General features: G+C 44.8%; 2 protein-coding genes across 3 annotated transcripts in view; both read right to left on the bottom strand.

Annotated features, from left to right (window-relative positions):
- c25h5orf22 (chromosome 25 C5orf22 homolog) overlaps positions 1-7,207 on the bottom strand; it is an 8,192-nt gene extending 985 nt beyond the window's left edge. Inside the window, exons 1-7 of one of the 2 annotated variants that reach the window (XM_062987685.1) lie at positions 7,061-7,207; positions 5,945-6,090; positions 5,652-5,801; positions 3,497-3,926; positions 2,285-2,347; positions 1,511-1,632; positions 1,024-1,090 (exon numbers count right to left, since the gene is read on the bottom strand). In XM_062987685.1, coding sequence (XP_062843755.1) covers positions 1,024-1,090; positions 1,511-1,632; positions 2,285-2,347; positions 3,497-3,926; positions 5,652-5,801; positions 5,945-6,090; positions 7,061-7,129 — 1,047 coding nt within the window. In that variant the 5' untranslated portion in view covers positions 7,130-7,207. Of the gene's footprint in view, positions 1-1,023; positions 1,091-1,510; positions 1,633-2,284; positions 2,348-3,496; positions 3,927-5,651; positions 5,802-5,944; positions 6,091-6,551; positions 6,642-7,060 lie in introns of those variants that run through there. The other variant, XM_062987684.1, reaches the window with a different exon arrangement.
- Positions 7,208-38,879: 31,672 nt separating this feature from the next.
- cdh6 (cadherin 6) lies at positions 38,880-74,998 on the bottom strand. Its single transcript, XM_062987361.1, is given in 13 exon segments — positions 38,880-42,742; positions 45,713-45,798; positions 45,800-45,962; positions 46,089-46,206; positions 48,438-48,559; positions 49,076-49,212; positions 50,663-50,913; positions 51,080-51,267; positions 51,821-51,994; positions 55,590-55,709; positions 56,527-56,821; positions 59,727-60,051; positions 74,967-74,998. Coding segments are annotated over 12 exon segments (2,367 nt in total). The 5' UTR covers positions 59,937-60,051; positions 74,967-74,998; the 3' UTR covers positions 38,880-42,239.
- Positions 74,999-144,179: the final 69,181 nt, after the last annotated feature.

The following is a 144,179-nucleotide window of genomic DNA, read 5'->3' as shown; positions in this document are numbered from 1 at the left end:
GATCGGTTTAGAGTCGAACCCAAAAGCTTAATGAGTGCTTGGACGCGTTTCCTGGGAATCGACTCGTTTCTGCACATTTTCTGTGACTGAATAATTGAAACACGATCGTCCTCGATCAAACAAAAAATGACTGTTATGGAGCCTTTAATCTATCACCATAGCAACCACATAAATCTAAACGCTCCTTAAACTTGGGGATCGTAAGGTTTCCTAAACGGGGTAGGTGTCAGGTGTAGCCACGCACCTCTGAGAATTAAAAACGAACCCAAATCCACGAGTAAACAAGAGGAACGGGAGAATAAAGCAGCGGACCAAAAGCAAAACATAAAACATGCGAACCCGCGACGGAGAAAGTGGACGGAAGAGGGGAAGAGCGGGAATAAAATCTGGCGGTCGAATTATGCCGAGCTGCTTGAGTCGTCTGCGCCAATCGAGCTCACGGGCAACCCAGAACAAACCGGAGACGCCAACAAGCGAGTGCCACCGAGACTAACGTTAGTGCCATCCATCAATAACACCTAACCCAGTCTAGTATAATACAGTAATACAAAACAATATGAAATGGAATGGCTGAGGTTTGGTATGTTCTCTTCTTTAATTTTTTTATATGTGCACTGGTTGCTTCAAACCTCCACAATATATGCCAACAGGTGGATTGACCATGCCATATTGCCCATAACTGCACACCAAAGTGTAAATGAGTGTGTGATTCCCTGCAACTATATGACCAAAAGTATGTGGACACGTGACTGAGCTTCTTGGGGGGGTTCTAATGGGGTTCTGGGAAAGCTGTTCACAGGATTTCGGACTGTGTCTGTGGACAGTTGTGCCAATTCAGTCAAAAGAGCATCAGTGAGGTCCTTAAATCTACAATCTAATCCAATCTAAAGCTTAATCTAAAGTTTAATGAGGTTGAGGTCACCGAGGTCAAACCATCCCTGTTTGCAGGGACGGGCTCTGGACCCAGCGCAGCCCTGATCGGGATGAACCGAATGTACCGAATCAAAACGAGACGTTTCTCACCATTTCGTAATCCGGTGATTCATTTCGACTCTTCAGGCTGCTCACCAGTCTGGCAAATGATTTCATCCTGCAATGGGGAAGCAGAGTGAATGCCAAGTGTGCCACGCGCACCACGCGCACCACACACACACACACACACACACACACACACACAATAAATCACTAATCAACCCAGCTGTGTGTGTAGAGCTGATAGAACAACACAGTGAGAGAAATCACCGACAAGGCCGCAGGGTGTGCGCGTGTGTGTGTGTGTGCAGTCGAAGCCAAATCATTAATAACACACTTAACACGGCCATGTGTTTAATAACAGGTCATCAAAACTTGTGCATATCACGCCAGCCCACTGCTGACCGACCGGGCATCTACACAGACACACAGACTTCTGAGGGCATGGGACTGGTGTACCTTGTGGTCAGTGTTTTCTGATGGAACCAAATCTGGTGTGTATGTGTGTGTGTGTGTGTGTATGTGTGTGTGTGTGTACCCAGGCTTAGCTGCCCAGCGCTCCACGTTGCTCTGTGCATCGTCCTCCAGCAGATCAGCAAACGCCGCCTCCAGGTCCTCCAGCTGGCGTGTACGTCTCTCCACACACTCACACAGCTCCTCCTTACACAGTGACATCAACACCATGAGCAGACGCCAGGGTCAAAATGATCAACTATATGGCCAAAAGTATGTGGACACCTGACTGAGCTTCTTAGACGTCACAGTCCAAAATCGTGGGGGTTCTTATGGGGTTCCGGTTTTTCACAGGATTTTGGAGTGTGTCTGTGGACAGTTGTGCCAATTCAGTCAAAAGAGCATCAATGAGGTCAGGAATTGGCATCGTGTCCTTAAATCTAAAATCCAATTCAATCTAAACCTGTTTATAGAGGCTAAAGTCACTGAGGTCTTTCACACCAAACCATCCCTGTCTGTTAAAAACAGAGAGTTTTATTTTCTAGAAATAGATTTTATACACCTGTTAGCAATTGACATCTTTAAAAAGTGATCTACCACCTCTGAGATCTAGGTTTGAATCTCTGCAGTGCTATCGAGCAGCTGGGTGTCTACACAGACTACGTGTTGGCTACGTCTGGGTTATCGGGGTGTATTCTATTAGGGTCTGAACTCACAGCCTCCCGGTGAGTAACGGAGAACGGTACCCATTGTGCTCCCGCTGCCCTTTTAACCAGGCTGCAGAAACCAAGTCAGGCTGAACATCATTTGCGTCAGCCCTCGGGTTGTTAGCGCTAATTTGATTAAAAGGTTCCATTACCTCGTCCGCGTCCTCGCGAGGCCTCTCGAAGCTGTACAGCTCCTGCAGGATGGAGTACTCTTCCTGCGCAAAATAGAGACATCGATTAAAGCTTCCGAGCGGGGAAAACAGTCGTCGTCGGGCTGTCGTCAAAGGACGAGACGAAAACAGCCATTAATGAGAGTCCTGCGCTCGTCGTCACAACACCGACAGGAAGTAAACACTTTTCATTTCTCACATATCAGATCGTCTGTCGGGGTTACTCGCATGAGCAGAGACTTGATCGTTCAGAACACGTGCAGGAATCACGTGCAGCATTTTACAGGTTGTAGGCAGTTGTAGCTTAGCGGTTAAGGTACTGGACGAGCAACAGAAAGGTCGGTGGTTCAAGGTTGCCACTGTTGGGCCCTTGAGCAAGGCCCTTAACCCTGAATTGCTTAGACAATACATACTGTCACAGTGCTGTAAGTCGCCGAAATATCTGGAGCTGCCTGAGCCGTCCGCGGGCGACACAGAACAAGCCGGGTACGTCAACAGAGTGGCACCGCACCCCTGCAGCACTGAGACTAACGTTAGTGCCATTAATAACATCTCACTAAGTGTAACATAATACAGTAATTACAAAATAATGAAAAGGAATGGCTGGTGTTTGGTATGTTCTCCTCTGTAGTTTCCTACATTTGCACTGGCTGCTTCAAACCTCCCCAATATATCCCAGAAGGTGGATTGAAGATGCTATTTTGCCCATAACTGTATACCAAAGTGCAATTGAGTGTGTGATTCCCTGCAAAGGACTGGCACCCGGACCGGGACCCGAACCAGTCCAGTGTTAGCGGGGACGGGCTCTGGATCCAGCGCAGCCCTGATCAGGATGAAGTAAGAAAACGTACAGAATCAAAGTTCCGGCCACATTAACTGCTAGAAAAAGTATAAATACGATTATATCCTCGCAACTATGCGCCAACAGTTGGGGAAGGCCCTTTCCTGTTCCTTTATAACTGTGCCTGTTTATAAAGGCAGGTTTAACAAGCATCCCACTGTCCCAACTTTTTAGAAACGTGTCACACTCATCAGATTTAGAATAAGTCTGTATATAAGCTGATAGTTATTGTTTGCACTGTTTTAAAGATTTGCAAATCATTGCTGTCATCTTTCCTACTGTCCCAACTTTTTTGGAATTGGGTTTAAATGCATATTTGTGACCTAATATTCGATATTAGAGGTGTTCAGTACCTGTGTGTACATTTCCTTAAACGGATTCTTACAGGAGAAGAAATCCAGATCGATATCGAGGATGTAGGGATCGCCCTGCTGCAGCACACTCAGTAACGTCTCTACAGCTGGAACCTTCGCGCCCCCTGCTGGCTGGCTGTGGGATTGCGCACTGTTTACTGCACTACTCGTATCTGATGCGCTGCTTCCACCTGCTGGCTGAGACACGTAACTGCAGGACTCGTTGCTGCTTTGCTGACGGTCCAGCTTCGACTCCAGAGATGATTTGGGTTTCTTAGCAGTGCTGGACTCGTTCTCGGTCTGGAAACTCTGAGAAGGGTCTGCTGGATCCACCCGAATGACGCTTAGGTGTAAGGGCTTGGCGTCCTCCAGCTGATTTGCGGGAACGTAAAGAGCGTCGCTGAGAAAGTAATCGTCCCTGCTTGTGACCCTGGAATGGAAACAGAATTTACAGTACAATGATGCCAGCCCAACACCGCTGAGACCCAGTTAGAAACAAAGTGTGCTATCGGCTGGCCGGGTGTCTAGACAGACATGATTGGGCTTCTGCCATGTCCCAACCTCATACATAGCCGATCATTGTCCGTATAGACACCCGGCCTGCTGGTAGCAGAGCTGAGATTCGACTTTGTGAGTTTAAGATGTCAACCCTCGTGTTTTAACCCTACACTATTGCTGGTGAACCAGTGCTGAATATTTCCTAAGAAGCAGAATAATACAAGTTAAACTTTAATATTAATAAGAAGTGGATTTTAGAAGTGGAAAATGAAGTTGTCTGGACTTTTTCAATCTTACTGGCGTCTCACCGCTCTCCTACTTCATCGATACCAAATTCAGTTCAATGTCAAGCATCAGTCACGACAATCAGAACGGCAGGAACGTTCTGACACTTCAGATCAGAACTAATGAAGAACTTCAGATAAGTGGAGCGACGTCTTCAAGGTTAAATCATTAAGAGTTCAATCACTCACACTCATTACTAGACTTTTCAAATGACCTGGGTGAAGAATAAAACCCACACTGGGGTTCATTTGCACCTAAAAAAGTTTGTGGTTGGATGAGGTTTTGTTACGGGAGTGTTGAATGGGACTGACGGAGGCGGTTTTCTCAAAACAGCAAAATGCATCTTCTCAAAATGTATTTTGTATTTACACTTGGACTTGGCTCTTTTACAAAATAACAGACTTTTTATAGAATAAGGCGCCTCTACAACCCACACCGGTAAAATATTTTTCAGAAAGTCTTCAACAACATGACACAGGGGGTAGATATAATAGTAGCTAGATATAAAAGCACCCTGCACCATCCTTTTTATTGCCGCATGTTCCTAGTGGGGTCTGATTATGGACAGTTCCTTTAATCAGAAGTAACTCCAGAATCATCCGAACAGACAGGCAGAGGTCAAAACCCAGAAACAAGCACATGCACTTGTGCCACGCCCTGAGGGCAGGTTTCTCCGCACCTAGATCAGCACCGTGCCAAGTGACTCTGATAACAGGATGTGTGCCCGAGGCAGTGAGAAGCCGCATCACTTATGGCCGGAGGGCAGGGTCAGACAGGGCAGTATGGCAAAGATGCTGCTCTGATATGCAAATGCTACTTAGAACTCTCTCTGTACAGAATCCGCCTTCAGGCCAACTGTGAAAGAAGGATGAGCACTTCCTTCCACCGAGTCACACCGATGCACCCCCCACTACAAGCCTTTATACAGGTACATAAATTAAACCCCTCCAGGAATCAAAGTTCTTAGAGAGAGGAAACTTTACTACTGTTCTAGGAACAAGAACCCTGGAAATAAAGGAAACAAACAAAAAGAATGACCTGAAAGCAGCAGGAATGGTATTCGATTGGGAAATTAAAGATCGTTGGTCAGTAGGAATTAACTAAAATTTATTAAGTTATTAATGGAATAACTAAGGATTGAGAGAAAGGACATGGCTCAAAATGGACTGATCCTTGTACCTAACACGTCCCTATTTCCTCCACAGCTCTGCACCATGAGTAATTGAAAAAAAATTGGTCGGCTCTCCACTTTGAGGCTTGCACTAATATACAGTATATTCAATAAAGAGATAAAAAGATCTTTATATTGAAAATCATAACTAAAAAGGCACCTCAGACACATGAAGGAACATCTTCAGGGTTACAGCATTACCTGATGGTGCCCGTGTTCGTGTCCCTCCCCACACACATTTCGTGCTCGCCCTCCCTGATCTGCTGAGCCCAGTACGGATGAAGCCAGGCGACGTAGGAGACGTGTCCGGCGTACACCATCGGCATGATCCAGTTCTCAATGCTCAGCTCACTAGGAGGAACAATAAACATCAGAAATCATTGTGGCCCTTCTGATACCAAGACTTAAGAAAAGAGGGTCGTTCTGTCATGCAGGGGACACACGGGCAGAGGAACTGCAACAGAATGTCGTAGAAGGAGGCACGTTTCTCATACCTAAAGAGAGACTCTTTATCAAACACAGTCTGTGCCAACATGCTGACTGGTATGAGCAGATCTGGGTGCGAGTCCAAATGAACCATCTTCACATCTTTGATGGGGATGTGCCGAGAACCGATGGCGCGATAGATGTGAGGCACGACCTGCATAATAAAAACATAACAACGATTTTAGAATTTTAAAGTGACATCAGGGGTCAAGTGTTTATGAATCTGTACACACATACTGTATATATATTTTTATCCTCACAACGCAGCTGAGATCTGGGTTTGAATCTCAACAATGCTATCAGCCGGCTAGGTGTCTAAACAGACATATTTGGCTAAGGAGTGGCTGAAGCCCTGTGGTGGACTTGCATAAATTTGCTTTGTTTATATGTTTATTGCATTTTGAATCTTTAACTTTTTGTTAACATTCTGCATCTGCTCTCTTCTGTTTACATTTATGGCAATACATAAATAAATAAATAAAAACTTAAGATGATTTAATAATATTAATCCAAATTAATGTGTATATTATTTTATGTATTTAGTGATTTATTTATTATATTACTTCATCTTGTAGGATGTAATGATTTAATTTTAAACCAGATAACCAACCTTACCACACAAGAATAACTAATATATTTATTATTTATATGTCCAGGGTGACGGTGCAGCAGACAGAGTGAGTTTAGCATGTTTTCCACGTGTCCGTCTTGGTTTCCTCCCACCTGCTACTGCATGCCAGTAGGTGTGCTGGCTATTTCGCTATATTTGGTTTCATACGATGGATTGGCGGTAAGTCAGAGATGCATAGTGCAACTGGGAGCATGCTCCACACCCACCGTGACCCTGATCAGTCCGAGTTAATATTTGTAGTGTCTTAAGACATTTTAAACAACCCAGTCACTCCAGCATACAATGGGGTTCACAAACTTTTTCTGGCATGCGTTTACAGGTCTGATCCTAAATGCATTTCTAATCAGTGCGAAGTGCACTACGTAGCTCTTACAGTTTATTACTTTACACCCTAGGTAGTGCACCTAGGTAGTGGACACTCACTCGATTTGAACTTCAGCCCGCCAAACTCTAGCGAGCTGTTCGTTTTAGAGCAATAAAAGTAACGTCTTACATCGTGATGATCTTCTACAATCCACACGGGCAGTTTGGAATAAGTGCGTTTCACCGGCGGGGTCTTCATTTTTTAAATTAATTTAAATTTTATTACAAACTGGTCTAATATATCGTGTTGATATGCTAGCTAGCTAACTAGCTGCTAACAACAACAGGAGGAGCAGTGTTAGTGAAACACTGTACGGTTGTTCAGTACCGGCGGCAACAAGCTGCAGCGGAACGTGTGATTTCTGATCAGGGTCGCAGTGGGTTTGGTACACAATCATCACTCACTCCCTCCTATCTAGGAATACGATAAATACATACTAGATTAACCTCCTAATTCCTCGTTTGTGATTATGATTATGTGATTATGGGCAGTGGAAGCTCAGTGGTTAAGGTGCTGGACCAGTAATCAGAAGGTTGCCGGTTCAAGCCCCACAACCTCCAAGTTGCCACTGTTGGGCCCCTGAGCAAAGCCATTAAGCCTGTGTTTAGTCATAATTGTAAGTCACTTTGGATAAAAGGGTCTGCCAAATGCATCAAATGTAAATGATTATGACTACAGCTGGTGGGTTCTCTGTGCCTACATAAATAGGATTAGTTTGGCAGCTTGTCTTCGCTTTACAGCCCCTGTTTGTGCTTTTCTTTCCACATATATTTTGTATCAAATCTAATTAAGCTTTAAGAGAATGCTTAATAAAACACTTCAGCTACTTAATAATGCTCCACTCGTTTTTAATAGAAGACAGATCTGAACTACAGGAAAGCCAGACTAGCACCTGCACTCTCTTTAACAAAGCCAGGCTTTCGGAAAAATGCAGAATGTGGCTCGGGATTGTCTTGCTAAAACAAGCAAAGTCGACTTCATGTCAGTTTTTAATGCAGTGCTATCTGATGTACCGAAGGTCTTAGCCTTGACCTGTTACTCTGAACGTTCTGAATCTTTTAATAATATTAAAGACTGTAGATGGTACAGTGCAATCATGTTGGAGTTTTTGCTCACACATTTCGTTTTTTTGGAAGTGTCAAGGCTCAACCCATCATAAAAACTAAGCTTAGAGTATGCAAACACCTTTTATGCAAAATCATGACAGCGCCACCTGTAGAAAGATCCTAAACAAGTGTTTTGCATAGCAAAATCTGTTGTCCTGTTTTTAATTCAATATTTAAAATTGGGGCTGTATGTTTTGGGTGAGTGTTCACCGTCACTAGTAAAATACTAACACCACGGTAGAAAGTGTAAAAGGATGAAGCGAGACATGCATTAGACATTCCACAGAATATGAAATAGCTGAAGTGTGAGCTGTGAGAGCGTGGCCGAGCTCGCTGTCAAAAGTGTTGGGAGAACTGGAGCATTAAAGATGCATTTGTACCGTCATCTTTTATTCAGAATGATTTCTACAGTCGAAGGGTGGAGGTCTAGTCCTCCCAGCTCATCAGACGAGCCAATTGTGCTTAGACAAGAATTTTTACATTCTTTCATGCTCTGTTCTCTAAGAAGAGCTGCAGTCACGTAATATGTGACCACACCCGGTGATCTTTAATGTTTTGGTTAAATACATGGTTCACCAGTGCTACATCAAGCGATGCTTTGAACCGTGAGCGCTTGTTTTGATGATGACCTGACGGTCACGGATGCAGATCTGCACTCCGCTGCCACGGTGCCGCACCCTCTGGCGCCCTCTGCACTGCAGTTTAATTGGGAGCTGTGAGGTTCAGAGTGATACAGCTGTGTGTGTGTGTTTGCTTTAAGCTAATTTGCTATATATAAGGGCAACACCATGGGGCAAATGGCGGTGTGGGAAACACTGCACCCAAAGTAACGCCGATACAGATGTAGAGGCGCCTACGGGGTAAATTTGGGACACTATAGCCAAATACGAAAAGGACAGTGGACATCTTGTGTTTTATTTGGCTTGATACGAATTTGAGCAGAATTTTTTGGACATACCCATGGCCCAGCTGTTGTCCACTTTTTGCATGAGTTTGTGTTTATTTTTGAGGGACAGAATGCATTCGTAAGTAGCCACAGATTTATAGATCTGGCAGTTGTAGCCTAGCGGTTAAGTAATCAGAAGGTCGCTGGTTCAAGCCCCACCATTGCCAGGTTGCTGCTGTTGGGCTCAAGGTCCTTAACCCTAAATTGCTCAGACTGTATACTGTCACTGTACTGTAAGTCGCTTTGGATAAAAGCATCTGCTAAATGGCGAAAATGTCAATGTAAATAGATCACGTAGAGCGAGACTTTTCATTAAGTCACCCTGTGATCACCAAGTGTTTTTTTTCTTTTAGTCCTGTAGTGAGAATTAGGCTTAATGCTGCTGCACTTCGTCCTCCTCCTCCTCCGTTTCCTCTGGGAGCCTGTAGATCTGGCGACTGCAGCAGCCCGGGGGTTTGTTAGTGCCAGATCCGGCGCTGAGACAGGCATGAGCTGCTGATAAGTTTTTTTGTTGAATTATTTCTCGTTCCTCGGCTTGGATCGATGACTTCTTCTCAACTTCAGCGAGGAGTTGTGTGCATATGCAGCGGGTAAGAAAGGTAACGGGAGGAAACTTGGCTACAGACAGTCAGTCAGGTGCTCTGATCTCTGATTGGGAGAGTGGCGGAGGACAGAGGCGAGCGCTCGGCGGTACGTCGAGCTCACGGAGCTCCCTTCACCCGCAGCGGATTATTAACTCTGACTGGATGTCAGGGCCGCGCTGAATAAATAACGGCAGACTGATGGCTTCCTGTGTTCTCTCGCAGCTTTTCCTTTCTCTCTCGCACGCTGGGTTCTCTGTTTCAATATGTCTTTCTCTCCCACTCTCGCTTCTGCTCTTCCCTTCAGTTCCACTCTCCCCAGGTATAAAATTGGAAAGAGGGTCTGTTGTGCCTCCGCTCTGTATCATTCGATCATCTTCAACCTCTCCTGCCAGAGGCGCTGGTTTGCTGTGTGTTCTCCCAGCATGGGCGTAACTTTGTTTAGAAAAGTGTCGGAGATGGATGACGGCGGGGCCCAAAAATATACAAAACGAACGATCAGTCAGAAACAGCTTCGCAATCTCAAGAGTGTCGTACATTTACATGTGAAATATGGTATATGAATCATTTATGAGCTTTAATTATTATCCACTATGGGCCGCTGAGGGTCCAGGGTCAAAAATGTGTGGAGCAGATGCTTTCAATTACTACACAAGGATAACATAATCCCATCTCTTTGTAAGGTCTGTCAGTATAATAGAGACTTTTCCAACTATAACACCGTAACTCGAACTTTCCAAGAGATTTTGACATATCCCTGCAGGAATTTGTGCCTATTTAGGTATGAAAGCATTTGCCAAACTTACAATCAATGTTCCGATTCATCCCAAAGTTGTTCAGGCTCTTGTTTTGTGCAGAGGAACGAGCCACATCATGCTGTGCAAAAATAATTGAGAATTGAGACTCGTCCACAACGACTCCTGGCTTTGTGGTTTGTTCAGGAACCGTAACGAGGGGGGTAAATACTTATTCACATTTGGTTTGGTGCCATTACCTACCAATCCACCCTCTAACTGTATGTTTTCGAAGGTTCAAAAGAACCCAGAGGAAACACATGCAGACAGTTACCAGACTCGAGGATCGAACCCTGGTCTCTGGGACCTACGTTGCAGTGCAGTACCCACTCTAGTAAACCTTACACTTACAGTGCACACGGCGTTTGATTTTCAGTCTGCATGGAGTCGGCATGCTGGAGGAAACCGTGCCCTCTTCCACAGAAGGGATGATTTATCATTGTCATCGAACCCCTGGTCTCTTTGGCCTATTTTTGGAAGGGGAATGGGGTGTTGAAGGAAGAATACCCAGTGGCACATCCCTCATTCTCTCTCTCTCTCTCTCTCTACCTATTTATTCCTCTCTCTGTTTGTATGTTGACTGTATTTTCTTCTCCACCTCTGTCCTCGGATTTGAGACGCATCCCACGTCAGTCCGTGTCACCCACAGTCCTGCGGGGCTTTCCGATTGGCTGAGGCTTTGGCGAGAGACCGTTTCACGCAGGTGAGTGGGCGTCTGCGCCTGACCCCAGGGACCGCGACAGGCCGAGCTGACGGGTCTTAGTTCCAAATGCCAAACAGTGCGGTGAAGGAGAAGCTGAGGAACGAGCTAAAATAATCAACCACGTCCTTTACAGGAACACTATAACGACAGCTGATTTTCGACGCTGATGTTCAGTACAGATTTATATACACTATATAGCCAAAAGTATTTGGACATCTGAGCATGAGCTGTTGAGTGGTACTGAGGTCAGGACTCTTCAGGGTTTCTTGGTTTTTAAACCAAGCTTTTCTTCATGTCTTTATAGAGCTCGCTTTGTGCACATGGACACAGTCTTGCAGGAACAGGCCTTCCCTAAACTGATGGTGCAAAGTTGGAAGCATGTCATTTCAAATATATAATTGATTTATTATACCAGTTAGCAAGTGTTGTGGCTGAAACACATGAATTCAAATTTTAAATTCACACTTTGTTCACAAAGCACATGGAACAGTGGCCTTATGCCAAGGTTGAAAGGAAATCCAAAATCTATACTATAAGTTGAAAGTAGTCTAGCGGTAAAGGTACTGCACTAGTAATTGAAAGGTCAGATGTTGAAGCCCCACCACCGTCCGGTTGCCACTGTTGGGCCCTTGAGCGAGGCCCTTAACCCTCAATTGCTTAGACAATACACTGTCACAGTACTGGAACTTGCTTTGGACAAATGTAAATGAAGTAAAAGAAACAGTCTGTTTAAAGTAACACTGTACACAGTCAAGTGAGCTTTACATTCCCATTGGCCCGTCTTTGGACTGTGGGAGGAAACCGGAGCTCCCTGAGGAAACCCACACAGACACGGGGAGAACATGCAAACTCTACACAAAAAGGACTGGTACCGCTCCACCTGCGAATCAAACCCAGGACCTTCTAGCCACCGTGCTGCCCTCTAAAGTTTGTCGCTGATTACGTGGACAAAATAAAAGCAGCAACAGGAGATTCTAACCTGCTGTGAAATAAAGCTTGTTTGACTGTGGACAGTGCCCTGTGTTCCAGCCGTTTCTAATTCATTTTTTCCTGGTTTTTAGAGTCCTAATTACTAATGAGGAATTAATTATCCATGCCAGTCAGTTTAATTTTATTATAGAACTTCCTACACAGCCAGTTAACCATCTAAGTTGCTTTATGTACAGTATATTTACGACCCTGCTATGAAATGCATGTTGCATACGAGATTATGTAAACGTTTGTTCATCTTATAGGTCTCCAAATCTTGGGGCTGTGCAGCACCAGCACTACTTGCTGCAGTCTTGCTTAAAAATAGAACCGTGGGTTCTTTGTCATTATAGCTGAAATCCTCTGGCTCTGGTTTCGTCTGCTCCTGCGCCCACTTAACTCCGGCCGAATAATTAATCTGTACTAATTTATCACACGGCGAGAGCTATTCCTGGTACTGATAATGATGTTGTATCCATGTAGCTCACAGATACGGGGGGCGTCCACCACGTTTAGCTTCCAGCTGCAGCTTTTACCGGAGTAAAATCCGAACTGCGGCCAGATTTAATAAGAGCGGCTCGGCCGTGTCCGGGCGATAATGCCAAGCCCGAGAGATGTATTCAGTACACACAGAGAGAGCAGAGAAATGTGTCACATGTCTGTTTGATTTATGAGCGATAATGAATAGTAGGAGAACGTCTTGTAGTGTAAAATGTCGTTTTCTTTCATGTTGATGGATGATACTCAGAAAAAAAAACAAGCAGAGGCAGAAGGACCTTGACTAATGCACTGCCACTCATATGATAATACAGAGGAAACTGACGAATGTGATATAGTGTGGGTTGAAATAACAATGAACTAGGAGCATTCCCACCTTGGGTCTAGCATCGGACTCTGGACCCACTGCGACCCTTACAAGGATCAACTGGTTTATTAAGATTAATAAATAAATGCTATTTAATGTCTGGGTGGTAAAGGAGGTGCAGTTGGACCTGTAGGCGATGGTTCATTTGCCTACTTCTGTTTGTTAGACCTGTTTGAGTGGCTGACGGTCTGACTTGTTGACCTGCCTGACTTCCCATGCTGGTCCTCTCACCGGTGTTCTTTTTTCTGGTTTCCGAGGGCCTGATTGGTAAACAGTGACGTTGTTTATAGGTGACGTGGCAGCTTACTTGTCATTTTTTTGCTGCTGTCTTTACCCTATTTGGATTGTAACTCACTGGTGGACTGAGTAGCTGGTGGAGTTTCTGCTCCACAGATGCATTTGCCGGTCTTTTCTTCTCATAAATCCCTGCAGCGTTGGTTAAATGTTTCACCTTGTTCATTCAGTCAGTGATAATGTTCTTTCAGTGTCTCAGGCGCTTGATAACACAGGGCAGTCTGCAGGTACCTTACAGTGGTGCAGCTGGTAGAGTGGTGCACTCGACGAGTTCGGTTTGAATACACCCCCAACGCTTACTGAACACCTTTGTGATGAATTTGTACGTCGATTGCCTGAGCTCACAAATGCTCTTCTGTCAGAACTGGCACAAATTGGCACAAACACACCACTAAATCTCAGGCTGATATACTGTGGCTGATTTACCGTGGTTGATGAGTGTCAGCGTAAACGGCATAAATATGCGTCATAAATATTCGCACCACCTGATACCTATGAAAGCTAAGCAACATGCAGAACGGCTTTTAATAAAAATGTCCTGTCTGAGGTCCCGGTGTCTCTGAAGGCCGTAACACTAAAACATCGTGTTTTTTTCCGTCTCGTTTACAACTAAAGTATCTGATTTCCATTCAGAATGTCGGGCTGATCAGCGCTGGGTGGTATCGAGTCTCTTACATCATGTTACCCGCTATAGATTGCTCGCCTGGTATTGATTTTTACTGATGCTGTATTTTTTCTTAGTCTCCTCGTAGTTGCTGTAGGTTCAGAAATGTTGTATCTCATGTTACATCGATGAAATGACACGATGAAATGAACTTACTAAACCTGCCAATCCTGTCATTTTGTGGCTATTACAGCCTCCACTCTTCTGGATGTTCGGCAAGAAGTCCATGCTTTCAGTCTGCATCCCAATGTTTGTGCAGAGCACTGGAGTTCCTCCACACCAAGCTCTCATTATATCATGTCCTCATGGACCTTGCTTTGTGTACCGGGGAACAAATACAGGCCTTCCCAAAAGCGTAAATTATTTTATATAAATGGTTTTAAGGGCGGCACAGTGGCTCGGTGGGTAGCACTGTAGCCTCACAGAACGTGTTACTGTGTGCCTTGTGCCCATTGAAAAGCTGGGATAGGCTCCAGCACCCCCCGCAACCCTGATTGGATAAGCGGTTAAGACAGTGAGTGAGTGAGTAAATAGTTTTAAGTACCTGTTAGAAAAGGGTGTGGCTGGAAAACCCAAGCTCAATAATTCCACATACTTTTGTCCATATAGTAAAGCTTTCAGCCTAACTATCACCCCAAATTGATGCACTGTGTGATCTTGTTTTCCAGAAATGAATCAGTACAGCGGGTAGCATAGTGGCACAGCTGGTACAGTGGGTGCTGCATAGCAACGTGGGTCATGAGGACCTGGGTTTGTTTCACGGCTCAGATCACTGTCTGTGAGCAGCTTTGCGAGTCACCTTGGTGCAGTTTTGGCACAAACATTTATACTGATTTGGGAAATAGGTTAAAGAAGAAGTGGTGGAGTCACCCGAGGACGGATGCCGTCTAAAATGTGTCCAGTTACTAACTGGGTAAAAGAGACGCCGCTCGTTTCAGCAACATATCACAGAGACAAAGTCCAAATGTGTCCAGTCTCTCTCCTGTCACTGCGCTCTTACCCTGGATTTGATGGAGCCGTGCGCCACTCCTCAGCCCAATCAATCTTTTCTGAAGTGCTGCAGCTTTTCTGTGAGATTGAACGAATTTCTTATTGATGAGAAAAGTGCAGTCTGTGCTGGCGGACACACGGAGGCACGACAGACTCATCGTGTGTGTAAGTCAGGATCTATAGGGTAAAAATCAGCCGCCGATGGGAATAGGTAGAAATCAGAAAATAGATGCAGTACGTGTCTTTAACATATCGGGGATTTAGAGACTCCTCTGGTAGAAATGTGTTACTGCAGGCAATGGTGTTTGAACCCTTGTTTTGTAACGTCTGTTGCATTTTGCCCCTACTGTATTCCTCTGTCGCTAGTGCCAGCGCCTTGACCAGACAGCAGGGGTCACTGTTGCAGCTTCAAGAAAATAATCCCGTCCTCAGATTGTCTGATCGTGTTAGTTCAGCGGCCAGATTGCTAAGACTGACTAATTAAAGTATTAACCGCTTTATCCCGATCAGGGTCACAGTGGGTCTGGTTCAATCTGGAATCATTGGGCGCAAGGCATTAACACACCCTGAACAGGACGCCAATCCATTGCAGGGCTTCGCCCCCCCAAACCATTCCCCAGGACATAGTCAGTCATGTCTGTAGATGTCCGCTGCCAGATACCACTGCTGAGACAGGTAAGTCTGTTGTTCCAGACGTCCTGGATGTCCAGGTCCAAATGAATCCCTGTTATGGTGGGGTTCAGGATAAAAAGCTCAGATTATCTAATAGAATAATGAATCGTGGAAACCTTAATCTGCTCCCTCTGGCTCGTCTGACCTTCTTTAAACCCACATACAGAATCCTAAATTACTTTATCATCATTACAGAGGCTCTCTACAACGTGTAGAATCCAAAAGTACTCTAGATTTGTTACCATTTCCACAATTATGACGTCTAGCTGAATGTAAAGAATAAATATAACTCCAACCATTACCTTCATTTATTTATTGCCTGTTTTAATGCTGCTTTATTCTGGTCAGGATTACAGGGAATCGAATTACACCCATTTTCACCTTTACAACCTAGTCTAAACATTACAAGAAAAAACTCAACAAGCAGGAGCAGCATGTTACCACCCAGTGTGTTATAGTTCTGGCTGTTAAATGATTCATTTTGTTGCTTTGCCAGTCCATTCCAAACTCTCCCTGCATGTAAATCTGGCAGTGCATTATTAAAACCCACTCTTCCACTATAATGATACCCGGTGAGACTGTGTACTGGGGTGCAGAGTAAAAATAAAGAGATGTTGTTTACTTGCCGCAGTAATTGGATTGAGATTCGCAGTGTGGCCAGCAGAGGGCAGTGTTCGTTACGGTTTGTTTTCTGTTGGTCCTGAACTCGGTTTTCTGCAGCAGAGGTTCGATAATCAAAGGCTTTTAGCCAGAAATGTGAAATCTGTGTGTTTTAAACAACCCAGAATAACCAGGCTAATGGAGACGGCCGTGCGGCGGGCGATGCATTAGCTCTGGCCGTGACTTCTGAGTTCATAAGTGCACAGCCTGCTGACGGCCAGCATCCGCCTGCTAAGCACTTCATTTTATTCTCCTTAAGCTCCGGCTTTGCTTAATGTCAGAGAGTTACAAAACATAAATATGGACACGGGCGCTCGGTGAGACGTATATTGTGTAACTATTCATTTAATGGTTATTTTATAGAGCCTAGCTCGGTGCCGGTACATTTCCTCTGACTAATGTTCGTGGTAGGTGTTCCTGAGTGCTTATGAGGAATCCAGACCTGTAATGTGAACCTGCGATCCCTGCAAGGTGGAACCCCGAGGCTAATCTGTAGACCGGCGGTTTGTGTTTTAAAATAAACTTTTGCTGATTCATTGCAGGCGTGACTGATTTGGGTTTTTCCCTCCCTTATTCCCAGGATTAAACCCTGTTTGAGTACGACCGGTCTTATAAAAGTGTTTTTTTAACGGGTAACCACTCATGATCGCTCTAGTCGAGTGTTTAGATTGGTATTTTAGGAGGGTGGCATAAATGCACAGCAGGTCTTAGACCAGGGGACCTGGGTTCCATTTTTTAGCTTTGGTCTGTCTGGTTTTCTCAGTGAGCTTTGCTTTCCTTCCACCTTCCCAAAACAAGCCAGTAGGTGGGATGGCGGCTCCATATTGCACCCACCACTAAATTCAGAGGCTGTTGTTCAAATAAGTGATCATGGACAATTTTTGGTGCTTATCAGGACATTTTTTTCTATCCTTGGCAAAGAGACTACTGTTCCATGTACAGAACGTTCTATATCATTTAACATCACAAGATGATTATAATTGACACATCTGGTGACTTCCTCTGTGCCCATATAAACAGAGCTTGTATATTTACATTTTCGGCATTTAGCAGACACATATATCCAAAACAACGTACAGTAGTGTGACAGTATACTGTCTAAGCAATTGAGGGTTAAGGGCCTTGCTAAAGGGCCCAGCAGTGGCAGGCTGGCAGTGGTGGGGCTTGAACCAGTGACCTTTTGATTACTAGTCCAGTATCTTAACCAAACACCATTCGGTCGTGTCTGAGGGAGTGAAGGTCGGATAGGGTTTGGATAAAATGCAACTGATTCAATTGACACATTCAGGATGAATTGGAATGTGGAATGCGACCCTTCCTGTCCAACATCAGTGCCTGTCCAACATCCCAGAACTTTGTGAAAAGCTAAGCTAATATCACCCAAGGTTTTGGAATGAGATGTCCTCCAACAATCCTACGTTCAAGTGTCCACATACTTTCGACCAGACAGTGTACAGTGTTGTGATGCTGACCACAAGATCGAAGCTGCTCTTCCGTTTTTAGCGCTTTATTGAAATTCCGGCCGTGATAAACGTTGGGATTCGGGATGCACGGCTAGCCAAGCGTGCATGACGTGGTAGCGTGGACGCTCGGCTTCCGGCGTTTCCTCTGTGAATAATAAACAGCGACGTCGTCCTGAAGAAAATCTCGACGACTCCTGGAGAGGAGACGCGCCTCCTGATAACCCTCCCTCCCATCTGCCTCCTCAGCTCCTCGCCGACTGGGACTAACGGTCCAGGTAGCAAACGGTGTCAACCTGTCTCTCCATCACCCGCCCTCCTCCTGAGCGATAAGCGAACGCCTGAAAATCATATTAAGTGTCCACATGTTCTCCTGCTGCGTGTTCACGTGTGCGTGTAGGTAGACGATTCTGATACGAAGCGTGTGCTCATGTCCTGGCTGCTGTGACCATCTGAGATTCTTCCAGAGGAGCTAATCAGGCGTTTATCAGAGGAGATAACGGCTTTCCCACCTCCTGGCAGGAGCTGATGCTAATGCTAGCTATCACTTACGGTCCCTGAAGCATCTCAGGTATTTATACACCATCTTAGCAAGCTTCCAGAGTGTCAGTGTGGGAACGGAGGGCCACCATTCTCAAACAAGATGAAGCTCCTGCCACCAGAGTGACGACCTTCTATCAAAACATCTACTGGAGCCATGATTTTTAAGTATTTCAGCCTCGTTGACAAAAATATTGGGACACCCCTTCTAATTATTGAAGTTTAAACAAATTCCAGTGTCCTGTGCAGAGCCCTGACTCATTAGCTCTGGAATGAACTGGAACACTGACTGAACATCTTGACCAACATTAGCACCCAGCCACACAAATGCTGCCATCTTTTGTACTACTGAATGGGCACAAATTCCCACAGACATTCTTCAAAGAGTGGCTGTTGTTCTAGCTGAAAAGATCACACAGCATTTGTCTTTCAAATGGAATGTCTGACAAGCTCATGCTCAGGTGTCCAAATACTTTTGACTATATAGTGTAGGAAGACGAGCGCTGTAGCGTATTGAAACTGTGGTTATATGGATGTGACATGAGCTGCGGTTACGACCTCTGCTGGCCGATAGATGGCAGTGCACAGAGACGGTGGATAACAGAGATCAGTGTGTGACTCTCCGTGCGCGATACGGATCTCTATATGAACCTGCCTGATGCAGGCGGTTACTGTCTGTCTGGTTTCTACCCCAAAACAAGCCAGTAGGTGGGATGGCTAACTAAGTTCAGAGGCTGTCATTCAATAAAAGTAACTGTGGACAAATTTAGGTGCTTCTTGAATTACTTATTTTCTTGGCAAAGAGACTACTGCTCCATGTAGTGTACATTTTAATGATATATATCATTTAACATCATACGTTAATTATAACTGACATGTCTGGTGACCTCCTCTGTGCCCATATAAACGAGCCTTGTTTGACGGCACCTGTTTAAAAACCAAACCAAACACCATTCGGTCGTGTCTGAGGGAGTGAAGGTCGGACAGCGTTGGGATAAAATTCAGCGATAATTGAATCAAAGGTGTCAGGTAAGAAGCAGTAGAGGTGAAATATGACTGGGTAATTGGATATGACTAAATTGGTAGAAAAATTGAGCTGAATATGAATGTTCCAGCGTCGCAGCCTGATCACTTCAGTCAAAACTCCTACAGACGATGTGAAGATTTTGTGTTTTTATCCAAATTTAAGTGGATGTTTTTCTAAAGGTTTGAGGATTTGAAGTGAATCATCATGCCGAGCGATCGAACCGTATTCCGTCAGCCCTCGTACCTCTCGAAAAGGTACGGGTGCACAAAAAGAGCCCAATCAGGAGGTGAGGTGTGATCGCTCGCTCTGAAGCAGCTCCTGAATGACAGTTAAAACCTTTGTAGCATCAACAGCTCCGCTCGGCTCGGCTCCTCCGGCTCATGTGAATGGATGAAGCCTCTTTGAGGGGCGCGTCATGGTCGGATGGATTTCGGCGTTTAGTCCCCACCTTTCACTGCTCCAATTGAAAATCTTTTTTTTTTTCTCTCTGTGGAAGTGAAACCGAACCGCTGAACTCATCTCCACGTTTTTTTTTCCTCTTTGTGTTTTGCCTCAATCTCTACCTCTCTAAGAAGCCTCTCGCTGATAAGCTCTCATTTTCATTTCCATCAAACGGAGACACGAGAGGGAGAAAAGCCCACTCCGCCTCGGCGTTCAGGCCCTAATTTCCATGTGCGGTTGATCTGTGGATTACAGTCTGGCAGCGCCAGTCTCCGCTGAAGAGCAGATGGCGTTGTTTTGTGTGCCATTCTAAGCTTCTCCTATTAAAGAGAGCGGAGGACGGATTACCTCCGCCACGATGAAATTATTACAATATTTTTTCCCTCTTTCTCGAGTGGAGCACTTTTATTTTCTTTCTCGCTGTCTACTGTCAAAACTGTTCGCTTTGATGATGAAAAGGCAGCGAAACCTCACTGCAAGGTCACCCCAAAAGCAAAAGAGAGAGAAAAAAAGGAGCCGGAAACTTTCCGGAGACAAAGAGTGACCGCTGAGTCAAACCCTTAATGTCAAGCGCACACACAAAGAACCCGCTGTGGATCCGCCGTCCGTCCTACCGGGGTCCTAATTCGTCTTAATAAAATGGACATATTGTCAAGAGCTGGCAGGACGAATTCTTTCAAATCCTCTTGCACTTCAGCCTTTGTTTGTAAGCCAGGAGAACAAGGACACACAAGAACCCGAAGGCCACCCAAGACATTCCATCATCGCAGTAATGCCGGGAAATATTTGCCGGAAATGATTTGCCAGCCGTAATAGCACGACTACTCGAGAGAACAGCAACAAAGAGGAATAAAGGGGGGCAGGATTTCTACCAGTCAGCCCAGTTTGAAGTCTTTGTGTTTTCAGAAGTGCCTTCAACGCTGCATTTGAGTCCCGTCGACCCAAAAAGAAAAAGCACCTTTTTTACGAGGGGATTTCCCCCCCTGATTAAACCCCTTTTAAAGCTCTAATTGCTGAGTCCTCGTGCTGAAGCATCGACCCAAACAGCCCAGAAATGATCAGAAGTGCTAATTAGGAAAAGGAAAGTAAATAAATTTGGTGTCTTTGGTAAGTGAAGTGGAAATGATTGTACTGGCAACCATTAAAGAAGCCAGAATTAAGCATCTAGCATTTCTGGTAACGCCAGTAGTGGAAAAGATTGGAACACGAAACAAACAGAAAAAGCTACGATGAGCCCTGCTGTGATGGATTGGCGCCCTGTTAAGGGTGTTTCTGCTCTGCACCTAGTGTTTCCCCCGGAACCACACCCGCCATGACCCTGACCAGTATAAGGCAGTCGAGGACAATAATAAAAATGATTATAAGGTGGTTCAGGTCTGCTGTGACCAGGATGAAGCCGTTACTTAAAATGAACAAATGAATTTATGTTTATATTTATTCATTATAATTTTTTATTTGAGTACATTCCTGACCATCCATCACAGACGACGTTTCAGTCGTGTTCATGTCCGTCTGTTAGTGAAGGTTTGACATTTTCACGAAACAGTACCCACTCAAAAATAATTAAACAAGGTTGGACATCATTTATTTTATCTGTAGCTCACTACTGAGGAGATCTGGGGATCCAGGGTTGGAATCTCAGCTGTGCTATCAGCCGGTCTGGAATCTGCATGGAAACGATTGGCTGATGTCCGTGGGTGGAGGGGAAGGTGGTCGAAACAGTCTAGCCATTGGGAGGTGCACTTATCTGTGCGCTCTCGGTGCAGGTCCCAAGCCCGGATAGAAATAGAAGGGTTGGGGTTTCCATGTTGGCATTTTCATTGCCATTCTTTAGATACCAGCCATACAGCAACACTATATCGTCAAGTGTGTGGACACCTGACTATGAGCTGGCAATATCTTGGGCATTAATATGGAGTCATCTTTGTGGCTGTAACAGCTTTTACTCTTTGCATTTTGGAGCATGTCTGTAGGAATTTGTGTCCATTCAGTCAAACGAGTATTTGTTTCTTTTGAGGTCAGACCTGGTTTGCAATCAAGGGTCGAGGTCAGTGTCTTGTGCAGGCCACTGGAGTTCCTCCACACCAAACACATCAAAGCATGTTCTTATGGAAAGGCCTTCCCTAAACCGTTGACACAAAGACGGGAGAATGTCACTAAAGGTGGTCACAATATTTTGACCATGTAGTGCGTTGGCGCCTCCTGCTGTTGGCGGAGAAAGTCAGCAGGCTAGCAGACGACCAATCCGTCATGTGTGAAGCCACTGGAGGCTTTTTTATGTTGGCTGGCGGCTGATTGTTTTTTGGAGAACTTGGAGGAGCACACTACGCCCTCTGTATTCCTCTGTCTCTTATTCTGGCATCTTGACCAGACAGCAGGGGTCGCTGTTGCAGCAGAAGGAGGTTTTCATTTCTTCATACATGACTAATTGTGTCTATTTAGTCCTCGACCAGGCCGGTGGCACCACCGAGAGTCAAATCCGGTTCTCCATGGTGGTGCTGGTGCTGGTGATGTGTGTCAGTAAACGTCCTCACGTCCACGAGCCAAAATTCACCCGGTATTGTTTTGTTCTCCCTCCGGATCCGGAGATCTTTTACTGCAGCTAACATCTGTGTGGTGTTTGGCAGCGCCAGGCCTGCGCTGGCATGATCTTTCTCCAGGACTCCAGCCATGCAGGGCCAATTGTGCTCTTTATGTCAAGATATGAAAGGTTAAGTGTGGGTCTGCGCTGGCACACAGAGCGCCAGCATCGTCCACCACTTCATCATCCAGCGTCTCTTCATTGTTCCGCTCGGTCGCTGTTCGCTGGCGAGACGCCACCGCACCCGGGCTCAAGGTTAAACAGAAACGTGAGCGTGTTACCCCCGTCTGGTAATGTGTTGAGATCCTGCTGGAGATGCTGTGGACTGGTGATTGTGTGGTGGATGATGGATGTAGAAGTGCTAACTGAAGTACTGGAGAGCATCTCTCTGGACGTGGGCAGTGAGGTGGTGGGGTGGACAGTGATGTGACCTGATGGATAACTCGGCGTACTGGACCCATCATGGCGGTGATGGAGGAGAAGTGAACGGAGCCAGATGATGATATGTGTTTGGAGGAACTGTGGAGGGAGCAGAACTAAGAGATCTGGATTCACGTCCATGTGTGACGTATGTTTAGTCTGTTTGTACGCGTTTATCTGAGCGACTGTGTTTATCCCTCGCTGATAAAGTCAGATTCGATTAAACACAGAACATCTGAGTATCTTTTAACTCGCCCGGACCCGAAGAGTCTGGTTTAAACCCCCCACCTCACGTTATCAGTGCTTGTACTCTACTTTCAGCTCATTTACTAAGATTAAAAACAGTAAACAAATATAAACAGCGTGCACTATATCACTGGCTCTCAACCTTCTTTTCAGACCCCCCACAGACCCCCCACAGACCCCCCTGTGTCCAAAAATATTTCCTGGGACCCCCTTGACACGGGTTTATGTTATTATTCTTACACTTTTAATAAGGATGATAAAAGGTTTTGTGTTCTTGCTCTTGATGGTAAATATCTCGGTTTGTTTACTTGTGCTGAGCTGGTGGCAGGAGCTTCCTCACCCGGTTTTGAGAACCTCTGCACTATATGACCAGAAGTATTTGGACAGCTGACGTTGACCTTGTTGGACGCTCCATTTTAAAAACAAATGCTACTAAAATAGAGCGTCGTGTATGTGATTCTCACAAGACAAGGGAATTTGTGCCCATTTAGAGCAATTAGGGTCGTTGGGGTGCTGGAGCCTATCCCAGCTTTTCAATGGGCACAAGGCACACAGTAACACCCTGGACGGGGCGCCAGTTCATCATAGGGCAGACACACATACACACACACACACAATTAACCTGACTGCATGTTTTTGGACTGTGGGAGGAAACTGGAGCTCCCGGAGGAAACCATGCAAACTCCGCATAGAAAGGACCCAGAGTGCCCCGCCTGGGGATCGACCTTCGTCGTCTACACGTGTACCCACCAGTTAAAAGAGCTGATTTTATATGGATCATTTATCAGAATGCACTTTTTTGTTAGGGTAACAAATAAAATAATTTATTTATAATATTTATTTACATTTACATTGCTGAGAAATAGGCATTCCAGATTTTTAAAAGGTACCTTGTTTACCAAGATTATTGTGGGGGGTCCTTGATATAAACAACATTATAGAATTTTATACAACATTAATTTATAATCTATAAAACCCTCAATAAAATACAAAGGAACTCAAATTCATGAACCGTGTTTTTATGTGCTCTTATAATTCAGTCACAGAGAAATAAAAGCTGCAGAACTCATAACCTAACAGAAGCCGTAACTTCACCTCTCTTCTGTTCGGTAAGCTGAGTTATTATCTCGGAGGAAAATCGTGTACGTTTTCGTTTTGCGATGATTTGCGACGACGTTTTTGCTTCTTTAACCTCGACCGGTTCATCTGCCCGCACCGCTGATGCGGTTCTGCTTGGATCTGACCTCAACCTGGACCGCTGGCTGGTCATCATGGATTTTCTGTTCCAGCATCGTACAGATATCGACGTTCAGTCTGAAAAAAAACAAAACAAAACAATAAAGAAGAAAAGAGAAAAAGCTTTAATAAAGTGGCGTGTATGGATCTGCACGGCTCCCCCGAGTCCGCCGTCTCTCCGTGTATGACGGGGCATCAGAAAACAACTGATGTTTTATTAAGCTCTGATTGATGCCGTCGTGCATGCTGGGAAGCCTGGAGGAAGCACAGGCAGCGCACCATTACGCATCCACACGACGTAAATCAACATGAGGACGTACGCCAGCGTGCCGGGTCGTTCACCGACTCTCGCCACATTTAAATCCGGCTCCTCAGACGTCACACCAAACCCATCGGGAGGGAAATCTCACCACGTTCCTCACCGAGGAATCTAAAAACACAGACTCCGGAGTCGTGTGCCCTTTGTTTCTGTTGCTAGGACACCTGAAACCCTTTTCAGAGGGCATTTTTTCAGAATCATATTAACATATACTGTAGATCATCTTCTGTAGACCTCAGTGCATCTAATCGGAACCGTTTCCCAGCGCAGCCTTGATCTGTCGACAAAAAAACTCATTCAGATGTAAATTAAATGTAAACTATCGCACGGTCATCTGTCCTGACGTCAAACACACTGTCCTGGTATCTATTACCTAAAATCCCAGACAGAAAAATAGCACTGATGCAAGGTCACGTGGTCTTGGACAAAAGTATTGGGACGCCTGACCGTGACCTTGCCGGGCATCCTATTTCAAAACTGTCCGCATTTATAATGAATCACTCCCAAAAACCGAAGGGAGCAAGGAGCCAGAAGCAAGGATCAATGGGAGCAAGGAGCTAGGTTCAAAAACCAAAGGGATCAGTGGGAGCAAGGAGCTAGAAGCAAGGACCAATGGGAACAAGGAGCTAGGGGCAAAAACCGAAGGGACCAATGGGAGCAAGGGGCTAGAAGCAAGGACCAATAGGAGCAAGGAGCTAGAAACAAGGACCAATGGGATCATGGAGCTAGGAGCAAGGACCAATGGGAGTAAGGAGCTAGGAGCAAGGACCAATGGGAGCAAGAAGCTAGGATCAAGGACCAATGGGAGCTAGGATCAGGGACCAATGGGAGCAATGAGCTAGGAGCAAGGACCAATGGGAGCATGGAGCTCTTTCCTTTGTAGATTTAACATAATCCACTCTTCAGAAAAGCCTTTCTTAAAGACTTTGGAGTGTGTCTGCAGGAATTTGTGCCATTCGATCAATAGAGTCAGTAAGGAAAGGCTGAGATGCCAAACTTGGGACCGTTTTTACACTTAAGGCTTCCTGATGTAACCCTCCTATTTCTATCTGGGTTTGGGCTTGCCACCTCCCACCCTCAGTCATGCCACTCATGTCCATGCAGACGCCCGACCGGCTGATAGGACCACTAAGATTCAAACCCAGGATCCACAGATCTCAGCAGTAGTGGGTTGGAGTCACCCAAGCGCCCAAATAACTGAATGAATGGATTATTAAGTTATATTGAAATCCCTGCACATCGAGCACATCGTTCTACACCAACAAAACTGACCACACCCTGATGAAAGCTGCCCACTAGCAAACCTGGCAGATTCCCAGCTCCAGTGTTTAATGACTGGCGTCATTACCAGCCATCCCGAAGCTGGACGGGCGCCTCCGTTCCTCTCCCTACTGTACTTTTGCCTCTGAGCCTCTCGTGTGATCACAGTCAGGTTTGTGACCACGGGCATCACGCCGCCTCGCATTTCCAGCGGACATCAGCGCATCAATCTGCCTCCCTCCCCACGAGATTACAGCCTGACTTTGATCTCCCGAGGTTTCAGGCGCACTTTGATGCGTTCCCGGCTTGTTAACGACAGAGGCGACGGCGGATGACAGCGCACCTCCCGGCCGCCGGAGAGAGAGACGGAGAGCGTGAGGTTGAGGTATGATGAGGGAGCGGACGAGGATGAGAAATGCTCTCTGGAGTGATATAAAGCAGGACATTGGAACAGATTGATAGGTGCTCTTTTTCGGGCTCGACGACACCCCCATCACTGCCCCCCTCCAGCCCTCTTCAACCCCAGGCCTCTCCCTGGCCGCTGCAGCGCTTTTATGGGCTTTTTGTGGAGATGAGAGATGGTCCTGCTCATTTATTTCATCTTCTATAGGAGGTGTTTTAAGTGCTCCCCCGGGGGTAAAGAACAGGCTCATTCTCCACCTCGTCCCCCTCTGACTCGTTCTGGTTCTTTCTTTTCTCATCTCAAGTCAATTCAAGTCAAATTTATTTCTATAGTGCTGTTTTAATGATGCGCGGTATGGCCAGAAGTATGTGGACGCCCTCCTAATTACTGAGTTTAGGTGTTTAAGCTGCACTTGGGTGTGCTGAATTAATATGGATCACATTTATATATGTGTTAGAGAGGCCAGAGGGAAAATATTTTATTATTATTATTACGGTAATTATTCATTTTAACTATTTATTTATTTTAATTTATTTACTTTAATTTACAAACACTAGGCTAAATGCTAACTCATTGAGCTAGAGGCTAAAATAATAGTAGCAAAAACCAAAGGGAGCAAGAAGTATATACCAAAAGGAGCAAGGACTAAAGGGAGCAAGGAACAGGAAACACAAGGAGCTAAGACCAAGGGCTTAAGGGAGCAAGAAGCAAAAACCAAAGGGAGCTGGGCGCAATGGACCAAAGTGAGCAAGGACCAAAGGGTATAAGGAGCTAGGAGCAAAAACCAAAGGAAGCAAGGAGCTAGAAGCAAAAATCAAGGGGAGCAAGGAGCCAGGAGCAAAGGAAGCAAGGAGCTAGGAGCAAGGACCAAAAGGATAAAAGAGCTAGGAGTAGAAACTAAAGGGAGCAAGAAGCTAGGAGCCAGGATCAAGGGGAGCTAGGAACAGGGAACAAAGGGAGCAATGAGAAGGGAACAAGGAACAAGGGGAGCTAGGAGCAAGAACCAAGGGAGTAAGGACCAAAGGGAACAAGGAGCTTGGAGCAAGGACCAAGGGAGCAAGGACCAAGGGGAGCTAGGAGCAATGACCAAAAACCAAAAGGCGCAAGGAGCTCAAGCAAAATGAGACCACTTGGAAGAGATATAACACTGTGCACTGAGTTTATAGAGGTAAGGGTATTTATAGGAGGCTTAATAAATAGGGAATGAGTATCAGGTGATGTGGGGGTGGTCAGGTGACATGATGTGCAGGGGCTGATGGGACTGGTAGCGTTACACGTCTGATAATGTAGTTGCTATGTGAGCTATAATTGATCAGATAATCTGAGTACAGCTCCATTCCTGTCTCAGAAACGCTGGACATTCTGGCCACCGGTTGTCGAGTTCAGTAGACCGACGCTGATTCGTGGTGCACACGGTGGTCAGAGAGAAAATCCCGGAGCGATGATGGAAACAGGTGGGATTTTGTGGCTGGAGAATGATTCACGGTGCACAGTTCACACCAGAAGGCGAAAGCGAACGCTGGCGTGGATAAGAGTTACCCGTGCGGACAGAACACGCTCACGGCTGCCGGCCAACTTCTCTCCGTACAATATGTCCGAGTCCAGCAAAAATACGGTGCTGCCGGCCAAAACGGTGCAGGAAAGCTGTCTGCTCGTGCCATCAGTGTGTGTGTGTGTGTGTGTGTGTGTGAAGCATCAGGAATAAAAATAAATAAATCCACCACGTTCAGGCGCAGTCTGGATTAATTACGTTCACGCTGCCTGGCTCAGAAATGATGCCGTTTTTCTGATAACGCCGTTGTTTTATCAGGGGACTTTGTGAGTATTATGAGGGAAAGAAAATGCCAGTTCTGTATTTTTATGTGGCGTGGAGCGTGGCTAATGAGCTATCTCGCCAGCGGGGAGTTGAATACGTTGGTGAGGAGCGAGCCCGACGTACCTGCGCATATTTCATCAGGTCGAGAGCGCAGAACGACGCTGACATTTGAAAAGCAGCGCAGCTATGAGCGCGAGTCACACGCTAAAGACATGACAAGCTGCATTTGCTTTAGGAAGCGGCGGAACACGAGCGAACGGCGCGGGAGACGGACAGAAATTCATATCCGAGTTGATTTATGAATTATGAAAATTGTGGCGGGATCTCGACCGTAGCAAAAAAAAACTCCGATTCAGGCTATTGGCTTCAGTACAGTGACAGATCTAATAAAAACAGATCTGATCGAAAAAAGCAAAGCCTGCACGTCCACGTGTGTTATATTTAATAATATTTAGATATAAAATATAAAGCTCCGATCTCTGAGGTGCTCAACGGACCAAGCTGTCTGAATCTGAGAGAGGAAGGTCGCACACGGTTGGTTTTATTTGATGCCGTGAAGATGTGACTGGCAGGAGTATCTCGACTCTCTGTACATCTTAGTAATAAGGCTGGGCGCCCTCTAGCGGGCACAATCGGCAGTGCAGACAGTGCAGCAGACAGAATTGTCCACTAGTCTGCTGGGTGGGAAAGACCGTGCAAGGACGCTGGTCAGTAATTCAGTAAGTAGCGTTTATTCATCAGTGATTATTCTTCTCTGGCTTCTGATATAAGAGCAGCTTTACGTCGTTACATAAACATTTATGATTATTTTATATTTTAAATGACTTTATAACTATAGAATTGTCCACTTGTCTGCTGTGTGGGAAAAGACCATGTAAGGACCCTAGTTAGTAGCGTTTATTCATCGATTATTCTTTCTGGCTTCTGATATTAGAGCAGCTTTTCTGATGAGCCACTGGGAAATCTAACTACAGAATTGTCCACTTGTCTGCTGGGTGGGAAAAGACAGTGTAAGGACCCTGTCCAAGGATGCTGGTTAGTAGCCCGAGGTTCCTGTACAGAAGTAGAGGAGATCAGAAAATCCACCGCTGGCTGGGGTAAAAGAAGTGCCCAGCAACTTTAAAGTTGTCAGAGGGTACGGGTGCCAGTCTGCAGCCCCCGTAACCCTTGTAAGTGTGTGCTTGGTGCAATGATAACAGTGGGAAAAAAAACATGGGGTGTACGTCGTGTTCTTTGTGTTGTTCCTTCACACAGGAAATTAATTCTCACCTCTCGATTTACCTGTTGCTGGTGTGAACGCAGGTTCAGGTTTGTACTTATTATTATTCTTCAGGTTTACTTTCTGGTGCACGAATCACTCGCTTTTATCACTTTGGTTCATGAAATGCGTTTTTTACATGTTTATCAGAAACAATTATCAGACACGACACGACGTTTCTGCTGCTGTAGTTCAGTCCTGTAATATTTTGCGCTCACTATCAGGCCGAGTGGAAAAATGCAGAAACAAAACGCGCCTACTTAAAGCTACTCGAAACTCCGCTCTTGTAGTAGCTGCGTTTATGTTTTCAAAGGCCGTCGATTTCTTTAAAGGGCCGAGAGACGCACTGCATCTGAAAGCCGGAGATGAGATTATTAATCAGGCCCCGGGTTGTTTAGAAGAGCCTCTTAAGTTGAATCAGTGGGGTACTTGAAGGCCGCCACGCGAGCGAGTCCTAATGTTTAATCCGTCACTGTCCGACCCGAAGAGTCCGACTCCTCATGCGAAGCCGCCTAATCCGGTTTCAATCTATCCAGCTCTAAAAATACCCGCTATCAGGCCCTCCGAATAGAAAAGAGAAAAGCATTTTTTTCAGGTTAACTTAGTTTCACTGACCCAAACTGGAGCAAGACGTTAAAAAAAAAGGAGCAGGAGTCGGAAATGAAAATGGAATAAAACCTAATGGGATTCGGCAAACGTTTCCAAAAGCATAAATCTCCCAGAAAAAGGCCCATTTCTGGAAGGCACTGCTAATGGACTTCGCTTTTAGTCACGAATGCATGTTCGTCCTGGACGTTTGGGAGCTCCGGTGCTCACCGGGGAGATGCCACTCGTGTCTCCTAAGTAGTCCATAATCTGTGCTCATCTTTTCCCCTCTGTCCATTAAATTATGGATTTCAGCGTCAGCGATGTTGAAGCCGGGCTGACCTCAGAGGCCACGTCGTCGTCGTCTGGGTTCTTTTCTTTTCCTTTTTTTTTTTATAGTTCCAGGAAATCAGATTCACCGCATGAATTATTCGCCTCATTCTGACCAGCGACGGATGCGGCAGGTGAAATGAAAAGCGGCGAGGTGACGGAGGACTGACAGTCTTTCATTTTCTCTTCATCCCCAGTAAACATAAAGTCATAAGGTGAAGCATATTAGAAAAATCCTGCAACCACTTCACATTTCGGGTGATAATTCACGCCGCGTGACGGCGGCTCAGCCCGACTCTTCAACAGCTCTGCGGTTTCGCTAAAAAAACACGGAATGAAGATGAAGATAAAGAGATGAAGAAATCGACCAGCATCTCCGCTCAGGCTGAGTAAAACCGGGATAAGAAAACGGGCGGCGGTCCCGTCGACCCTTTTATCAGCTCTAACACTCCGGATCTTCTGCTTGGCTGGAGAAAAATGTTAACAGTCCCGATGTTTACTGCAGGACGGACGCGCTCGTGTTGACAGCATTGTTTGCTTTATGAGGCTGAAAAAGTTCAAGGGTTCAGACGAAACCCCCGTGAGCCGCGTGAGCCACAGATTTGGGACGCGACCGTCGATTTGAATCCTGTTTGACATTAACGTAGCTGCACAGGCTGATAAAAAACAAGAAACACCACAGCAGGAAAAATCATTCTTCAATTTAGGAATCCACTATAATGTGTAATTAAAATGTTATTAGTCGCCTCGTGCTGCTAATTTTCTGATTTACAAAAACATTTTTTTCATTTCGTTTCATCACTCGCGCTGAAGATTTGATTTTGAATAGATGTGACGACCATTTTACCCATCAATTACTCACCAATTACACTTAATCACCCATAACCACGGAGTAAAAAGCTATTTTATCATTTTTCAAAAGTGATTAAAAGTCAAAATCTGATTCTCATTCAGAAACGTATTCTGACCCACTTTATAATCCTCTTCAGAAGCCCAGAAGTCTTTTTGATGCGTCTCTTAGAGCTTTGCACATCTGGATTTAGGCGGTTTATCCCTTTCTTCATAACAGATCCTTTCAAGCTTCGACAGATTGGATGGCGAGCACTGTCAGGTCTCTCTACAGGTGTACTCGAGGCTGGAGTCTCGTCCTGAAGCCGTTCCGGTGTTGCAAATTATGGTAAAAATACTGCTCAGGGGTCCAGATTTTGTTCTATACTGTACACACCAAGTCTTTGCACGTTGGCGTTCAGTCCAAAAGGTTTCCATGAATTCCAGCTTTATAAAGCTCACAATGTTCAGTTGTTGTTGAGACACTGAAGGCTTCAGGTGTTCAGCATAACAGAGCAGCTGATCACGCTTGGAGAAGAGCGCTAACCGTCCTGTTCTGTACGCTAGCTCTTCTGACTGATCGAAGGGCAGAAATGCATCGATCCCACCCACAAAGTAGCATCGATAATTCTTCTCTGGCTCCGGGTATTAGAGCAGATCCTTCACTGCTGAGCCACTGGGAAGTCGTTTTGTAAACAGGCAGTTTAGGCAATTTTATCCCACTCGTCACGGTGTATGAAATTTACGATTATTTTATGTTTTAGATGTATCACAACTTTATAAATATAGCTGATTTGGAACATGCCCTTCCTGACACAAGCCTCCTCCTTATCCGGACATGGGAGCTGCACTGAGGGTGCACTGATATGTCCCCACAATGGCTTGGTTCATGATATGCTTCTGTATTTGTGAGCCCAGGCTGGGATTCAAACCCCCCAAACTCTGGCAGTACTGTTACCAGCAGCATTACGCCACACCAGCTCACGACCGAGTGTCTTATTTGGCCACAATAAACTCCCAGTGGGCATTACCAAGATGCCAAGACGGCTGCTGGGTAACAGACTCGCCTACAAAGATTAAACCTCCTCTGGTTCTATTTGCTCTGTTCCAGTTGTGCTCCTCTGCACTGCTGAACCTCTGCAATGCAGGCCGGGGAAGATTAAAGAAGCCGAGAGAATCCCCCGGACGAAACTTCATTTGGGGCGAGAAATCATATTATTGTTCTCAGTCCAGCTCCCAGTATCAGCCGCATCGGAACAAAGTGTGACTGTTTGGTTTGAAAGAGTGACAAAACTCAAACAGAACAATGTTGTTTCAGCCTGGGAGGACGTTTTACCTTTTTAAATTCCTGTAAAAACCCTAAAAAGGGACGTGAACTTCTATCACTTCCATAATCTACATTATCAGATTTGTGACTTGGTTTGAATGCTCTTTAACTTCATGTGGACAGTCTGGATAATACTGATAGACCTTACAAAGAGACGTTTCCAGCAATTCTGGGAGGTTTTCTATAGGATCTCATCAACCTGTTGCTGTATGAAAATAATGAAGAGTTTCTAAGACGTTTGTGTGTCTTTTTTAATCAGAAATAAACTTAAATGAACCCCAAACTGAGTTGATTACAGATTTGAAATCACGTCTGAATAACAATAAATGTTCACAGTCCAGAGAAAAAAAGAAAAATATTAATAAAAACCAGCGTTCCCCATTGAGAGGTGTGTAAAATTAGGAGATTAATGTTCCACATCTGTAAGAACGTGGGCAAAAGAATGGCAGTCTGTATTAATTAGAGTAATCCATCAAAGGCGTCGGCCATGACGCCGGCTAATGATTGCTTGGAGAAGTTTTAATGAGCGCTAAGCACACTACAACTCTGTTTGCTGAAACAGTGACGTATCGACGCGCGAGCTCGCTTCTCTCCGGCTTATTCCAAACCCCTGCCTGACGTCCTTTGTGCCCGAGAACAAATAAACTCCTTCCTGTTAAATGAGTCGGAGCTGCGGCTGAAACGAGCGCCGCTCGACGCTCACGCCGGGTCCGAGAGCAAAACAGGACGTGACGATAAATAACTTCAGTACGGGGTCTCTGCTTTACTGAACATTTGCCACTTGAAAGGTTTATCTAAATTAATTGATGAATTCGATCGTTGTCTGTTTTACCACAGTGAGGATACAGTTCTCGGAATAAAGAAACTAAACACAAGCCAAGGGCTGACAAAACACGAACGGTAAGCACGTCACCATCAACTGCTGTAGCCTGCGCTCAGCGTGGTACCACTAGGTGTGGACCTCTCCAAATAATGTGGTCGTATTGCGGTTCCTAACATGGCACCCCTAAAACGCCCTGGTGCCAGGTGAGTTCCCTGAAAAATAGATTAAGTCTGATGGTCTCATACACCTAGAGAAAATTGAACTGGACCGAGCGCTGCATAATGGTTCCACACAGAGGAACCGGCAAGTCTGAAAGAAAGACACCGTGATATATATAGACACTCCCACCTGGAGCGAATTAACACTCAATGAGGCGCTGGTGTCTGAGAACTGACACATCAATCATCTGCGCCTCCGTGCCCCCTTTTCTGGCCACAAATGGCAACGCAGAAGGACACAACGGCAACACGTTCAGCAGGAAACGCAGTCTAACTGCACTGACCGACTTTTAACAGCCTCTTATTTTCCAGTCGCACAATAATTAATTAAACGTTCACGGTACAAAGTAGCCGCCCAACCGAACAAAATAGGAATTATCTAGTGTGCGGGAATATGTTTGTGTTGCCAAGCAACAGTCTAAAACGATTTGTGTTCACGGAATAAAAGAAATGATCAAAGAAAGAATTAAATCTGTTGCCGCTTATTACGGTTCGTAAACAGCGCCTACAAAAACGTCACGTTGCTTAATTCTGCAACAACGAATCAACCGTGGAAGTTGCTGGATGTTTGCAGAACACAGACTATATTATCAAAAGTATTGGGACACCGGACCATGAGCTTGTTGGACATCGCGTTCCAAAGCGGTGAGCATTTATTTTGAATCGATCCGTCTGTCCTGTAGCTTTAACATCATCCGCTCTTCTGAAAAGCCTTTCTGCAAGACTGGAATATATCTGTGGGGATTTGTGTCCATTCTGTTAATGAGTCTTTGAGGTCAGGCACTGATGTTGGATTAGCTTGGAGTTAAATTCATCCTAAAAGTGTTGAGTTGGGTTGAGATCAGAATCTGTGTCAGGGGATTCCCCAAACTGTTGGCACACTGTTGTGAATAGCAGATCATTTACCTTATATAATTGTATCCACTTGTTAGCAACAGATATGGCAGAAACAACTCAATTCAATCATGAGCAGGGGTGTCCACATACTTTTGGCCATATAGTGTCCATCATTTACATCATTTAAGGTGGTCTGGAATGCTGGTCGGTGACCACGAGTGGTACTAAGGCAGGTACGAGAAGCCCGACTTCAGCACAGCCCTGGCAGGACGTGTTAAAGCGATGCCCCCGGTGTGTTTGTGTACGATGCCAGGCCGGGGATCAGATGAGGCGAGAGCTGGCGTACGTATTTGCCGCGCGCTGAAGGCGTCGGGGTGATTAAGTTAAAATGGGCATCACGCGAAATGTCACCATCTGCCTTCGCCGTGCCTGATCCCCCACCAATTTAAAACCCAAATCCCCACGCCTCGAATCCAGCGGCAATTATAGATCGGCCTAATTAGCTGACGGTCTGTGACAGACGCGGCGCCGACGAGAGGCCGCCGCTCGCAACCATGGCAATCAGGATTACGTTTCAATCATATCAGGCACTGATAGCGGATCGGCGCTGACAATCCTGCCGCAGATAAACACCTTAAATACAGCCGTGACTGACGGCTAATCAATAACGTGCAGCAGACGCGGCGTGGGCGAGGTGCGTCCTGTCATCCGCCTCAACCCTGACGTCAACACCTTCGTCACGGTTAGAGTCCAGGTGGGTCTGGTTTCACCAGGAATACATCTCAGGAGCAATTTAGAGCAACCAATCCACCCTCTGCATGTTTTTAGGCGGTGGAAGGAAACCAGAGTACCCACAGGTTGCTGCAAGACACCCAGATCAGGGTCCCGGTGGGTATGGAGCCTTCCTGGAAACGCAGTGCACGGCCAGAATAAACCCTGACAAGGTGCCGATCCATCACAGAGCATCAGGCACCCGCAGATTCAATTACCTGCTCACACCTTCAGGAGAATCTGGCGCATCCGAGGTTCTATCATCTAATCCGTGCCAGGATTGGATTCTGTCGCGTACCGTCTCTGACCTCCAGGTTTAGGATGCCTGCTCTGACCTTCTGCAGGCTTAAAGGGTGTACACAGTTTGTGTCTGGTTCCTCAGCGTCTGAAGACCTTCCTCTTTAAACGACACCCAGGATGACGCCGATTCTCAGCTCCTTATATTGTGTCTGATTATTTTTAGGCGACGCCACTGTGCATCATTCTCGTCTACGTACCCTATTGACACAGGTTTTATGCCCTTCCTGATGCCACCCTATTTACTGTATCAGGGCTGGCGTGCAGGCTAATTTGGCCATGCCCCCTCAGACACAGCCAGTCTACACGTCTGTGTAGACGCTCAGCTCTGCGCCGCCCGAGCGTCTGTTTTCTAAATAATGAATAATTTATTTAAACTGCAGATAATTAATTCTCAGTTATATTTAGTTTACTGCAAACTGCATTGATGAGCAGAGACAGGTCAGGGTTTGGCACTTGGAACAGTTAAAGAACACGTTTCTCACCGCACGATTCCAAGGAAACCGCTGGTCCACCACCGCTGCCATCTCAACAGTGGCATGAACTGGAGTCCAGTAGGTAAAACTGACCAGTCCTGAGGGAGGGAGGTCAACAGGGTTCCTCACTGCTGCTGCAAATGAGAGGGTAGATTAGAGTGTCCTGCCAAATGGGGTCTTAGACGGCAGCTGGACAGATTTGAACTCCTCACCTTCCATCCTTCAAGTATCTACAAGATGAGGAAATTGTTTCCCACGAAAGATTTACAAGGGCGCCCAGGTAGCGCAGTGGGATATTCCGCTAGCACACCAGCGCCGAGATTCGGAACACCTCGGTTTGAAACTCTGTGTTTCCACCGGTCGGTTGGGCACCACCTAGTGGGCATCATTGGCAGTGTCTGCAGCAGACACGTCTGTGCTAGGGTGGGATGACGCCTGTGCAGAATGCATGGGTATAAAAGGGTTTCGCTAAGAACTGCACGCGGGTGGGAGGAGGCGTGAGCAGCAATATATCCACCTCAACTGCAATCAGGGATCCACCAGCAGCAGAAGATAAATCGAGTACGATAAATTGGGAGAAAAATAGGAGAAAACAGACTCTTCTGTAGTAGAGAGGGCATTTCGTTGACCCTAACAGGGTTGAGAGAGCGTTTTAGCCTCGAACACCACATTAAAGTATGAAACGATACAACAAAACAAGGTACGACTTCAGGTCGAGGTTCCTCTGTGTGGGTTCTAAATCCAAAACAGCTTCCACAGTTCAATCTAATCAAGCATGAGAGAACTCCACTCACCCTAAAAGCTTCTGGTGTTAATGAGCCGTGCTGCTGATCACCTCTTCCTGTGGAGGAAAATCAATAGTTCCATTCAATACATGTAAATCAAACTTTGTTATGACTTCACCGCTTACAGGAGCCTGACAGGTAACGATTCTTCTCCGGCTCTCACGTTTACGCCGTATAGTTTTATGACTATAAAGTTATTCAGCTTTTTTTCCCCCGGTGCTTCAGGCTTCACTGGAGGCGTCCACGTCTCCCACTTTGGAGCTCAAACACACACCGGTTGTACGTTATGTAAATCTGAGTTCCTACCACTCAGTTCTGAGATGAGTCCAGTGCAGCGTGAGTGGATGTTCATAAAGCTAGGGCTGTCGCGGTGAGAGAATTTCCCCTTGCGATATTCAACCTGTCTCAATATCGCGGTATGCGGTGATATCGCCATTTTTTTTTTTTTTTTGAAAATTACTTAATTGATCTACATTTTAGAGCTATATAAACAAGCTTTATTGTTAGGCTATGATTCGGTATATTATTGCTTTATAATGACAAAGATGAGACGGCTTTAAGACCAATGAAATGCGTGTTTAATGTTAAATACAAAACAGAGCAGGGATGTGCGTCTTTTCTCTATTAAAAAAAAAGGTTTAAATTAAGCTTCTAGCATAGGCTAGATATACACTGTGAAACGAAAAAAAAAGTGTTTAGGCTAAATATTTTAAATGCACATCTAATCAAAATATGGTAAAAAAAAAAAAAAAGAATAAAGTCTGTAAAAGTTTAAACCTGCGTTATCATGCGCGCTAGACGAACCAACATGTTGACCTGATGTGGTTTAGAGAGGATCTGAGTGGGGTAGCGATGTTCCCCCGGCACTAAAACTCTCTCTGATGGTGTGTGTGTGCTCGTTACACTAATATACGTGTACTGTACTTACATGCGACTTTACACAGCAGAGGAGATCTAGCCCGGTTATCGCGCCACTATTAACTATCTATTTAGTAGGTATAATTAACATAACAATATATACTACATTTTAAGTTATTATTCGTTTCAATACATTTTTATTCAACGAAAAAATACATTTAAACCATTCCATCAAGCGAGCAAGAGAATATTTGCAGGCTGCAATGCCATATTAACCGTCATTAAGTGCTTTAGTACACCAAGGCTGTTTGAATATAGTCTAAATTACTGTTATAGTTATTGTTTACATTTTAAAACACAAAGCCTGACACTCAGCAGCAACGGATAGGAACAGTTGTTGGGAAAATGACGCTCATAGCTAATTTTCATTATGAATTTATTTAACATTTATTACGCCCGAATGTAAGAGTATAAAACAAGATGGACCCTGCACCAAAAAAAAAAAAAAAATAAATAAAAAGAGAAGGAAGAAAGAAAAAACGTGAATATCGCGGTGATGCGGTTGTTTGGCATGCCCTGCGGTTGGCTGGTCTATACCGCGGTATTTCAAAATTGCGATTAGTGCGACAGCCCTACATAAAGCAGCAAGAGGAACCGATCGAGATGTGATGTCCAGCATTCACATTCACTATATAGACAAAAGTACCGGGACGCCACTTTCTAATACTTTAATTCATGTGTTTCAGTCAGAACAGGTGCTAACAGGTGTAATAATTCAGTTATATAAAGGAAAAAATATGATTCTAACTTTGCAGCAACAGTTAAGGGAAGGTCCTTTCCTGTTTTAGCATGACTGTGCCCCTGTGAGGGCAACACGGTGGCCCGGTGGGTAGCACTGTCGCCTCACAGCAAGAAGGTCCTGGGTCCTCTCTGTGTGGAGTTTGCATGTTCTCCCCGTGTCTGCGTGGGTTTCCTCCGGGAGCTCCGGTTTCCTCCCACAGTCCAAAAACATGCAGTCGGGTTAATTGGAGACACTGAATTGCCCTGTAGGTGAATGGGTGTGTGAGTGTGTGTGCCCTGCGATGGACTGGCGCCCCGTCCAGGGTGGTACTTTGTGCCTTGCGCCCATTGAAAAGCTGGGATGGGCTCCAGCACCCCCACCCCCCCCCCCCCTCTCCCCGCGCGACCCTATTGGATAAGCGTTTAAGAGAGTGAGTGAGTGAGTGAGTGAGTGAGTGAGTGAGTCCCTGTGCACAAAGCAAGCCCTATAAAGACATGAAGAAAAGCTCGGCACAGGAACAATGACATCAGCACCCTGCCATACAAATGCTCTTTCAATCAAATAAGGTACAAATTCCCACAGACACACTTCGAAGTCTTGAGTGAGAAGCGCTCTCAGAAGATCGGCTGTTGTTCTAGCTGAGAAGGTCACACAGAGGTCAGTCTGTTTTAATACCGTTTGTTTTTTAAACAGGACGTCCAACAAGCTCACGATCAGGCGTCCAAATACTTTCGGCCGTTTAGTGTAAGAACGTGATACAGAATCAACACATCACACATCATTCTGTAAAAGAGAACATTTATTGTATTAAGAGGATCCATCTGTACACTGCATGAAATGCAAGGAGTCCAAGGTTTCACACCTCCAACACACATTTAAAACGATAATACCGGCGGCGGTGAACGATTCAGCAATATTTACTCGCTGTTTTATTTCATATAAATATTTGGTACAAAAGATCACAAGTTTTAAAGCAAAGTACATCATGAACATCACCGACTCTTCCACCGCCACGACGCACTGTTCCAAACAACCACAGTTTGCACAACATGAGTTAGCATCAATTTTATTTTACAGTATTTGACCGACGGAGCACGCGGACGCCGCGGCTGAACCCCGGGTGCAGCGTGCCCGCCCGAACCGCAAATATTTACCTGCCCTTCCGCTTCTCAGAGTCGAACACAATCATACGTATATTTTTTTTAAATCGCCCCTTTTATCCTCTCGATAGCCGAGGCGGCGAATGCAATTCCAGACTCATTTTGAGGCTGGCGCGGAGGGCAGAGCGAGAGGGCGGTGATTTATTTCAGCATCCCAGCCATAACTCAACGACCGACCGCTGCGATTATCATCCGGCGTGGGGATGAATCATGCGGCCCCGTGTTACTGATGAATGCAGGCCGTGGTTTCTCTTCAGAGCGCGGGGGTCACGGGGATCAGCTCGTTCCTGCAGATTACGCTCATTGATTTGGATGTTTTGTTGGAAATCACAGGACATTTATTTAAGATTACTTTTCCCTTCCTTAATAGTGCAGCAACAATCGCTTAAAAAAAAAATACAACTATAAAATACTGTAATGGAATGCCATTGGGTGCTCGGGCAATGCTTGCCCACTACTGCTCAGATCTGGGGATCGGAATGTCAGCGGTGTTATCGACCGGTCAGTTATCTTCATGGACATGGACATGACTGGATAACGTCTGGGACGGAAAAGAGGAAGGGGGGATTAGAGACAGCAAAGCCATTAGGAGGAACACTAATCAGTGCACTCTCAGTGCAGGTCCCAAGCAAATACAAATAGGAGTCTGGTATTCGGACCAGACCAGCTGAATACGGAAGCAGCTGAAGGAAAAAATAATGGAGCACCATATTCCAGTCATCTATCCTACTGCAATGGTGATTAAATCTGTGTTTATGAACCTTTTCTCCAAATTGAGCCATTTCCCGATTATAAACCCTATTATAAAAGGCCACAGACTAGCACCTGTCATCTGTGATACGTGTAAAGTCACTGGTTTCTTCTTTTCCCCCCCAGTAATCAGTAAATTCCCACAGAGAGAGGATCGGCACACAGAGGATGTTCCTCCGTTACTCCTGCCGGTGCAGCATAGGTCACGTTTTGCATCTCCGATAATGAGTAGCTCTATCTGACCTTTCTTCTCTCAGACACAGATAATTGTGTTTGTAGAGCGCCCGGCTGGGCCCACGGTGCCTCCGAGACTCGGATGCTCGAACTGGTGGACGAATTAGGTCATTTCTGAAGTGGGGGGTGTGGATTCTTTATCTGCATCATTTATTATCAATCACTTAGAGTTTGGACGAATTTGAAACAGCATCAGAGGTACCAACCACCTGAAACACTACACGACCAGAATGACACGGACGCCGAGCTCTACCCCTCTTTCTTTTCTAGCGTGACTGTGGCTGAAGGGTCAGGAGGAACGTCAGCGTCCTGCACGGTGGAATGAATTGGAGCGTCTGTTCGTGAGCTCACGAATGCTGTTCAGTCTAAATGGAGACACATTTCCACAGACACCTGCCAAAATCCTGTAGAAATCCATTTTAAAAGAGTGAATGCCTTCATACATTTCTTTATTCTGTGAAATTATTATATTTAACATTTTTTCTATGCTTCATTTTGAAGTTTTTTATCACCTTTGCAAAATATAATGGGAATACGATGACCCACTATTGTCCACACAGGTTTTACTCGAGCATCCCCTTTAAAGCATGATAAAAGACCCACATCATATTTATAGTTATTTTTTCCCATATATTTTATACACCGGTCAGGCATAACATCATGACCACCTCCCTAATATTGTGTCGGTCCTCCTTTTGCTGCCAAAACAGCCCAGCAACTGTGATGCCCTGTGTATTCTGACACCTTTCTATCAGAACCAGCATGAACTTCATCAGCAGTTTGAGCTACAGCAGCTCGTCTGTTGGATCGCACCACACGGGCCGGCCTTCGCTCCCTCACGTGCATCAATGAGCCACTGTTCCTTCCTTGGAGCACTGTTGATAGATACTGACCACTGCAGACCAGGAACACGCCACAAGAGCTGCAGTTTTGGAGATGCTCCTCATCGCCCATTTGTCCTGCTTCTAACATCAACTCTGAGGATAAAATGTTCACCTACTAACAGGTGCCGTGATGAAGAGATGATCAGTGTCATTCACTTCACCTGTCAGTGCTCATAATGTTATGCCTGGTCGATGTATATGCGTATGCTTTCTTAATTATTATTTTTGCATCGTTTTTGAGTACACGGGTACACTTAAAAATACAACCAGTATAAAAAAAACAAACCCGGCGTTAATAACAGCACTCCACAGCCACCCTGCTTAGAAAACACTGCAACGTATTTCATGATCGGTAGCAATGAACGTGTTGTCATGTCATGTCATGTCCGGGTTCTCTTACAGAGTCTCGATGAAGTCAGGGTAATGCACAGAATTAAAATTTCCAGACGAATTTGTAAATATTCTCTGTGTGTGAGAATGGCGGAACGGGGTGGAGTTCACGCAAACGTGGCAAAATGCGACAAAAATCCCAGGAAATCACATTTCCTGCCCACGAAAGAGCCGATAATTGGAAGCTCCGGGCGAGTTCTCCGGTGAATGATGAAAGTCGGTGCCAATCGTCAAACGCGCTTCCCCTTCGGATTCTTAACGCGGCGCTCCACCGACAGACGAACGCGGCCGGTTCGTAATACGCGGAGAAACAAACAGACGACTGGCAGCCAGGCAGCGGGTTCGAGTTTTTAACACTCGTTCGGAGGGCGTCGGGTTTGGGAGCTGCCTGGCACGCGGCCCGAGTTCTCACTTCAGTGCCGCACACATTCACAGACGTTGGGAAGGTTTGGTCCTGGCTCTCCAGTCTGCGCTTTAAACGTTTTAAGTGATTAAGATTTGAGTGCTGGTCCTGTCGGGGGGAGGTGAAACGATCCGTATTCCGAAATATAGTGGGGGGACAATCCGAAAAATACGCCCTGGTACGATATTTTCATTCTCGTGTGATGTGTGAAAGACGCCGACAGCAGACGGTGTAAGTACGGCATCGTAAGTACGCATGCCTATAGTCCACAGGAGAAGGGCACTTTGTAGGAAGTCCAGCTCGTACGTGACCGAACCGCATTAGGAGTCCCACTCATCGGTGCCGTACATGTCGGCGAGCTTTCTGAACCGCGGCCCCCACTCGGTCAGGTAGCTGTAATCGTGCGCCGAACCGGACGAGCCGGACCCCAAAGAGCTGAGGGACTCGGCGACCGACCCCTCGCCCTCGTACGCGTACGTAGCCAGCGAGTCATAGGGTGGCGCTGTGGGGCTGCCGTCGTGTTCCTGCACCCGCTGCGAGATGAAGTTCCGGACGTCGGAGTTGTCCCGCCCGCCGGCGGCAGGCCGGAGCAGAGCAGGGGGCGCGTAGGACAGGTCGGAGGGAACGACGTCGCGCCTCGGCTTGCCGCTCTCCTCCATGACCTCCGGGTGGCGCAGCGCTCCGATGTCGAAGGCCTGCGTGTCCTCCTCGCCGCCGCCCTCGTCGTTGTAGCTCACCACGTTGTCCCGGACGTCCTCTTTGGAGATGATCAGGGGCTCCTTTTTCTTCTGGCGCTTCAGAGCGGCGAACAGCACCACGATCACTGGAACAGAAAAAATCAGAACGGAGCGGTGAGCGGGACGGATCATCTTAAAAGTGACGAGATGGAGAGGAGCGGTGTAAGTCAATTCGCAGCCTTCGAGTGCTTCCGAGTTTCAATCTTCTAAACAGGCGGCCGTATAAACTGTTCTATTAACTCCGGGTGAGTAGCGGAACCAGCGCATTCACAATCGTAGAATGCATTTTAACGGCTGAGTGTCAAGAAAAGGACTGATGCAAACAGCGAGAGTGAAAAAAAAGAAAAAAAGAATCTGGTTTAGATGTAACGGCTTGTCAAAAATTCCGGAATCGGAATGAACATGCACTGTATGGACAAAAGTATTGGGACAGCAGTTCTAATAATTGAATGAATGCGTTTCAGCCACCGTAGTTGCTAACAGGGGTAATAAATCAATTATACAATGGAAATGATACGCTTCCAACTGTGTAACAACAGTTTAACAATGAGGTAAAAAACGACTGATTCCATAAAGCATATCAAATGTCATAACAGAGTTTTCAAATCGGGGAAACATAGTGGTGCACCAGGTAGCTGTGATGCTGGCGTCATGTTCCTGCACCCACTGTGTGATGTTCACTAGGTGCAAGGCAGGAATGCCCTGGAAAGGGCGGCAATCCATCACTACCTATGAGACACAGCCAATCAGTGGGTAGCACTGTCGCCTCGCAGCAAGAAGGTCCTGGGTTCGATCCCCAGGTGGGGCGGTCCGGGTCCTTTCTGTGTGGAGTTTGCATGTTCTCCCCGTGTCTGCGTGGGTTTACTCCGGGTGCTCCGGTTTCCTCACACAGTCCAAAGACGCGCAAGTGAGGTGAATCGGAGACACTAAATTGTCCATGACTGTTTGATATAACCTTGTGAACTGATGAATCTTGTGTGTAAAACATGACGTTGAAATCCAAACAAGCTAATCCTGTCTGTGCAGATGCCTGGACGACTGACAGTACGGATCTCAGCGGTGGTGGGCTAGCCTAATAGACTGTCGTGCCACCTGAGCGCCACGAACCCTTTTTAATAGAGTTAGAATCAGACTGAGCATGAATAGCGGTTCACGTCCAGGGCACCACTGTTCAGCTCTGTAGGAAAAGACTGAAGCAGGAGTGGTGCAGCTCAATAACAGAAAGCTTCGTCTGGGTGACGGGTGTCACTTCTATACGGAAACAGTTCCACAGTGCTGCACTCTAGGAAGATCTGGGTTTGCATACTAACGTGTGCAAAATCCCCTTTTGTAATGCCACTCTGCTCTGACGCAAAAGCATAAAAGGCGGCTTTTTTCTCTCCCCTTTTTTTTTTTTTTTAAGTGAGAGCCATAATCCAGACGGATGAATTCAGAGAACCGGAGCAATAAGAGCGCTTTGATTAAATTCAGACACGAGTGTTAACAGTTTGCACTCTGACATGCAAAGTGATCGTTTTTCTCTTTCGTCGAGTTCACGAGGCGACGCCGGCTTCGGTCCGGGCTTTGTCACTTGGAGTCTGAATTGAAAGGCAAACGGTGTAGCGATGATCGCTCCGGCCGTTTGTGCCCGTCAGGGCCTCTCGCTTTATTCCGCATTCGGACCCGATTCACCCTGTTTGGACCGCCGCGGTAGTAATTAATGTGATGTCGGGGCACAAAGGCGCGGGCTGGCAGGTGGAGGGGTAACGGGTTGATGGAAAGCGCGGCTTGGCTGACAGCGAGGCTGAGGGATGAGTGCGGAAAGACGGACGGATAGACGGAGTGACGATCAGACTGCTAACGCCGGAGGAACAGAATGCATCTGCTGCTAGCGGAGAGCGGTAATTTGACTGGAGACCTCGGGGGAAATTCGGAAGGGGCTGATGGCGGATTATGACAGTGTTAGCGTACAGCACCAGTGCAATCCCCCTGAAAGTTTCCTAAGCCACAGTAGCCTTGGTTACAGAAGCAGTGCATCAGGTAATACCGTGGTGGTAACATGTTATCGTAGCCTTTATCTCGCAGATTTAATCTTATGAGAAAAGATTAAAACGGCAGATGTTTGTCTCCTGTTTTAATCTGTAAATCGAATGACCTTCTCTGTTACTCCCGCACTCTTATTAATTGGCTCTTCATTAGTTATGCAACTCATTACCTGATTAATGAATAAACATATTTTTGAGTGTGTGTGTGTGCTAATGGTGATGTGTGCTTGAGTTCCTGGGGTTTGAATCCTTGAATACAGAAGGTGCATGGGGGGGGGGGGGCACATATAACGTATCAGTGCACCCTCAGTGCCGGTCCCAAGCCCAGATTAATAGGAGGGTCAAGCCAGGACGAGCATCCTGCGATCAAATGATCATCCGTGGCATTCGTTCACTGATTATAAACTTCTTATTTATTCATAATAATAATAATAGATAAATGTTTATTTTACAGGCGCTACCGCTGAGAACCGGGGTGGTGCTATCAGCCAGCCGGACGTTTACACAGATAGATAGGCGGCAGATTGTAACCGGAGTTTCACTCACTTTCTTATCTGCCCGTCCGATTAGGGCCGCGGTAGGGTGCTGGAGCCTATTCCAGCTTTTCAGTGGGCGCAAGGCACACACATACACGCACCCATTCACCTACAGGGCAATTCAGTGTCTCCAATTAACCTGACTGCATGTTTTTTGGACTGTGGGAGGAAACCGGAGCTCCCGGAAGAAAACCCATGCAGACACTGGGAGAACATGCAAACTTCACACAGAAAGAACTCGGATCGAACCCAGGACCTTCTTGCTGTGAGGCGACAGTGCTACCCACCGAGCCACCGTGCCGCCCAAATACAAAACAAAAAAGTCTATTTTTTAATCACAGATCCGTAGCAGTGCTTAAAATTAAAGTAAACATTTTTTTTTAATGAGAAAATCTATTAAAATCTCAGCTGTGATTTCAGAGGGTTCACAAACTTTTTTCCGCCACCCCCTTTTTTAATATTTTCAGTTAAAGAAAACAAAGTAAAAGATTCTCACGGAGCAGGATGAGGACGCAGAGCAGGATGGCCACCAGCGCCCCCGTGCTGAGTCCGGCCGAGCCGCTCAGTGCTTCGGCGTCACATCTCCATGTTGCCGTCGCGGTCGCAGGTGCACACGCGCACCGTCAGCGTCCCCGTGCTGCTCTGCACGGGGAAGTCGCCGTCCGAGATGACCACGGCCACCGGGTGCGTGCTCTTCTGCGAGCGCCTGAAGCCGGCTCGGCGCGTATAGACGCCGGCGGTGTTATCTGTCGGAGGTACGAACGTGTAGAGCTCAGATACACACAAGTCTGCAAAGCTGAAGTGGTTATGAATCCAAGGGAGTAAAAGAGAAGCAGGTTTGGAAAGGTGTGTTAGAGCAGAGAGCCACCCACCTCCATTGTCCCGCACTGAGAAGTTGGCTTTCACAGAGCTTTCTTCTGCCAAGGTGAAGAAGAAGCGGTGCCCGGCAAGAGGCTGGTCTGCATCCACCGCCGCTATCGTTTGTATTTTCTGAGACAGATCATTGACAAACGGTCTTTATAAACGCTGTAAAATCAAACTGGATTGCTCGGTTAAATGATAAACAACAGCTAAATTGTCCTTAATGGCTATTGTGTACTTTGTACTAATTAGTATAGCATATACAAAGCAATTACATTAGCGTTAATGAGCCGCACTATTTGTTTTGCACAAATCATTTCAGTAAATCAGATTTACTTTGCAGTAACGTACAGTGATAGTTTCTCGTGACGTATTTCCCTCCTACGACTGTTTACACGCTCACGGACTCATCGGTAGGTTAGCTACCAGCTCAGCCATCGAGCCTGGAGTTATCTTGTGTGGCTACCAAGGGCAAGTGGAGGTTAAATGCCTCACTCAAGGACGCGTCCACAATTTAATCAGCCGCTCTCTGGTGCTCGGTGTGTTTCTGCCTGTCAGGCATTGCAACTGACCACACTCTGCCTGACCTGTTTTACTTCCCTCCAGGCTGCAATGGGTACCAATCAGCTTTTCATTTTATATACAAGTCAAAGTGTGAGTCAGTCGGTTTACTGCCGGGCGACTGTTTCATTACATTTTTAATAACTTATTCCTCGTAGCCAGAAAGAAATAGAGGTAGCGGTTGTGCCACCTTCATGTACCAGCAGAGTTACTCCAATAAATATGTACAGTATAAATAATAATAATAATAATAATAATAATAATAATAATAATAATAATAATAATAATAATAATAATAATAATAATAATAATAATAATAATAATAATAATAATAATAATAATAATAATAATAATAATAATAATAATAATAATAATAATAATAATAATAATAATAATAATAATAACAATTGCCCACTTTGGCTTCTGATCATGTGGGGTGTAAATTAGGGGAGGTTTGTTATTTTTTTATTTGTTATAAGCTCCACTTACCATATAGAAGCACTTTGTAGTTCTACAATTACTGACTGTCGTTCATCTGTTTCTCTACATGCTTTGTTACCCCCTTTCATGCTGTTCTTCAATGGTCAGGACCCCCACAGGACCCCCACAGACCAGGTATTATTTGGTTGGTGGATCATTCTCAGCACTGCAGTGACACTGACATGGTGGTGGTGTGTTAGTGTGTGTTGTGCTGGTATGAGTGGATCAGACACAATGTCCACTCACTGTCCACTCTATTACACACTCCTACCTAGTCGGTCCACCTTGTAGATGTAAAGTCAGAGACGATCGCTCATCTATTGCTGCTGTTTGAGTCGGTCATCTTCTAGACCTTCATCAGTGCGCACAGGACGCTGCCCACGGGGCGCTGTCGGATGGATGTTTTAGGTCGGTGGACTATTCTCAGTCCAGCAGTGACAGTGAGGTGATCCACTCATACCAGCACAACACACACTAACACACCACCACCATGTCAGTTTCACTGCAGTGCTGAGAATGATCCACCACCTAAATAATACCTGCTCTGTGGTGGTCCTGTGGGGGTCCTGACCATTGAAGAACAGGGTGAAAGGGGGTAATAAAGCATGTAGAGAAACAGATGGACTACAGTCAGTAATTGTAGAACTACAAAGTGCTTCTATATGGTAAGTGGAGCTGATAAAATGGACAGTGAGCGTAACGCTGTACAAATAAAAGATTATTATTAACTGCTGGCTAATACAGTAACTCTCATGTCTGGTTGCTAGATGAACATTTTTACAAAAAAACATAATATTATGAACACAAGAAACTAAAAACGGGACCATTTAATCATGATATGAACGCAGCATGACTATACGGAACGTCTAGATCAGCTCTTACACGTTAAGTGTTGGGATTATAAGAGCAGTGAAACTACCCGGCAGATAAGCAGACCTCTCATCGGAGGGTGATCCAGACATGGCGTTGTGTGATGATAGACAGTGGGGGAGGATTGTGGACTCAGCCACTGAAGGATAGCGGGCCAGTTATTATAAAGCGCTTGTGATAAGTGACAGCACCTGTCATCCGCCGTGACACTTAATCTCATCAAGCATGACAGGAAAGGGTCCCGGCGTCTAATCCGCCGAGTCGGAATACTCCTCGCCGATCCCTATCGCCGTCCGCGGGAGCCGAGTCCCACAGAGGTCACGTACTGTTTAACAAACGGCCTGCTTTAAATCCACACGCGCGCCCGTCTCTCGCCCCGCCGTATCTCGTGTCTAGACTGACGGCCCGACCCCCGAGAGGATGTTTACGTCCGAGAAGACCGGCCTTACCTGACCGGCTTTGGCGTTTTCACACACGAAGGTCTCGTAGAAGGACGCCAACGCGGGCGGGTTATCGTTTACGTCCAGCACTCGAATGTACACCGGGACTCGACTCGTCTGCTGGGGGTTATCTGCGAAGACGGAGGATGGTTAAACATGTGCCAGCCTAGAGTGGCAATTTACTAACACATAAATATTACATAAATACTATAGGGTCAAAAGTATATAAACACCTATCTTAGGTACTAATATTGAGAGCACAAGTTGCAGCCACAAGTATATAAGATTAATCTATAAAATATATCAATAATAATAATAATAAAGCACCCCACTATGACTTCTGATTGTGTGGGGTATGAATTAAGGGATTTTTTTATATTGCTATATTGCGCCTAACTGAAAAAATATATGCTTCCACTTTGTGATAACAGTTTGGGCAAGGTCCTTTCCTGTTCCAGCATTGCTGACCATAAACCAATGTACATAAAAACACAGTTTACACAAACGTGGAGCCAGGACTTAAAACTGAATAGACAAAACTGAAAATAATATGATAAACACCCTTTATACGCGTGCTATGAGCGTACATGTAGATTCCGTCTAAACAAATAGTATAAACGGCAACATCATGTGTGTGTGTGACTTACTGAACTCTGCTGCGATGACGGAGATGTTATGCCAGGCGAGATCCTCGCGGTCGAGAGGCTTCTGCAGAAATATAGAGCCGTTGCCAGCGTGCACGTTAAAGAACCGGTCCACGTCCGTGTGCCGATCGATCGTGTACCTGGAAACGACAACATCCGCTCAATCAAAGGCGAGGACCGCTGTTGCCGTGCATAATAAACGACGGGAAATGCTTCGTACGAGCTGACCTCGCGTTTGATACCGTGCATGGGCAGTCGCCTGGAGAACGCAGGAATCGGTGACGGATCGGAAAAGCTGAAGCCATTAGGTTGACGGAGCACGAAGGCCGCTCGCGGCTCGCGCACGTTTGTCCTGGGTTCAGCGGGAGCTCGCGATATTGCTCTTTCAGACGCAATCATTCAGAAGAACCGCTCCATTTCCTAATTATCCTTCTGATGCTTAGAAAGACCCCGGCGCTGGCCTGGATGCCTAATAATTACCTGCCCTGAAGTCCTGCTCCCTGTCTGCTAAGGCTCTTTAATTGCACTTCTTCACTTTGCTCTTATTTACCGTGTCCTCCAGAGGGAAGAAAATAAGGAGCCATTCATTGCAGAGGCAGATCAGCTACAGCATCGGGGGCTTTGGACAGTTCTAATATCTTCATTTATTCTCATAATGAAAGCTCATTTTGATCAATTCCATGAGCTCTCGTAAACGAAGGAGGCTTTTTAAATTAAAAGCGCACACAACAGGGACATGTTCAGGCTCAGGTCGTATTTGTGACCACTTTAAACGTGTGGAGTGAGGCTCTACATGTGAAGGTCATTCAGGTAGTTGTGAGAAGCTTGAACAATCAGATGAATCCTTCGGCACACATGGATAAATTAACATTCACTGCGGTGCAAACTCCTTCCTCTACGCCTTATACGACTGAATGAAAGCATTTTATTAGCACTAACTGTAAAATGAATGAACTAATCTTGTTTTTCTGTTCGCAACTAATACAAACATGACAGCTCGGTGCTTACAACCTTACAGGGAACTTTTCAGCCGATTTATAATAAATGTCACAGGTACCGCGGCAGCATGTTGAGACGGCAACATCCGTATTCCTTTGCAAAGGCCAAAATCCTTCTAATACTTTAAATCTTTAGGACAGAATGAATAAAATTAAATCTAATCTGGGCAACATTGAGCAAAAATGGCCTAGACAATCTGCTGACTTGAAATTGCAGGTCTATCTGCGAGATTCTCATGATTTTGGGCAATTCGAGACAATTTGCCAGGAGAAATTGATGAAAATTAAACCACAATGTTGGAAAAAGTGAATTATTTCTGACTGTAGCTGTAATATTGCGGCGTAGCAGCGATAATTTATTATGTGTGACGTGTTGATACTTATGTGCCTGATTAGTTAGAACACGAAGCAGGTAGTGTGGATGGCACACAACAACTTGAGTACTGTCAAGTACGTTTTCAAGCTGTCACCAGGTACTACCTCCCCAACACATGCAGAAGGTGAATTGGCTCCTCCAAGTTACTCTTAACTGTACGTGATCTATAATTAGGCTCGCGCATTATCTAGTGAGGACGTATGGGTGTTTTCTTACTTGACCGGGCTGCGGTGGACGTCCTGGTCCACCGCGCTGACCGACCCGATCACGGTGCCGAGAGCCGCGTCCTCTTTAACCTCCGACACGTAGCTGGGGCGCTCGAATTTCGGGGGCTCGTCCACGTCCTCCACGTTGACGCGGACCGTGGCGAGGTCTCTGGCGTCCACGCTAACGTAGCGTGAATCCGGGTGGGTGTTGCGCACCTGAACCTGCAGCAAGTACGACTTCTTTTTTTCATAATCGAGAGGCTGTGGAGAGAGAGGAGGAAAACAATGAGCCGTTATTGTGTGCTCGGTACAATACGCGGGTGGCAGCTGCACTGAGCTAAGTCATTATTTCACAGCATGGATCGTTCTAATGAGATGGTAGTCGGGGTTGCGAGCGCAGCAGGTGATTCAAAGGAACGGTCTTTACCTTTCTGACGGCGAGTATGCCTTCCTGGGTGTTTTTGTCAGCTGTTATATCGAACATCTCCATGCCGTCTCCACCCACCACGGTGAAGTCCATCTCCGCGTTTGAGCCGATGTCTGCATCTGAGGCTTGGACCCGGCCCACCTCCGCTCCGGGCCTGCTGAGTTCAGGAACGCTGAACTGATAAACGCCTGAGGGAAGAAGATCGCACACATCAGCTGCTTGCACAAACCTACGTAGGTGCATCAGACATTTTAAACTAGCCTGTTTGTCCATAAATCAGGTTTCAAGTTGCGCCGCACGATAAATAAGACATTGGGCACAGTGGTGTAGCAGAACCCTGGTGACTTGGGATCAAACCTTGCCTCTGGTTTGTCTGCAAGAACTATTTTTCCTCACATCCGTATCGATTTCTTGCACAAAATGGAAAATTTGTGCAAGAAAGTAAGGTAGAGAACATGCAAACTCCACAACGGAAGGACCCCGGACCCCACTGCACCGCTTTCGCCCTAGTTGTTTATTTTTTTATAAATAGGCTATTATTCTGAGTACTGGTCTGAATCCAAGACAAACATGCTGTTTGTTTTTTATTTAATCCAGATGAGCCAGCGGTGTCTTCACCCTATGCAGCGCACACCGACCGAAAATCCACGAGCTTGATCGGCCGAATCTTCAGCAAACGGCAGCGAATCAGCGGTGTGTGTTAGTAAAGCTGTACTGTGGTAACGCGTGGTGAAATCTTACTCTGTTTAAACTGAGGAGGATTGTCGTTGACGTCCGTCAGGGTGATGTTAACCACGGTCGAACCCATTAAGCCTCCTCTTTGGCCAGCCATGTCTTTGGCTTCTATCACAACCTGGTAATGCTCCCTCTGCTCCCTGTCCAGGTCTGCTGGCCCCAGGGCTGTCCGGATAACGCCTGGAGGAAACATGGGTTCAGCTGATGCAGTCAGGTACTGATGCGCACACGCACACACACACACACACACACACTGCATCCTGTTTTGTGTAAACGCTCCATAATGTGGTAATTATTATTATGTGCTGCGGGGACTGTGTAAAGCTGTACCCGCTCTACCACAGTGATGAACGTGCTACCATGAGGCTCAGGGGGATAGCGCTAAAATCCATAGTTGTGATGGAAACATGGCTAAAAACCAGGGTGTGTAGGAACAGCGCAGAGCTCATCGCATTTCTCTGACCCTTGTGTTGCTGTGGAGATTATAATTGGCATCAGCAGCCGCTACTAGGATGCAGCTGCAGGTAGCGAGTTCACTATTCTAGTCATGATGTGCTACCGAACACCAATTTCACTCGAATCTCTTTTTTTTTTTACGCTGCGCTCGTTTTATTGCCTTGTCAATGATTTACATAATTACAGAGAATTAACAAATGAGATGTTATTTAATCTATGCGCACATCGGTGGCATGAAGAGAGATCGGGTGTTGAGCAGAAACTCCCTGTGCAGTGCACGCACCGGATCACCAACAGTGGCGTTATGCTGAATTCTGCACACACTATTATATGCAAACAGGGGAGCTATTATGCATTTTAATTATTTAAATGATATGCATTAGCGCCGAACTGCTGGCAAATAGTATGGAGCTGCTGGTAACAGACTGCATGCAGCCAATATATAAAATCTGAGATGTGAACATATTGTATGTAACGTGATTTCTACACAAAATGTATAGGTCTTAATGCTTAGGTCTTAATGCTTAGGTCTTAATGCTTAGGTCTTAGTGCACAGGTCTCTACACTTAGGTCTTAGTGCACAGGTCTCTACACTTAGGTCTTAGTGCACAGGTCTCTACACTTAGGTCTTAGTGCACAGGTCTCTACACTTAGGTCTCAGTGCACAGGTCTCTACACTTAGGTCTCAGTGCACAGGTCTCTACACTTAGGTCTTAGTGCACAGGTCTCTACACTTAGGTCTCAGTGCACAGGTCTCTACACTTAGGTCTTAGTGCACAGGTCTCTACACTTAGGTCTCAGTGCACAGGTCTCTACACTTAGGTCTTAGTGCACAGGTCTCTACACTTAGGTCTTAGTGCACAGGTCTCTACACTTAGGTCTTAGTGCACAGGTCTCTACACTTAGGTCTTAGTGCACAGGTCTCTACACTTAGGTCTCAGTGCACAGGTCTCTACACTTAGGTCTCAGTGCACAGGTCTCTACACTTAGGTCTTAGTGCACAGGTCTCTACACTTAGGTCTTAGTGCACAGGTCTCTACACTTAGGTCTCAGTGCACAGGTCTCTACACTTAGGTCTCAGTGCACAGGTCTCTACACTTAGGTCTCAGTGCACAGGTCTCTACACTTAGGTCTTAGTGCACAGGTCTCTACACTTAGGTCTTAGTGCACAGGTCTCTACACTTAGGTCTCAGTGCACAGGTCTCTACACTTAGGTCTTAGTGCACAGGTCTCTACACTTAGGTCTCAGTGCACAGGTCTCTACACTTAGGTCTTAGTGCACAGGTCTCTACACTTAGGTCTCAGTGCACAGGTCTCTACACTTAGGTCTTAGTGCACAGGTCTCTACACTTAGGTCTTAGTGCACAGGTCTCTACACTTAGGTCTTAGTGCACAGGTCTCTACACTTAGGTCTTAGTGCACAGGTCTCTACACTTAGGTCTCTACACTTAGGTCTCAGTGCACAGGTCTCTACACTTAGGTCTCTACACTTAGGTCTCTACACTTAGGTCTCAGTGCACAGGTCTCTACACTTAGGTCTCTACACTTAGGTCTCAGTGCACAGGTCTCTACACTTAGGTCTTAGTGCACAGGTCTCTACACTTAGGTCTCAGTGCACAGGTCTCTACACTTAGGTCTTAGTGCACAGGTCTCTACACTTAGGTCTCAGTGCACAGGTCTCTACACTTAGGTCTTAGTGCACAGGTCTCTACACTTAGGTCTCAGTGCACAGGTCTCTACACTTAGGTCTTAGTGCACAGGTCTCTACACTTAGGTCTCAGTGCACAGGTCTCTACACTTAGGTCTTAGTGCACAGGTCTCTACACTTAGGTCTCAGTGCACAGGTCTCTACACTTAGGTCTTAGTGCACAGGTCTCTACACTTAGGTCTTAGTGCACAGGTCTCTACACTTAGGTCTTAGTGCACAGGTCTCTACACTTAGGTCTTAGTGCACAGGTCTCTACACTTAGGTCTTAGTGCACAGGTCTCTACACTTAGGTCTCTACACTTAGGTCTCAGTGCACAGGTCTCTACACTTAGGTCTCTACACTTAGGTCTCTACACTTAGGTCTCAGTGCACAGGTCTCTACACTTAGGTCTCTACACTTAGGTCTCTACACTTAGGTCTCAGTGCACAGGTCTCTACACTTAGGTCTCAGTGCTTGTATCTTAATGCACATGTCTCAATGCTTAGGTCTCTACACTTAGGTCTCTACACTTAGGTCTCTACACTTAGGTCTCTACACTTAGGTCTTAGTGCACAGGTCTCTACACTTAGGTCTCAGTGCTTGTATCTTAATGCACATGTCTCAATGCTTAGGTATCTGTACTTAGGCCTCAATGCATAGATCTTAATGTTTAAATCTCAATGCTTTGTATGTGTTTTATCATAATGCAATAAGATCTGGATATAATAACAGTCTTAGAATTGACAGTTTTTGCTTTTAAATCATTTGCAGTCAGTTCACCTCTTACTTTCAGATTATGTTTAGTACTCGCATACACAATTTACTTTCAAGAGACAAAAAGGTTTTCTGATCTGTCACCGCCCTTATCAGCATTCAACTGTGTAGTTGTGACCGGCGCTGTGACCAAAGTACGACTGATCAAAACCAACTCGGCGGTGTAGCGTGCACTGTACTGTAAAGCTGAATAAACTCCCCCCCCCAACAAATCTGTGTACTAGTGTATTAGAAACGCTTAAAAACCGACAATGCACATAAAAAGAGAAAATGATGATCAAACTGCTACAGATGGGTGTAAAATGGTGCATCTGCTGTGTCTTAAAAATGCTGTGCTCTATATCTACTCCGGCACAGAATATAGCAGCTTGCAAATCCAGTCATTTGTGTAGCCTGAAGTCTATGCTGTGCTGTTTCTTTGCTTGTGCTGAGCAGCGAAAAAACATTCGGAGATTAACCCTGCACTCTAATGCGTATCCCTTTTTCAGCCCAAATCCCTTATACATCATGTACTATGATGTTACGTGCGCATGATCCATGTCACATCTGGGCTGAAGCATATTAGTGTTAAGCTGCGCCGTAAGTCCGACACAGGAGCTTTTGTGTTTGTGTTGGGCTGGAGAGGGTCCAGGGTGCACATTAGAATGATTAAACTGTGTCGAGTTTGTTCAGTTAAAGTGCTCTATTAGGAAGGACATAATGCCAACCTTTCGCATTACTGAAGTGCTCTCTCTACCTTTAATTCTTTCCCTTTATTTCGCTCTCTCTCTCTCTCTCTGTAATTATTTCTTATGAGTAAATACACACACACACATGCTTTCTGATTATAATAACAGGCCGTTCGGATGATCGCTGACCTGTGTTGGACTCCACTGAGAAGTATGGGTGACCCTGGCTAATGCTGTAGACCAGTTTAGCACTTAGACCGAACATCTCATCATCTGCGTCGTGGGCTTTGACTTGGATAACTGAGGTACCTAGGAAACAAACAAACAAACAAAAAATTGTTTAAGACATTTACTGTAACATCTCTTCAACACATGCGTGCAAAACCACAGTAAACGACACTCACCTTTACCGTTATTGCAAACAACACAGTAGGCCGCTGCTTCTAAATATAAACACGTATCTTCACTACGCGTGTTGTTTATGCATAATGCCGAAATAATAACCTTTAACTGGAATGGAAGTTACAGGAATTGCAATGTACTTCTCAGCATTGATGTCGAGTTTCTTGTAATCTCAACCGCCGTTTTGCCACCATAATAGGATTTTATAAGGAGAGATATAGGGTTCGTTTAGGCGGAGGTCTATTCCTCTCTCCATTACAATTTCCATTTCGCTGCCTCTGCAGTGTTGCTATTCTCAACCACAGTCTGGCTTGTGGCCAGTGAAGTTCAGTTAAAACTGTGTTGTGTTGTGAGTTTCAATCAAAATGCTTCTAAACCAGCCTGTTATTTAATAAGAATAAATAAATACAAAATGCAAAAATATGACTTTATGACTATTCTGTAGAAGAATTATGAACGTCATTCCAACCTGGCTGGTGTTGGTTTAGCTGACAGTGTGCTGTATATATGCAGAAGATGGGCCTGAGTAGTCAAATAATCATTAACCAGTCAGCTGAAAGAGATCAGCATGCGCTAGGTGGCGTAACTTTCAATCAATTAATCACAGCACTTTTTTGATTGCAGGTATCCCTGGTACTGACCAACTCTGCTGCTCACACTGCATTTTTACATGCATGTAAAGGACATGATATTAAAAGAGACCAGCAATGAATAAAGCGCTTACCGACGTGTGATCTTTCGGGGATGCTGGCCAGGTATAACTCCTTTTCAAACTTGGGCTCGTTGTCGTTGATGTCGTGAAGCTTGACGATGAATTCTGTCTCGGGTTCGAGGGGTACACCGTTCTTCTTGCTGACGGCCTGGGCTCTGAGGCTGTAATACGGCTTCTCTTCTCGGTCTAGGCTCCGCGTGGCGTGCAGATCGCCCGAGTTCGGATCTATCACGAAGATGGTCCCGGCACCTTCGCCCGTCAGGACGTACATCACCGAGCCGTCGCCTCGATCCACATCGGAGTGAAGCTGCAGCAGACGAGATATCATTGGAGTCATTTCTGAGGTTACGTCTTAACGCTGCTAAATATTGAAACGCATTCGGTAGCCTGATTCATTCTGGCGGCTGCTGTTTCTGCTGATCAGGACAATAAAAATGAAGAGTGAAAATAGGAAGTCGCCGTGCATGTACCGTAGAGCAATATGTGCAGATGAGCTCCGGTGAAATTGAGTTCTGATTGCTTATCATATGAGAGTAAGAAACATCAAATGTGCAATCAAGGTGAATACATATTCATTAGAGGCAGAGCCATCCACACCTGCTGTCTCATTGTGCGCTGCTTCGTTTTTTTTTCGGAGCAAAATCAAACACTGTTATCCTTCACATCCCAAGAGACGTTTGAAGCATGTCTTGTAATTCACGAGCCACCAGGTTAGTTTGAGAAGAAAGCTTCGAGGGGAATTTTTTACTTCTAAATGCTAAAGGTGTGAACACGATTGTCTAAAGCCACTACTTCCGATGAAGGAATTAGGGTTACTTTCAGTCTGATTGGGCTGCTATGTTCAGGTAGATCATTGTCTTAAAGCTTTTGCAAATACGCCACACCTGGTTTTTGCAAATGAAATTAAAATGCACATTAAAAATCTGTGTTCTGAAAAAAACGTATTCGATCACACACTTATTCCTCTTGAAGCACTTTCAGCATTTATCTTAAGAATTCATTCTCCAATCCACTCTGCAAAGACCCATGTCATGTTTTAAAAGGTAAAATGCTTGAAAAATGAAACACTCATTAGTAGCACTGAATGATTAATCAATTTTAAATAGAAAATCGTGGTGTTTTTAAGTGCCTAAACTGCTACCATGGAATTTCACCAGTCAGAACGGATTGACAATTTAGTGAGCATGTGTGCATAATGGTAAGAGAGAGTTCCAGGGGTTTGAATCTCAGGCTTGGCTTACAGAAGATAAACACAGAAGGTGTGTAGTGTTACATTAACTTAACCACTGTGGGGGCACATATCAATGCACCATGAGTGGATAATAGAAGGATTGTGCCAGGAAGGGGAACCATCATGAATCAAATGTGCCAAATCGAATATACAGACAAACAATCCAGCCGTTCGTCTGGGTTCTTATACGTTTTAGACCAAGTACCACACCTGAACAAAGTCCTCTTACAGGAACACACACACACCAACACTTAAAGTCAGCATTTCAGTTAAAAGGAAGAATCTGTAAAGCATCATGATTACGATGTTGCTCCTAATTCAGATCAGTTGTGTCACTGAAGCGATTATTTATGCTGCTTGCTAATGTGCTGCCTGTGCGACTTGATTAATAACCCAATTTGGAAAATATAGTAATAATTTGACTTCAACACGAGAGAAAATTTAAAGCAGCCGAGTGCAGAGGTAAATCCCAATCCTACTAGATGTATTCAGTCATTAACATGCATATCATTACAACCTTGCATTTCATTTCATTTGCATCAGTTGATCTGTCCTGCTCAGGGCAGTGAGGTCCAGGTTTTACCTGGAAACACTGGGATACTCTAGACAGGGCGCCGATTAATTGCAGGGCTTCGGCCACCCACCGCAGACATAACCGATCATCTCTGTGTAGACTGCTGAGATTCAAACCCAGATCACGATCACAATCCCACGTTTGGTCAGAAAATTGTTTTTATAATCCTATAAGCCCACCCTAGATCCTGCTAATACTTATTTTAACAGTATGCATGATCCTCCTGTATATCCTTCTCGTGTATACAGAGGAAAGGGTTGTTTAATTATGGGCTTCCAACACCCCACATGAAAGTACGGTTTTGTAGAAACACTGAGCAAAGGGTAATCATAAATCTTTGATTATTAGTCCAAGACCTGAGCTCTTTTCCTTTCCCTCATCTCCAACCTGGCATGAGCTCTGCTGAAGAAACGCTAACATCACTGAGCCTACATTTTCATCTTTCGTCTAGTGCTAGTTAATAACAGGAGGCGGGCGAGAGACTGAGGATTAAGAGAGATGATGAAACTTGTTCAGAACTTTCACCTGTCTGAACTGTCTTCTGAGTTATCTGATCTGATCCTGCGTTCACATGTCAGCGCCGGCAAAAAGAAATAAAGAATTACGACCACTTACATGCAACAAACAACCCAGTACTGACACACCAAATTAAAATTGAAAGCTAACCTGTCATCGTTAACAAAACCATCCAGAAATAATACAGTAGCAGTAAAAATCTCAGTTTTTTATGTAGCTCTGACCGAGCTCACAATTAATGTTCTCATTTATCCCAAAGCTGTTCAATTACCTTGAGGTCAGAGTTCTGTACAGTCTACTGGAGTTTTTTTAACACCGAACTCGTCCAACCATGTATTTAGGGAGGACAAAGACGCCCCACACTGGTTAACGATGTGTGGCTGAAAATCCTGAACATAACGTAACCCCCAGCATAAACAAAACGCATGATTACTTTACTATCTACCGCCCTTTCATCATGCCTGTTTCATAGGGAGCGGTTTGTGGGTTTCCACTGGGTATTCTGGTTTCCTCTCGCCTCCAAAAACATAGTATATGGCTTGGCTGTAATAAATTCCCAATGGGTGTGAATAAGTAAATAAATAATTGTGGGTGATGCCCTGCAATGGATTGGCGTCTTTCTGACAGAATGCACCCAGTGTTTCCAGAATAGTCTCTGGACTCACCAGGACCCTGATCACCCTGATCATGATTAAGTGCTTACTGAAGATGAAGGAATTAATACATTAAGCTTAAGGCTAAAGGAAGCAAACGCCACACAACGTCTTGGCTGATCAACTTGGTTTGTTGGACGGTGTAAATCGTACATCACCACTTGATCTACACATCTTCATGCTGCTAATGTGTTTAGCCTGTTAGCTGCTAAATAAATGGACACAAATGCTTTCCTACCTTGCCGATGTACTGATACTCTGTTCCGGTGAACTCCTCCTGCAGAAAGAACTGCTTCCACATCCATCCTCTCTTAGAACGCTTTAAAAGAGTCTCATCCTTCTCTCCCCACGATACGTCCTTCTTTCCGCCTCTCCTTTTAAAAAGTGCCATGGCGTCCGCAGTATGGGCCGCCCATGCCCATAACAAGAGCGCGGTCCAGGTCCTCATCCTGTCTGATCCGAGTGAAATTCTTCGTTCCTACCTGCCCAAGTTAAAGCTCTGTTGAGTGAAGGTAGCTGCCACCCTCATAGTCCTCTCTGCTAGCAGCTGGGTGTACAGTTACCTAGAAAAACAACGAAAATGAGCAATTAATTGGGTGCAGGCTTCGGACTAAGTTGGCCAGCGCGGATCACTCCCTTTTCATTAGAGGCGACTCGAGCCTCATATCAAGGCTACAACGGTCCTTAATTAGAAGGCATTCCTCAGAAACGTATGACGGCGCTTCGGCGGGGCGACTGTGAGGATCTGGCTCTGATATCTATATAATTGGTGTCCCAGAGTTTAGAGAGCGTGAAGTAGAAAGCTGTGGCTTAGATCCGCACTGTTCTACTGGGGCCCATTTAGCACAGGAGCGATAAAACTCAGATAAGCTCTCGCTCACTCTAGAGACGGTCATTAGCCTCTGACTCCAAAAAGTGCTGCAAAACAAGTAAATGGCTCTCGCAAATCTATTATCAATTAATCAATGCGAGTCCGCTCTAGCTGGCCTGATTTAAAGACCAAAACACTTTGTAGCAATTGATTTAGAGGGGAAAAGGAGGAGGGCGAAACTCATTTGGTCAGAGAAATGTTTAACGTTATTTAACATGTGTTGGCAGTTTGATTAGTGAGAACGGGAAGAATTATCACGGACCAGCTACACTGGCCGCCCTCTGCCACTACACATGCCACATAATAATCAACCATCACTACATTTCCTGTGTCCTCTCGTTAAGCCTGGTATAGCAGACATTAGCTTTGAAATAGATTTTTTTATTGCCATAAAGTCCTGCATCCTGCTGCATTCCAAACATGCCACATTTCTAAGTAAAACTGCACATGTGGGCCATTAAACAGCCCCTGAAGGGGCCGAGTACCGTACGACAAAACTTCCTGCATTGTGATTGGACCGGCTTGAGAGAAACTAGACTGTTTATCTAGCAAAGCAAATAAACTCAACCCGAGAGACTGCACAAACACTGCACTGACATCTGAACAGTAGGAAGCCTTTCTGATCTGATCCCGGTCAGCAATCGGGTTGGCATGTTACAGACAGATCACCGTGTAATCACATACACGATGTCAAAGGTAGACGCAACCTTAAACAAGGCTCTATCACAGGGTCACATTGTTTAAACAGACTGTCTTTAACGTTTACTCGCTATCCATAGTGCTTTGTTGATGGATAACATTAACATGTTAGCCAAACATGAACACATTAGTACTGGAGAAATCCTTTCATACATATTAAGGCTCAAATTCTTGAGATGCAGTCTAAACTGCTTACTACTCTAGTATAACAGTATATTTACTGTACCGGGTTATCATTTAGTGTATAAACAATAAAGTCAGGATCTTTTCAGCTAATTGCTTTTGTATTTTAAAGAATTGCTTTACAGCAGAACCCAATTATGCCTCAGCTTCTGCTTATTGACAGCGTACTGACAAATCCTCCTGTTTAAAGGACGCTATGTTAAAATGCTGTATTTGTTTTTGCCAAACATAATGAAAACCCATTCGTCCAAAGTTCCAATGTAGATTTTTTTCTTCTGTCAATACATTATTGTGATCTAAAATATCCAGATGCCAGATTTAAATAGCAGACTAGTACTGATATTTCTCCTTGTTGCTCATATGCTCCCATAAATCACTGATCTTGTTTTGAATTGTATGTAGATATTTTTCTATCCACATTGTTATGATCCGTGTGCATCAAATGGAAGCAAATATACAAATGCATTGCTCAGCTCTAATTGGCATTAATCTTAAACCTGTCAGTTCTCGCTTTCCACTTTATGAAGTTGACTGCAATTGTAATTAGATAGAAAGGCGAGGGGACTATTTCCTTTGTGGAGTTACGTGCCTCCGGGTTCTGATTTACAATAGTGCTAGTGACATTTGCATACATTTCTCCATCAGTCTTATAGGACAGCAGGTCAACCTGTATGTGATCGTAAAGGGGGTGCTGTGTAAGGGCCAGCGATTTGGCTAAATAAAGCTTAATGTTACAGTCCTTTTGAATTCCCTCATATTATACATACACTGATGTAGCTCTTCATTGTGCTTTCCATTATGTTCACCATTATGAATTGGTTTAATTGAATGAGCTAACAATAGATACTGGGTCATATTGATTTGCTGTCAAACTCAATGAGCTAGAATGTACCATGGGAGACCGATAAAGCCTACGTGCGAGCGCGATGTGTGTGGTACACGTATCGAAAAGGAAAAAGAACCATGCTTTATCCATGCCTTACAATTTTCGTTCATGGAGGCCGGTCTTTATAGATTTCCAGGGTCCAAACTCCAGAGAAAAGGCTCTGGGAGCGCATTAGTCAAATCCAGGGAAGCATTTCGCACAGTTCCCTGACCTAGCAAATCCCCTGACACAGTGCTGCTGGGTGTATTGGGCTGGATCTAAAGCGGTTTTGTTACACAGTGTGGCAGAAGGGACAGACATGGCTCCCGCCACAAAATGTCTGCCCATTCGTTTATGATGCCGACCCGCTGAGAGGGACGTGGCTAGAGGAGCAGAGAAGCTCCCCGCTGTTCATAAACACAGCCGCACGCTTCATAAAACTCGGCATGACACCTTGACTTCACGCTGTCCATCATTTTGGAGGCTTGTACGCATGCTAATACAGCACGATGTTTACGATCGTGGTTTGAAGAAAAACGGATCGAGTTGAAATATGTGACATGATGGGCATGACAAGACGAACTTATTATTCATAATGGTAAAGATTTGTCTCACTGTTTTTGCACATGCCACATAAATAACAATAATAATTTCACACACAATAGATATTTCCAACACGCTACACTAGATCAAATGTGACGCTTTTTTAACTGCCCTCCCACTTTGTTCTGTTCTGTAGCATGTCTTAAAAATCCTAAGAATGATGTTCAATCAAGACTGCAAAAGAAAAAGTAAGTTTAAAGCAAGGTTCATCTTCGAGAAATAGATTGAATGTATTTTAGTCACAAAGACTGTCGAACTGGGTTGAGTTTTATATTTGTATGTGTGCACAAAAGAACAGCACAGGCAGGTATGCTTAATTTGGCTCTCGTGATTCGGGTTGGTTGTGAGGGCATTGTGCTGGCATGGATTGGGTGCACTTGCCAACTTGGAGAAAAGACTTCAGATCAATGCACAGTTATTTGGACTCAGCAGTGCTAAAAACTTGATGGGTAAAACGTTTCGAATCCACAGTAAACCGACCTCAACCCAGTTCAAACACCAAATGAGGTTCTTTTCATTGTGTATTTGCTGTTCTGGTGGCTTGTAATGGCCCAAAACCTTACTAGGACACTTTGCTGTGCTTTACTTTATCACTCATAACACATAAGTGGGTCGTCTGTATCCTGTTTCCTGGTCTACGTTTGTTGGTATTTTGATGTAGACAATTGTGCACGCTCAAAATTAATTATTAACAGCACATAACTATGCAGTATGGGACAAAGCTACAGACTGATTAACAAAATCTACATGCTTCCACGTCATATTTAGACTTCTGGCATTACATTATGACCTTGAGCTATCAGCAGCTCCTGTTTTTATAAAAATGGTTTGTTTTTTATTCTTCTTCAAAGGCACAGTCCCCTCCGTGTCCCCTGGGAGAGGCAGAGACGGTTGAGAGAGGGTTGGGGTGGTGAGGAGTGACAGGCAGAAAGGAGGGGGTGTAAAAAGCGACGACACCTGTAGAGGACGCAGGGAGTCGGCGAGACTGGCGAGTGGGTATGTGTGTGTATGTTTGTGTGTCAGCAAGGCAGGGGCTCCGAGCGTAGCCGGCGCCCGCTAGTTCTGGCGCACAGCGGACAGTCGCAGCTCTCCTGATGAGTCCCACAGGGGCAATTAGGAGCAAGAGAAGGAGACTGTCAGCCACGGGCAAATAACAAGTCCTGCTGCAGCAGAGCCGACGCACACACGTCACACTTTTCTTCTAATTTTTCTATATGATGAATAAGGTACCCGGCCTATTAGCTCTGTTTCTAAGCTTTAAGACAGGGAGGGTTCCGTTTTGTGCACCGATTTCACATTCACTTTGAATAGCAGTGGCTGAGTAAATGTTTGATTGCCTGAACTGATACAGTACCCACTGGAGCTTTATTCCGAGATCGGTGGAGTGGCTTTTCTTTCCCCTGTTAAGTCAATGAGTTCCGGAAAGAAAGTGTGAGCAGACTCTCATCTTATTTGTGCAAAATGGAAGGAGACACGCCACGTCGGATTGTGGTCGCCTACTCTCTCAATGCTGAACGGCGAGGGAAGTGAAGATCAGGTAAAGGCAAATTGAGTCAGGGTGGCAAACGTGAACACTGATCCTATTTCCACTCTGTGGACTAGCGAAGCGAGCCCAGAAGCTGGTCCATGTCATTCCCCGAGGCGCAGCGGGTAATCCATAGTCATCGATCCGTCTGTTTGGGGGGGGGAAGGGCCGTCTAGACTGCTTGGGTCTTAGGATGCTACACTATCACTTCTCCTAAAGAATGATGACTGATTGCTCATTCTGGTTGTAATTTTTCCATATCAGATCTACTGTCCATTTTCCCCTTCCTATTTTTATCCTATAGAATCAGGCCATATTCAATTACCATGTCGTCCACGCTGGGAGGAAACGTGCTTTCTGTCAGGTCTGACTACACAACAGACCAGTGGGCATGCATCAATATAAGCACTACTATGAGATTATTATAAATAAGTCTTTTCTTATGATTGCTTGCAACACAAAGCATGTGACTCCACGGATGCTGGTGCAAGGTCTGCCAGGCATAATCCTGAAGCCCAGGCATGCACCCCCTAGCTCACCAATCCTCCTAATCGTCTTTGCATGTATGCCTTATTTTCAATACGAACAAATAATGAATCCAAATGATAAATTATTTTTTTTACAACAGTACAACCATGTGCATCAAACCAAATTAGTGTCAGTGACTATTGTCCAGACCAGATGGGACCTCCTAATTATGTAAGGTGACATAATCGCTACCATGTATTTACCTCATCTTCATAATCTTCATCATTCTCTCTTGTGTTTAGGTGTGTTTCACTTGGTTTCACTTGGCAGTATACAGCAGAATAATTTCAACACAGCTACCTGACATAGGTCACTGCGTATAATGCTTATGCATGGCAAACAATTCATAAACAATAAAAATATGGAATAGTCTTGCCTTCAGCCTTCTTCACCTTGGTGATTACGTGTAGTTTGAGTGCTCAAGACACATTTTAACAACGCTATTTGACCACACTTGCTAAATTCCTTGTTCTGTAGGTTCCCATTCAGATGTTTGCGGCAGCAAGAGACCTACTGCAGCCGGACTTTCATTGTCTATCCATGCAGACAGTTCAAACAGAAAGTACAAAGCACCTGTTAACCTGTGTGTGTTTGTATGGCGCCGACATTTACAGCCCTGTATTGTGGGCTGTTTGTTTGGGGATCTCTAGGCGAGAGGAGGAGTAGATGCCATAAGAAGCCGAGCTGTGAGAAGAACTCTGCGGGAGCTCACGGGTCAACAGCTTCCCCTCAGCATTATGCTGGACTACTGGAATGCTCTATTGCAATGCAAATGAGCCTCGGTGTCAGTGTTTGTGTGTGTGTGTTCGTCACTTCCACCTCATTGACAAATACGCAAATCAAGAGCACGTCCTGCTAATGGAGTTGCCCCTGCGACGCCGGAGAGAACTTTTTCACGGCTTGTCGTGGATATTTATCGCACGTCTTTCCCACGAGGCCCTTAAGAGTCTGACAGCACCATTAACTCTCAGAACTTAGACACTTTACTCGCAGACCGGCACTTTCACGCTGGCAGCCCTGTAACTATTAAAGGCTCAGGCAACGTTTCACTTTACAGGGGCGATTTACATGCGGGTACACAAATAGAAAAGCTCCTAAATAATCGACTTCTCGAATTCTGTACAGCTTTTAATGCGTTTTTTCAATCAAGGTAACAATTCGCTCCAAGTCGTCTTGATTGCAATCACAACATAGGCTGACATTTTGATTCTGCCCCTATGATGGTATTAGACTTTAAGCTCCACAACAGAGGCGAAAAAGCATGTATCAACAAAATTAATCGATAATGACATTTATTGACATTAACAACCACAGAAATAAAATCGAAAACCCTCAAGCTTTACAGCTACAAATAAATGAAAGCCTATGGCGGCGTCTAGGACATGGCTGGAATTAAAACGTTCTGAAGTTGCTCAAGGAGAATGAAGGTTAAAGGATTCTGATTAGACTGATTTCTTCCCCCTTCTTAGCGCAGGCGTAGACCGAGGGCCGTGATACGCTCTCTGAGAGCTGAACTTTTTGACCCTGGACTTGTCAGGTTATTAGTCGGCACTTGTCTTGCTGCTCTTGTACAACAGGAGTGGGTTTGCTCTTTTCGCAAGGGTATGCATTCAGCTTCTGCATGATGAGAAAGGAGCGAACAGAAATCTGAGCGTGCTCGCTTAATTTGCTGCTCTCTGCTCAAATTCAGACAGCACTCATTTTGTGATGGTTCTGGCCTATATGTGTTCTGACACACACTCTGCTTTGCAGGGTAATGTGTCACTGTTGTGAAACACTTGGCAGGCATTGCTAATCAGTAATTTGTAGCACACGCTAATGATCCACTCTCAGTTTGGACTGACTTGGGAATAATCAATTGCAATAGCGGAGACAACAGAGGGACGACTCGAACTAATGGCATCAAGCCATTATCAAGTCTCTGTGAGTGTGGAGAACGAGATCAGGACTGGAAATGTGCCTGTTCCGAAAGACAAAAGCAATTTCTGACAGGCCTCACAGGCATTTACAACAAGCACTATTATCAAATGCTAAAGCCAGATTGATGGAGATTAGAGTAGGCTGGATTACAAGAGGCTGGCTCGGTCGGGACGTTTCATTATACAGTCAATCAAACATCACAGACATGTGAGATAATAAGACACCGTGTGCCTATTATAGGTGCTTTCGATGTTGGACAGGAGTTCGCATGGGCACTTTAAACTGACCTGAGACTACACAGCCCTGTACACAGAAGGATTTGACGCACTGTGTGTTGTGGCACATTCACCTCATCACCAGGATTAAATGATCTGCCGTTTAAGCCACATAGCTGTTACTACTACTGTATCTACTATCTATATTTTCATATAGCAAATCCAATAGCAGGGTATTTCACTCCTGATATTACTGGCTCCGTTTGTTCTTCTAAAAATAATGGACAGAGTACCGAGTAGATTGACTGGATTGATGTAGTTCAGGTAAAATGGGTGCTCCATTTTAACCTGCAGCTGCCAAGCCAGATTGTATCAGTGCAGCCGCACATTCTCAAATCCTTTCTACTATAAATTACACCATTCATCCAGGAAAAAGTCACTTCAGCCGGCCAGGGTCTTCAATCTTTAAATGACAGGACTGAGGTGCTTTCGATGATACATTCTGTCTCAAATCACACTCAGTGGATTCGATTTTTTTTACACCATGAGCTCATCTATTAATTGTAATCATACCAAATATTTACATTTATACATTTATCGGACGTGTTTATCCATTGTGGCTTACAACTGTGACTAAACAATCCAAGCAACTGATGCAACAACCTTCCAATTATTAATTTACTAATTTATTCCAACCTCATGACTCAAATTAAAAGTAAAAACGAATAACGAATACAATAAACATACTTGAGTAACATTCAAAAAATCATGTTGATCAGATGAATGTTACCTTAAGAATTGCTTCTGCTATCCTAAGCCACAAAAATCCTCAACTAAATACATTTTCTGTCCCAAACAGCACGTTATTTTCATTCCTTCTCATAAGTTCACTTCAGTTCTGTGGTGTAGGAGTCATTTAAAGTATAAAGCTGTCATGTGTGGCTGTGCCAACGTCGCCGCCAAACTGTACGTCAGTGAATGGTGCCCGCTCATTTTCTCTGTTGAGCTGCAAAAGAATGAACCCACAGGAGTGTATTTCATCCAAAATACACACCGAGAAGGACAACCGTGATTCAGACATGTTAAATTTAAGGCGGACCACCCAGAGCATCCACCCTAAGTAAAATGTAGTATTCAAACGTTCCTCGTGTAACGATCTATATTAAGCTGTTTACTTGATAGTATCATTTTAAATCAGATACAAACAAATGCATTGGTGTATATCAGCGGACCCCAACAAACCACCCACCATCTTAATCTTTTAGAATTCAGGGAAGACACGTGCAAGAATCAAAAAGTAATCATTTAAAAGCAATGCTTGTGATGAGCATGTCAGCAGCAAAGTGAGTAAGCTGTCCAAATACAAATATCAAATCTGTTTGCTTTGTTTTTCACTAATGGAAATGACAAATGCACACACGTTTCCTGCCAATTATTACAACAATATAACATGACAAAAACAAATACAACAATCACTTTTGTCGTGAAAGGAAAGAATAATGCACCACATCATTGAAGTGACCCTTAAATCTCTACTAAACACAGATAATCTGGTTCTTCGAAGTGTAAAAACTGAATGACACAGACAAGAGTGAAATAATCAAGCTGTTGTTCACAATGTAAATCAACAATACAATGCTCAATCACTGCCTGGCCCCAGGGTCACACAATCTACTATGTAGAACCAAGAGAGTCGGAGGTCATATTCGTCACGAGCTTATTAAATGAATCACATTCACGCTGATGAGTTCACAGAAAATGTTCCGTCACGGCAGGATGTGAGTGATCAATATTCCATCCGTGCTCAGCGCTCTGCTCTTATTTATTCTAATGCACACGGCTCAGGATGACAGAAATATTCATTATGCGTTTGAAATTCCGCTTTATGTTTGTTTTTCATCATCAATGCCAATTTCCCACCAAAGTTCTTTCACTCCTCGTCTGTGATCTGCCCTGTCATCTCATGCACTTGTCTGATGTGAGCGGTATGGAGCCGCCCAAAGGCTATTTCTCTTATAGGGGCAGTGAGGATGAAAGAACTGGAGTCCATATTCATTATGTTTCTTATAATAAGGCCAGTGCTCTTGCATCGGTTCCCTTTCGGTCTAATAAATTACATTCATTAGGACCTGGAGGCAAAACATATCATAAATGAATGTTGTTATATTGGGTGGCTTCGGTATTTTGACTGATTAGGCATAAGCTAATATTTTGTTTGTGTTGCAAAAGTATTCCAAAATATTGCAGAAACATATATCACAATCTACAGGTGGAATGCTAATGAATCCACTGTGACAGTAGTGCCACATTAAAAACTACGGCCTGAGAGAAATGACAAATAGAAAAAAGAAGGAAAATAAATAAAACAACTGGGAATAAAATGAACTAAAGAACAATGTTGTCACAATAACAATGGTCTTATTTATGTTGTAAAAGTACTAACAATATCAGCAATAATCCTGGTTTATGGCACCGTCACAAAAGTGTATTGGACTGCCACAAACCTGGCATATAAAAAAACTAGTACTGGTAAAGATAAAAAGCCTTTTTTTGCCTAACTTGTATAGAAAAAATGGGCCCTCGTTTTGTCCCTATGCTGTCTCCAGACTTTATCTAGAAAGCACAACCCACTTGAATGGAAAGCAGGATGACTGATGCAATTTTAAAGCATCCTTGATAACCGGAGGAGACCAATTGATACTGAGAGGAGACGGTTTGTTTGCTAGCTCTATTATCAGCCGATTTATCATCAATTTCCGCTTGGAAAATTCGATCGCTTGGTATTTTAGTACATTTGTAACGAATACCAGTATCTAATCCACAAAACAAGCTTCTGCTGATAGATTGGAAACAGAAACGGATGGGATGTACACTTTTTATGAAACATTTCAGACATGCACAACCGGTTTTCAAACCCAGGTTCATGGCTTCCTGAAGCACTGGAACATTCTGTTTGAAGCTTGAGCTTGTGCCCTGGAATCTGAGTTGCCTTATTAAAATGCTTGCTGGCATTTGTGACGAGTTCAGTCGGCGCTATCTTAAAATGCTCTTTTCTTGACATTGCAGTAGCCACGAAAAAGTCCGTTAGTGACGTAACGGGGGGGGGGGGGGGGGGTAGACACGGTTTCATAGATCACTCTGGGGTGAAATTAATTACAGGTGTCGGCTAATCAGCATTATCCACTTCCATCAGTGGCAGCAAACGCAGCTGACTAGGGGCCATTGTCATGTCAGGTGACGGCGGCCGCTGATCTAATTAGCACACAAAAGTGCGCATTTGCATACAGGCAATCTCTGAAGGTAGATTACTGAACACTTTCAGCTATTTAAAAAAAAATCAATCATTTTAAGTAAGAAATGGCAATGGCATTCTCGACCTGCAGGGAATATTATAGATACTTAAATTTGAAGCAAAAAAACATAGCCCAGGTTCCTGGAACAAGCAGTTTTAGCTTTTATTTTTACATACCCAATGGGCAATTTACTCAGTAAGCCGAGTGTGATTCATGCAATTATGTCACAAAGTGTGAACTTGGTAGAAGAGCAGAGCAGAATTACTCTATTTGAAACAGAGCATGTGTACAGAGCCTGTGCAGTCTCAAAAAAGCCAAGTAAAGCTTGCTTGACCTCACGCCTGCACTTAAGCAGCTCCTTATTTATGAAAGATCTGTTTTTTGGTGGTACTTATATTACATCTACCACCTGGAGATCTTTCCCTAGGCGTAAAAGGACCATTTTTGTTTTCTTTCCAGCCTATACAGGAAATATACCTAAACACTTAGTTAATTCATATTACAAAATTCTGTACAGCACAAAATGAATAATCTAAAGGCATTTTCACACTTGATAGGCTTGGGCATGCCTGAATTTGCTTTGCTTCCATTGGCGGTCTTTAGTAAGACACTTCAAATGTTCATATAATATTTCATAATTTAGAAAATATCCTGTTGGTTTACTTAGCAAATCATTATACCAGAAAATTGCACATCCACATTAGGATTAAACTATAAAACCAACATGGTTATGAATAGTTAATGAGGATTCTGGGCAATCGCACTGTTGCAGTAATTTAGTGGACAAGCTAATAAAAGTATGATTTGATGGCCCTGTTAGAGGTTTGTTTGTTTGTTTGTTTATTAGGATTTTAACGTCATGTTTTACACTTTGGGTTACATTCATGACAGGAACGGTAGTTTATCTTCACACAAGGTTCATCAGTTCACAAGGTTATATCGAACACAGTCATGGACAATTTAGTGTCTCCAATTTACCTCACTTGCATGTTTTTGGACTGTGGGAGGAAACCGGAGCTCCCGGAGTAAACCCACGCAGACGCGGGGAGAACATGCAAACTCCACACAGAAAGGACCCAGACCGCCCCACCTGGACAGTGCTACCCACTTAGCCACCGTGCCGCCCCCGTTAGAGGTAAGCAAAAGGACAATTAGGTTACTGTATGACTTCCGATGCATGTTGTGGGTACAAACTTGTTTCATTAAAAAAGAGAGCCTAGCGATAATAAGCGTATTAAGAATCAGTGTCGCTATGTGTTGGAATTATCTGTCAGGATTATATCTTGTTATGCCATTATCTTATTTTATTTATTTACTGATTGTCTTGTTTTCTTCTGATCCATTTAAAGAGCTTTGTGTCCATGTATTCCAGTGAAAAACAAATAAACTCTGAGCTCTGATTATAATTTTACTCATCTGTTTTAGAACATACATAAACATCAAACTGTGCTTATGTATCACGTCCTTTTTATTCCACAGGCCATTTAACAAATTTCATCTTTGGGCATACTTGGGGCTGCAGCTTGGGCCTTCTCAGTAGGCCTTTACACGTGTTCACTCCTCTCCGGAGCCATAATCTCAGGCACAAGCTATCATTTGAAAAAATCTCTTTAATTTTGTTTGTTCTTGTTTAAATAACCATCAATGCACAAGTCCAGAAATAAACATTGGTGTAATTTAGTAGTCACAATTACAGCTCACATGCTATTTCTAAAATAAACACCGGATGGTTTCTGGACCCCCACACTCCTACAGACCATAGGACCATGACTTTGTAATCCTACTGGTTTTGGACCACAGCTTAGTATTGCCCACTACCTATTTTAAACAGTCCACCTTTCAGAGAAAAGGGGCACTGGCAGGGTCAACATTTATCAAATAACTATGAGTATTATCGGAGATATCCAGAACGCACAACAAAATCCCCAGTGCAGAATAAACACTTTGCAAAAACTAATCTGGGTATTATCCTTAAATCAACTCTTAGTTGATAGTGTTAACTCCAGTAAAGCTTAATTACTCTGTTAACACAGTTCGAAGTTTTTTGGCACATACAGATCTGAATTTACTATTAGCATTAACACACCTTAAAGGCTAAGTTAGCACCTATAGTGCAGAATTAACACATATGCTGCAATTTTCTAATAATCCAAACTCTTTAATTCACTGGTACTGTATTAGATTCATCAGCATTAAATTGAAAACTGAATATGACTAAATATGTTAACTGAATATGTCATTGTAATGGACTGGCGCAGACCCACCGAGACCTCGACCAGGATGGAGCATTGTAAAAGCGACAATTAATAAATAAACAAATGCATCTCTGGTTGCTTCGTCCAGATCGTGGTTGTGATGCATCTAGGGTCACCCGTAAACAAGAAGTTCAAGGTGCAATTAGGAACCAATAGGTGGCGATAATACATCCTCATATATGATGTAAAATGTGTATGTTTGCGTTTCTACACACTGGGTGTTGTGGTGCCTCTGTATGACAATGTACAGATGTAAACATGAAATTAAACTTTAGCAAGCACAAAATTATAAACCAGCTTGTCTGCATCATTATCACCATTTAGAAGACAGCAGAGAGCATGAGTGTTGATGCTGTAAATGCCAGCGTTTTCGAAAGGCTCTGATGTCTTGTGTAGACGGCGGGTAAAGTGCAGAGAAAAAAAGACCATGTTGCCACTATTACCGAAGTACCACATTCCGCATAAACTGATTGTAGAGTTGGCTCAGTTACTGTGAGTCAGTCTGAGCAGCATTTATATTTATGACATTTAGCAGAGGCTTTTATCCAAAGCAACTTGCAAATATTATTGGATGCAATCCAAGCTAATTTAGTAAGTTAGGCCTAACAATGGCAACCTGACTGCAGGGGGGCTTGAACCAGCAACTTTCTGATTACTAGGCCAGTACTCTAAGAACTGAGCTACCACTGTTCAGATAAGAAGGAGATCAGTGGCATTGTATTGAAAAAAAAAAACCCACTATGATGGGACAATGGCCATTATACTTAAAGAGAGAGTATGTTTCATGTTTTTTCTAATGTTATTATATTACTATTATTACATTACTACTATAATTATATAACAGTAATTATATATTATCAAACAAGGGGTGAGTCTAACATCAGATTTAAACTGATTCTCTTCTTTATACAGTGAGTTTACACTACATTTTACATTTAGCAGACAATTTTATTCAAAGCAACTTACTATTATGACTAAATACAATTCAAACAATTGAGAATAAGGGCCTTGCTCAGGGGCCCAACAGTGGCAACTCAGTGGTGGTGGGAGGCTTATCACTGTCCTGCATAAGGCCTATTTTCCTGCAAAGACATGCATACAAATCTGGTGCAACTCATGCGTAAATACATCAACACAACTCAGGCGTGACAATAGCTGAAAAAAAATCTCATCTTTGCGAAGCATGAGTGTGTATTTTTATATTATTCCTAAGACAGCTTTGACATGCACTCTCCAGGGCACGTCGAGCCATATGCATACAAACAGCAGCTGCTGGATGACATACAGTAAAATGTAAACTTATAACAGAAATACACCCACAGATAATTCACTTTCACACAGTTCCATTAACACGTGTAGGCGTTTGATGTGTAATTTCAGGGTAATGCAACATTACAGGTTAATATAAATGTCAATTCAACCTATAAATGAAAGTGAGATGATATGAGAGCTAAATTATCATTTAAAGCTAAATTAACCCCGTAAACTCACAACTATTACTCATCTATCAGCATGTAATACACGGCCTACGGTGAGTTACTCAGTAACTAGAGAGAACTAATCAGAAAGGTGTGCAGCCTGAAAGTGAGGAATGCAACCCCGCATCCACCGAATGATCCTGGGACTGAATGAGTTAACAATTAGTTTTATTAACCTAAAGAATTTGAAATGAACATATAAACATATAAATCTTGTCACTTGTGTCATGTTGGAGTTGCTGATGCATGCTTATGTTTAATTTATTAACCTAGAGTTGGACTACTAGTGTACTAGTTGGGATACTAGTTAAATAGTGCATGAAATACTGTGTTTGACATTTACATTATTCTAATTTAAATAAACACATGTATTAATACCACATTTTTAAGTTTAAAATGTCTTAAAGTGTCATTTCAACCATGTAAGAGTTAATTCAATATTAGTTCACTTAAGTGTGTTAAAATGTATAGAACTCATATTAGATATTAGTATTATTACATTTAGGGCTTGATTTGTCGTTGTTGTGCTTTTGTGAGGTAAAGGTGTATTAAGAACTTAATACTTTAATAAAACATAACTGCTAAGTGATAAATAGATGCGATTATTGCTATTATTTTAATAACCTTATAAACATATTGTGTATTACAGTGTATTAACCAGCTATTCATAAATGAACACTTCTGACTGATAACTGTACAGTTACAAGACCGAACTAGCGTATTACTATAAAATAAATAAATATATATACGTATACGTATTCGTACAAGTGATTTATTTAAATTTAGGCGTGTTTATTAGAGTAAAACAAGGTATATTTTGATATTTAGGTGTTAGCTCGTGATAACTGATTTTTACCTCAGTGAACGTCCGAGGCTCGAGCGCACAAACCCATCACCAAAAGTCAGAGCTGATTAAGCTCCGATAAACGAATGTCTTTCCGATTTCTCTCCGGTTTTAGGTGTAAAAGTACAATAAGGTTTGATTTAAGGAGTTAAGTGTGTGAATAAGTGAATTATATAAAGGTTAAGTTAGAGAGACTCACCGTGAGGAACCGTTAGTGTCCGGTACTCCGTTACTGAGCGTCCGTTATGTGCGCGAGAGAGAAAGTGTCGCGAGTGCCGCTCGCGCGCCTCATCGCCGGCTCTCTGAGGGGTGAGGGGGCGGAGTTTAAACTCGGCCGCTGATTGGCTGGTGGGCTCTCGCATCTCTATCACTCAGGAGTCACGGAGGAGATGGAGTGTAGCGGTACCTTGGAACTCGACGTCAGGCGGTTCTGGAAGTGGCGTTGAGCTTAAAAAACGTTGAGTTTCAAGGTATGGGAAACCTGTTCATGCGTTCCATGGTCTCGTGGACTTGCATATATTTGAGGCATGTCGAATAATGGGGTTGTTTTTGACACTTATACACTGAAAATAATATACAATATACAAATATAACATAAAAATACTGAAATAAAAAGCTGATTCTTACATATTCTCAGAAGCTCGAGCTGTAACACAAGTTTAAAAGTGAAACAGTGAGGAAAATCCAGCAGTGATGGCATAGTTACCTTGAAAAAGTAATCTGATTACTGATTACTGATTACTCCTTTAAAAAGTAACTTAGTTACTTTATTGATGACTTGATTTTAAAAGTAACTAAGTTAGATTACAAGTTACTTTATTAGTTATATAATGCGGTCCGCTAAAGTATCCCATAATGCAACTGGAGCTGCGTAGGCGATTGAAGCGGAATAAGAAACAAGAAAGATGGCGGAGTCCTCTGTTCACAAGTGTAAGTAAGATAAATAAAATAAAAATTTTTAAAGACAAATAAATAACAAAAAGACGATAAATATCCAAAATGTTGGTGAGTGGGGTTTGTAATGAGTCTGTAACTATGGTGATATTACGTCATCACGTCCTCACGTCATCACTTGACGTTGGTAAGATGGCGGATGTAGTACTTTTTTACTAAGTAACGCGTTACTGACATCAGTGAAATCCAGATAAACACAGATACACGTGGAGCATTCAGAGTGAATCTGATGGTTATTCCACACAAATGCAGATTCGTCCCATATTCACACTTTGATGATGTCTTACTGCACCGATCAGGCCGAGCGCTGAACAAAGCGACTGTTCATTGTTAATTTGAAGCTAAATAAATACATTTTTAAAAACAAACTGAACACATGGAGTTTAAGGGTACAAATTTCTCCACGAAGGGAGTTGAGTTTCAAAGATTTTGAGTTTAGGGGACGTTGAGTTACAAGGTACCACTGTATTTATTTATCTATTTATTTATTAGGATTTTAACATCATGTTTTACACACGTAGGAACAGTAGTTACTCCTTACACAAGATTCATCAGGTCACAAGTTTTAATGTCAAATACGGTCACGTCTTTGGACAGTGGGAGGAAACCGGAGCTCCCGGAGGAGAACATGCAAACTCCACACAGATAGGACCCAGAAAGGATCGAACCTGGGGATCGAACTCAGGACCTTCTTGCTGTGAGGAGACAGTGCTGCTGTTCGACTAGAATCTGATGAATCTGACAATCGTATTGCGAGTTCAACACTTTAAATCCAGTTAGAGCAGCAAGAAAGAAACCTGCACCCTTTCTAATTACCAAGATTTATGTAATGATTACTACAAAACCTGCTCTGATGTTTACTCCACAGACCAGTGTTGCCTCTCCTTGGGATTTTTCCCAAGATTTTAGGATTTGGAGATTTTGCCAAGTTTGTGTGTTTGTTTATTAGGATTTTAACGTCATGTTTTACACTTTTGGTTACATTCATGACAGGAACGGTAGTAACTCATTACACACAAGGTTCATCAGTTCTCAAGGTTATATCAAACACAGTCTTGGACTATTTAGTATCTCCAGTCTTTGGACTGTGGGAGGAAACCGGAGCACCCGGAGGAAACCCACACAGACACAGGGAGAACATGCAAACTCCACACAGAAAGGACCCGGACCGCCCCACCTGAGGATCAAACCCAGGACCTTCTTGCTGTGAGGTGACAGTGCTACCCACTTAGCCATCTTGGGATCTTTAATTTGCACTTAAGCAAATAAAATCTGCATGCAATTAAATATGGAATGACTAAGCGTACTACTACTAAATAATAACCTTTGGTTGTTACTGGCCATTTCTACAGCTACTGTACATTTACTTCTTTACTTACTTACATTTTCTTGGACGTGAGAAAATGACGTCACAATTAATGTTGTTACCGGACTTTCAGAGTCTGATAGTGGTAGTGAATCAGATTAGACACTCTCTGGGTTTGAAGGACATTAATATATGTTTTTATATTGCAATTTGTACATATTAATGCTGATAATGATCCCGCTTTTTCTTTGTCAGTTAACTCATGAATAATTGTGAAATACGTTATATAAATCTTTACAATTTTGTCTTTTTAGTTACTTGGGATTTTTTGTGGCAAGATCTTGGGAATTCTTAAAATGCAGAGAAGCAACGCTGCCACAGACCACTTTGCTAACACTGGGCAGGATCCATGTGCTTTCAGAACAACCTCAGTTATTTATGACATGGATTTCACAAGGTGCAGGAACGTTCCTATGAGATTTCGGTCGGCGTTGACATGATTGCATCAGGTCATTGCTGCAGATTTCTCAGAAACACATTTATGCTGCACATCTTCTGGTCTACATTATTAATTCTGCCAAAACATGAGTTGGAATTCACGACGTTTCCACATGACCACTCAACTCTTCCACAAAATATTTACACTGCTGCTTACATCAACCATGTTAACGTATTTACATTTTCTTCACAAGTCAATGTCATCTACAAGTTGTTTTGAAAGAGTCACAACATTACTTTTTCTAGGATTAAAGACGTAAATTATTTTATAACATCATAACCGCCTGCCTAACGTTCCCTCTTGGTCCTTCTTGTGCAGCCAAAACTGCTCTGACCCATCGAGGCATGAAGTCCATAAGGCCTCTGAAGGGGTTCTTTGTTATCTGCTACCGAGACATTACAAGCAGATCCTTTAAGAGCTGTAATTTGCAAAGTGGAGCCTCCATGAATCGGACTTCTCATTTCCTAATAATGTTCCAAACCTTTCTAATATAGCCAGCGTTCTATTTTTCAGCAATTGTGCTACAGAAGCTCATCTGTGGGACTGGATTAGACAGGCTAGCCTTTGCGCCCCACGTGTTGCAGTGATCATCGGGCACCCATGAGCTTTGTCTTTCTGTGGAACAGTTCTGGTAGGCACTATCAGTGCATGTCATGACCTGCTGTTTTGGAGACGCTCTGAACCATTCGTCTAGCCGTCATAATTTGTGCCTTGATTTGATTTGATTTGATTTTATTGAACCATTTCATATTTTATAAATAGATACAATACCTCCTATAAAAAACTGAAACAGTCAGGGATAACACAAAAAGTCCATAGACTTATTTCCATTGTGGTCCCTATACATAATCAGGTCCAACAATCAGCAGCATAGCAAGCATGCCATCGTAATATAATCATTATAACATAACACAATATATTCAATTTAATTCATAAACATTATTAAAAGTTTAGGTGAGGCAGGAGGCAGGAGGCAGGAGGCCTTCCAGCCTTGTTGCTGGAAGATTCCTAAAACATCTATAAGATTGTATAAATAAGACTTTATGTGTTACATGACTTTTAAAACCACAACATCAGTCATGCATTACTAAAAAACTGGATAACAGGGTGTAAAAGATGAAATTCTGACTATATCTAACATATAAGTGGAAATATCGAGCACAGATTCGGCCAGCTCCTTCACACTCTGTGTGTGCACCTAAAGTGCCCACCGTGTGACGTTTATTTAAAGTCCTCTCTTGTTTTCCTCTCTGAAAATCTATAGTCCACTGGTCCATTCTATAGTGTGACCACAACGTGATGAAATATTCAATTTATATTCACAATTCCTCGCTGCAGGCTGCAATGCAACTGTGACTGAACTGTGGCCAAATCACAGGCTGGAAAATTCATGTTCTGTTCCTGCACAGGAAGAATACAGAACCTGCCTCCTGCCTCCTGCCTCACCTAAAGTACACATGCACTACGGCCAAAAGTATGTGGACACCCATCCACCTTTTATAAATTAGGATTGGAAGTGTGGGGAAACTTACTAGTGAGGTCCAGACTGCTTGTAGGAGCAATGTCAGCACAACTGCATGTCTAAAGCTTCATGGATTAGGCTTCCATGGCCCATCAGATATATGTAAGCATAGGGTCATAATGCACAATGCTAGATATTAGCTGGAGTGCGGTAAAGCATGTTGCTATTGGACTCTGGAGCAGTGAAAACATGTTCTCTAGGCTGATGGATCATGCTTTTACCATTTGGCAGGCTGCAGCATGTTGGGATGAACCAAAATGGCAAAGCAGCACATTTGGACCAACTCCATCATAAAGAAAAAAGAAAACCAAAGAAGTAGCCGAAATATCCAGACTTTTTATTTGGTGTCCTTCCGTGTCCCCAGAGCTGGAGGTAAAGAACGTTGTGGAAATGTTTGAAGGAGTTAGAAGGATGTTTGCGGCTCAGAAGGACAGGGCACAGCGGGTTACCGGAGCACCTGTGCATCACCACACTCCGTCAGAGCGTGGAAGAGGGTCGACGGAGTTTCAGACGCTCCATATGTTAACGGTCCTGCTCGAAATCTGTTGTACGATTCATTAGGATTCATATTATAGCTTGTTAAGATGTAGAACTATGAACCACACCAGAGATTCTGACGCAACTCCATGCCAGGAGCAAAACTTGTGGTCCAAAGCATAGTGGTCACACCAGTAAACAGGTTAACAGTTTATATACACTTGTAAGGTAAATGTACACCTTGCAAACTTATAGCACAGCAAACTTATAACAGCAGTCACTCCTTGGAATCGTTCTTCTGCTTGATTTTGAGGTGTTTGTAAGAATTTGTGCTCAAATTCTGTAACCCTAGGTCTGTGTATAGCCCTAAATTTCATATTTTAACTGCACGGTTTTCCAGTCGTTTCCCCCACGTGTCTGCACTTATCCGGGGAGATTTGCAGGTACTTTGCAGAGCTTTGCACATTCTGAGAAATGAACACTTCACATGCTGACTTGTCACCGTGAGTGCCATAATAATTAGCACTCTCATCAGATGAGTGGTTTGATCACCAACAATCAAGATGCAAGACACAGCGATCTTTAATTATGGGGAAGGTGTAATCTACACTGTGGATAAAGCCTAACGAATTGGTGATGATTAGAACGACTTCAAAGTGCCTGCATTACCAAAGTAACAGTGTCTGATCACTGAACATCACGTCCGTAATCAAAAACCAAAACTATAGGCGTGAATGTATCGGTCCCTGTGTGCCACTATACCAGACTCCACTTGCCTTTGAATTCTAATAAATGATGGAATATTCATTTTCAGTCAAGCACTGATTGCACACAGTTGGTGTTCTAATTTATCCCAAAGGTTTTGGATAAGGTTCCAGTCAGGGCTCTGTGCAAGCCAAACAAGTTCTTCTACACCAGACCCAACAAACCATTTCTTACAGAGCGCTGCCATGCAGGAACAGGATAGGACATTCCCTAAACTGTTCCTGCAAAGCTGTAAATGTATGCCAGTTGGATTGAGATTTTCGTTGACTGGAACGAACAGTGGAACTAACAGGCCCAGTGTGGAACTGGGTTGCAACAAAGGACAAACACTTTCTACACGATTTAACCCTTCAGGTTCTGAGTCTGCATGGTTTACTTCTTCAAGACTGAGCTACGGTTGCTTCTAGATGTTCCCACATTATTATAATAGATTTAGAAGATGGTCTGTTGTTTTGGAAAGGTGGCATCCTACCACAGGGCATGATGACGTCCAAACTTGGTGATATTTCCATAACAGTAGATGGAGTAGAATTTTTATAGCCATGTTTGGGTGCCTATGATTCATCAACGCAAAGCCGTGGCATCGTTATGATTTGGATGGGCGATAAGAGCGTCCACGTAAGCGCAGACACACAGCGGCCTCGGCCAGACTGTTGATGGCGACTTTAAAATTCGAAAGAAATCGCAAACGGCTCTACACACATCTGTTTTCTATATATCATGTTTTATATATGTAAACCTCTGATAAGTATCATAAACTTTTATGACAACATTTATGATTCCTTGCTCAGATAAGCTTAAAACGTTATGTCCGTTATGTGACTCGCTCTAATTGAAATCAGATCGGCCGCTTCTACAAACCAGCGAGACAAACGGCGAACCTAAAAGTGTTCTGCACTCGGAAAACAGCCGCCGCTGCTGATGGGTTGCAGTTTCGTGAGAATTTCCAGCAGGGTGTTTCTCATTTCTCAGCCAGAAGGTTCCAGCTGTAAATATGAGTGCAAAATGGGTTTTCTTACAGGCAGTAGATCTCATGGTGGTGGTAGATCACTCCTAAATGTGCAGGAGAAGAATGGAACACCCACTGAATTGTTCACAGAAATGTGTGCAGAGCCACTCGCAGGGTTTTACCAGATGTCCAGTACAGACCGAGAGGAGGTGCATAAGGATTTGGACATGCTGTTCTGATCTCAGATGGCCGAATGCATTTGGTTTTCTTTAACATTTTCACCAACAGCTTGAGGGTCCTAAAAACGTGGAAGGAACCTGTCAGTAGATGGATTGGCGACACTATAATGAGTGTAGGTGAGAGTGTGTAATGCAGTTCATGGAAATTGTTATGAGGGGCAGTTGTAGCCTAGCGGTTAAGGTACTGGACTAGTACTTGACAGCCAGGTTATCACTGTTGGGCCCTTCAGCAAGGCCCCTAACCCTCAATTGCTTAGACAGTATACTGCCATAGTACTGTAAGTCGCTTTGGATAAAAAGTGTGATGATCGGTGCGGTAGGTGGTCTCAGATCCAGACTCCCAGGTTCAGTTCTCACATACAGTACATATACTGTAGAACCTAACCCCCCTCCCTTTCAAAAAATATGCCAGTAGTTTTATTGGCTGTTTTAAATAATCACTAGTCTTAAACAATAAAGGTACCATATGGAATTTAAAATAGTTTTTGAGCGCCCAGGTGGCACACCAGCGCAGAGATTCTGAACTCCTCGGTTCGAAACTCGGCGTTGCCACCGGTCGGCTGGGCACCATTGGTGGGCATAATTGACAGTGCCTGCAGGGAGGGATGACTGGAATATGTGGATGGGGTCTTCAAATGCTGTGTAAGGACCCTGATTGGCAGATAGAGGCACCTGTGCAGAGGGCATGGGTGGAAAAGGGTTCCGTTAAGGGACTCAGTACAAATCCAGACTCCCAGGTTCAGTTCTCATGTACAGCCCCCCATTCCCTTTCTCGAAAAATACCAGTAGGTGCATTTGCTAAGAGCCACTAGTCTAAAAAAAGGTACCAGATGGAACGCAAAATAGTTCTTGCTGTTGAAGAACTACTTGTAGTTGCCTAAAGATCCTTTATTAGATGGTTATATAAAGAATATAAAGGCGAGTGTGTAATACAGTGCCGTAATTACAGAGAGCTTAGGTTAATAGAGAATGTTATGATCTACTGTGAGGGTGCAGTAGGTAATCATGGTGCAAAAGTCTCAGTACAGATCCAGACTCCCAGGTTCAGTTCTCACATAGATTTACAGTAAAAAGCCCCTCTTCAAAGAATATGCCAGTAGGTTCATTGGCTATTTTAAACCACTAGTAAAATAATAAAGGTACCAAATGGAATCAAAAATAGTTCTTGCTGTTGAAGAACTACTTTTAATTACCTAAAGATCCTTTCACTAGATGGTTCTACAAAGAATATAAAGGCGAGCGTGTAATACAGTGCTGTAATTATAGTGAGCTTCAGTTCATAGAGAATGTTATGATCTACTGTGAAGGTGAAGTTCTCATGTACAGCCCCCAATCCCCCCCAAAAATGCCAGTAGGTTCATTGGCTATTTTTAACCACTAGTCTTAAAAAAAATAAAGGTACAAAATAGAACCAATTTGCTATTAAAATTTTAGTTGCCTAAATATCCTTGTACTAGATGGTTCTATAAACAAGCATTGTTTACACAGTTCAGATCTATTGGCTGTGTTACTTCTGATGAATCGATTCTGCTCCTGACATTATTTTGGATCAATTCCTCAGGTCTTGGTAAAACCTAAAAAAAAAAAAACCCTGTGCACGCCTTTGATGCCCATCAGAGGGTCTCTGCATGAGTCCTGGTTAATTTTCACCCCACAGTGAAATTTTTATCAGCAGGACCATGCAGCATCAGCATTGTGTGATACCTGGCTGCAGCCGAGTGTGATTTAAGCTTACATTTTGTGCTTAGCAAACAGGAAAATGATTGCTCATTTTACGCTAACGTAACAGTTTCACGCTGATATTTTTTCATGGCATACCGAATGTTTACATACTCGCTCGTACATTCAATACTCGGCCCAATTTGTATGGTTTTTCAGCGCCAAGAATGCAAAGAACGGCCTTGTGTTTACCGGGTAAAACGCTCCTGCCTGGTTAGAGAGGAATTCACAAGGACATAAAAGTGGAGTGCATTCCTGTAGCGTGTGAGCTTTTAGCTTCATTCTAACAGCTTTGTTTATTATGTTTGACAGAAATGTTAACTATAGTGGTAATAAACTGGATTAAGTGCTCTTGGATGGCCGGTTCTGATTACATAGATTAGTCCGCTCAAAACTGTTACCGCAGCACACTTACATTAAAATTGGGGCTTTATTTTAAGCCCTACAGACCTGGACCTGGGAAGTAAATGTGCTGTATGTTCCCAAATCAGTATCCAAATCAGTTAGAATTATCAGGAGGTTATGAGGATGTTTCCAAATAGGTCTACTCTATTTACCTCTAGCCTGCACTATAAAAAACAATTAGCTGGGGACAGGGGGGTGGGGGTACAACACCTGTAAATCTTAATTCTTTTTAGATGTCTCTATTTTTGTTTAGAGAGTTTAGAGCATTTTACAGCGTCACATGCATTTTCTATATTAGGATTTTAGTCATCTTTGTACAATAAATCGTACTTGTCGAGGATATTTTGGTTTTCCGAGAAGCAGCGCTGTTGCTCTCATAAAAAAAACTTTCATTATCTCTCGCTAATTGGCTGCAACGTGTAATTTGCTTTTCTGCAAAGCATGAACGACAACCGCATTGTTTCAAACTGTTGATGTCTGATTGATCTGTCTGTGATTATCCATCGTTTGGGTTCGCTTCTGTCTTTTGATATTCATTCATTTGGAAAACAGTTCATCATTAAAATCAGTCTAATAATAATAAATAGATAGATAGACGGATAGGTAGATAGATAGGTAGATAGATAGATAGATAGATAGATAGATAGATAGATAGATAGATAGATAGATAGATAGATAGATAGATAGACAGACAGATAGATAGACAGACAAATAGGTAGATAGATAGATAGACAGACAGACAGACAGACAGACAGACAGACAGATAGATAGACAGACAAATAGGTAGATAGAGAGATAGATAGACAGACAGATAGATAGACAGACAGATAGGTAGACAGACGGACGGACGGACAGACAGACAGACAGACAGACAGACAGACAGACAGACAGACAGACAGACAGACAGACAGATAGATAGATAGATAGATGGATGGGTGGATGGATGGACAGACGAATAGATAGATATAGACGGACAGATAGACAACTAGATAGATAGATGGATGGATAGATAGATAGACAGACAGACAGAAAAGCAGGCAGACACACAAATAGACAGATAGATAAATAGATAGATAGACAGACGGACAGATAGACAGACAAATAAGCAGGCAGGCAGACAGACAGACAGACAGATAGACAGATAGATAGATTCTTTGTTACAAAAGCTCACATCAGACAAACGACTTGTTACATACATACAACATCCACTGACACTATAAAAAAAATAATATTTTAATAATAATAATAATAATGACATCAACCACCACGACTCACTTGTAATCCCAGGCACAGTGACTAACAAACCCTGACGTAAGCCTTTTTTAGTTCAGTTTACTGGATGATAAAATGTAAAAACCATCAACACCAGCGTTTCTGAACTCCAGTCCTGGAGGCTTTTAAAGACTTGATTACAGCATCATGGAGTTGAAGCTCACAGAGAGGGATAAACGCGGCATTACAGACTAGTATCAATCCCATGAAAAACAACAGAATATAATAAGAACCACTGAACAGATTTTACAAAGATCCCAAATCATGTCTGTTATTTACAAACCTTTACTAATAAATGCGAGAGCTGATTCTATACGTCTAGATCCATCTGTGTTTAAAGGAAGCTTAAGGATGCCTTCAATGCAGAATGCTTGTCTTAAATTGTTTAGTGCACTGGGGAGTTACCCTATGGTGACTCCCTGTGGTGAAAACACTCGCTTCTAAAGAGGTTTAAGGATGAAGTCAAGCTCATTTCAGGTTCTAAATTACCATATGCAAACATTATCCAGGCCTTGTAAGAAGTTCAGATTGTAAAGAATATCTCAATCTCATTTATGATCCAAGGAACTGACAGATTTTCTCCCTTAATAATGCTCCAACATCCCACCGCAAACCGTTTATGTCCCGTATAAGATCATTCATATCATTCACAGAGGGATTAAAGCTGTTCTGGAGCTGAAAGCCGGCCGTGTGTTATCAGCTCGTAAAAAATGAATGAACACGTTTCCAATGTTCCATCTATTGTGTGGATTTGTATTCAGACTGGACTAGACGACGTACTCCACCGCCTCTGGTGCTCCTGATCCCTACATTATCATTATTTTTTTCATGTTCACGGTGCATACATCAGTGAGAAGCTGCCGCTGATTTCTTCTTGCTCTTTGTGACCTGGCAGATTAGCTTTCTCTCTCTCAAGAATAGCGCCAATCAATGGGTTCAAACCGCTGCCGGATCAGACGTACCTCACACGCCGGCTGAAATATACAGCGGGGCTGCAATACGAGACCCAAATCTGCAGCAGAAAGGTATCATTTATATCTGGGCGGGGATGGGGTGGCGGTCGGGTGAGGAGCATCAGAAATCACGTCTGCTGTATCTCACCAGAGACAATAACGTACGCGGAATCGTATCAGTTGCCCCTGTGTTGCTTTTGTGCCAATAAGGATTTAGAGCTGGTTTGGTTTGAAACCATTTCACAGGCGCTGCAGAGGAGATTGGAACATGTAGCCTCCTAATGAGTTCTGGAGGATTAGGGTCTAATCCAAACCAAAGATTATATTTAAAGAGCCGGTGCGAGCACGGTTGCTGGGTGTCGGCGCGCAGACGCTCTGACAGGACCGCCGGCCAACGAACAGATTGGAAAGCGATGCCTTGACATTCTAGGCCTCAAACTGCAAGCGGGCAGGACCATCCGTGATGTATAATATGGAAAAAAACCTTAATGAACAAACCAAGGGCAAGAGAAGCGAGAAAGAACTCCTAAAGGAGGAACCCGGACTCAACATGGACCTTCATCTTTCTTAGGTGGCATAAAGGTGATCATATATAATTAAAGTTAAATAAATAACTCTGTTTTTCCCCCCTAAAGATGAAACCTGGACTCATGGACCTTCAGGAACATAAACATTTATTTATCTTGGGGATATTCTGCTAGCACACCAGCACCGAGATCCTGAACTCCTTTGCCACCGGTCGGCTGGTCGCCATCTAGCGGGCATCATCGGCAGTACCGGTAATGGGCAAGTTTCTGCTAGGGCGGGATGACCGGACTATGTAGGTGGGGTCTTCAAACACTGTGATCGGGTGGAAAAGGGTTCCGCTAAGGATGTGTGAGCAGAAATATACCCACCTCGAATGCAATCAGGGTTCCCCCAGCAGCAGAAGACAGATTGATTACAATAAATTGGTAGAAAGCTGCGTTTTTACCTCTTTCAGCTGCTTCCGTATTTAGAAATTGGCAAAGGAGAGAGTTTTTTATGCCGGATAGCCCTCCTGTCGCAATATCATTTGATCCAGGCTTGAGACTGGAGCTGAGAGCGCACTGACAAGTGCTAGACGTCCTCAGGCAGATCCAATCAAGCCTGTGTAGACGCCCGACCGGCTAAGATTTAAACCCCTGATCTGAGTGGATCTCAGAACATCTGATAAACGTGGCTCAACCAAATCCTACACAAGGGGGGTGAATGTTTTTGTGCATGTTACAAAAGCAAGAGGGGGGTAAAGAGGGGGTAAATGCTTATTTAAGGCACGTGCATGATCTGAGTCACTATTATTGCACTTCAGACTTTCGGTTAGTCTGACCAATGCGAAAATAAATGACCTTTTCCGGAGCGCCAGTGATACTGCAGATAAAAGTTTGATCCCAACTCCAAACTGTTTTAAGTGTCGAGGCCGCGGTGGCTCTGTAATGGTGTTACGGAGGCTGGCCGCCTGCTGGGAGCACGATACGGACGCTGTCGGAAACGCAGAGAGGGAAAAGAACTGCAGGGTCGGCTGATCGTTCCAGCCAGAGGTTGCACCAAAGTTAATTACTGGGCACCGAACTTATTTTGATGTCTTGTGGGGGTTTCTTAAGCTAAAGCAGCCAGTCGTGAATTTGCACCATTTTCCCTCCTTCAGTCTTCAGGGGTTTTTCCCCACAAGAACTAAAGCTTAGTCCTGGTTTTAATCTTTTCCTTTACTTTCACCTGCGGAGTTTCTTCGGCTCTCCATCCTTCACCCTAACGTCACCTCATTATTTCCCTTTTGTCTGAAGTAAAAGCTCCGTGGGTCATTACCTCAGTGCTCCCCGTTAACTCCTGAAAACCATTCGAGATTCGAGGGTGCCCCCAAGAAAAGCAGGATTAAGTCAGGCGCCTTTTTGTAAACCACTGGCACCTGAAAGGACTTTTAATCAGTGCGCACTCCGAGCTGAAGGACTTCTCATTTCTGTGGCGCTAATTTGAAGCTGGATTTAGGCGCACCTCTGGGATTAATCAGCCCAGCAGCCTTTAAAAAAAATAAAGAAAAAAAAACGCTGGGTGCTTAAGAACGAGAGACGGAGCCACACGAGTGTGAAAAGTGATTTTCCTCAGGGGTGAGATACAAGCATTGCTTGTTTGCATTATGAAAAACCATCAACTTTTTAAAATGTTGGGTGACTGGAGCGCCGCTCGCGTTGATGCCGCGGAACAATCTGGCTTTTAATGGGGCCGACAGCTTAAGCGCCGCATTACATCCTCCCGTCCTCTTGAAACTGTCACTCGCTAATCCCTCGGCGGAGGGGGGCAGGACTAGATTAGTGTATGAGCTGTAGATTTTAATGCACGACTTAATCGGGTGAGGAGGCGTAAAGAATTTATCAGAAATGTACAGAACGATCTTAGAAAAGTTTCTTTACTTCCCCCAGATTTAACCCCTTGTGGACTTCTATCTAAGGGGAACCCGACTGCCCTGCTCCCTCCTACCTACCTGATCAGCTCCTCAGTAGAGAGGATTCTAATGCGACATGGAACTCATACGGCAGATTATTTAGACACTCTACTTTACATCACCGCTGTTTTAGCTTACTAAGCTAACACAGCTAGCCTCGGGCTGTTTAAACCCGCGAGCACGCCAGCTAACGTCTCCCTCCGTGTTCCGGAAACGCTTAAACTGTCCGTGACGCCCCAATTTACCTTTATACGAATTAAACATCAACAAGAATTTATTTACATTTGATTCAAAAAGAACTCTGTTGGTTGCTCCGCATTCTATTCATCTGCCATGTATTCATGGAGCCACTGTTGGGCCCTTGAGCAAGGCCCTTAACCCTTAGCTCCAGGGGCCCAAACACTGGCTGACCCTGCGTCTGGATGTACAGACAAAAACAAGCGTAGCGTGTATACATCAGACTGTATAACCAACAGATTACCAATGACGGGCATTGTAGCCTTGTGGTACTGGATTAGTAATCAGAAGGTCGCTGGTTCAAGCCTCACCACTGCCTGGTTGGCACTGTTGGACCCTTGAGCGAGGCCCTTAACCCTGTCTGCTCCCTGTGCTCTGGCCCCAGCTTCCAATAATGTAATTGTACTGCACATGTGCAAACGTATATCAGAGGGCAGATGTAGCTTAGTGGTTAAGGTACTGGACTGGTAATCGAAAGGTCGCTGGTTTAAGCCCCACCACTGCCAGGTTCCTTAAGCAAGGCCCTTCATTGCTTAGACAGTATACTGTGACAGTACTGTATGTCTGCTATGTGCTGAAAGTGTAAATGTAAATGTTATATAGGAATTAGCAGCTCGTCCCCAAACAAAGAACCCATAAAGAACCTTTATATATTTCAGAGCGAGCGTTAGCGCTAAATGGACGCGGTCCTGCCCACTCGCACGCTGCCCACACTTTGTGGAAACGTGTAGGAAAACACGGAGGGATTTAATAAGCGAGAACAGACTCTGTCCATCTGGGTTAGTTCAGGGGGGTCATTAATCCGCCCCTCGCCGGGCGACATGAGCCGCGTTAGCAGTGGACAGCAAACAAAAGGAGCTTCCACCACGCTGCTTCTGCTTTCCTTTCTTTCTTTATTCATTCATTCATCCAAAACGAGATGGATTACCTCGCTTCGTCAACGAGGTTTATTCAACCACCATTCAGTCCTTACAAAAACCCAAATCTCAGCCGTTTAAAGCACAAACAAGATTAGCACGGCACCTCCGAGAGGCTCGCCGTAAATACCTCACGGGGAATAACGGCCTGTATGATGTTAGAACAACTTCATCAGGACCAATCAAGAGCTAATGGAGGAACGTTCCTCTTAAGGAGGACAGGATGCCTCAGAGGAAGCACATGTTAGCCCTTACTTCCCCAGGTTGGTAGCTGCTCTGTGGTAAGGAGACTTTGTGGGGAAATACTTGGTCTACACAGATGCATTTTACATTATCCAACACTTCCGAGAAGAGGGCGTGTCTAAATTCTCAGATTCCTTAAAATGCTCCTACTGAGGCGCCTTAATTCTGAGTGATGATCTGACTGAATAACGAGGGAGCGTCCGACGCCTCCTCAGCGCTGAAGGCAATCCCAGCATTCAGTGCGGCACGACTTTTCCCACAAAGAACGACAAACGTGGCGGACGAATCAATGTGGAGCAACCAACAGAGTTCTTTTCAATTTATAATGTAAATAAATTCTAATTGATGTTTAATCTGTATAAAGGTGTGATTATACGAGTGTCGTTTATTTGTAAATTGGGGCGTCCGGTTTAAGCGTTTTTGGTACACAGAGGGAGACGTTAGCTGGCGGGTTGGACGACCTGAGGCTAACTGTGTTAGCTTAGTAAGATAAAACTGCGTTGACGTAACGTAGAGCGTCTAAATAATCTGCCGTATGAGTTCCATATCGCATTAGAATCTCTACTAAGGAGCTGATCAGGTAGGTAGAGGGAGCGGGACGGGTCAGATTTTGGAACATGGATGGAACACGTTCACATTGGTATTAAGCTTTTAGACAGGGAACTTTCTCCTGGTGTGGATCCACTGCTCCTGAGTCCAATGATGGTGTATTTTACATCCTTCAAACCAACCCTTACTATCCATGGCACACTGTGATACTGGGGTTGTGTGTGTCTGCCCAGCTATTAAACCCAATCCATGAAGCTCTTGATAAGCATGCTCATTCTGATGTTCTTGGAACTTGGTAGTGAGCCGTCGTCTTGCTTTTCAGTCGAGTTGTTGTTGCTCTTAGATGTTTCCGCTTCACTTGTGAGTGTACCAGCCTGTTTGAAAGGACTACAGACATTCCACAGTGGCAAAATACCCATTCTGATGATTCCCCCGGGCAACCCCCACAGTGGGTTCCTCCCACACACGGCTCTAAACAATGGCGACTGGACGTGGTGGTCTGAGGTCCATTCTGTAAAGAAATACCCACAGAGTGAGTTTCTCTTCTCTGTCCATGTGTATCGTTACTCTCCGTGTCTCAGGGCTGATTTCCTTTTTTTTACGCCCCTCCTCATCACCCCTTCGCATTTTCTCCAAACATGACACGACACAGTCCATTGAGAGAGCCCGTCTAATAAATTTCTTGCCCCGCTGTAGAGTCGTCGCCCCGGGTCTGTGAGCTGCTCTCCATACCGAGAGTGAAAATCTCTTTCTGGTAGCGGATCCGGGTTCGGTCCTGTCGATTCTTCACGCTCGGCGAGAGAGAGAGAGAGAGAGAGAGAGAGAGAGAGAGAGAGAGAGCGCCCCGTTCTGCCCCGGTGACACTCTGGCCTCCACCGAGGCCGGCGCCGCTACGAGACCTCGGAACGCCGTTCTCGCCGAGCTGTTTTTGAGAACGCATGCAAATGAGACGCTCTAAAAAAAAAAATTTAAATCTCATCAGGCGAGGCTGGGAATACTCCGCCCGAGCTGATCCCCGGTTCACAAGTCGAGCTCACGCTTTACGCAAATCAGTTTCCCTTTAGCTGGCGCGTGTTTTGCGCCGAATTAGCAAACAGATCCGGGCTTATTATTATTCATTTGCTCCCCGACTCCGTCTCTGGTGCCGCTGAAATAAAAATAAGCCTTAGCCCTGTACGCCGCTTCTGATCTGAAGCGGATTAAAGCGCGCTGTCCTCCAGCTCTCCAGCGCCGGGTGGAATATCCTCCTAACGTTAGCAGACTTGATTGGAAAAGGAAACAATAGCGGGTTCTGGCGTGCCGACGGCGTATTCCGCTCAGGCGTCTCACTGTGGCGTCGTTTCCGACAGCGTTCGGCTCCGAGCCAGAAGATCTTCACGTTATTTGACATCACGTGTCGTTTTTCTCGGTTTATGTGACAGGATGACGGAGCGCCCGCGTCGTCTCGCCGTCCTAACACGCTCGTATGAGATACGCAGCACTTGGACATGAACACCAGCAGCTGCTAAGCTAAGCTATTAACTGGGAACATCTGGTTTTTACTGGGTGTTCCTTCAGTACGGTCTGTTTATATACTGGAAATAAATATCAATCTATTTTTAATTTCATTGTCTCTGGACAGTTTAAATCTGCCGTTCATCTCAACTATATGGCCAAAAGTATGTGTTCACCCCTCTGAACTGTTCCGTTTAGGAGTTTCAGCTACACATATTGCTAAGAGGTGTGTTACATATTCGTGGCAACAGTTTGGGGAAGGCCCTTTTTTATTCTAGCTCCATAAGGACCACAGTTATGTATAGAGGTATAATTATGGATCATTTTGGCCTGCATACTTGATCTGGTACAGTTTTACGCTGGATGTTATCAGGGCTTGGGACCTGCACTGAGAGCGCCCTGACAAAGCCACCACCCACCCTCACCCAGACAATTGTGTCTGTGTAGACTGGCTGACAGCACCACTCAGATTCAAACCCTGATCTCAGAGGTTGTGCCATCCAAGCGTGTAGAGATTTAACCGCTTAAATTGGGAAAAAGGTTCAAACCAGTGCAACAGTGGATATGTTTAAAGACTTTTGATTCCAATCATGACATCGTGGCTTGGTGGGTAGCACTGTCGCCTCACAGCAGGAAGGTCCTGGGTTCGATTCCCAAATGGTGCATCTAGGTCAATTCTGTGTGGAGTTTGCATGTTGTCCCTGTGTTAACATAGGTTTCCTTTCACAGTCCAAAGACATGCAGTCAGGTCAGTTAAGTGTTTCCTACCTTTTGCCTAGTAAGCTGCACCCACTGCGACCCTGACCAGGACAAAACAGTGATAATATGTTCTATGTTTTATGGTTATATGTTTTATGTTAATGTTATATATTCTATGTGTTATGGCTATATGGTTATATGTTCTATATTATATGGTTATATGTTATATGTTCTATATTATATGGTTATATGCTATATGGTTAAATGTTATACAGTATACCATATATACCAGTTTTTAGGCCTGTGGTTAAGGTGCTGGACTAGTAATCAAAAAAAGATCGCTGGTTTAAGCCCCACCACTGCCAGGTTATCACTTTTGGGCCCTTGAGCAAGGCCCTTAGCCCTCAATAGCTTGGACAGTATACTGTCACAGTACTGTAAGTCGCTCTGGATAAAGGCGTCTGTTTGGTGCCGAAAATGTTAATCAGGGTTTTATTAATGTTATGGAAATGTACTGGTAATCATGTGCTGGTTTGTGTGTGTTGGGGGGGGGAGGGGGGTGAATACTTTTTCTCTCCATCACTACAGTAATCTGTGCTGAGATGTGACTTTTACTCCCAGTACGTCCAGCTCAGCTCAGCTCAACTCGTCCGGAGCGGAGATGAGAAACTCGTGGCGTGTGCAATCTTCTCCGTCTATAGGATTAGCTAGATTAAAGCGAACCGAATCCATTAAACGATCTGCAGTGGACGATATTTTTAGGTCGCTCCTGTCAGACGCTTCGCTTTTTCCTCCTCGGACGTCGCTTCGATCAGGATCGGACCGTTCCGGCGGTACTCGGCTGTTTCCTCTGTTAACACGCGTCGAAATCAGCAACCGAGCCGCGATCACACCACAAAAAACATGAACTATAAATCATGCAAATATTTATATATTTTTTTTATGCATATTCCTCCTCATTTTCCTCCCGATTTAGCCACTCAATTTGTCTTCCGCTGCTGAGAGATACCAGATTGCATCCGAGGAGAGCACGTCGCTGAACACGCCTCTTCCGACACGTGCACAGGCGTCTCTTCCACCAGTCAGGGTCCTTACACAGCGTATGAAGATCCCACCCACACACACATAGTCCAGCCCCCACCCTTCAGATATGGTGGCCAATTAGTATCTGCTGCAGGCACTGCCAATTATGCCTGCTAGATGGCGCCCAGCCGACCGGTGGCAACACCGAGTTTCGAACAGAGGAGTTCAGAATCTCGGTGCTGGTGTGCTAGCGGAATATCCTGCTGTGCCACCTGGGCGCCTAAATCATGCAAATATGAATCAGTCGTGCTGGAACAGGGAATGAAACAAGGGCCTTCCCTAAACTGTTGCTGCAAAGTCTGAAGCATATGGTTTCCTTTATATAGTTGATTAACTACACCTGTTAGCAACTGTTGTTGCTGAAACGTGTGTGAATTTAATAATTAGAAAGGGTGTCCCAATACTTGTGTATACGTACAGTGTATTTCTGGAAATATGGACGTCTGTAAGAGCACTTTATTTATCTGATAAATTAAAATTAACTTCCTAAAGTGAAGATCCAGGCTTCTAGATCTGATCTTGCAGCACTTATGATTAGCATGGTGTATTTAGCGCATTATTTAGCAGCTCCGGCTCTCTTATATCACGCCAGCATGTTTGTTTTGCTTTATTTTGCTGCTCCGGTTCCGTGATGCATCGTGTTATTCTTCTCCGAGTGCTCATTCTGAGATCCCATTAGCCGAGTTGACTTGTGCGAGGTCCACTGATCTGCCTGGACGCCGGGGGAACTCACTCTGCAGCACAACTTCAGACGTTTGCTGCTGTTTCTTCCCTCTCTGATATCTGAAGAGTTTCAGAGCTTCCTGTGTTTAGCGGCCCGGTGCAGGGCTGATTTATCTCACGCTTTCGGGGCTGCGGTAAATGGAACGGAGAGATCCCTTACACCCCCCCTCCGCCCCCCCGTCTCCTGTCCGGGCGCTGATAGGGACTCTGGAGGACAGGAGGGGTGAGGACAGCATGTCTGAGGTCCAGCACTATCACTCACATCCCACCGATGTCTGTGTCCTTTTGTTAGCGAGCATTAGCATTGTCTCTCTTATCTTCACCTGATGGTTTAACAATAGACCCTCAACAGGGGGTCGGGAACGACGAAATGCCACCAGAGGATCTGCTACTATCTAAAAAAGGGAACCAGAATAACAGAGCGACTGTATTTAAATTAGAACAGAAGAAAGATCCATTTTATTTTGCTAAGCTGGCTAGTGGTACCTCAGCATAATAATGATGATAATAATAATAATAATAATAATAATAATAATAATAATAATAATAATAATAATAATAATAATAATAATAACAATAATAAAAATAAAAAGTAAATAAATAAATACTACTAAATACTACTAATAAAAATAATAAAATATTGATAATAATAATACTAATAGCAACAACAATAATAAAAATAATTATAATTAATAACAATAATAACAATAATTATAATAAAAATAATACAATATAATACAATATAAATAAAATCAGTAATAATAATAAAATAATAATAATAAAACACAATTATAAATAAATACTATTACTATTACTACTACTACAAATAATAATAATAATAATTATAATAATAATAAATAATTATAATTAATAATAATAACAATAATTATAAAAAGAAGAATAAAATACAATAAAATATTAATATTAACAATAAAAAAAAAAAAAAAAATTAAATTAAATGATAAATACATACTAATACAAATAATAATAATACTAATAATAAAATACAAAATAAATATAATTAATAACAATAATAAAAATAATTATAATACAAAAAATAATAATAATAATAAATTAAAAAATAAAATAAAATAATAAATAAATACTACTACTAAAAATAGTAATAATAATAATAATAATAATAATAATAATAATAATAATAATAATAATAATAACAATAATAATCCAGAGCAGATGGAACACCTTTATTTGTCATACATACAGAATTCTTTTTTCATGTAACCCAGCTTGTTAAGGGCCTTGCTCGAGGGCCCAACAGTGGCTGCATGGGAGAGCCTGAATTAGAACCCACAGCTTTACTCATTAGACTACCATTGTCCCAAGCAATTGAGGGTTAAGTGGCTTGTTCGGGGGCTTAAACAACAGCTTGGTTGTAGTGGGGGTTGAACCAGTGACCTTTCGATTGCTAGTCTAGTACCTCAACCACTGAGCTACCACTGTTCATGGGTGCTCAAGAAACATGAACCTGAGCCGAGCTTTTCTTCATGTCTTTATTGAGCTCGCTTTGTGTCATTGATTTTACTCGCCTGTTTGGAGAGCGTAGGGTCGAAACACCTGACGTGCGTCTACATACTTTCGTCTATTAAACGGCGCGTCTTACGGCGCGTGCTGGCCGCGATACAGGCGAGCTGACCCACCCGTACCTGCCAGACCGAAATAAACTTCATAACTTTATGATATCGGGAGGTTTTCTGCTGACTGGGTTGAGCGGCGTCTGGCAGAAAATCAGTGGCGCTCGCTGCTGCAGAAGCTCACGCCGTCTGATGGGCTGTCAGGAGGCGAGGGGCCAATTCGGCATGTCGAATCAGCACCTGTAAAAGACCCGCGTTACAAGCTGCACCCCGCTGGACCGCAGTCAAAATGGTCGGCTTGAGCTGTGCAGTAAACCCTCATCAGCGTGTGAATCTGAGCTGAATCTGCATCAGTGTGGAATAAGCGTCAGATCCAGGGTTACAGCTCCACATGTATCTGTGTTTATCTGGATTCTCCTCCCTGTTTCACTTTTAAACTTGTGTTACAGCTCCAGCTTCTGAGAAATGGTGAGAATCAGAATCAGCTTCTCCCAGAGTCTAAAACGCTTCTGGTTGAAAATAAAGCTTAATGTGGTTTAATGTAGTAAAAGAAGAAGACAGGAGCACTAAACTTCTCTTCATTATTACTACAATAAGTCACGTTAAACTTTGTGCACAATAAACGTTGTTCGTACGGCCTGAGTGGCTTTTACCGCCTCATATCAAACAGTTCGTCTCACTGGAGGAGTCCACACTCCAAAGAAAACAACAGCACACTCGGTGCGTAAGCGGTTTTGCCACTTCTCATGTGAATGCGTCCTAAGAACGTCGACGTCTGCAAAGCAAACACAACAGCGAGCAGCTACAGGCGTTCCGGTGCAGAGCGGCTAACCAGAGGGGATCTCCAGCTCTCTAATAAATCAATAACTTCCACATCGATGGAGACAAATGTCGGACGGCGGACGTTTGATGTGTCGTGTTTGATTGGTAGAAAAGGCCTCGGTGCCGGCAGCGTGTTCTCCACCGTCCCGGCAGCTGTTTGCTCTGGCCTTCCACCAACAGCATCCCAAATGAAGTGCCGCACTTTGAAGAGACTTCAAACAGAAGCGTCGATGAGAGGGAGCTGTAATTACTCATGAATCCGGAGAGACTGTTTGTAAGGATGGACGCCGGTCGCATTACATTTGGTTGCGTCCGTCCGTTTTTTTTTCTCTTTGCTTGATATTTCATATTAGACACAAAGAGGAACGAGCGAGATGCGCCTCTCGCTCCGGTCGGGGAGAAAAGGTCAGCCAGAGCTAATTGGCTTCAAGGCAAATTCATTATTATTCATGTTCCCGACACGAACATGTTCTGTTAACTCACTGCCGTGTGTTTGGATAGCTAAGGACCCCCTCACCATCCCACCCTCTCATCTCAACCCCCCCAAGCAAGAATGACGGCATTAAATCAGCCGCACACGAAGAGACGAACAAATATCAACAAAATCTGCCAAGTAATGATCTTATAAGACCTAATGATATGGCAAAAATATATATGGGGACCTCATTTCTAAATGATCTGCTTTTAACATTGTGGCAACAATTTGGGGAAGTCCCCTTTCTCTTTCAGCATAACTACAGCCCTGGGCACAAAGCGAGCTCTATAAAGACACAGAGCCCTGAGCTCAACCCAGCTCATCACTTTTGGGATGAATTTAACTAAAAATACTATTAAAAAAGGTATGAATTTATCCTATACCATTAAAAACACCAGTAAAAGGGGGTACAAATGAAGCTTACACCATTAAAAATACCATTAAATAAGGTATGAATAAACCCCATACCATTTAAAACACCATTATAAGGGGGACGAATGAACCTTATATCATTAAAAATCCCATTAAAAGAGGTATAAATGAGCCTTATACATTTTAAAGTGTACAAATAAACCCTATACCTTTAAAAACTAATATTAAAAAGGGGTATAAATGAACCCTATACCATTAAAATACCATTAAAAAGGGTACGAATGAACCCTATACTATTAAGAGGGGGTCTGAATGAACCCTATACTATTAAGAGGGGGTCTGAATGAACCCTATACTATTAAGAGGGGGTGTGAATGAACCCTCCGGTGGCTTTTGAGACGCGCTGCAGTCGTATCGATCCCACATTAAATTCGATATTCAATCTGTGATGTTTCCTGTACGAGTTCATCAGGAGCCGGATGGATTTTGGGGCGTTCATCAGTGCTGTAAATGAAAGTCGGGCCCTTCTCTGTGCAGACGAGGCCCTTCAGAGACGGGGGCATAATATCCTGCTCCAGACCAATTTGAGGAGGAGAAATGAACAGCATCACAGAACAGAAGCAAAACAATGGCGGCTCTTTGAGTGACTCGCTGGCTCAATAATGAAGTGTGAAATTGAACTGTCAGTGCTCTGTGATTGTGTCTCCGCCCGAGCCGGAGGGGCGCCCAGCGCGCCGGGTACCACCGACACCCCGCCGTCATAACCGCCGTCCTCCGAACCTACGCTAATCCGTGGAGTCAGGACCCGAGCGAAGACGCCGTCGGCTCAGAGACCCGAACTCGACCCCGAGAAAGAGCCTGAAGATCTGAACCTGAACCAAACTGTGGAAATATTTACTCATTCATTAAAAATGCTAATTAATTAAACAATATAAAGATTAAACACAGTGATAATTGGAGGTGTTAGATGTTTTTGTTTGATGATTATCAGAATACTTTATTGATTAAAGATTAAAGGATCTGGTGCTCAGTCATAAACTTCATCAGTTCAGCTCAGTTCCAAGGGTTCACAAACCTTTTCCCTCTGACTTCCTTGTACCTGATGATGAGTTGTGTGTAAAATATTTGTGTCTAATAACTGTATCATTCATTCATTCATTCATTCACTTACAATAAACACTTCATCCTGGTCCGGGTCACAGTGAGTCTAGAGCCAGATATAATGGGTAAGAGCAGATCTGTTATATCACACACCTGAACACTCACTCATTTACTCACTCACTCACTCATTCACTTACTCATTCATTTACTGACTCACACTTTTACTCACTCATTCACTTGCTCACTCAAACACTTACATACACACACACTCATTCACTCGTCCGTCCGTCTGTCTGTCTGTCTATCTATCTATCTATCTATCTATCTATCTATCTATCTATCTATCTATCTATCTATCTATCTATCTATCTATCTATCTGCCTATCTATCTATCTGTCTGTCTGTCTGTCTGTCTGTCTGTCTGTCTGTCTGTCTGTCTGTCTGTCTATCTATCTATCTATCTATCTATACATCTATTCATTCATTCAGTCATTTATTCATGTAATTCTTACATTTATTTAATTCTTCAGTTATTTTTTTCCATTCAGTGTCACTAAGCTCTTTTATACACTGCTGGGTAAAGGTATGTGTCTGTGGGGATTTGTGAGCATTCAGTGGTAAAAGGCACCAGATGTTCTAATTCATCCCAAAGGTGTTGAGTGGGGTGGAGCTCAGGACTCTGTGTAGGTCCTGACTGCTGGAACATAAAGGACGCTTTCCAAATCGATGCTACGATACACGAAACAAGAACCGTAACGGATGTAGCCGAAATATCTGAACTAAGTCATTACGAGTGGCGTCCATTAACTTTTAGCCACGTAATGAAGCTGATTAATGAACCAACTCACTCGTACAGCTAAAATAATCCTCACCCCCCTGTGTGAGGTTGTTTTTGCAGCCTCAGTCCTCCAGCTGCTGTCATGCACACTGTGCACACTGTGCTATCACCCATAACGTGTTCCGCCCTCCGCTGGGACGTCCATCAACATCTGCCGACCCTGTCCTGCGCGGAACCGCGTGAAGCGGAACAGCACCGCCGCACGTCCAGCATTTACAAGCACCGGGTTGGTCGTGCGGCCGGGCGTGGCCAGTCCGGCATGTGTCAGCCGCCTCCTGTAGTGTAGTTAGCTCAAAACCGAGAGGGAGGGGCCGTCGGGCCCCGGGGTCACAGAGACGGGATTAATTCTGCCTGGTGCCCGGGCTGCAAATTGACTGTGACATTTAAAACGCGGCGTGAGATGAGATGTTAGCATTAATAAGTGCCGGGAGCGCCGCTCTCGCTCATTCGCACCTCTGGGCTGTCGGAAACACCAGGCTGCGCGGATGTTTGTTTGCGGCGACTTCACGGCGTACGATCGGCGGGCGTATGAGCTCTGTAAACGCCACTGATTGGCATGACGGTGGAGGTTTAAAGATGCTAATTAGCTGCGAACGTCAGGCAAGTGCAGTTCCGTTCTTCGTGATGTCGGTTCTTTATTCCTCATCACTTTCCTCTTAAATCAGCGTGATGTGTGATTGGCTGCTCACGTTAGGCGTCGCCACAGCGCGTCCTGTGTGATTTGGCGCCTCGTATCAAACAGTTCGTCTTATTTGAGGAGCTTTGAAAAGGTCAGGCAACAGCAAACTGCACCCCCATGCACCTTCTATATTCATGAGTCCAGCCTGGGATTCGAACCCCCAGAACTTAGGCAGTGCCCTTACCTTCATCCTGAGGTGTTACTCACTCATTTACTCACTGACTTATTTACTCACTCATTTACTCACTCACTCATTTACTCACTCACTCACTCATTTACTCACTCACTCTCTCATTTACTCACTCTCTCATTTACTCACTCACTCACTCATTTACTCACTTACTCATTTACTCACTCACTCACTCATTTACTCACTTACTCATTTACTCACTCACTCTCTCATTTACTCACTCTCTCATTTACTCACTCACTCACTCATTTACTCACTGACTTATTTACTCACTCATTTACTCACTCACTTATTTACTCACTCATTTACTCACTCACTTTCTCATTTACTCATTCACTCACTCACTCACTTATTTACTCACTCACTCACTCACTCACTCATTTACTCACTCACTCTCTCATTTACTCACTCACTCACTCACTTATTTACTCACTCACTTATTTACTCACTTACTTATTTACTCACTCTCACTCATTTACTCACTCACTTATTTACTCACTCATTTACTCATTTACTCACTCACTCACTCACTCATTTACTCACTCACTCACTCATTTAGTCACTCACTCACTCATTTACTCACTCACTCACTCACTCATTTACTCACTCAGCAATTTACTCACTCATTTACTCACTCACTCATCTACTCACTCACTCTCTCACTCACTCATTTACTCATTTACAAGGACACTCGAGCGTGTGTTTATTGGACACCCAGTTCCTCCACTCCTGTTCCTCCATGAGATTTAGAACTGTCTCTGTGGCAATTTGTGTCCATTCGGGCAGGACAGGGTCAGGGGCTAATAACGTTTGAGAATAATTAACCCCTAATAATATTTAATAGTTTGGGGTCGGGGCTCGGCACGCTCCGCCGGAGATCCTGACGTTTATAATTACCTTTACGTCATATCCATCTGTGCAGACAACCATTGTAAAGAGATGACGGGATACAGACGTGACTTACAGCTGTGACTGAATACACAGCAGGTAATGGGGGGTTAAGGGCCTTGCTCAGAGGCCCAACGGTCTCAATGCGGTTGTAATAATGTTTGATTCTTAAACATTATTAGCTCCTGACCCTGTCCTGCCCTTTTTTCAACCAAATGGGCACAAATTGCCACAGAGACAGTTCTGAATCTCGTGGAACAACAGGGTGTCCAACAAGCACACGGTCGAGTGTCCACATACCCAGGAACCACCTGATTAAGTGTCCAGTGCTGCCTCTTTTCAGCTTGTACAGAGATGATGGTGTACAGACGTGACTTACAGCTGTGACTGAATACACAGCACATAATGGAGGGTACAGGGCCTGGCTCAGGGGCTCAACGGTCTGAATGTGGCTGTGAAGAAGCATGACCCAGGAACCACCTGATCAAATGTGCAGTGCTGCCCATTCACACCAAACCTCTCAAACCAGGTCTGTATGGACCCTCAGGGGACAGTTTTGCTTTGAAAGAGAAAAGGACCTTCCCTAAACTGTTGCCACAAAGCTGAACGGTGGTCCAGAATTGCTGGTGACCTATATGAATTACACTACACATCCAAAAGTATTTGCACGTCTGACCATGAGCTTGTCAGACGTCACATTTCAAAATTAAGCGACCTCAATGTGCTGACCTCTTTCCAGCTTCTCACAGGACTTTGAAGTTTGTCTGTGGAAATTTGTGTCCATTCAGTTAAAAGGGACCTTCCCTAAACTGTTGCTGCAAAGGAGGCATGTAATTTTCTATATAGAATTGATTAATTACACCTGTTAGTGATTGTCGCTGCTGAAACACATGGATGTAACTGAGACTAAAGCATCTGCTCCCATCCTGCTGAGATGATCTCAGAGCTTCACCGCTGGTTTGATTGCTTCAGCATTTCCAGGTAAACGGGGGGTGGCGGGAGGGAGGCGGGAGGGCGGCGGGAGGGCGACGGGGGTGCAGGAGGGGGGCGGTTAAACCGCACGTATCCTGCATTTATTCTATTCCAGTCGCTCTCCTTTCAACCCAGTAAAATCAGAGTGAACGAGGGTCACGGCGCAGTTCAGCCCGGAGTCTTTTCAGAACGTCCATTATGTTCATTTACCTTCATTTCCTGTAAAATGGTTCTATTAGTCGTAGGATTTTTATAACAAACGCAGGAGAACAGACGTTCCTCTTTACTAGAGTCCCACTGATCCAGGTTCCTCTTGGCTGAACGTCTTCTGATTATAAAAAGCTTTTCATTTACGACTACTTTGGATTAATGTGGTCTGAATGAGCTACAGAAACTCACAGAAGTGCCACCGGTGCTCTAGCTGGAAAGATCTCTCTCGATCAAGGTCACTCTGTTTTAATATGGTTTGTTTTTAAATGGGACTCCAACAAGCTCATGGTCAGGTGTCCAAATACTTTTGACTGTATAATGTATTATTAATAGTTGTGGTATTAAAACCTTCTCAGAGAAGGTTTGGCTTGTTGGTCACAGGTTCTTCAGCTGAATTTAAGAGTTAAAAACTCCAGCAAAAACCTGAATCTGAATAGATGGATGGATGGTTAGATAGATAGATAGATAGATAGATAGATAGATAGATAGATAGATAGATAGATAGATAGATAGATAGATAGATAGATAGATAGATAGATAGATAGATAGATAGATAGATAGATAGATAGATAGATAGATAAATGGTGGATGGATGAATGGTTGGATGGGATGGTTACCAATAAATAAAATAACATACAGTTTATTTAGCCTGTATTTATGTTTCTCTATAGTGTGATGGATGGATGGAAATTATGGTTTGAAGGGGTGGATGAGATTTCTCTCTTGATGAAGGTCTCTCTGTTTTAATAGCGTTTGTTTTTAAATGAAACGTCCGACAAGCTCAAGGACAGGTGTCCAAATACTTTTGGTTGTATAGTGTATCATTAGCAGTTGTGGTTGTAAAACCTCCTCAGAGAAGGTTCGGCTTGTTGGCTGGTTATTTCTCCGACCTTGACAAGTTATTTTCCACCATTTTCATCTTCTTTATCTTCTCCAGGGAAATGTAAGGGTTAAAACTCCAGCAGGAACCAGAATCTTCACTCCTGCACCTAAACATCAGAGCCACGAATCTGCAGAAACGTCTGAAAAAAAAGAAATCGCTGAAAAGACCTTGATTCATTTCATTAGCCGAGCAGAACAGTTTGGCTACGAACAATGCCAGGATTTTGCTCCCAATAGCCGCGGTGCGGAGCGCGTCACAAAAGCTTCCCCGAGCGAGGGAGGAAAATTGGAGCGCTTGTTTAGATGACCATGAAAAGTGGGCCAAATGAAACGGCTGGTGAATAAGCGGCCCTGCCGAAAGCGGCCTTCGCTCGGTGAACCCGAGCAGCGGGTCATTCCGGAGAATGGCGTCCCCCTCCACGGCCGCCGTTCCCACAGCGCTTTCATTTCCAACACAGCCGCTACATTTCAATACACGGCAGAGAAAAGCGAGCGGGGATTTGAATAAGCCGACCACGGCTGCTTCTGCTCTCGGCTCCGAACAGCGTGAGTCACCGATTAGGAGGTCACTCTCCAAATCTGTGCGACAGGGGAATTAAAGACGGAGATTTGTGATGAAAACCAGCTCACAACGAACCTCAAACACACGAGGGGAGAAAGGGTTGGAGAGACTGAGAGCGTAAATTAAACACATGATGTTATTTTACTGAGAAACAATCCACAAAAAGCTCCTGATTTACTACTGAAGTGCGCTGGTGCTGCTCCACGTCAAATATAGCACAAATGTTTCATAACATGTTACGTTTACGATTGTGGAAGTTAGTGAACGCTTTTATCCAAAGTGACTGAATGAAAACAGTTCAAACAGTTACGGGTTAAGAGCCAGTTAACAGCGGCGGGGGTGGATGGATGGATAAATGGATGGATGGATATATAGATAAATGGATAGATGGATGGATAAATGGATGGATGGATGGACGTATAGATAGATAGATGGATGGATAAATGGATGGATATATAGATGTATAGATAAATGGATGGATGGATAGATATATAGATAAATGGATAGATGGATGGATAAATGGATGGATATATAGATGTATAGATGGATGGATATATATATATAGAGATAAATGGATAGATGGATGGATAAATGGATGGATATATAGATGTATAGATAGATGGATGGATGGATAGATATATAGATAAATGGATGGATGTATAGATATATAGATAAATGGATGGATGGATAAATGGATAGATGTATAGATAAATGGATGGATGGATACATGGATAGATAGATATATAGATAAATGGATAGATGGATGGATAAATGGATGGATATATACAGTAGATGTATAGATAGATGGATGGATGGACGGACAAATAGATGGATGGATGAACAATAAATAGCTCTAGGGGCCCCGGGGCCGATGACAAATACTGGAACACAGCTGCATTTACTCCCGACCCCACTTTCCCCCGGACGGATCTCAGTCCTGATTAGTGGCTGGAAGTTAAATGCCGGTGAAGCTCTGCAGCGTGAGTCGTTTTTTTGACTTTACTGATTAAAGTCGGCGTGGAATCGATGCTAAATTGGTAAGGAAATGGTCAAAGCTAATTCACAGCGAGGCCATTTAGCCCGTTTAACGTCCTCGTCTCTGTGCGCCGGCGGAGCATCACAGAAAGAAATGCGTTTAGCTTCGCCCTGAGCTGCGATTGACCCGGGGAGAGCCATCACGGCCGGCCGGAGGAGCCATGCGTCCACTCCGTGACGTTTCTTCCTTGAAAAGAGCCGACACGGGGTGAATGGTTCGATGACGCACAGCATTGTGGGTAATAAGGTGCGACCGGAGATGTAGGAATAGAACTGAAGCGAGAGAGAGAGAGCAGCGCGGCGATGATTTAAAACGCCGTACCGCCGCCGGAGAGATCGTTTCCCGGCGAATGAGCCGTCGGATACTGAATGAAACGAGGCTAAATTGCAGTTTTACAGACAGCGACGCCCCCCGAGAGAGACTCTGTGACCGAGCTGCAGAGGAGTCAGGGATTCTGAGTGGACGTGGGTGGAGGGAGGAGAGCGAGGAAAACAGGTCGGGTGGAGGGACGTAGGAAGGTTGGTCACCAGTAGTAACGACGTCCTGCCGTGTCACTAATGACTCGTGACTGCAGACCGCTGAGAGAGAGAGTAATTATAGACGCTACACACAGATCCTGTTTCACTGCTTCAACACTGAGAGACTCTTTATCTCATCCATCCATCTAACTATACATCCATCCATCTATCTCATCCATCCATCCAACTATCTATACATCCATCTATCTAACTATATATCCATGCATCCATCCATCTAACTATATATCTCTCCATCCATCTAACTATATATCCATGCATCCACCCAACTATATATCTCTCTATCTTATACAGCCATCTCATCCATCCATCTATCTATATATCTCTCCATCCATCCATCCATCCATCTGTACATCCATCCATCTATATATCCATCCATCCGTACATCCATCCATCTATCTATATATCTCTCCATCCATCCATCCATCTGTACATCCATCCATCCATCCATCCATCCATCTATCTATATATCCATCCATCCATCTGTACATCCATCCATCCATCTATCTATATATCTCTCCATCCATCTAACTATATATCTCTGCATCCATCCATCCATCCATCCATCTGTACATCCATCCATCTATCTATATACTGTATCTCTCCATCCATCTATCTATATATCTCTCCATCCATCTAACTATATATCTCTCCATCCATCCATCCATCCATCCATCTGTACATCCATCCATCCATCCATCCATCTATCTATATATCCATCCATCCATCTGTACATCCATCCATCTATCTATCTATATATCTCTCTATCTTATACATCCATCCATACATCCATCCATCTATCTATATATCTCTCCATCCATCTATCCATCCAACTATATATCTCTCCATCCATCCATCTATCCAACTATATACCTCTCTATCTCATTCATCCATCTATCCATCCATCTAACTATATAAACCCAGAAATGAATGACCCTCTTAAGAACCTCGTCCTGGGGTTGGGTGGAGGAACAGCGGCGCTCCTGCCGAACGTGTTTGCATGCTTTATGGACTCAGGATGAAGCTCATTAGTCGGGATTATGCTGAATTTATAGGATCACGATTCTTTACTCCGGCGGGATCGTAAAGAACGCTCGTGACCGTCCGGATCCGGAGTAATTGATGTTATTCGTGTCTCGTTCCAGTCGCCGTAGCTCATCTTTTCTCCTCTAGAAATAATAATCCGCTGGCTCGGAGATGCTCGTGGGTTTTCAGGACGTTTCATTTGCACGGCGAGTAAATCAATCGCGCTTATCAAAGCCGTGAATCTGGGAGAGGAGGACCGACGGAGAGAGCGAGCGAGCGGAATTTCAGGCCCGTCAAAGAGAAGAGATTTTAATTGCGAACATCTGCTGAGGTGTGTCGGACCGAGGCGGAAAATGTCAACAAAGAGCGCGTTCAGAATATTCCCCAACATGGGCGTAATTAAACGGGACAGATGTTAGCGCGGCTCCGTTTGTAGCGGTGGGCGGCTGCTTCAATAATAACGTTTCAGAGAAAATGAACCCCCCATGTTTACACACCTCCAGCACAGAGCAGATTCTCATCATTCTTTTTTATTCCCTCGCTTCATCCTGGTCAGGGATGTGGTGGGTCCAGCAAGTCACGTCTTAATTCTACTGGAACTCAGTGGGAAAAAAAGCAGAGAAGAACATGCAAAACTCATCCCAAACAGTAATCGAAGGTAAGGATCAAGCCCACGTTGCCACACAGAGCCCTGAACTCAGCCCCACTCAACAGCTCTGGAATGAACCGGAACGTCAACTGAGGATTTCTCTACTGAAATGCAGTTATCTTTTGACTAATGCTTCTGGAGTTTTTAAACACCTCACTGTCACTGCTGGACTGACAGTAGTCCACCAACCAAAAATATCCAGCCGACAGCGCCCCCGTGGGCAGCATCCTGTGACCACTGATGAAGGTCTAGAAGATGACCGACTCAAACAGCAGCAATAGATGAGCGATCGTCTCTGACTTTACATCTACAAGGTGGACCAACTTGGTAGGAGTGTCTAATAGAGTGGACAGTGAGTGGACACGGTATTTAAAAACTACAGCAGCGCTGCTGTGTCTGATCCACTCATACCAGCACAACACACACTAACACACCACCACCATGTCAGTGTCACTGCAGTGCTGAGAATGATCCACCACCTAAATAATACCTGCTCTGTGGTGGTCCTGTGGGGGTCCTGACCATTGAAGAACAGCATGAAAGGAGGTAACAAAGCATGTAGAGAAACAGATGGACTACAGTCAGTAATTGTAGAACTACAAAGTGCTTCTATATGGTAAGTGGAGCTGATAAAATGGACAGTGAGTGTAGAACATGGAGGTGGTTTTAATGTTATGACTGATCAGTGTGTGTGCATTATCATTGTCAGTGCGCTTTAAATGCAGGTCCCAACTCTGGTATGAGGACCAGATCCGCTGTGGCGACGCCTAAAAAATACAGGATCAGCCGACAAAAGACAAGCGGATCACAAACTTTCCTCCAGCAGAGCAGCAGGACCAGCAGAGCAGCAGACCCTGGTGTCTCCTGATTAAATCTTCTTTAACTGGATTCTTTATAAAAAACCTCAAAGAAATATGAGTTAGCGAGCAAACAGCTACAGTGGGATGCTAACACGTCCCTCAACATCCCTAAAATCCATTGTTTCCATTTGTATAATGGGAACCAGCTGCTGGTCCAGATGTGCTATCTGGCACAAAGGCGAGTCCACACCCACGTGACCTATACTGGGCTATACTGGGCCGGGGCGCGCCGTGGCCTCCGCTGAGCGCCGGAGCGTTTGTGCAATACTAAAGAATCAGATCAAACACCTCGCGGGACGGAGCTGCAGGCCTTCAGTCCTCTCAGTGCCAGCGCGCTCGGTGCCAGCCGTGGCCCGGGGGGGTACGACGGCCCCACGCCGAGCTGCTGTTGTCACCGTCTGGCCTTTTGGGACAATGCTAATAGTGGCCTTTGCTGAAAGGGACTCGGGAGGGGCCCGGTTTGCTCTTCCTGCCTCCTGATGGGCTCGGTGGCTTTTGTTCGGCCGGCCTCAGAGGAGCTGAGCGTTCTTCTGTTAGCTACAGGAATGTCGTCAAGAGACTCATTCCTGGTCAAAAGTATGTGGACACCAGTTCTAATGATTAAGTTCAGATGTTTTTACACACAGCAAAGTCCAGAAAGACATGGTTTAGATAGTTTGGATCCTTGACCAATGTTCATGGACAGCCAGACCTTGTCGTCCAGTATGATTGAGGTGTGAACATGGACGTGTTCTAATCTGACGTCTCTGATTTCATTTCCTCAGACCGACGTACTACATAAAAGCTGTTTTTATTCCTCTGCGGATCCATTAATAAATGCGTCTGCACATTTTTGTGGGCGTTATGAAGGTTTATACACTTGAACCACGGACGCTGGTAGAGCGCCAGCCCGGGGTCGGGGTCACTGGGTCGAAACGGACAGTAGCCTCGCCGGACCGAAGGAAATCCTCGGATATTCAGATGCCTCGGAGCAAAATGAATCATGGTTCTCGAAGGTCAAAGTTCAACCTTAAGTGTCTCTGGTCAAGGATTGGATTCTGAAAGTCCAGATGGCGCTGGGCTCACGATGGCACCATTATCTCTGAGTGCTAGCACATGTGCCGTATTGATTTTTCCCCATCAATTGGTCAATTAGGGGACTTTTCGGGGGTCTTGAGGGCGCGTAGGTGTTGGCGAGAAATAGCTCTAAATTACCTCAATTAAGCAGAAACAGCTGGACGATTACTGCTAATTGATTAGGCTTTACGTTCCTGACCTTGACATATAGATTATTCAGCCATAATTACAGGGCTGCTCAGGCTTGGCACGCGGGTTCATATCTGGCACCGGAATTCACCAAAACGAGCGTTTGGAAGAAACGAAGCGATATTTCTGTCTCTCGTTCTGTTTCATCTAACCCTGAATCGGCGACGCCCGATCGGGTTCACAGAAAAAGCCGACTCCGACATCAGGAACATCTGGGAGACACATGTGCTTCACGTACATCAGACATGATTGGGTCTAATTGAGCATAATTTGCTCATCCAGAGCGTCTCATCCCGAGGCCAATCAGCATCGAACCCGGAGCGAATCTTCTGTCACATTCTGATCCGTCTCCACCCAGAGATAAAAAAACATCTCGACCTCAGCGCTGCTCATCATGTTAGAACCAGAGCAACATGTTCAAATCCATTCTCCACGGTTCAGGTTCTCAGGTGTGTTCCAGCAGCGGTTCGGACTCGGAGCTATCAGCAGATGTTTCAACATGTGGAAAATAACCGAGGGTCAAAAACACGGGCGATTTTCTTTTATTATCTACGACTCGAATGTTCACTTGAATTAAAATTGTCTGTCTGTCTGTCTGTCTGTCTGTCTGTCTGTCTGTCTGTTTTTCTTTCTTATTTATTTATTTATTTTCTGTGTTAGAAATAATATCTAGTTGCTATATCTATAGTTTGAGCCCACTGCTTTTATTTCTTATATTAAATACAATTAAATGTTTTTCCTTTCATTATTTGAATTGCAAACCAGGACGAAACGGTCACCTCACAGCGAGAAGGGTGTGGGTTCTATTCCCCGACCTTTTCTGTGCAGAGTCTGCTTGTTCTTTCTGTTCTTCTTTTTCTGTTCATCACATCATGTCCTGCGCATTATAAGCAGTGATAAACATGAATGTAGCTATTAAATATATTTAAAAATATACATTCCTATTGGACGTTTGGACCCTACGGTGGCCTCACACGTCTCGGTTTAAGCATTAGTTGTTTTTCCCACCCTGCTGGTGGCTCAGATCAGACGAGGACGCTTGACCACCCTTTGGGACGTTCCCCCAGCGTGGCTCAGAAATGAGTAAGGCAGGACCGGGACGCGAACATCCCGCCGAGTTCTTGTGTGGCTACAATTAGGAGGAAATTGAATCGCTGGTGAGAATCCGGCGCTCACTGAGGGATTATGGGACTTTTGTCTCATTGGTCAATGGAGTGCAGAATTAAAGTCTGGAATGTGTGTGTGTGGGGGGGGTCCAGGTGGGTGGTGAGGGATGCAGTGAGGACCCCGGGGTTCCACAGAAGATTAAATCGTCAGAACCGCCGCATGTTTACTCGTTATAGACCGAAGCTTTTTTTTTAGAACATTCGGGTACGTTTACTAAAAGTTTTGAGCCAAAACATTAGGACCACCCTTCAGAAATGTGCATGGGGTCACTTATTGTCCGGCTGATGATGGTTCCTCACAGCTCATGTGTTAAACGCAGCAGATCTGATCAGAATTAAGACCTTTCATTTAGCAATTTGATCTAGCAGGAGTGTGTGTGTATGCACAGTAGATAACGATTGTTCACATTTTATTATTTATTTTTTTATTTATTAATATTTTTTCTTTTCTTTTAATGCTTTTAATGTTGCACTTTTCAATGCCTCTACTTTTTCTGTCTTTTAATTGTTTATTTCTAAAATTTAATTTTTTTGCTGTCATTTGTAAATAAAGCTTTTCTATTATTATTTTATTATTTTATTATTATTATTATTATTATTTTATTATTATTATTATTTTTATTATTATCATTAATATTATTATTATCATTATTATTATTATTATTATTATTATTATTATTATTATTATTATTATTATTATTATTATTATTATTATTATTATTATTATTAATTATCTTACACGAGAACTCAAGCTCAAAGAAACAACAGCAATTTGAAATCTGAGCAGCTTCTGAAAGCACTTGGGTGGAGGTGCATTCATGTTTAAGTGTGGAAAGTGTCCAAGGGTGGAGGAGAAGCAGGGGTGCGCTCTAAGTGCAGGTCCCAAGCCTGAATAGAAACAGGAGGGTTGGGTCAGAAAAAAGGCATCTGGCGTAAAAACAGTGCCGAGTCTGATATGAGGACCAGATCCTCTGTGGCGACGCCTAAATATGGGAGCAGCCGAAAACAAGAAAGAATAAAAACAACCATCTTTGGTGCAGACGTTCTCCAGACGTAATTTTGTCTGGGATCACGACTGGCCCCAAGAGACTCAGCGAAAGCGATGCCGTTTCATCAATCAGCGCAGTATCAAAAACTCTCGTCCTGATTTTTAATTCGAGGATCAGGAATTTGTTCGGGAATCAAACGCTTCCTTCCGTCTGTCGCTCGTTCTGGCACGCCGAGCACGGGAGCAGCCCGGCGTCTTATCCGCACCGGATTTCCGAGGGGCCCGAACCTAATCCAGGGAAGAATATGTCGGAATGGAAAAGAACAATTTGGCGGCGCGTGGATTAGCACGGGCGCGCGGAGAGTAACAGCGAACAGAGAGGAAAGAAATGAAAGGATATTGAAAGGAAACTAATTTGATTTACAATAGGTGAGACGGAAACGTGCCGCGCTGACAGGCGAACGCGAGTGCGGCGAATAAAGCGGGAGAAAAAAGAAAAGCGAGTGCCCGTCTGAAGCCCCGAGCCTTTGTACTTTGTCACAAAGTAATTTTCCGTGATGGATCTTCGGAATGATAAAGGAACGATAGCAGAATATTGCAGATTCACCAGAATTATGAGGGTGATTTTTTTTGCTCTGCCTCGCCTCATCTCGTCTCGTCTCGCCTCGCCTCGCCTCGCCTACTGCTCATGCATAGCTTTCCTGTTAGGAACCACGTACCCCCACGCTCATACGCCCATCCTTTATCAATCTTTCACCCCGATGGTGCGCAGATTTCTCTGTACGCCAGAGAATAATAAATCAGAGGGTGTAGAACCTGCTGGCCGTCACATTCCACCACCACTTCTCATCCGCTATCACCTCTGTAAATGTGGTAGCCATTTTCAATATGATATAGACTTCAGGCTTGGGTTTTTTTTTTTTTTTTATACCTCCAGTGGGTCCCGCCCGCAAAACACAGAGAGAACTGGAGTCTCCCTGAAGTCAAAACCACACTGCCTCAATAAATAAATAAATAAATAAATAAAGTCAAGCTGTAGCCTGTAGTGGTAAAGGTAATGGGCTAGTAATCAAGTTCAAGTAAGTCGTTCAAGCCTCACCATTGCCTGGTTGCTGCTGTTGGGCCCTTGAGCAAGGCCCCTTACCCTCAATTGCTTATACTGTAATGTAAGTCGCATCTGCTAAATGCCGTAAATGTAAAGTCAAAACATGCATATTACTTAAAGGGGGATTTATAGTAAGAAACATGGCAACCATAATAGGCTGAATTATTTTGAACACAAACTGTCTCTTGGTCAGTGTGGACTTTCTAAATATCGTTTGAATTGAGATTAACCATAAACAGTTTAGGGAAGGCCTTTTTCTGCACCCTTGTGCACAAAGCAAGCTCTATAAAGACATGAAGAAAAGCTCAGGTTTAAAGAAGTTCTGGACAGCTTTGGAATGAACCGGAATGCCAACTGAGCCGTACAAATGCTCTATTGTATGCTTTGAAAGAGCACAAATTCCCATACCCAGGCATACTTCAAAGTCGAGCTCAATGGGCAAGAGAAATTGTGCCCATTGAGCACCAGGGTCGAGACGCATATTACTCATTCCTTTATTGTCTGTTTTACCACTGCTTTATGCTGGTCAGGGTCACAGCGGGTCCGATTCGTTGGGCAAAGGGCAGGAAACATCCCCGACAGGTTGCCAGTCATTCACACAACTCACACATTATAAAGCTCTTTCGAACGCTGGCACAAATGGGGCACAAATTCCCATACACTGGCATACTTCAAAGTCTTGTGAGAATTCTTCTCAGATAATCACATTGTAGTGGCGTTTGTTTTTGAAACAGGACGTCTGACAGGCTCACGGTCAGGCGTCCGAATACTTTTGACCATATGGCGTATGATGTATGTCTGCGAGCAGGCTTGCATCCTGCATTATAGGTATTTATGTCACGGTATTTTGAGGTGAAGAAAATGGGCAGCCTTGAGCGGAACCGTCAATTCACGATCATGCCTTTCGGATTGAAACGTGCTCCTAATTTTATTCTTATTTCCTTCATTCTTATAAACTTGCGTATATAATTTTTTGAAAAGAACGTAAATATTCTGCCGTATTAAATCTCTCATCGTGGAACCCTTTGAAGGTCGAACCCATTTGTAAAGAGCGCTGTAAACAATGTGCCGCCCTGAATCATCTTTCGGCCCTACATCCTCTGTAAGCGGAACCCTCCGGCCCCGGGGAGTCGGGCTTGGCGGCGCGAGTGCTGAGCTCCAGCGCGAGTGTTGAGCGCGAGTGCTGAGTGTGTAACTTCGGCCCTTCCTTTGCAGGTGGACAGATTTAAGGAGTGTTGGCTGCACCGGACAGTCACGTCCCGCCGATGTTTAACGAGCCAGAGAACCGCTTTCCACCCCCCCCGGACGCCTCCCCTCCGACGCCTCTGAGCCAGATGAAGTGCGGTGGTGGACTCGCTCGTCCAGAGAGCGTAAATCACTCGCCGGCCCGGTGCAGAGCGGACCTCGGGGAGTCGTTATGGGTGGTGAGGAGGGCTGGGGAAAGTTTGAAGGCTCAGGAGTGGGGTCAATCTCACACTCTTACATATAAACACATGAAAGATCTCAGGATGCCACGCCCTCAACACACATTATCACTCCAAGGGTCTGTCTGAAAACCTCGTGAGCCGCCTCAGTAGAGAGGATTCTAATGCGACATGGAACTCATAATGCAGATTATTTAGGCACCTATTATGTCACCGCGGTTTAAACCAACTGGCTGCGGCGGCACAACCCGCTAGCACGCCAGCTAACGTCTCCCTCCGTGTACCGAAAATGCTTAAACTGTCCCTGATGCCCTAATTTACAAATAAACAACACTCGTATAATCACACCTTTATACAGATTAAACATTAATGAGAATTTATTTACATTTGAATGGAACTCCGTTGGTTGCTCTGCTTCTGTTTCCGTCCACCACGTTTGTCGTTCTTTGTGAGAGAAGTCGGGCTGCAATGAATTCTGGGATTACAGCCTCAGCGCTGAGGAGGCGTCGGACGCTCCCTCGTTATTCAGTCAGACCATCACTCAGAATTAAGGTGCCTCAGTAGGAGCATTTTAAGGGAGCTAAGAATTTAGACACACCCTCTTCTCGGGAGTGTAGGATGACGTAAATGCGTCTGTGTAGGGAGCTTGCTAGGTTTTCGGACAGACGCTATGTTTATGCACTTAGTTTGCAACTGGCCACTTTATTAGGAACATGGTATTGGTATTGCTGGGTAGGACCCACAAGGTGTCTTTAAAATTCACTTTGGCACTCGGGTGGCACACCGGTGAACCTCTAACCAGCCAGTGCTGGCATTTCAAGCTCTCCCAGGTCTGCTAACGGCCGTCTGGGCACCCACATGGATACTGATTGACTGGTCCGAGGACGGGAGGGACAGCTGAAGGGATTCCTTATAACTGCTGCTGTCTACTGGCTGATCGATGGTGCTGCACAGAGACGGGGGATAATGGAGATCCGTGCAGGGGAAAAGAAGTGGTCGGTACTGCACACGTGTCGGAGGGGGCGTGTGTGTTAATTACAGGAGTGACGGTCTGCAGCAGTAAAGGCAGAAAAACGATCAGGGAGTGTAACAGATGCAGTTATGATCAATTTTATCAATTATTTTACACAGTTTGGTTCATCAAAACTGCAGTAAACAAGTTTATTGCTCAGCTTTGAAAAAATTTAATAATTAAATAAAATTAAATAAAGATTAAATCATTGTATTATAAAGCAGAAGCAGACTGTTCATTTATTCTGTTGAATTATCGTATCGTATTGTGTGGAATTTCTTCTTCTCTTCATTCCGCTCTCACCCACGCTCGCCGTTTGACCGCCGCGGACCCCGTGAATTAGTCACGCTTCACAAGCTGCTGCACCAGGGACTCATGGGAGTTCCACAGTAACACAGACCTTTAAATATCAATCAGGATTGGGAAGGACCACCGAGGACTCGGGTACATAAAGCAGTCTGAGTGTGAGTGTATGAGTAAGTATACAGCAGGCAGCAGGAGGGACGTACGACTCTGGATGTTTTGTGTCCGTAACAGTCTCCGCTCGTTCATATCAGTTGACATGAGTGCTAATTCGGATAAGATGGTGTATAATGGGGTTGAGTTTGGCGCTCTGTGCCGTCCACTGGAGTTTCTTTAGACAAATCTTGTTGAAACGTCTCCTCACCTCCTTTATTTTCTATACCTGTTAGAAATGGGCGTGGCTGAAACACCTGAACTCGATAGATTTGGCTATACAGTGTACGTCCTTTTAAATAGAATAGAACAGAACACAGGGCAGTTGTAGCCTAGTGGTTGAGGCACTGGACTAGTAATCGAAAGGTCGCTGGTTCAAGCCCCACTACTGCCAGGTTGACACTGTTGACACAGACACAGCAGCGCTGCTGGAGTTTTTAAACACCTCACTGTCACTGCTGGACTGAGAATCGTCCACCAACCAAAAACATCCAGCCAACAGCGCCCCGTGGGCAGCGTCCTGTGACCACTGATGAAGGTCTAGAAGATGACCGACTCAAACAGCAGCAATAGATGAGCGATCGTCTCTGACTTCATCTACAAGGTGGACCGACTAGGTAGGAGTGTCTAATAGAGTGGACGGTGAGTGGACACGGTATTTAAAAACTCCAGCAGCACTGCTGTGTCTGATCCACTCATACCAGCACAACACACACTAACACACCACCACCATGTCAGTGTCACTGCAGTGCTGAGAATGATCCACCACCTAAATAATACCTGCTCTGTGGTGGTCCTGTGGGGGTCCTGACCATTGAAGAACAGCATGAAAGGGGGAAACAAAGCATGTAGAGAAACAGATGGACTACAGTCAGTAATTGTAGAACTACAAAGTGCTTCTATATGGTAAGTGGAGCTGATGAAATGGACAGTGAGGTGGTTTTAATGTTATGGCTGATCAGTGTATCATGTCCATGTGTACGCCCGACCACACCTCTGAGATTCCGGACCCCTACATCTCAGCAGCACCTTGTAATTTCTTTATAATTAATTAGATTTCTTTAATTCGAGGTAATAAACCGAGTGTTTTAATGAAAGGCATTTCCACGCCGGTTTGATATTACAGATCTGTCTAATTGTCTGGGGACGTTTTGCCACGAATCTCGTGTTGCAGAACAATTGCGCACGATTGCAGCATGATCGATGTCATGCCGTCGACTCCAGTAACGCTAACGAGGTTTAAAAACACAGAACCGAAAGTCGTAATGGCGCGCATTACGTATTTAACGTTCACGTTTTCAGATCGGCAGCGTCGGTTCGTCTTGCATCAGCCGCTGAACTGTTTATTATCTGTATTTTAAATATTCGACGTGTTTGGGACACGCAACTTCATTTCATTTCAAAATCACCCACATTGACTGAGCTCTGAATCGTGGGTTGCCATAGCCTGCGATTTTAAACCAGCCAAGAGCAGATTCTTACACAGACCTTCACGGTCCACAAAACTCTCTCCGAATACCTTTACCAGTCGCGCTAATGCGATGACTGACCAGTAGGAGTCACTGTTGAGTCCTACAGTGCCAAGGAGGTTATACCACACTCGTCCTTCTCTCCCTCGGGCACGAGAAGTAGTGCCCCTTGAACGTTTGAGTTGAGACCTCTATTACTCATTCCTTTATTGTCTGTTGTACCATCACCTTATCCTGGTCAGGGTTGCAGTGGGTCCGATTCGTTGGGCGGAAGACAGGAAACATCCCGGACAGGTTGCCAGTCATTCACACAACACATGCACACACACACACACTTTGAGAAATTTCTTGTAGCCTTAATTTACCCACACAGACTTGGGGAGAACATGCAAACTCCACACATAAAGGACGCTGTCCGCTAGCCTGGGGAATTGAACCCAAGTCCTTCTTGCTTCCCACTGTGCCAACGTGCCACCCTGTATTACTAATGCAGAAATTAACTCACCCCCCTAACTTGGTTGGATCAGCTTTAAATCAGACACATTGGTGACCGGGGTGCAAACCTGGGCTCTGGTCACTGGCTGTATGGAGTTTGGTAGGATCTCCCCTGCTTTAAACTGCCCGTAGGTGCCAGTGAACGAATACAGTGCTGCACTTTCGCCCTGCAGTGTTTCCCTGAGGTGTTGGACCCACCACAACCCTGACCAGGGTGAAAGGATGAAGCCGACTCTCACTGACTTGTTTACTCTAGAGCAGGCAATACACCTACTAGCATGTTTTGGGAAGGTGTGGAGAACGAAGTGGAAGCGAACATGCCAAAGCGTGTGAAGCGGCATTGCGAAGGGTGGATTTATTTCATTCGGCGAAAGTACACGAGGCCACGCCCGAGCTCCCGGCAGTGCTGAGAGCTTTTCTAACCCCCCCCCCACTACCCCCCCGATCCTTGTAAGCGCCAGACAGGAGCTCTTTCAGCCTCAAGGTCAGGGGCGTTTAGCTCACCGCGGCGAGTGTTAGCACAGCGGTGGCCTCCTGCTCTCCGCTCAGCCTGTTCACTCGGCTGCCGCGGCGTCCGCTGTTAGCCGGAGAGCCGCTAATAAACATTCAGGCGCTGTTGTTTTGGGTAACGGATATGCCAGTCATGCCAAGCTAATAACACGGCGGGCGGCTGACCGGGGGCCGCCGAGCGCGTCTTACCATCGTCCATCTGTTGCGTCCGGTCTAATGGATCTCGTACGTGCTCTTACGGAAAGGATCGGAATACTCCCGCTCAGATTGAAGTGTGGCGGGAATGCGGCGTTCCGGCTCGTCGTTTGAAGCGGAGTTTACGGCCCCCGTCTGTTCTGGGAGGGGAAGATTAGTGGTGCAGCTCAGGAGCCGATAATCAGGACAAAATAAATGAAAACTGACCTACAAAAGATCAAACGTCTACAAACGCTATTCATTTATTTATAGATGCTCATCTGCAATACATGCTTTATCCTGGTCAAGATTGCTGGGGGTCCTGAGTCACCTGCAACCATTAGGCAGGCAGGAATACGACCTCAGCGGAGCATCGTACACCTACGCACACACACCTAGAAACAAGTCAAGCATCCAGTCCATCTGTAGCAGGCTTTAAGAGGTGGGAGAACATACCAAATTCAGCACAGATAGTCACAGGAGGTGAGGTTCAACCCACCCTCTGGATATGATTCAGAAGATAAGAGGAAGAACATGCCAAACTCTTGGCAGACAATGGATAAAAGAAGATTTAAACCCAGCGTCCTGGAACCGTTCTTGCAGCGTGGCACCCACTCTACCAGCAGCGAGGGTGGACCCCGGGCCCCAGGACCCGTTTGGTTTGGGGTCTCTCCAAGGCTGCGATGTGGTGACTGAAGTACCCGGAGGAAAACCACACAGATGTAGGAGAAGCATGTCAGATTCAAGATTCAAGTTTTGAACCTCAGGGTTCAGACTATACTTTGGGTTGCCAAATTGTGAAGATTCACATCTATTTTTCAGCACACAGGCTCATGTGAGGAATCTACCCAGGAGTGACCAGCCTGCTCAGGGTCTCAGGGATGCCTAACCTCTAGAACTGTACCCACACACACACACATACACACACACACACACACACACACACACACACACACTCACACACACACCCTTCCTGTGCTGCGTTCCACTCCAGACCGAGCGGATAATAGCACCTAATGAAAGCGAGCTCCTCATTTACCTCTCTGAGATATCGCTATCAGCTTTAGCATGTTGATAAGTGTTCTCGCTGAGGAAGAGCCGCCGCTAATGGGCGGGTGATTAATAGCGGACGCCGTGGCTTTTTAAATGAGCTGGGATGAATCTGTCTTCGCCGGGGCTCGGTGCAGAGGGATCGCTATCTGGTTCGTCTGGTCTCCGGGTAATCCATCACTGACTGTACGGGTTCATAATCATACCGACCTTTTTTCTGACTGATAAATGTGTTAATGATGCGCCGGTGTTTCTCTGACCAGTGACACCAAGTTTAATAGGCCCAAGCAAAATAAATAAATAAATAAAAATAATAAATCAATAATAATATTAAATAAATGAAATAAATTAAAATATAAAATAACATGAAATAGAAAAAACAAATAACAAAATAAATCAAACTAAATCCATAAAATAAGTTAACATAACAAAATAAAATACATAAAATAAAATAAAAATAAATGAAATAAAATAAAATAAAATGAATAAGTAAAAATAATAAAATATAAAAATAATAAAATAAATGCAAAATAAAATGCAAAATAAAATAAAATTAATATTCCACAAGTTAGATACTACACAACCCTGACGAGCCACCACTGACTGTCTGTACTCGGTCGAGGCTGCCTGTAATACCTCTCACTTTTTCGGAGAAACACTGTATAGCCAAAAGTAATTGGACACCTGACCACGAGCTTGTCCGAAATCCTGTTTCAAGAACAAATTGCATTAAAACAGAGTGACGTCTGTGTGATCTATTATGCTAGAACAACTTGTTCCAACTTTTTTGGAAATGGGGTTCATGCTTCTATGCTTCTAAATATAGCAACAGTTTAGGGAAGGGACAAAAATCAAGCTCTATAAAGACACAAAGAGAAACTCATTTTAAAGAAACTCCAGCCCCACTTAACAGCTCTGGGATGAACCGGAACATCGACTGAGGCTTCAACGGCCAGCCATACAAACACTGTCATCTATTGACTGAATGGGAACAAATTCCCATACACAGTTGTGCTTTAAAATCTTGTAAGGAGCTTCTCAGAAGATCACATAGAGGTTATTTTTAAATGTGACGTCCGACAAGCTCCTAATCAGGCGTCCAAATACTTTTGGCCATACAGTGTATCTGCATTTTTAATGTAGTGACCTTAATTTAGTGACATTTTGCCAATTATTGTTATTATTTTGCTATTATATTTTATTGTATTTGTACAAACCCCATTTCCAACATAGTTGGGACGCCTGGTGAATCTGTGATTTTTTTTAAAAATGCTGTTGAATCAAATTCTTAATATTTGAGATATTTTTTAATCTTGTATCAGATTCTTTATCCTTTCCAAAAGCTGGTTCATCAGGTTGGAACCCAAAAGCCTGGTGTGGAAATAACCAGTCATCCAGTACTGACAGATTCACAGATTCCTGTAGCAGAAACACGGAGGATCTCAGGTTGAATCTGTCGGCAGTTCAAGGTTTCCTAACAGCACCAGCACTAAACTGGGATTCCGAGCGGCAGGAATGTTGCGAGCCGGCGCTCACTCTGGGATTTAGAGACAGGAAGACGGTGCTGACAGCTCAGAGTCGTCTCTTTTGTTGTCTGAACGACGAGAGGTTTAACGGACCATCGGGGACCGCGTCATGGGGCTGTAAACCCGCACCGTCCTCCGCCCCTCCCTGCTCGATCGTTCTTGAATATGAACCTGGATTCCGCTCGTGCTTGTTTTCCTAACGCGCCGTTTAGAGGCAGCGCGGACGGAATAAATCGCTCTGTTTACGACGCCCGGCATCTATTTTATTATGGATTATTATCAGCAGGACTCGACCAGAATCTGTTAGAAACAATAACGTTCACAAAACGATCTCTGTACCACTGATAAAGCTACACAAACAAAACACAACAAAACTGTAACGTGTCTGCTAACCATATAACGAGGGTTGGACCATGCTAAAATGAGATGTGAGGGCATTGAGACGTTTATGACTCATAGCTTCGGTCTCTTTAAACAGCACTTCAAGGGCAGTCTCCACACCTAATTCGGCGTTCTTCACTTCAGCCACATGGGGAGCTTTATACCAGCTTTTCACCGGGTCCTGTAGATCATGCCAAAATGAGACGTGGGGGCATTGAGATGTGGATGACTGACAGCTTCGGTCTCTTGAAACGGCACGTCAAGGGCAGTCTCCGCACCTAACTCATTGTTCTTCACTTCAGCCACATGAGACGCTCTATACCAACTTTCTGCCAGGTCCTGTCATTTCCTGCTTGTTTGTTTGTTTATTATTTCTGAGGCCGACGCCTGGCTGGTCAGGCTCAAAGACCTACACGCCTCACTAATACTCTTATGTCGGAACAGATGCAAATCCCTGCAGTCATGTTCCTAAATCTAGTGGAAATCCTTCTAGAAGAACAGGAGCTGTAGGCTGTTACCACGTTCTTGTAAACACCCGCGGTTTTGGTATGAGATGTTCACATGACAGGCGTCCACAAACTTTTGAGGATGTAGACTGTTAATAATGTTATTAATTCCCTGTCACTCTCTGTCACTGGTACCTGTGTCTGAATAGAAGCAAATCCCTGCAGTCATGTTCCTACATCTAGTGAAAATCCCAAAAAAGTTGGGACAACGCAATGAAAAGACGAATCCATCACTCGTTTACTTACCTATTAAAAGGAGAAAGAAACAAATGCAGCAACAGTTTAGGGAAGGTCCCTTCCTCTCATTTTCTGTTGCTTGTTTATTATTTCTGTGGCCGATGCCTGGCTGGTAAGGGTCAAAGACCTACACGCCTTCTTTTCAGAGCTTGTGTTGTCACTCAGTGGTGGATCGAGTAGCTGGCACATGTACAGTATACAGTCCAAGCGGTTGAGGGTTGAGGGTCTTGCTCAAGGGCTCAACACTGGCAGCCTGGCAGTGGTGGGGTTTGAACCAGCAACCTTCGTCTTACTAGTCATTAATAAATTGTATTTTTAACGTTGTTCTACCCTGTTTAATTGTTCTAGAATCTCGGGAGTCAGGCGATCGGCGTTTTTTGCTTTTCAGTGATTCGGACCTTCAAAGCGTTTGCAAATGAATCATTTAAAACTGGACGCATTACAGAAATTCGGTGGCTGATAAAGTTGTGATTTACCAACAAACCAAACGTGGGCAGAGAAACCGCTAACGAATAAATCCTATAAACGGAACGGAACATGCGCGTTATCGACGCCGCTGCGAGTGGCTTTAATCCACGTATTGCTGCTGCTGCAGGAGTTCAAAGCAGGAGCAGATAAGATCACAGAGACCCTGATGGATACCGCAGGTTGGAATTGTACGCCGGCCCATCATCGGAGCTCATTCCCGCCCGGCCGGGGTTAACAATCAGGGGTAGGGTGGGCAGCCAAAGAGACGGGCGCGTCGGGGGGAAAAAAACACATTTAGGTTGGATAGAAAGTCTGCAAGCATGAGAGAGGAAAGAGAAAACAGCTCGTTTTATTTCCTCTTCCTTCCAATGGGATCAGGAGGCGGAAGATTAGGCCGGATATGCCGCAGTGCCTCGCGCCATCTTTCCTTTTCTCGCCAATCAGCCACCGGAACCGTCGGAGAGAAAAAGCTCCGGAGTTAAGGGCGTCCGATTTTATACCGGAGCGCTGGACTGAAATGCGGCTGATAGAAAGCACAAAGGTTCCATCCAACGCGTCCATTCATTCATTCATTCATCCTCACAAAGCTTTTCAGCCTGGTCAGGGTTGCAGCGGGCTCTGTGCCACTCAAACACTGGGCAGGAGTACCAGTCAATCATAGGGCATCAACGGTGCATCAACTTATTTATTCATGAACCTTCTGCAACAGGAATACCATATAGACGTGTCACAAATTCCCACAGACACTGACCAGAGGCATGAATCGTACCCTGATCTCTAGGACTCATGCTGCTGAGTGGCATCTGTTCAACCATCTGTGCCATCCAAACATCACAGCCGTGCTTCAAATAGAAATGCTTCACATTCATTCATTCATTCTCATCAACTACTTCATCCTGGTCAGGGTTGTAGTGAACTCTGAGCCACCCAACACTTAGAGAACCCAACAAATGCAGAAGTATGCCCTTGGCAGGAGTACCAGTCAATCACGGGGCATCAACAATTCAGCTACTCATTCACTCACTTACCTTTTGTAATGACAGGAACCCAAAACAGACACGTGACAAATTCCCACAGACACTGACCAGAGGCATGAATCGTACCCTGATCTCTAGGACTCGATGCTGGGAGGCATCTGTTCAACCATCTGTGCCATCCAAACACTACATTCATTCATTGTAGTCAGTGCCGCCTTAAGTGAGCAGTGAGGTTTAATTACTTATTAACTGGACGTCCAAATACTTTCGCCCCCACAGTGCGTATAACCAACAAGAGAAAAGGAACCGTTCTGGGATCCTTTAACACTTTCACTGTGGAAATAAAACCTCACGTTCTGTCCCTCAAGGTACCGGAATGTAAATGCTCCCTCAGAGGTACATCATCGCCCCTCAGGGTCCAATTACGCTCCTCAAATGAGCCGCAGAGGTTCATTCACTCACTTTCCCAGGTGAACGACGCCCCCCCCCGAGGGTACCGGCCCATTGACGGATGTTTGCGCGCTCAAAGTTCCTGGGACAAGAAGCAGAATAGAAGCGAAACCCTGCAGTCATTTTGCTATATCTAGTGAAAATCCCAAAAAAGTTGGGACGGTTTCTACAATGCAATTAAAAGACGAATCTGTCATCAACTTTAATTTGAAGTCCTATAGTAATGTCCTTTAACATTTGGCTGTTTTGACGTTGGCTTGTTCCAACAGCTTTGAGATGAATTGGAATGCTGACCTGACATCAGCACCACTTTTACTAATGCTATTATGGTGGAAGCAAATCCCTGCAGTCATGTTCCAATATCTAGTTGAAAGTCTTTAACAACTTCTATATAAACGCCTCAGCTGTCCACGAACTCCACAAATTCACTGTCACGCTCACTCATATTGTAGTGTCTGAATAGAAGAAAATCCCAGCAGTCATGTTCCAATATCTAGTGGAATTCTGGAAGAACAGAAGCTGTAGGCTGTTACCACGTTCATGAATACACCCATGGATTTGGTACGAGATGTCCATGTTACATGCGTCCACAAACTTTCAAGCCAGTAGCCTATTATTAATGTAATTCATTCTCCATCAGTCTTACTAATACTCTCGTGTCTGAATTGAAGCAAATCCCTGCAGTCATGTTTCTACATCTAGTGGAAATCCTTTTACCACGTTCATGTTTACAACTTCCATATAAATGCCTCAGCTGTCCACAAACTTTTGAGCATGTCAATTATTATTAATGTAATTAATTCACTGTCAATCTCACTAATATTCTCGTGTCTGAATAGAAGCAAATCCCTGCAGTCATGTTCCTACATTTAGTGGAAATTCTTCTGGAATACACCCATGTTTTGGTACGAGATGTCCATGTGACAAGAGTCCACAAACTGTCTGAATAGAAGCAAATCCCTGCAGTGATGTTCCAATATCTAGTGGAAATCCAAAGTAAGTTGGGACGTTTTCTACAACGCAATGTAAAGACGAATCTGCCATTCATTAATTTACCTAATAAAAGTAGAAAAAAATGAATGCAGCAACAGTTTAGGGAGGGTCCCTTCCTTTCCCGCTGCACAAAGTGAGCTCTATAAAGCGGCCTGCACAGAGCTCCGGTCTCAGCCTCACTCAGCAGCTCTGAAATAAACCGTAAATAAATGAGTTTACTGGAATTAAAATGCACGAGTTAATATAATGAAACGTGAAACATCGGCGCGTCTTAATAGCCGCTTTATTTCTAAATAAATTCCACAGACGGATCGACAGACTCGTCCCGCCGCGGTGGAGAAGTAAATACCATTCCAGCGATAACGGCGTAAATCCCTTTGTTTCTCGTTTAACGCTAAAATATGTCATTTAGCAAATGGAACCGGCGTCCATTAATTTCTGAAATGATCCTCCCGTCGCCGTCGCTCGTTCTAATTCGCGGCGCTATCGCCGAGCGCACTCCAGATATTCAGACTATTAACAAGCTTTAAAGCGATGCTATCCGGGGACGCGGCCGCCACAGTGAAAGCGCGGCGCATTAAATTGATTCGTAAAAGCAGCAGCGCGTTTGCATTTCATTTAATCTGCACGGAACAATTAAAGCTCCGCCGGGGGCCGCGGGTGAAGTGATCGCAGGGTACAGTGAGGACCTCCTGAGGTGGTGCTACCAACCTGACCGGGCATCCAACAGATGTTGTGAGCATGTCTGAGGGAGGGAAAGGTCTGCCACAGTGACCCCTGCTGTCTGGTTCAGGTTCAGGAATGAGAATTGAAGAGGACACGTAGAGTTTAGAGTAACTCTCCATACGCTGTACTGCTCTCCGTGAGAATGAAGGTGCTAGTCTATACACTATACGGACAAAAGTATTGGGACACCCATCCTAATTATCGATCATGCCTGATCGACCAGTTTGACCCTGTTGAAAACCACTAGGATGATCTGGAATGCTGATTGCGAGGCATAAATTCCCACAGACACACTCCAAAATCTCATAGAAAGCCTTCCCAGCCGATTAAAGTCTGTCACTGCTTTAAAAAAGAGGATGGCGGTGCCACCGTATCACCGCCCGTGATTTTCGGAACGGGGCGTCCGACGAGCTTGGCGTACAAATCCTTTAAATAAAATTCCCTTTGTCCTGTTACCATGGAAACAAGCATCACTAATGATGAGCCGGGTCCATATTTACTCTTTGCTATCGATGTTTTAATTGCCCAGAGGATTTTAATTAGGGAGGAAAAATATTATTCATTGCTTACAGTGCATAAAAATATTAAAACGACAAGAACGAGATGAGAGGACGTTCTCCGAGACGTAACCAGATCCCCTCGCGTATAAAAGCAACGTATAGATTTATCGGGCGCAGTGAAGTCGAGAGACATAAAGAAAAGCTCGGTTTAAATACCAAGAAACTCCGACGTCCTGCACAGAACCTCAGCACTGAGCTCAGCCTCAGTGGAGCGAACCGGAACATCGACTGAGACTGAACAGGCACAAATTCCCACACACATACTTCAACATCTTCTCAAGCCTCCTCACAGAGGTCACTCTGTTTTAATGCCATTTATTTTTGAAACGGGACGTCCAACAAGCTCACAATCAGGTGTCCGAATACTTTTGGCTCACACTAGTCTTGGTGTCATTCCTGCCCTGCACCCACCACGACCCTGGTCAGGTTTAAGTGATTCATGATAAATAAACGACACAAAGAAAAGCTCGGTTTAAAGCTCGGTTCAAAGCCTTGTGAGAAGCTTCTCAATAACTTAAAAAGACTTCATTTGGGGTAAGACGTCAATCATTCATTCATTTATTGGCTGTTTTACTTCCACTCCATCCTGGTCAGGGTCTCAGTGGGTCAGATTCATTAAGCAATAGGCAGGAAAAATCAGTAGGCCTGACTGCATGCTTTTAGACTGTAGGAGGAAACTGGAGCACTCAGAGGAGAGAACTCAGGGAGAACATGCAAACAACACAGAGAAAGGGACTGGGGAATCAAACCCATGCCCTTCCTGCTATGAGGCAGCACATTAACAGGACCTTGAGTCTCTCATCCCGAAATCTCAGACCCGCTGAACGACCTGTAATTAATTCTAACGAGGCATTAAAAGACCGTTCGAGGACGCGAGTAGAACTCCTAAAATATCTGACGTCTCGTCATGCCCTCGCTCTGCCCTCTAATTTGCACCGGAGGGGCGGATGTGGACGGACAAAGGCACGTCAAACGGCGCCCACTTTATTCAGCGCCGGACCGAATGTGCTGCGTATCGCTCAACGTCCATCATGCACAGAGAGAGAGGCCACTTCAGCTAACGCAGTCGAACCGGCGACAATACACGCTGGGTTTTTTCCCTGTAGCTCTTGTTGTCGACGAGGGCTTGCTGAAGAGGGCGGGCGGCGGACCAGCGCATTCGCTTTTTATTATAAGAGGACGCGGATTCATGCGGGAGAGAGACGGGTGTGAGAATAATGACGCCGAGCTGACAGGCTCCGCCGGCGCCATTACGGGCGCATTCAGACACGCGGCCGCCGCGCCATACGTGTCATTTATTTTTCAGTAGGAACCTGAATGGACGTGGACGCGCTGAAAAGATTAGCAAAACGCGCCCCCCCCCCCCCCCCCCCTTCCCCCCCAAACTCACCAACCCACACAAAGACCTTCCCGGAGGGTTTTGCCTGGGCCGAGGGGAATAAAGGCCTGAGGAGACACAGACAGGAACAGAGGGACAAACACACCGGGGGACGATCTCCATATGGTGATACTTTATTCAAGCATACACGAGCTTTACTTCCTCTCTTTTACTCTCACGCTCTCTCTCTCTCTCTAACGTATTTATGGCTTTAAATATAAGACACGCACAGTCCTTCGAAAACCCGGCGCTCTCTATACACAGACGCAGAGAAGAGGGCGTGTCTAAATTCTTAGATCCCTTAAAATGCTCCTACTGAGGCTCCTTAATTCTGAGTGATGATCTGACTGAATGACGAGTGAGCGCCCGACGCCTCCTCACCACTGAAGATCAATCCCAGCATTCAGTGCGGCACGACTTTTCTCACAAAGAACAACAATCATGGAATCGATGCGGAGCAACCAACCGAGTTCTTATTAAATGTAAATAAATTCTCGTTGATGTTTAATCTGTATAAGGTGTAATTATATAAGTGTCGTTTATTTGTAAATTGGGGCGTCAGGGACAGTTGAAGCGTTTTCGGGACACGGAGGGAGACGGTAGCTGGCGTGCTAGCGGGTTGTGCCGCCTGAGGCTAATTGTGTTAGCATTGAAGCTAAAACTACGGTGACGTAAGTAGAGCGTCTAAATAATCTGATTATGAGCTCCATGTCGCATTAGAATCTCTACTGAGGAGCTGATCAGGTAGGCAGTAGGGGAGCAGGACGGGTCACCAGGTTCTCACACAGACCTGTGGTTTGACCTTCTCGATATGAAGGAATTCCAGTGGCCTGCACCGGCCTTTAGGATCAATCAGAACGTTGACCGAGACCATCACTGTCTGACTTCACAAATGCTCTTTCTACTGAATGGGCACCATTTTACACAGCCCCTCCAAAAGAGTGGAGACTGTTGTAGTCTCAAATAGATTAAGAATTTTTGAAGACTTTGTATGCTGGGTTTTATAGATGTTTACTGTTGGAGTAACTGTACACATCGTGCATTATTAATTGATATCTAAGCGGCTGGGTGGGTAGCACTGTCGCCTCACAGCAAGAAGGTCATGGGTTCGATTCCCAGTTGGTGCGGTTTCTGTGTCTGCGTGAGTTTCCTCCTACAGTTCAACGACAAGTTGCTCAAGGGCCCAACCTGGCTGTGGTGGGGTTTGAACCAGCGACCTTCTGATGACTAGTCCGGTACCTTAACCGCTAGGCTACAACAAAGACGTGCAGTCAGGTTAATTGAAGATATTAAAAATTACACTGTGTGTGTGTATGTGTGTGTGTGTGTGTGTGTGTGTGTGTGTGTGTGTGTGTGTGCCCTGTGATGGACTAGGTACCTGGCAGGGTGTTTCCTACCATTCGCCCAGTGAATCGGACCCACTGCAACCCTGACCAGGATAAAGCTGTGGTAATGAATTATTTGCTATCTTATGGTCTGTTTTGTCTCACTTCAGAATCAAACATACAATATAAAAACCTTTGATCTTTTTTTGTCCTCTGATGCCCACCATGATTCCGCTGCCACGCTGACTCCGATGCCACCCTGCCTGCGCGTGTTGTGGGCATTCAGGCGAGCGCCTTTTATTAATAACACCTTTCCCCCTCGTTAAAGCCGTAATCTATCTGCCTGTTGACATTAGCGTTTAGCATTACAATAGATCACCGGCGGTGCCAGGGCTGCCTGCCGGGCTCAGCTGCAACAGAACAGCGGGGCATCGTCCTGTCAGCCTCCCAAACGCCTCCTCAACACATGCCCTCGGGCTCCGGGGCCCCGTTCCTGCCCTCCTGTGGTCCTTTTCACGGCGTGTTTCATCCGCTGTGAAGTTAAGCTGCCCCAACGTGAATCAATGAACCTCAGGGTTCCGGTTCTTCTTTATTTTAGTACTTTTTGGATCTGGAACCTTTGGGACTGGTACAGGAACCTCTGATACTGGAAAACATCAGGACTGGTGAACTGGGTGGGTCCCTTAAGTTTGGGAAACACCCTGGACTGGTCACAAGGTGCAGTTGAAGTACTAAAGGGTAGATGTTCCAGTAGTTCCAGTACTAAAGCTAGATATTCCAGTACTGTAGTTCCAGTACTAAAGGCAGATGTTCCAGTAGTTCCAGTACTAAAGGTAGATATTGAGGTAGTTCCAGTACTAAAGGGTAGATGTTCCAGTAGTTCCAGTACTAAAGCTAGATATTCCAGTACTGTAGTTCCAGTACTAAAGCTAGATATTATATATATACCTTTAGTACTGGGATATCTACTAGTACTGGGACTACTGGAATATATAACTTTAGTACCAGAACTAATGGAACATCTAGCTTTAGTACTGGAACTACCTCAATATCTACCTTTAGCACTGGAACTACTGGAACATCTACTGTTAGTACTGGAACTGTGCCCTGTGATGGACTGGCGACCTGTCCGGGGGGTTTCCCATCTTTCGCCCAGTGAATCAGACCCACTGCGACCCTGACCAGGCCTCGATGATGAGTATTGGCCCTGGATGGAACTTTGGAACAGCGATCAATGATTTGGTTCCAGAACTGAAATCTTTGGTACTGGAACTATCAGCTGAACCACCCAGGGTTCTGGAACCTTTGATCCTTTTGAAGCTTTGATACTGGGATGAATCTCTTTGATGTGGTTCGCTTCTGTTCCCGATTTGTTCTTGCTTTAAAATAAATCAGATAACATTAAAACTTTTGATCTTTTTTTGTATTCTGATGCCCGCCATGATTCTGATGCCACGCTGACCCTGATACGTTGGTTCTGGAACTTGATACTGGTTTGCTACTGAAAATAAAACTCTAATCTCTTTGATGTGGCTCCTTTGGTGCTTTTGCTAAAATCTGGTGGTGCTGTGAAACATCTAATTGCTCTTCTTTTCTCCTCACCTAATACCCCTACTGGCATGTCGTCCCTCTCTTAGCTGAGTCTGCCACCGGTGCATGTAAAATCTTCCACATTTCCTGCCTTCTGCCCATATTCTGCCAACACGTCACCCCTATCCCTCCCAAATTTCTTCATCTGCGCTCTACTAACCCTCCCACACACACACACACACACACACACACACACACACACACACACAGTCCCCGCTCCTGACGCTTTGATCTCCGGGGCCGGTGGGCTCGGGTGGCTGCTGCCAGTCTCAACTCTTCCCTTCTGTTCTGGAGCGGATCGCTGCCCACTCATGTGGCACTCTTTCCCCTGGGTTAACCCTTCAAGCTCATCGGTTGCCCTGGTAACATGCCCACGGTCAGCCAGCGTCTGGTCCCACCAGCCTGCAGGTGGGGGGGACACGCGACTCTCGTGGAAAACAAAATGTGCGGGGTCCCAGTTCCGCAGAGCCTCGGCCATTCTGTCCCCACCGTCGTTTTAAGAGCAGCGCGCCCATCAAACGGGCACTGAAAGCGGGCAGTCGTGGAAGAGTAGAGCCGATTAGCGGCGGATATTTGGAGGATAATCCTCGTGTCGCTCGACACGCCAACACGATTTGTATTCGAATGTAAACGTGCGTGTACGTTCAGACGCTAATCCAGTTCAAACTGAGGGAATCATCCGCCGTCTCCAGAGACCAGAGCTGCCCTGTCTTCAACCCACATAAATAAATAAATAAATAAAAAAGTAAATAAGTAAGTAAATAAATAAGAATATGAATTAATAAATAAATAAATAAATAAATAAGTTAGTAAATAAATAAATAAATAAAAACGTAAATAAGTAAGTAAATAAATAAGTATATAAATAAATAAATAAGTTAGTAAATACATAAATAAATAAATAAAAGTAAATAAGTAAATAAATAAATAAATAAGTAAATAAGCAAATAAATAAAGGAACAATTAAAAAAGTAAATAAGTAAGTAAATAAATAACAATATAAATAAATAAATAAGTAAATAAATAAATAAATAAAGTAAATAAGTAAGTAAGTAAGTAAATAAGTATATAAATGAAAGTATATAAATAGTAAATAGATTAGTAAATAAATAAATAAGTAAATAAATAAGTATATACATAAATAAGTATATAAATAAATAAGTAAATCATTAAATAAATAAATAATTCATAATAGAAACCTAAATGCATTTGCTGGATCTGTATGGGACAAAAGTTTTGGGAACGCCCCTTCTAATCTTTAATAACAGTCGCTAACAGGTGTAATAAATCAGTGATGTAAAGGGAATTATATGCTTATGACTTGGCAGCAACAGTTTAGGGAAGGTCCTTTCCTGTTCCAGCTTAAGCGAGCTCTATGAAGACATGAAGAAAAGCTCCGGTGTCCTGCCCTGACGTCAGCACCACTCAACAGTTCTGGGATGAACTAGGACTTACAAAACTTTACAGCAACAGTTTAGGGAAGGCCCTTTCCTGGTCATTTCCTGAAACTCCAGTGTCCTGACCTCAGCCCCACGTTTGACTAAATGGGCACAAATTCGCACAGACAGTCTGGTAAGAAGCCTTCTGAGAAGAGCTGACATTTATCCAAAAAGAAAACCTACACTGATGACAGTACAGTTTGAGTAAGTGAAGGTTGAGGGCCTTGCTCAAGGGCCCAACAGTGGCAGCTCGGAAGGTGGGGCTTGATCCTGCAACCTTCTGACTGTCCAGTGCTTTAACCTCTAAGCTACAACTGCTCATTTTAAATATATACAGTAAATATGCATAAATAAAGTAAATAGAGTAGAAGTCCATGTGAAGTTGATTGTTAGGAAGAGTGTCTATGAATTTTTGGATAGTTTAGTGTCTGACCCCCATCTGGCTGTCATTAACCTCCATTATTAGTGTAATTAACACACGATCAGCTGTGGAACTGTTGATGTTAGATGTTTGTTTGGAGAATTCCTCCCATCCGTGTACCTGCACCGTGGGCGTCGCCCATAAACGTCCAGACAAAACCTCATTGTTTGTGTTTATGGGGAGGAAACAGGAAGTACGAACTGTCCCAGTGAGCCTGAAAAGTGCTAAACGGCGTCTCCATAATGACTGACACCTCCGTAATGAAGAGCAAACAAAGCCGCGGTTCTTATTTCACACATGGGTGAGATGACGACCCCGAGGAACGCAGGGGAGGATGTACGGGGGGTCCGGGACCCATCAGCAGCGCCAAATCCTCTTCAAAGGGCCGAACGAAGCGGATCTATTGGTGTCTGTGTCGGGGGGGGGGGGGGTCAGTGCTGATCAGGAAAAATGCTCACGAGTGCGTCTGAGGGGTCGTAACCCCGGAAAGACAAAAGCAACGCTCAGGGTGAAACTGCCACTTCCTGTACAGACAGAGGAATAACACGATGGGGGGGCGAGCAGCGTATACAGTCGGCTCCAAAATTATTGGCACCCTCGGTGAGGACAAAAAGGACAAAAAAGGGCATGAAAAGACGTCTGAGGTAAATCAGCAGAAAATCTGAATCTGAATTTCAATAGAATTTTGATTCAAACTTTTTTAGTTCTCGAAATACTGCAGCACAAATTCATCCCCCCAAAAAACTGCACCAAATACACCCCCCAAAAAGTGCCCCCTCAAATACTGCACCAAATACTGCACCAAATACACCCCCCAAAAAAGGGCCCCCTCAAATACTGCACCAAATACACCCCCCAAAAAAGGGCCCCCTCAAATACTGCACCAAATACACCCCCCAAAAAAGTGCCCCCCAAAATACTGCACCCAAATTTTTTGATTCAAATAGTTGTAATTAATTTTCCTCCTAACAGCAAGTGAAAAACTGAGCTCACTGACACGCCCCAAAATACTGCCCCCAAAATACAACACCCTGAAACAGCCTTGAGATACTGCCCCCAAAATACTGCCCCCAAAAATATTGCCCCCAAAATACTGCTCTGAAATACTGACCCCAAAATATTAAACTTGAAATACTGCTCTGAAATACTGAACCTGAAACACTGCCCCTGAAAATCACCATGATATATGACCCCCAAAATACTGAACTTGAAATTACTGTCCTTAAAACTGCCCTCGAAATACTGCCCCCAATATACTGCCCTTCATAATACAGCACCCCAAAGTGCTGCCCCTAAATTTCTGGCCTGAAATTCTGCAGAAGTTTGAAACCTCCCAGAATCTGAAACTTTCTGGTTGAGCTCAAATAACAACTGAACAAACCCTCGAGGTTTCAAGGTTTCTCCTCCAAATAAACACCTCGTTCTGGTAACCATACCAAACACACGGTACCCAACACTGACCTCTGGTGAACTCACCCATTCCTCCAAGCCAAAAACCTCAGTACGTGATCGTTATGGATCTCGCTTTGCTCACCTTCGTGTAGCACGACGCTGGAAGCACGAGGTTTATTTTATTTTATTGATTTTACTCTCCTGCCGGCACATAAAACATCGGCACGGTGATTAGACGTGGCGTTCACATGATTCCGGCCATGTGGTGAATATTCACAAATAATCATGGTGCATTTTACTGAAGATCGATCGGGCGTCTTTATGAAGCGGGCACAGAGAAGCTAGAGAACCAGCAAGCATCCTTCATCCGAGCTGGAACACAAATCCAAATATTTATGCACTTTTCTGAGGAAAGTTCTATTCCTGGCGTCCCCTGGCGCCCCCTGGCATCGGTAAAGCGTGGCGCTGTATGGCGTCCGTGAGTGATGACTCTGACTGTGTGGAAACTCAAACGTACAGGTGGTCATTTATAAACCCACATGAAGAAATGACATCGGGTCTGCAGGGACGGTCGGACCGGAGTGGACAGGAGGTCCAGCAGAAGTCGCCGCCAGGACCGAAATAGTCTCGGTCGGGGTATCTGTACCCATATTTCGGACAGCTTGACAGGTCAATGTGCTGCATGGCACTGGTGCCTCGAGGACCTGGATTTAAATCCTTGTCACGACTGTTTGGCTGCCACCAGGTACTTTCATTTCCTCCTACTTCCCTTAATAGGGCAAAACTTCGTGCCCGGGGTTTCCAGGAGGCGACACAACCACGACAACCTTTACGTCGCTCCTTACATGCCCACACGGAGACGTCTCCAGTTTCCAGCTGAGCTCCCGTGACCTTGAGCAGCACTGGGATCTGGCAGCTGGCATCGCGCGACGCTGTCGTTCCAGGTCCGACCTCCAGCCCAGATACCAACCTCAAGGGTCGGGAAAGTGGCGGCCGGCCAAGTCGGCGTATATTTGCAGCGCTTGCCCCTCCGGCTGCAAGGAAAACATACGTACAGGTCAGGAGGTCGAGTCTCAGGAGGGGCGACGGTACCAGCGTGTGGTGGAATAAATGCTTCCCTCTGACATGGTGAACGGTGTGGCAGCAAACGAACGAGAGAACGGAGGAAGAAATATTATAGAAATATTATCATATTTCAATAAAGACTACAATTAAACCCAGGAGTCTGTGTTTGGAGAACCAGACACCCCACCGCCATCTCTTTTATTATTCTGTGGGCACAGAGGAATTCGGGAGGCACAGAGCTGAGGTACGCTAGCCAACTGCTGAGATCTGGGGACCCAAGGTTTGAATTTCAATGGTGCTATCAGCCAGTCAGGCGTCTGAGAAAAGGGTGGGGGATAGCTTAGCTTGTTGGGGGTCAGTACAGGTCCCAAGACAATAAAAACTGTGATATTCCACTAGCGCACCAGCGCTGAACACCTGGGTTCGAATCTCAGCTCTGCTACCATTCGGCTGGGCGCCATCTAGTGGGCACAAATGGCAGTGCCAAGTCTGCTGGGTGGGAAAAGGGCCAGAATGAGTGGGTGGGGTGTTAAATGCCATGCAAGGACCCTGGTTAGCAGACTAAGGCGCCTGTGCAGAAGTGGATGAGCCTTGTGTGGATGAGCCAAGTCTGGTACGTGGACCACAGCCGCTGTGGCAAAGCCAATAAAAAAAAAATGGGCGTGTCCTTTGCTCTTATCAGTCCCAACGAATAGGGCATCATCTCCGTACCCATCAATTCCAGTAAAGACGTGCCCTTTGTATCCATTAGTCCCAGTGAAATTGTTGTGACCTTTGTATCCTCAGACCTGCCAGGCTTATTGAAGATGTGCGGTCTCTCTGGTGTTCGCCCAATTAATGGGGCACGGCACAATCCTGGTGTGCACCCCTGGTATTCATTAATTCCAGGGTGACAACTGTGGTCTTCGTGTCTTTGCCCAAAAAAAGGTGCATCTTGTGTATACAAAAGTACCAGGACAGGAGATGTTGCCTCTTCGGCGTCTATCCAGTCAGTCCTGGTGAAGGATGTGGGTTCCAGTAAGAACAGTGTGTCCACTGTACCTGTTCCTGTGAGTTTTGGTGAAGAAGCTGAGGTCTAGGTACCTGTCGGTCCAAGAGAAGGAAGTCTAGCCTCTGTCTGGCCAGGTCCCAGTATGCCAGTGTGGAATCTGGGACTGCCAGGTAAGAGAGGGTACACCCCAACAGCCCCGATCGGCCACATTGAAGCATAAGATCTACAATCCAAGATGCCAACCAGCTTCTATCTACAGGGGTGTAAAACACACCTCCACTGGACACCTGTGAAGTTACACCTGACAGGTCTGGTGCTGGTTTTTGGTTCAGGTTGGCACCCTTGGTTCCAGTAAATGGTGACCAACACATTGGTGCAGCAGGTAGTTGAAGGATGCAGCCAAGCAACTTCTGCCAGGACTTCTTTTGGATGCCGTCTCCATTAAGAAGAAGCCAGTCGCCTTTTATAATATCTACGCTGGTGGCACCGCAGACTGGCAGCTGCGCCCTACGACGTTTTTGGAGTTTCTGGATGTTCTTAACATCAGCGGTGGAGGATTTCTCCATACCCATTACATATGGGCTCCTTCAACACTCCACTGCAGCACCAATGACAAGGAAGTCCTCAAGTTCCCTCTCAGACATGGTCAGTTGGGTTTGTTGGGTTTGTTGAGTGGGTTGGTGTATTAAGACTGCTGCGCCACCCAAGCGGTAAAGACCGGATACCTCTGGCTGGCCTAGGAATGAGGAACTTGTTGAACATTTGGATCATCTCATGAAAGCAGCTGGTCCTGGTGTCGTCTGGTCTCTTTTTCATTCCTGTCTGCATTCCAGACCCAGTGCCAGCGCTTAATGAGGATCTGGTGAGGATTCATACGCTCTGGATTACTGTGAGGTGCTTCGGAGGAAATGATTAATGAGCTGGAGTTGCCATCGCGCTTCGACTCGATTGAGCATGAATTCCATCAAGCGGCGGTCCGCGCATACCTAATTTCCTGGCCACCACCGAAGGGTCAGTCTAGTTACCGCGTGTCATCATGGTGGACTTCAGAGCCGTTCAGATCCTGATCAACTTCCTAATGTTGACTGAACATGAGAACAAATGCTGGTTCCTGGTGGCGGTGGGTTCAGAACGAAGGAACTTCAAGGATCTGGGTTTGGATCTCTCGTCCACACTTCCAAATACGAGGAGCTCCTTGGTGTGACCTGCTGTGCCGGTGTTTGTTTATGACTACGTAATTGACAGAAAAGCGAGACAAGGATCAAACCTTGTTCCCCAGAGCTGTGTGAAAAAGTATTTGCCCCCTTAGTGTTTTTCCGGTCGTTCCACCAGTACCTCTCACTCACTCTCACTGTCTTAACCGCTTATCCAGTCAGGGTCGCTGGGGGGTGCTGGAGCCTATCCCAGCTTTTCAATGGGCGCAAGGCACACAGTAACACCCTGGATGGGGTGCCAGTCCATCACAGGGCAGACACACACACACATACACACATCCATTCACCTATAGGACAATTCAGTATCTCCAATTAACCTGCATGTTTTTGGACTGTGGGAGGAAACCGGACCCGGACCACCCGCCTGGGGATCAAACCCAGGACCTTCTTGCTGTGAGGTGACAGTGCTACCCACCGAGCCACCGTGCCGCCCCCTCCAGTACCTGAAGGTCATTATTTCCAAACATATTTTGTTTGAAATGAGTTTCAGCTGACGGCCGAAAGATTTATTTCATGTACGGTAAATTCCGACGGATCCGTGTAAGCGAGCAGACGGATTTTAAGAGAGCACGCCGTACCCCTCCTGAAGAGCCCACCGAGTGGAACATACGGTGCCCCGTTTTTTAACTGTGACTCCTGATTATAACCCATCATAAAGCCAAATATATGATGTTATTATCCAGCTGTTTGAGTCGGAGAACCAGCGTGAGCAGATGTGAGCGACCGCTTCAGAACTGACTCGCCGCCTGGTCTCGCGGATGACGAGATAAACTCGCAGGCGTTTACAACCCTGTCGTGCATCAGTCATAAAGAAATGACTTATTTATTCTTCTGAGAGTTAAAATAAATAAACATTAATAAATATCGAGCAGGACAGAACCTACAGCGAGCTGCAAACCCCCCAGAAACATCCAGAAACATCTGGATGCTTCTCAACACGTTTGTTCTTGTGTTACTCTGACATCATCTTCCACCTCCACTTCAATTCCTTTTAATTCCCAATTAAGTCATATCTAATTCCCCTGACTGTAATTCACTTCTATTGCTGCAGACCTCCACTCCAGACCGATGACATGCGGGCGTTTCTTGTCATATGGGGATCCGTATCGCGTACAGAGAGGTCGTAACTGCAGCGTATATGAGGAACCCTGTTCAGCCGACATCTCGCCCCTTGCAGACACAGCCAGTCGTGTGTCTGTGTAGGCCAACCAGTGCTGAGATCTCCAACTCTCGGAGTTCGAATATCAGCTCTGCTAACGTATCACGAGGGTTTATGATTCTACCCATGATTCTGTCCAAGCACAGTGGTACAGGTGGAACAGTGGGCGCCACAGAGCAACATGGGTCCAAGGGACCTGGATATTACGCTCATCTCTGGTCACTCTTCAAAAATAACATTCAAAAGGTGGTATGAGTACCTGGGTACGTGTTTAATGCCATGAGGTGGACCAGCGCCCTGCCCCTGGTGAGGGACTGAAGTCTGGGTTTAAATCTTAAGAGTGCTATCAACCACCTGGGTGTCTACGTCTGACGAATGAGGGCCATGGTGTTGGTTCTTCCTCCTGCCAGGAGGTCCCAGGGTGGCACACATGCCAGACTTGATAAAACCCCTCACAACAGCCCCCTAGTGACGATCTGGAGCCACCAGTCCACCTACTGTATGTTTCTGGGAGGTGGAAGGGATCCAGGGTACCTGAAGGAAATCCACACAGATTATCACATCAGAGTGATATGAGTTCTCGTCCAGCTTCCCGCCAAAGTGTCTCTTTTCCACTTATTATAGTCCTCTCGTCCCTATACGAGTTCAAAATCTGTCTGAAGTTCCGACCCGCTCAGGATTAGCGTTTGAAGAGGGTCAGCGTTTTGTCCTCGCGCTCTTTTAGCCGAAAGCTCTCGGTCAGCGCGTCACACTCCCGACCTCTCATTCAGACCTCCGACTCCCGCGACTGGAGGCTTCACGCCGCTAAAGTGGATAATCGGCGCGGCCCGGGTCTCTCCGACGCCGGATTTTATTCCTGCACCGGGCGTCAGGATTTACTCCTCATCTCACTCTGCCTTTTGTTTTCTCTCCTCAGCTAGAAGCTAGACTCGCTAACAGCACGTCGCTGAGGCGCGCGGCGGATCCGGGTTGGATGTGACATTTCCTGTCACTGCTAATTATCACATCTCCATGGCGATTTGGTCTCCCTCCATGCTAATGTGAGCAGACGGGAGGGGCGTAGGCACGGCGGGCCAAAACATAGCGGCGTATATATACACACACGTGTGCGCACACACACACACACACACACGTGTGATAAAACCCTAATCCAGCTAATTCCCGTGTACACTGAGAAGTGTTTGCTCCAAACGGCCTCCATTCGATAGGTCAGCGCACACGCCGGTGCTAAACCGAGCGTGAAAACAGAAACGCGCTCCACTCCACTCGGCTCGGCTTTGTTCCGCACATTTTTATTTATTTATTTATTTATTTACTTATTTATTTATTTAGGATTTGCAATAGACTCCAAATGTTAAGAGCCTCTTCACGGGTCCGCAGCCGGAGCGCCGCTCCATTTTCATTATCGTCTCTATTGTCACCGGATCGTTTCATTGTTTACGACTATTTTTTTATTTTTTTTGCTTTATGGTTCATAAATGACACAAAATCCGAGCGCTCATTATTAAAAACAAACCCCTGCGATGGCACGGCTGATAATTAGTCGTGTGATAAATAAACGAACGCCCGTGCTGATACCCAGGCGGTCCGAGCTCTGACGGTAAATACACAACATCTATCATTTCTGTTTGCTTTTGTTTTGCTTTTTTAACATGTGTGTGTGTGTTCTGTGTGTGTTCTGTGTGATCCTTTTTTTTTTAGCTAGAACAACAACCGCTCTTCTTAGAAGGCTTCTCACAAGACTTTGGAGTACGTCTGTGGGAATTTGTGCCCGTTCATGATGGAGATCAATGTTCTGATTTATCCCAGAGCTGTTCAGTAGAGCTGAGGTGAGTTTCTTTGAACCTAAGGTGTTCTTTATGTCTTTATAGAGCTCGCTCATGCTGGAAAAGGAAAGGCCCTTCCCTAAACTGTTGCTGCTTATCATTGTGGCTAAACACATGAATTTGATCCCTGTTTCACTACATTGGTCATTTACATTTTCGGCACTTAGCAGATGTTTTTATCCAAAGAGACTTACAGTACTGTGGCATGGTAATGTCTAAGCAATCAAGGGTTAAGGGCCTTGCTCAAGGGCCCAACAGTGGCAACCTAGCAGTAATGGGGCTCAAACCAGCAACCTTTCGATTACTAGTCCAGTACTTTGGTCACCTTTGGCACAATCTCAGAGCAGTTCTAATAAAGTTGGTAACCTTTAGTATTCGGACCCCTGAGTAATGAGCAGTTTCTCCAGGACTCTTGACGTTTCTGCATTTATTTTCCCGGTTCTGACCCGCGCTGTGAGATTTGGAGCTAAATAAAACCACGGCTGGATTGTTTTGACAATCTCGGGACCTTCGGGTGACCCGGTGTCACCGAGCTCGACAGTACGGACGTACCGAGGGATCCGAGTCACTCCCTCTCCATCACGAGTCCTTGAGTCCTCATCGTGCAGCCCAGAGACGTTCACCGGAAAACCTGCAACTTTTTACCAAAGGAACGACGCCGAGACTCAGGAGGGGACTCGGCATGGAGTGAAGGATTCCTCGCCCTTCGTCTGCGCCACTCGAGAACCGACGCGCTCGGCATGGGCGCGGCTTCAGGATCCGCTCCCGACCCGCACCGCTAATGAGCTCACCGCCTCCAACATCCAAAAGGTCCTAATTAGTAAACCGAGGCGGCGAGACGCACGTCCGGAACAAATACCTGCAGACAGACGGCGCGGCACGCTGTTAGATACCGCCGAGGAACGAAGCTCTGAGAGAGGAACGAGGCGCGGAGTTGAAAGGATTTCTACCTAATTAACCCTCAAATCATGTTCAGTTTCCACCGACACCAATAGTAAACCCAATCTGGGCGCGGGCATCAAAGGAAGCTCATCAGTGGACGATATTTTAACGACTTTAGGTGGTGTTTTAATATTTTGAAATGCTGGAACATCTTTATTCGCCTCAATGAAACACCAAACCAACTACAAGCCGGGAATGCTCTCGCTCGTAGACTTTGCACCCGTTGGCACTACATGGCACCGGTCAGCACCCGTCCATGCCTGTCGAATCGACTTTTTTATTTGGAGGATGTTTATTTGGAGTCCACAAGAACGTAACTCCATCCTTGGGCAGCGTTTCCAATCAACATAGTAAATATATTCATCCATTCAGTGTCTGTTTGAGCACTGCTTCAGCCTGGTCAGGGTCACAGTGGGTCTGATACATTGGGCGAAAAGCAGGTCACTTGGACAGGTCACCAGTCCACATACAGACTGCATGTCTTTGGATTACTTGGAGGAAACCCACACGGACACGGGAGAGCGTGGAGAACATGCAAACTCCACACAGAAAAGACTCAGACCGTCCAGTCAGGGAATCGAACCCAGGACCTTCTTGATGTGGAGCGAGATGAAAATCTATGTATGTATAGAATGTGTGTCTAACAAGATTTTGCAGTGTGTCTATAGGAATTTGTGCACATTTAGCCAACAGAGCATTTGAAAGGTTCCGATTCATCCCAATAATAATCAGTGAGGTTGAGGTCACTTGAGATTCTGCTGGAACAGGTAAGGGCTCTTCCCTAAACTTTTGTCACTATTGAATGCACCTGGCATGAACTGGAACGGCCACAGGACTTCACAAAAGAGTGGAGACTGTTATAGCCACACAGGGACACTCATGGTTTTAGACTCACAGTCAGGCGTCTGCATACTTTCACCCACACAGCGCATGTGATCATCATGACGGACGATTCGGGTGAAACTTTACCCCGTTTTGTAAGGGGTGTATGATCCATACAGAGCGCGCTCAGACCCTCGCAGTGTTTCGGAGGAGACTCAGGAGAGCGCTGTGGATCCAGGTGCGGAGCTTTATTAGGATCTGCGCCGGAATCCCAGCCGCCATCCATAACACGGGTCAAAACAGCGGCGGACGAGGTGAGTCCCGCTAAATCAATTATCAAAATCCAGAGAGACCGAGCGGGGTCACCGAAGGCGACCGGGGTACTCCATCAATAAAAGAGAAGGAACTAGAAAGAGCAACGAGGTCCGGAGGGGAAACAAAGCGCTTTCCAAAAATAAAATATATATATTTATGTAAAATATCACCCCGGCGCCCGAAGCTTCGAACAACAAGAAAGAAAAAACATCACAGCTCAACTTCATCATCTCAGTTTTGTTTCTTTCTGCTGCTCCCAGATTTTTAGGCGTCGCCACCGTGGATCCGGTCAATTTTTTCAGAGTCCCCTTCCAGACCCAATCCCAGTTCGATCCGGGCTTGGGACCTGCACTGTGATCGCACTGACAAGTGACCGCACTGACCTTCGAATGGAGGTTCTAGGCTGTTACAGTCACCCGACGGGTCGATAGCACCTCTAAGATTCGAACCCTGGATTACCGTGGACTAGTAGTAGTAGTGAACCGACCGGGTGAAGCAGCTAAAATAAAGCAAAAGTATGTGAACACTTGTCCAGGGCGCATTTACATGAGAAGCAGCAAAACCGCTTTTGTGTCAGCTGAGTTGTTGTTTTCTATGGAGTGTGGCGGTGTTGCTTAGCTTGCCGCTGACCTTTTCAGAGCTCCTCCAATAAGACGAACTGTTTGATATGAGGCAGTAAAAGTGACTCAGGCCGTACGAACAACTCATAACGTGACTTATTGTAGTAAAACAGCGAGTGAGGAATGTGATTAGTGGAGGAACTTATGAGCAGTAATAATGAAGAGAAGTTTAGTGCTCCTGTCTCCTTCTTTTACTACATTAAACCACGTTAAGCTTTATTTTGAACCAGAAGCGTTTTAGACTCTGGAAGAAGCTGATTCTGATTCTCACCATTTCTCAGAAGCTGGAGCTGTAACACAAGTTTAAAAGTGAAAAAGGGAGAAGAATCCAGATAAACACAGATACATGTGGAGCTGTAACACTGGATCTGACGCTTATTCCACATTAATGCAGATTCGAGATGTTTGTGTGGGAGAATCTGAAGATTCTGAGATGTTTGAAGGTGCTTCTACCACCAGCAGCACCAGCATGAACGTCTCTGCAAACGTAAACACCGATAAAACATCTCCAGAAGCGCCGAGAGCTTTTCTCCTGGCGGCTCGAGCGCTTCTGTCCCTACAGACTAAAAACCATCTGCTTCAAATCCATTACGGGCGCGTTCGGACTCACAGACTGATGCTATAACGATCAATATTTCACCCCGCTCATTTATTTTCGCACCGTTTCTTAATTGGACCTTGACCTTCAGCTCGCTCAGCCTCGGGGGAACCGAGCAGGAAATTTTTCTCCCTCCGAACACGCGGGTTAAGATCGGGGCGCTAATTAAACAGCACCGCTCGCCCTTTGTGAAGCAAAAGTGGGTCAGAAAATCGAGGGATTTTTTGCTCCCTCAGACGGGGCGGGTACACGGGCCGACGCTGCCCTACTTAGGACAGGTTGAATTCCTTCAGCGGATGCGACAGAAACGCAGGAAATTGAGGTTCCTTCAAGGTTGCGGCGCACAGAAAAATGAGCTTCAGGTGGCTGAAAGGTACGCGTGATGTCTGGAGGTGAACGTTTTCACACATTACCTTTACGAGAGGAAGGTTCCGTCTGGAGCTTTTAACTGTTTAACCCAGGGGTGTCCAGACTGCACCCCACAGGTATTTTAGAAATGAAATTCAAGTCGTCCCGCTGTTAATCAGGTCTTAGGAAAACCTCTAGGTGGCGCTCGCACATAAAACAGATCTAAACCTCTCCCCGTCTTCTTTCCCCCCAACGATACACCTACATTAACGTTCCCCAGTTTGTGGATAAAAGCGGCGGCTCCAGAGAAACTAAAACTTCAGGAGCGCTGAAAAAAACGAGTTTAGAGGGAAGTGGGTATGTTTAATTTAAAGACATATAATAATCTTCCCATTAGGATTATAAACTGGGGAGTGAAGTCATCAGGAGCTCTGTTATATTTTTAATTCTTTCATTACTAGAGAGTCTGTAACCCGTGGTTGTTTTATTTACTCTATGTGGCCCTGAACAAGACAAGTGTGGGCACCCTGGACAGTAACGTGTCATTCAGTGGTTGATGGTTCTGACAGTCGGCACCTGAATGCCCCCTACCCACCCAAAAAAAATAAATAAATAAAGAGAATGGACAGGACGGCGATCAGCGCTCGGTGCTCATTCACAGTCAGACGGCAGCACGATAAATTCTAATAATGAAGTGGCGTGAAAAAAGGCATCCACGCGAGGTGTCTGTTACCGGGGTAATCATTCTGTGCCCATTATACACGGCGTCGCCCCATCTCGCACTCAATTAGAGCGGCTTCATTAGGTGTGGCTTGAACCGTATTGTTTGGAGGCTAATTGCGTGTCTATTTGTAGCGCGGAGAAGAGCTAGCAGCGGGAAACCGATCTGAACTTCC

This window comes from Trichomycterus rosablanca, chromosome 25 (assembly GCF_030014385.1).
Source record: "Trichomycterus rosablanca isolate fTriRos1 chromosome 25, fTriRos1.hap1, whole genome shotgun sequence".
NCBI lineage: Eukaryota > Metazoa > Chordata > Actinopteri > Siluriformes > Trichomycteridae > Trichomycterus > Trichomycterus rosablanca.
The sequence above is the reverse complement of the archived record's forward strand: the minus strand, read 5'-3'. Positions and strand labels throughout refer to the sequence as shown.